Source organism: Rana temporaria, chromosome 9, assembly GCF_905171775.1.
Source record: "Rana temporaria chromosome 9, aRanTem1.1, whole genome shotgun sequence".
Taxonomy (NCBI): Eukaryota; Metazoa; Chordata; class Amphibia; order Anura; family Ranidae; genus Rana; species Rana temporaria.
The window spans coordinates 169,971,879-170,074,596 of NC_053497.1; the positions used below are offsets into that span (position 1 = coordinate 169,971,879).

Sequence of the window (102,718 nt, forward strand, 5' to 3'; positions counted from 1 at the left end):
CGCTTGAAAAATGCCCCAGTGTGAAAGGGCCCTAAGAGTCCACTTTTATCTACCAATAAAGAACCCCCCTTTTTTACTGTACTTCGCCATTGGAGGCATCCGTTCTTCTCTCTCTCCCCTCGGCTCATATGGAGCATTGAGCACCCTTACAGGTCCATTACCCATTTGAAATCGGTACCAGCTATAGGTGTAAGAGACTGCCATTGAGGACACTATCGGGAAGGAGTGAGACATATATCCCAGACACGCATACACCCATGTTACATGCCATTATATAGTAGCAGCAAGGTGAGAGTTCTGGGAGACCGATTATGGATGCTTCTTCATTTTTACACTGTTTAACCATCAGCCATTTTTGAGAAGACCACCATACTAGTCTATGTAGACCAGTGGTCTCAAAGTACCGGCCCGCGGACCAGTTATAAATGGCCCGCAGGCAGGGCGGAAGTGGGGGGAGCTTTTGTGAGCTGGCGCCATCTGGTGGTGAGCCGTTGGTATTACAAGTTATTACCACCAGATGTGAGCTGGCGCCATCTGGTGGTGGCCGTTGGTATTACAAGTTAAGCATTATAAGTTAAACAGCAATTCTAATGTCATTTTTCACTATTTTCACTGCCATCTTCTTCCCTCTAATTAGAACCCCCAAACATTATATATATTTTTTATCCTAACACCCTAGAGAATAAAATGGCGATCTGTTACGCCGTATTTGCGCAGCGGTATTACAAGCGCACTTTTTTGGGAAAAAATTACACTTTTTTAAATTAAAAAATAAGACAACAGTAAAGTTATCCCCATTTTTTTTAATATTATGAAAGATAATGTTACGCCGAGTAAATTCATACCCAACATGTCACGCTTCAAAATTGCGTCCGCTTGTGGAATGCCGACAAACTTTTTTACCCTTTAAAATCTTCCTAGGCGACGTTTAAAAAAATCTACAGGTTGCATGTTTTAAGTTACAGAGGAGGTCTAGGGCTAGAATTATTGCTCTCGCTCTACCAATCGCGGCGATACCTCACATGTGTGGTTTGAACACCGTTTACATATGCGGGCGCTGATCGCGTATGTGTTCGCTTCTGCGTGCAAGCTTGTCGGGACGGGGTGCGTTTTCTGGCTCCTAACTTTTTTAGCTGGCGCCTAGATTCCAAGCAAATTTGTCAAACCCTGACTTACACCAGTGCTGGGGGTAATAATGCGCTCGCTGACACCGGTGCTGGGGGTTAATAATGTGTTCGCTGACACCAGTACTGTTGTTTTTGAAGTTTGAAAGTTTGCATGCGGCCCCCCATGGCATATGAAAAATTGTCTTGTGGCCCTCAGGTAATTTGAGTTTGAGACCCCTGATGTAGGCCATCATATTCCTTAGTTAAAGGACATTCCTTTATGTTATTTATATTTTTATTTTTCCAAGACACCCTGCATTTATTGATTTATGTATTTATTTATTTATTCATTTATCCATTAACTGTCACTTTGTGATTTAGTTTGATTGTGTCTCATCACCCATATAGTTTTATTCTGCATCAGGCTCACTGATGGATATGTTATGAGTGTTTGTTGTGGACACGCATTCTAGTAGTTTTCACTACTGTTTGGAGCGCTTATCACATTTTTATTTAATTCGAAGATTTATAGCTGGATTCAGCTAGGGGCGCGCATCTTTGCGGCGGCGTATTTACACTACGCCGCCGTAAGTTAGCTAGGCAAGTACTGTATTCACAAAGTACAGTACTTGCCTGCTAAGTTACGGCGGCGTAGCGTAAATGTGGCCGGCGTAAGCGCGCCTAATTCAAATTAGGCTGAGGGGGCGTGTTTTATGTCAATATGGGTTGACCTGACGTGATTGACGTTTTTTAGGAACGGCGCATGCGCCGCCCGTGTACATATCCCAGTGTGCATTGCAGCAAAGTACGCCGCAAGGACGTATTGGTTTTGACGTGGACGGAAATTACGTCCAGCCCTATTCACGGACGACTTACGCAAACGACGTAAAATTTTCAAATTTCGACGCGGGAACGAGGGCCATACTTAACATTACTAGTCCAGCTATTTGATGGAATAACTTTACGCCTGAAAATGCCTTACGGAAACGGCGTATCTTTACTGCGACTGGCGGACGTACGTTCGTAAATAGGCGTATCTAGTGATTTACATATTCTACCCTGAACGCAATGGAAGCACCACCTAGCGGCCATCCTAAATATTGCACCCTAAGATACGACGGCGCAGGCCGTCGTATCTTAGATAGGTTTAAGTGTATCTCTGTTTGAGAATACACTTAAACTTAGGACGGCGCAGATTCCGAGTTAGGTCGGCGTATCTACTGATACGCCGGCCTAACTCTTACTGAATCTAGCTATTAGAGTGCTGGAGTTTGACACAGTTTCGTGAGCGTAAGCAATTTTAACTTCAGCCCGGACCATTTTGCTGGTCAATGACCGGGCCACTTTTTGCGATTCGGCACTGCGTCGCTTTAACTGACAATTGCGCAGTCGTGCGAGGGGGCCCGCAAACAAATTGGCGTCTTTTTTTCCCACAAATAGAGCTTTCTTTTGGTGGTATTTGATCGGTTTTTATTTTTTGCGATATAAACAAAAATAGAGCGAAATTTTGAAAAAAAAATGAATATTTTAAACTTTTTGCTGTAATAAATATCCCCCAAAAATATAAAAAAAACTATTTTTTGCCTCAGTTTAGGCCGATACGTATTCTTGTACATATTGTTCATAAAACAAAAAAAGGAAATAAGTGTTTATTGATTGGTGTGCGCAAAAGTTATAGCGTCTACAAAATAGGGGATAGTTTTAAGGCATTTTTATTATTTTATTATTCAAAAAAAGTGAGTAGTATATTGGATTTTTGTGCCCTGAAATCAACTTTGTGTATTTTATACTGAAAATGCGCAAATACCAAGTGACATATTGCATTGGAACTGGCACTAGCTTATTCTCCAGTTTCTATGATTTCAGAAAATATATACAAAGTTTTGAGGGGTTTTCAGTAATCTTCAGGCCTAAAATTATGTTTTAGACCCCTTTTCACACTGAGGTGCTTTACAGGCGTTTTTGCGCTAAAAATAGCGCCTGTAAAGCGCCCCTTCTGCAGCCCCAGTGTGAAAGCCTGAGTGCATCTTTGGGGCGGTGCCCATTAAAATAAATGGGTGCTGCTTTCAAAGCGCCTTGAAGGCGATTTGAAAGCAGCGCTAAGCGGGAGCTTTTAACCACCCCTGCCGCAAGTTTCTAAAGGTGAGGGGGTAAAAAAATAAATAAAAAAACAGGCCGGTTCCCTGGAGACCATCGGGCCCCTTACAGTTGCAATGCCTGTACCCCCCTGATGGCGGCCCTGCCTGGGAATATTCCAGTCAGGCTTCAGATATGTAAATGGCCTACACCTTTTCAGCTTTGGTCAAAACTGCACAGTATGGCCCGGATTCAGAAAGAAATGCTACGCCGCCGTAACTTTGAGAGGCGAGTCCCGTATTCAGAAAGAACTTGCGGCCGAAGTTACGGCGGCGTAGCGTATATGGGCCGGCGTAAGCCCGCCTAATTCAAAATAGGCTGGTAGGGGGCGTGTTGTATGGTAATTAATCATGACCCCGAGTAATTGACGCTCCTAACGAACGGCGCATGCGCCGTCCGTGAAAGTATCCCAGTGAGCATGCTCCAAATTACGCCGCAAATAGTCAGTGCTTTAGACGTGAGCGTAATTTACGCACAGCCCTATTCGCGTACGACTTACATAAACGACGCAAAATTCTACACTGTCCCGACGTCCATACTTAACATTGGCTACGCCTCATATAGCAGGGGTAACTTTACGCCGAAAAAAGTCTTACGTAAACAACGTAAATCAATGTGACGGGCGCACGTACGTTTCTGAATCGGCGTATCTAGCTCATTTGCATATTATTCGCGTAAATCTACGGAAGCGCCCCTAGTGGCCAGCGTAAATATGCACCCCAAGATACGACGGCGTAGGAGACTTACGCCGCTCATATCTAGGCAACAGTGAGGCGTATCTGATTCTATGAATCAGGCGCAGAGATGCGACGCCTCACACTCAGAGTTACGACGGCGTATCTGGAGATACGCTGTCGTAACTCCTTTCTGAATCCGGGCCTTTGTCTTTATCTACAGAAACAACTTATCTGCATTGGTAGTTTTTTTTTTGTAAAAGTGAACCAACCCTTAAAAAACAACTACGTACACACGGTCGCTTTATGTGATGTAAAAAAACAACATTTTTAAAACGTAATTTTAAATGACCGTGTGTGGTGAAAACGTTGTTTTATGTCTTCTGAAAAACAACAAAAAAAAAATTCGAGCATGCTTTAATTTTTTGTGTCGTTTTTCAAAACGTCGTCAGAGTGTGTAGCTAAAACGACGTTTAAAACAACGTTTTTAAACCCGCGCATGCTCAGAAGCAAGTTATGAAGCGAGCTTCAATGGAACAGAGTGCCGTCGTACGTGCTGAACGTAACCGCGCTTTGCTAGAGCATTTTGAAAAACGATGGTGTGTAGGCAACGTCGTTTTTGAAAATTAAGTTTGAAAAAACTTTGTTTTTTTTCATCACATAAAACGTCATTTTGTTTCATCACAAAAAACGACCGTCTGTACGCGGCATTACACTCAGAGTTACGACGGCGTATCTGGAGATACGCCGTCGTAACTCCTTTCTGAATCCGGGCCTTTGTCTTTATCTACAGAAACAACTTATCTGCATTGGTAGTTTTTTTTTTTTGTAAAAGTGAACCAACCCTTTAAAAACAACTTAGTTACGGCCTGTACATTTATAATGCATATCACAAAGCTCTGATTTCTAGTTGCTAGGAGATGACAGTGGTGTGCAGTTAAGAGGTCGGAATAGGAGGGCGGGGCTACTGCTCTTCAGGCCAATAGAGATTTGTCAGGCCGGTGTCCATTAGCAGCACAACTGCTAGTTGTTGGTTTCCATAACTACAAGAAGCCAAACATTGCAGGCTGAGTATTCCTCCTACAGAGGTGTGTTCTGACTTATGGCGGAGAATCAGGGGGAGGAGCCTGTGTCAGCGTCCTATCGTTCCGCGCCTATACTTGTGTGCGGTACTATGAACCCAGGTAGGGAAAATGTCTGTATTATGTGAGTACATGGACAGTGATGTGTGTATTGTGTCCCATACTAGGCCCAATAAACAAAGCTTAATCGTCAATTTTCGCTGCTGCGTGCAAAGCGCAACATGCAGAGGCTCCTCCCCAGTGCCGATCCTGACCTCTCTGGGGCCCTAAGCACAATTCTGCTAAGGGGCCCTCTATCTGACCCGTGATACTGTGAGCTATGTAAACCATTTGCCATTGCCACATAACATTCAGGGTTTTTTTTTTTACCACATGACATTTAGGCTGCTTTCACATTGCAGCGTGGAGCCGCAGTGACGGTATAGCCGCGCTATTTGTAGCGCGGCTATACTGTCGTATTTACCGCGATATTCGGGCGCTAGCGGTGAGGTTTTAACCCCCGCTAGCGGCCGAAAAAGGGTTAATACGCGGTATTACCGCGCTTTCCCATTGATTTCAATGGGAAGGCGCGGTATAGGAGTGGTGAACACACCGCTCCTATACCGCGGTAAAGATGCGGCTAGCAGGACTTTTGGTGCGCTCCTGCTAGCGCACCGCTTCAATGTGAAAGCCTTCGGGCTTTCACATTGAACACTGCAGGGCATGATTTTTCATGCGGTATAGCAGCGCTATTTTTAGCGCTGTACCGCATGAAAAACGCCCCAGTGTGAAAGGGCTCTCAGGGTTTTTTTTTACCACATAACATTCAGGGTTTTTTTTTTTTACCACATAACATTGTTTTTTTTTTTTTTTTTTACCACATAACATTCATGCCCCGTACACACCATTACTTTATGTGATGAAAAAAAACGACATTTTCTGTGAAGTAAAAAATGACGTTTTTGAAACTTAAATTTTCAAAGACGAAGTTGCATACACACCATTGTTTTTCTCACAATGTTCTAGCAAAGCGAGGTTACGTTCTCACCACTTTTTCCATTGAAGCTCGCTTCATAACTAGCTTCTGGGCATGCGCGGGTGTAAAAACGTCTTTTTAAACGATACATAAAATTGAAGCATGTTTCAATTTTTTTTGGTCGTTTTTTACAAGACATAAAACAACGTTTTCCCCCACACACGGTCAATTAAAGTGACGTTTTTAAAAACGTAGTTTTTTTTCATCACATAAAGTGATGGTGTGTACGGGGCATCAGGGTTTTTTTTATTTACCACATAACATTCAGGTTTTTTTTTTTACCACATAACATTCAGGGTTTTTTTTTTACCACATAACATTTAGGTTTTTTTTTACCACATAACATTTAATTTTTTTTTTACCACATAACATTTAGGGTTTTTTTTTACCACATAACATTTAGGGTTTTTTTTTACCACATAACATTCAGGTTTTTTTTTTTTACCACATAACATTCAGGTTTTTTTTGTTTGACCACATAACATTCAGGTTTTTTTTTTACCACATAACATTCAGGTTTTTTTTTTTTACCACATAACATTCAGGTTTTTTTTTTTACCACATAACATTCAGGTTTTTTTTTTTTACCACATAACATTTAGGTTTTTTTTTACCACATAACATTTAATTTTTTTTTTACCACATAACATTTAGGGGTTTTTTTTACCACATAACATTCAGGTTTTTTTTTTTACCACATAACATTCAGGTTTTTTTTGTTTGACCACATAACATTCAGGGTTTTTTTTTACCACATAACATTCAGGGTTTTTTTTTACCACATGACATTCAGGTTTTTTTTTTACCACATGACATTCAGGTTTTTTTTTTACCACATAACATTCAGGGTTTTTTTGTTTTACCACATAACATTCAGGGTTTTTTTTTACCACATAACATTCAGGGTTTTTTTTTACCACATGACATTCAGGTTTTTTTTTTACCACATGACATTCAGGTTTTTTTTTTACCACATAACATTCAGGGTTTTTTTTTTACCACATAACATTCAGGTTTTTTTTTACCACATAACATCCAGGTTTTTTTTTTACCACATAACATCCAGGTTTTTTTTTACCACATAACATTCAGGGTTTTTTTTACCACATAACATTCAGGTTTTTTTTTTATACCACATAACATTCAGGGTTTTTTTTTACCACATAACATCCAGGTTTTTTTTTACCACATAACATTCAGGGTTTTTTTTACCACATAACATTCAGGTTTTTTTTTTATACCACATAACATTCAAGGTTTCTTTTTTTTTTTACCACATAACATTCAGGTTTTTTTTTTTTACCACATAACATTCAGGTTTTTTTTTTTACCACATAACATTCAGGTTTTTTTTTTTTACCACATAACATTCAGGGTTTTTTTTTACCACATAACATTCAGGGTTTTTTTTTTTACCACATAACATTCAGGGTTTTTTTTTACCACATAACATTCAGGGTTTTTTTTTTACCACATAACATTCAGGTTTTTTTTTTACCACATAACATTCAGGGTTTTTTTTTTACCACATAACATTCAGGTTTTTTTTTTACCACATAACATTCAGGTTTTTTTTTTTTTACCACATAACATTCAGGTTTTTTTTTTACCACATAACATTCAGGGTTTTTTTTTACCACACAACATTCAGGGTTTTTTTTTTACCACAACATTCAGGGTTTTTTTTTTACCACACAACATGACCAGTTACACTTACCGGTAGCTGTATTTCTGGTAAGTCTTACAGGACGGCACCCTGAGAGATGACTGGCTTCTCCTGACAGGAAACACAATCAAAAAGAGGTTAAAAACCCCGCCCCTTCCCGTGCTCCTCAGTTTGAGATAAAGTATGAACCCACCAGTGCACGGGAAAAACACCACAGAAAATATAATACAAACCAATAATGTATCACAAGGGTGGGAAGTAGGCCTGCCGTCCTGTAAGACTTACCAGAAATACAGCTACCGGTAAGTGTAACTGGTCATTTCTCTAGTCGTCTTCCAGGACGGCACCCTGAGAGAGAAGCAAGTAGCTTCAGGCCTACCTTAGGGCGGGACCACTGCTTGCAGGACCTTTCTCCCGAAAACCAAGTCCTGAGGTGACAGTAGGTCAACTCTATAATGTTTCAGGAACGTGTTCTGGCTTGACCACGTCGCTGCTCTGCAAATTTGCTCCACCGAAGCTCCGGCCCTTTCTGCCCAGGAGGTTGCTAGTGATCGTGTGGAGTGTGCTTTAACATTAGGAGCTACCTTACCGGCTTGTACATAAGCTAAGGAAATTGTCTGCCTAATCCATCTAGAAATAGAGGCTCTGGACGCTTGAAGGCCTCTTTTCTGACCCGAAAAACAAATTAATAGATGAGTAGAACGTCTAAAGACTGTAACTCTTTCTAAGTAAGCTAATAGACATCGTCTAACATCCAGACAATGAAAGGAAGCTTCTCCTTCATTCTGGGGATTTGAACAAAAAGAAGGGAGGATTACTTCCTGTGACCTGTGGAACTTTGTCACTACCTTAGGAAGATAAAGGGGGTCCTGACTTAGAACAACCCTGTCCTCAAATAAGCGAAAAAATGGCTCTTTAATGGAGAGCGCCTGCATATCACCTATCCTCTTGGCTGTCGTGATTGCCAAGAGGAAGGCAAATTTAAAGGTGAGTAACCTGATGGGGATAGTGTCAATTGGCTCAAACGGAGCCTTGGTAAGTTGGTTTAACACTAACGAAAGATCCCAGGGTGGAACCCTAGAGATCTGAACTGGGGACAACCTGTCTCTGGCTATAAGAAACCTTTTGACCAGGGGGTCCAGGGATAGACGTCTATCCAAAAAATACGACAAGGCTGCCACCTGAACCCTTAGAGTCCTTGTGGCTAACCCCTTGTCTACTCCATCTTGGAGAAAATCTAAGATGACCGAGGTCTCCTGCTGAGAATTCTGTCTCTCTGAGCACCAGCGAGAGAAGATACCCCAGGTTTTGGCATATATACGCCTAGTGACTACCTTCCTACTGGCTAGAAGCGTGTCAATAACTCTCTCGGAGCAGCCCTTCTCCCTCAGGTTCCGCCTCTCAAGCACCAGGCCGTCAGCTTGAAGAAGCCGGGTTCTGGGTGATAAATCGGACCCTGACGAAGAAGGTCCGCCCGGACAGGGAGAAGTAGGGGAGGCAACACTGACCCTCGCTCTAGAGCGGGAAACCAGGCCCTCTTGGGCCACCAGGGTGTGACGAGAATGAACTTCCCTACTGCTAGATTTACCTTCTGCAGGACTCTCGGAATCAGGCTCAAGGGAGGGAAGGCATAGGCTAGCTGGAACCTCCATACCTGTGCCAGTGCATCCACCCCCTCCGAGCCGTGTTCTCGGGAGAGAGAGAAGAACCTCTTCACCTTCCGGTTTGCCCTGCGGGCGAAGAGATCTATCTCTGGGCTGCCAAAGTGCTGGCATATTAGACTGAAAATCTCTGTATTTAGTTCCCATTCTCCCTGGAGAATGGGATGGCGACTTAAATAGTCTGCCTCCAGATTGAGGGTCCCTTTCAGGTGTACCGCCGAGAGTGAGAGAACTCTCTGCTCGGCCCAGCCCAGGATCTCTAAGGACAAGTCTAGAAGGGTGCGAGATCTGGTGCCCCCCTGATGGTTGAGGAAGGCCACCGCGGTCGCATTGTCGGAAATGATCTGGACCTCCTGGTCCAAGACTCTGTCCTCGAATGCCTTCAGAGCCTCTCCGACCGCTAATAGCTCGCGGTAATTTGAAGAGGCCCCCTTCTGTCGTTGTCCCCAGGTACCCTGGGCACGGAGATCGTCCAGATGTGCGCCCCACCCCCATGAGCTGGCGTCCGTGGTGATCCTGACCGGATTGATCTGGCCCCACGACAGACCTTGCTGTAGGTTCTGTGGGATGAGCCACCAGCCCAGTGAGAGCTTCACTGGTTCTGGGAGACTGACTCTGAGCTCTAGGGATTCCCTTCTTCCGTCCCAGGAGGAAAGAAGGAAAAATTGGAGGGGTCTGGAGTGGAGCTGAGCCCACGGGACTGCTGGAATACAGGAGGTCATTAGGCCTAGAACTCTCATGATGTCCCTGAAGGAGGACTCTACTCCTTCTAACGTTGATCTGACCACTGACATGAGACCCCGGATCTTGTCGTTGGGTAAAAAGAGCTTCCTCTCCAAGGAATCTATCAGAAACCCTAGATAGAGTTTCTTCTGCTCTGGAAGGAGTGAGGATTTCTCCTTGTTGATGATCCAACCCAAGGACTCGAGGGTAGTCATCACAGTGGCTAGATCCGAAAGAAGGAGATCTCGACTTTGATTGTATAGTATCAAGTCGTCGAGATAGGGAACTAACGCTATCCCTTGTAGGTGCAGGAAAGCGATCGCCTCCGCCAGGACCTTGGTAAAGACCCTTGGACTGGAGGCCAGTCCGAAAGGAAGGGCAGCAAATTGCCAATGCTGTACTCCCTGGGCGGAGGCGATCGCAAACCTGAGGAACCTCTGATGACCCAAGAAGATTGGGACATGGAGGTACGCGTCTCTTAAATCGATGGTGACCATGAATACCTCTCTTAGTAGGAGCCTCTTGAGGCTGTAAATACTCTCCATTCGAAACCTCTTGTGGAGGAGGGAGGTATTCAGGGGTTTCAGATTGATAATCAATCGAAATTTGCCTGAAGGCTTGGGGACCACAAAGATGTGGGAGTACACTCCTAACCCTCTCTGGTACACAGGGACTGGAACTATGACCCCCTGTTGTGCCAGTTCTGAGACATTTTGCAGAAGGCCTGCTGACTTGAGAGGGTCCTTGGGTAAGTGAGTCAGAATAAAGTTTGGAGGGGGAAGCTGACGGAACTCTAGTTTGTACCCCTCCCTTACGATTTGGAGAATGTGGGGACTTTGAGTAATACTCTCCCACCTGGGAAGGAACTGGGAGAGTCTTCCCCCGACCTTCCCGTCATTTGGAGTCCTTGTCGCTGGGTTTTGGATTGGAAAAAAGGATACCCCCTTTTTGTTTTTCCTTCCCAGCACCCCAACGTCTGTTGTAAGGGGCCTTCTTCTCCGAGGAACGGTTCTTACCTCCAAACCCCCCCTGGGGGCCTCGAAAAAACTTTTTCTTGTTTTGTCTAGGCTTAGTAGGAAAACGCACCCCTTTTTCTGAGGACCTAGTCAGGGCCTGATCCAGGCCCGTACCGAAGAGAAGGGAGCCCTCGAAGGGAAGACCACAAAGGCGGTTCTTAGACGCAAGGTCCCCATTCCACATCTTGACCCATACTGCTCTTCTGGCAGAGTTGAGGAGGGCTCCTGTCTTTGCGGTAGAACGTACCGTCTCTACTGAGGTGTCTGCTAAATAAGCTACTGCGCTCCCTATGAGCTGAAGGGATTCTAGAATCCCCTTAGAGTCTGAACCCTGGGACACATGTTCCATCAACTTGGAGATCCAAGAATTAGCATTCCTAGCAATACAGGCCGAAGCCAATGCGGGGCTCAAGGCAGCCGCATTAGCTTCCCAGGCCCTACACAAGGAGGTCTCTGCCCGCCGATCCATAGGATCTTTCAAGTTGCCTGTGTCCTCAAAGGAGAGGTCCGACTGTTTGGAAATTTGCGCGAGGGGAGCATCTAATCTAGGTATTTTAAAAAATTTAGATTCCTCCTCCTCTTTAAAGGGGCAACGTCGTTTCCAGGTCTTGTATCTTAAAAGCTTTTTCTCTGGTTCTGCCCATTCCCTGAGGATGATATCCTTAAGGGACTGATGTACCGGAATAGCTTTGGCCTGAGGTTTAGACAGGCCTTGGTATAACCTATCCTGTGTGGAAATTTCTTCCGTAGGCTGTGGAATCTCCTCGGAGGCGTACACTGCCTCAAGGAGACCTTCCATGTCGTCGGCAGCAAAGACATATCTGCCTGTCCTAGTATCCTCATTTTCTTCTTCCGCCTGACCAATAGAACCTTCCTCCTGGGGAGGAATCTCTGAATCTTCAGAGTCAGATACTAAGGAACCAAGGGATTCCTGGCGGACTCTAAAAATCTGCGAAGAGGAACTTTCTTGAGAAGAGGGCCCTGCGATGGGGGCTTCAGGCTCTTTGCTCTTTAAAGACACATGAAATTCTTTAAGAGTAGAGAGCATCTCAGACTGGACCTCAAGAAATCCTTTCAGAATTTCAGAGGTCTCCTTCCCTGCCAATTTAATGATACATTTAGCACAAAAGGGTTTGGAATAATCTGAGGGTAACTTGCAACTACAATAGCCACATTTTTTGGAGCGACTAGTGTCCTTAACTGAACGACTAGCACCCCCCTGGGCAACAAAATCCTCCCCTAGAAAGAAAAGGATACACAGGCATGTATGTAAATACTAGGGAACAACTACTGGGTCCCAGCCCACCATACCTGTGTCCAGGAAGACTCACCCCCTGTGGTCTCCTCCGCAGCCGGGGTCGTAGACGACCGGACCTCTCGCTCCATCGCGTGAGGATGAAGGCGCCGCTCTCTCTCGGCTGCTGCTGCCCTTTCGTGTGTCTCCGGTGCCGTGGGAAGCCGACTGGCGTGTTGGAGCTGCAGCGCGCCATCTTGCTGAGCCGACCCGGAAGTGACACGCGCCGCGCATGTGACGTCATTGCCCTGCGCCGCCGGCTCTGTGAGACGCCGGTTTTGGCGCCAAATTCGAAAACGGCAATGAACGCTCCAGGGAATCCAGGACGACCCAGTCGCAGCCCCAGACCGCACAGAAAACCCCCACCACCGGAGAGAGCCTGACCCACAGACCTCCAAGGTAAGGGGAAAGCTCAGAGAGAGAGAGTGGATCAGCCCCTGGAGCTCCAGAATAGCCACCTATCCCCAGGAGACTCCAGCACTCAGGGGGGTTCTTCAACCCACATAGTGAGGCCCCCCTGAGCAAGAAGGGACCCCCTAGGAATGGAAATCTTCGCTAAACCCAAAGGCTACCCAGTGCCTGCGGTTCAGTTCCCAGGGGGGGGGACCACCAGCCCCAGGCCTTAGGTCAGAAAAAAATAAACGTTTCGCTGTGGGGAAACACAATCAAGAACTGAGGAGCACGGGAAGGGGCGGGGTTTTTAACCTCTTTTTGATTGTGTTTCCTGTCAGGAGAAGCCAGTCATCTCTCAGGGTGCCGTCCTGGAAGACGACTAGAGAAATTCAGGTTTTTTTTTTACCACATGACATTCAGGGTTTTTTTTTACCACATGACATTCAGGGTTTTTTTTTACCACATAACATTCAGGTTTTTTTTACCACACAACATTCAGGGTTTTTTTTTACCACAACATTCAGGGTTTTTTTTTTACCACACAACATTCAGGGTTTTTTTTTATCACATAACATTCAGGGTTTTTTTTACCACATAACATTCAGGGTTTTTTTTACCACATAACATGACTGACTCCACCTCCCCAGGAGCAGGGAGCTTCAGCACTTAGCCGCTCGTGGACTACAGCTCCCATAAGCATGAGCGGCGGCCGTCTCACTGACGTCACCTGACGTCTGACTCACTACTGCTACATTGTCAATGTTCAGCGCCGCGGGCGGATACTCGGACAGCCGCGGCGGCGGCCATTGTTCCGGTTAGGAATCGCCGATGCAAATAGAAACTCCATGCTTCCCAGCGGGGCCCCGAGTAAATCCGGGGGCCCTACGCAGCTTGCGTAGTCTGCGTATAGGGCGGATCGGCCCTGCTCCTCCCCCTCCCTTTCTTCGGTGGTCCCCAAAGTCCCAGTCCGCCCCTGTTTAAAAACCAAGGCCCATTGTGCACTAAGGGGTATATTTATAAAAAGAAAAAATTGCTTTGTGAATATCTCAGCTCCGTGATACTGTTTCATACTTTATATGCTGAAATGTTTACCCTGCCGATGGTCAAATTTAACCACTTGCTGACCGCCGCACGACTATTTACGTCGACAAAATGGCACGGGCAGGCAGATTGGCGTACAGGTACGTCCCTTTTAATCGGCCGCGGCTTTCGAACTCGATGTTCCCGGGAGGCCCGCGATTGTGGTCGGCACCGGCAGAACAGGGGAACGCCTTTGTAAACAAGCCAGCGATTCCCTGTTCCGCCGCTTGATCGCTCTTATGGGCGGCGAGAGGGGACGCCGCCCTCCGGTGCTTCTACCGACTCAACGCTGCGATCGGTGATTCGGAGAGTAGATCCGCCGTCCCCAGATTACTACCGTAGAGATTTCCGGCGGACCAGATGGTCGCCGGAGTCTATATGATCGTTCGGAGGCCGGGCGCGATGTTATGACGTCACGCCCGGCCTCTGTATTAGAAAAAACGGCGCTTCGGCTGTGAATCGGTGATCGTTTTTTTTTTCCCAGGCTTCCATCTGTAGCAGAGCCAGATGGAAGAAGAGGAGGAGAAGCCAGTAGCGCTGCAGGGTAAAGGGGCACACACAGCAGGGGAATGAAGGTGCTTATGCTAGAATTGATCCCCCTGTAGCGCAGCCAGAGGAAGGAAGAGGAGGAGAAGCCGGAAGCTCTGCAGGGTAAAGGGGCACAGACAGCAGGGGAATGGAGGTGCATATGCTAGAATTGATCTCCCTGTAGTGCAGCCAGAGGGAGGAAGAGGAGGAGAAGCCGGAAGCTCTGCAGGGTAAAGGGGCACAGACAGCAGGGGAATGGAGGTGCATATGCTAGAATTGATCTCCCTGTAGTGCAGCCAGAGGGAGGAAGAGGAGGAGAAGCCGGAAGCGCTGCAGGGAAAAGGGGCACACAGGGGGGCACAGACAGTAGGGGAATGGAGGTGCTTATGCTAGAATTGATCCCCCTGTAGTGCAGCCAGATGGAAGAAGAGGAGGAGAATCCAGAAGCTCTGCAGGGTAAAGGGGCACACAGGGGGCACAGGCAGCAGGGGAATGGAGGTTCATATGCTAGAATTGATCCCCCTGCAGTGCAGCCAGAGGAGGGAAGAGGAGGAGAAGTCGGAAGCGCTGCAGGGGGAAGAACAAGAGGATTAGTGTCTGCAATAAGGTAGTACAGCCAGTCCTCCTGCTCCTGAACTGATGGGGACCGGGACAGGAGGGCCGGCTGTAATGTCTTATCAGCAGCCCTGGTGCACTGTGTGATTAGGGTGTGCCCAGGCACACCCAGCACACCCCATGCGCATGCCTATGCCTTTACCACTACTGTGTCATGCAATACTATTCAGTATTGTGAGACACAAACTTGTAGTGGAAAATATTAGCATAATTGCTGCGAGGAACTTAACATTCTACTAATAAACTTCTAGTAATAACAGAATACATGAGAAAGTTCCATTGATTGTCGCCATAACCTGAGACAGAAATATCTCAATGAGAATAGAGAACGGGGATCCGTAGAGACTTAAATCTCCGTTGTGATCATTAATAATTATTTCATCATGTACAAGAAAAAAAATAGTAAATTGGAGATCTTCTGTTTTAGTAAACAGCTCATTAATTACCCCTCTGTGGGACTTGTTAAATGAAAACGCATTAATGTTGTGAAATTATTTGTAATTGCCTTTCATGATGCTAATTAATGATCATGAGACTGCGGAGGTGTCACAGACCTGTTCCTGGAGGAAATCATTTGCATCAACATGAGGAACACTGAAAAATATTAACTGTTGCTTTTTAATTCAATGTAGACATTGCATAATAATTGCATGATAGCGTAGTGTTAAAGTGGATGTAAAGCCCCTCTCATCCTTTCTAAACTCCTGCCATAGTGCTGATCTATAAGGATATAGATGCCTCCTGCATGTATCCTTACCTGTCAAATGTCTCCCCTCTGTCTGTTATAAGAACTGAAAAACTGCAGATTCTGTGGGTGGATCTGTTGTCTGGAGCTCGGTGGGTGGAGTTAGGACCGATCCTAGGCAGGGTGCACAGGGTGCTTTGCACCCAGGCGCCTGCAGAGGTGGGGGCGCCGAAGTGGCAGAGTTCTCTCCTTTTGTGTCTGTTCAGAACTAGTGTTCTGAGTATAGGTGTGTGCAGTGGCGGCTGGTGCTCAAAATTTTTGGGGGGGGCGCAAACGCAGAGGCAGCGCGAGCCGGCACATCGAATACCTTCCGAAGAGAAGCAACAAAACCGGAAAACTCGGCAACCACCGGATTGTTGTTCTCCCATAAAGGGCTGGCCAAGGCCTTGTCCGAGAGCAGCGAGATCAAGAAGCCCACCTTTGATCTCTCAGTAGGAAAGGCATGTGGCAGCAACTCGAAATAAATGCCCACCTGGTTAAGGAAACCTCGGCACTGAGTTGGCTCTCCCCCAAAGCGCTGTGGAAGAGGGGCAGAACCGGTCATACCCCGAAACACCGCAGGCGCAACAACAGGTGTCGGGGTAGACTCTGGCGCAACAACCGGAGCGGCAGTAGGAGCGGGCCCAGGAGCGACCACCGACCCATCGGCAACGGGAGCGAAATGAACCGTGCGTTCAAGCAGGGTTTGCAACGCCACAGCGAACCGACCCAACAGGTGATCCTGCTGATCAAGTCTGGCAACCAGCGTGGGTAGCGAGGATGGCCCTGTACCATCAGAATTCATGGCTTGGTCCTAATGTCACGGAGCCATGAACCAGACGTACAACAAGAGATAAGTGAAAATAAGAAGGCTTTATTAAAAAAATCAAGCTGTAAAGCAAAAGTCCAAACAGATGGTGAAACGAGTGGCGTCACTAGGGTTGGTGTCACCTGGTGCGGTAAAATATGGTGTCACCCCCCCACAATTACTTTTTTTAAATATTTTTGACCCTACCGTTTGCTCTCTGTTCTCCTTTCTTCCCCATTTTCTCTCTCTCTATCCATCTTTCTTGTTCTTTCTATCCCCTTCTTCTTTCTCTCCCTTTTTCTTTGTTCCCCCCGCCTCTCTTTCTCCAGGGCCAGAATTCACATCTCATGAGCCATACCCCTACAACTTTTTTATACCCTGAAAAAACATGGAAAATCTACTAACAGAATGCATTTCTTTACTGAGAACCTGAAATGACAGCCTGCTGTCCGACATTTTGGAGAATAAAATTTACATTATACACACTTCAAACAAATTTTGTGCAAAAAAAAAAAGAAAAGGAGAGGGAAGTATGATGCACCAAACTGTTAATCATACTGCCCCCTAGCAGCCTGCAATGCAGAGTGGCTGGAGTGCCAAATTGCTCCTGCTGCTCTTTGATTTCATGCTGATTTAGAGGGAATTTGCCCTAAAAGGGAAAGAGGGGGTGGAAGGTTAGAGACATAAGGGGGGAGAGAGAGAGAGGAGGGTGGGGTGATAGAGAGGGGGATGAGAGAGAGAAAGAAAGGGGGTGGGGGTGAGAGAGAGGTAGATGGGATGGGACAGAGATGGTGGGGTAAGACAGAGAGGGAGGGGGTGGGGTTGAGGCAGAGATGGAGGGGATGGGGGTAAGACAGAGGGGGGTGGGGGTGTGACAGAGAGGGAGGGGGTGGGGTTGAGACAGATGGAGGGGGTGGGGTGTGACAGAGAGGGAGGGGGTGGGGTGTGACAGAGAGGGAGGGGGTGGGGTGTGAGACAGAAGGGGGGGGTGACAGAGAGGGAGGAGGGGTGACAGAGAGGGAGTGGGTGGGGGTGAGACAGAAGGAGGGGGGTGACAGAGAGGGAGGAGGGGTGACAGAGAGGGAGTGGGTGGGGGTGAGACAGAAGGAGGGGTGACAGAGAGGGAGGAGTTGGGGATGATACAGAAGATGGGGTGACAGAGAGGGAGGAGGGGTGACAGAGAGGGAGTGGGTGGGGGTGATACAGAAGGAGGGGGTGACAGAGAGGAAGGAGGGGTGACAGACAGAAGGGGGGTGACAGGGAGGGAGCGGTGGGGGTGAGACAGAATGGGGGATGACAGAGAGGGAGGAGGGGTGACAGACAGAAGGGGGGTGACAGGGAGGGAGCGGTGGGGGTGAGACAGAATGGGGGATGACAGAGAGGGAGGAGGGGTGACAGAGGGGGGGGGGGTGGGGGTGAGACAGAAGGGGGTGAGACAGAATGGGGGTGACAGAGAGGGAGGGGGTTGACAGAGAGGGAGGGGGTTGACAGAGAGGGAGGGGGTTGACAGAGAGGAAGGGGGTTGACAGAGAGGAAGGGGGTGACAGAGAGGAAGGGGGTTAGACAGGAGGGGGTGACAGAGAGGGAGGGGGTTAACAGAGAGGGAGGGGGTTAACAGAGAGGGAGGGGGTTAACAGAGAGGGAGGGGGTTAACAGAGAGGAAGGGGGTTAGACAGAAGGGGGGTGACAGAGAGGAAGGTGGTGAGACAGAAGGAGGGTGACAGAGAGGAAGGGGTGACAGAGAGGGAGGGGGTGAGACAGAAGGGGGTGACAGAGGGGAAGGGGGTGAGACAGAATGGGGGTAACAGAGAGGGAGGGGGTGAGACAGAAGGGGGGGTGACAGAGAGGGAGGGGGGTGACAGAGAGGAAGGGGGCGGGGGTGAGACAGAATGGGGGTGACAGAGAGGGAGGGGGTGAGACAGAAGGGGGGTGACAGAGAGGGAGGGGGCGGGGGTGAGACAGAATGGGGGTGACAGAGAGGGAGGGGGTGAGACAGAAGGGGGGTGACAGAGAGGGAGGGGTGACAGAGAGGAAGGGGGTGGGGGTGAGACAGAATGGGGGTGACAGAGAGGGGTGACAAAGAGGGAGGGGGTGACAGAGAGGAAGGGGGTGAGGCAGAAGGGGGGTGACAGAGAGGGAGGGGGTGACAGAGACAGAATGGGGGTGACAGAGAGGAAGGGGGTTAGACAGAAGGGGGGTGACAGAGAGGGAGGGGGTTAACAGAGAGGGAGGGGGTTAACAGAGAGGGAGGGGGTTAACAGAGAGGGAGGGGGTTAGACAGAAGGGGGGTGACAGAGAGGAAGGTGGTGAGACAGAAGGAGGGTGACAGAGAGGAAGGGGTGACAGAGAGGGAGGGGGTGAGACAGAATGGGGGTAACAGAGAGGGAGGGGGTGAGACAGAAGGGGGGTGACAGAGAGGGAGGGGGGTGACAGAGAGGAAGGGGGCGGGGGTGAGACAGAATGGGGGTGACAGAGAGGGAGGGGGTGAGACAGAAGGGGGGTGACAGAGAGGGAGGGGGCGGGGGTGAGACAGAATGGGGGTGACAGAGAGGGAGGGGGTGAGACAGAAGGGGGGTGACAGAGAGGGAGGGGTGACAGAGAGGAAGGGGGTGGGGGTGAGACAGAATGGGGGTGACAGAGAGGGGTGACAAAGAGGGAGGGGGTGACAGAGAGGAAGGGGGTGAGGCAGAAGGGGGGTGACAGAGAGGGAGGGGGTGACAGAGACAGAATGGGGGTGACAGAGAGGGAGGGGGTGACAGAGAGGAAGGGGAAGGGGGTGAGGCAGAAGGGGGGGTGACAGAGAGGGAGGGGGGGTGACAGAGATGGGTGACAGAGGAAGGGGGTGAGACAGAAGGAGGGTGACAGAGAGGGAGGGGTGAGAGGGAGGGGGTGACAGAGAGGAAGGGGAAGGGGGTGAGACAGAAGGGGGTGACAGAGAGGGAGGGGGTGAGACAGAATGGGGGTAACAGAGAGGGAGGGGGTGAGACAGAAGGGGGTGACAGAGAGGAAGGGGGCGGGGGTGAGACAGAATGGGGGTGACAGAGAGGGAGGGGTGAGACAGAAGGGGGGTGACAGAGAGGGAGGGGTGACAGAGGAAGGGGGTGAGACAGAAGGGGGTTAACAGAGAGGGAGAGGGTGACAGAGAGGAAGGGGGTTAGACAGAAGGGGGGTGACAGAGAGGAAGGTGGTGAGACAGAAGGAGGGTGACAGAGAGGAAGGGGTGACAGAGAGGGAGGGGGTGAGACAGAAGGGGGTGACAGAGGGGAAGGGGGTGACAGAGGAAGGGGGTGAGACAGAATGGGGGTAACAGAGAGGGAGGGGGTGAGACAGAAGGGGGGTGACAGAGAGGGAGGGGGGTGACAGAGAGGAAGGGGGCGGGGGTGAGACAGAATGGGGGTGACAGAGAGGGAGGGGGTGAGACAGAAGGGGGGTGACAGAGAGGGAGGGGTGACAGAGAGGAAGGGGGTGGGGGTGAGGCAGAAGGGGGGGTGACAGAGAGGGAGGGGTGACAGAGAGGAAGGGGGCGGGGGTGAGACAGAATGGGGGTGACAGAGAGGGAGGGGGTGAGACAGAAGGGGGGTGACAGAGAGGGAGGGGTGACAGAGAGGAAGGGGAAGGGGGTGAGGCAGAAGGGGGGGTGACAGAGAGGGAGGGGGGTGACAGAGATGGGTGACAGAGGAAGGGGGTGAGACAGAAGGAGGGTGACAGAGAGGGAGGGGTGACAGAGAGGGAGGGAGTGAGACAGAAGGGGGTGACAGAGAGGAAGGGGAAGGGGGTGAGACAGAAGGGGGTGACAGAGAGGGAGGGGGTGACAGAGAGGAAGGGGGTGGGGGTGAGACAGAATGGGGGTGACAGAGAGGGAGGGGTGAGACAGAAGGGGTGTGACAGAGAGGGAGGGGTGAGACAGAAGGGGGGTGACAGAGAGGAAGGGGGTGGGGGTGAGACAGAATGGGGGTGACAGAGAGGGAGGGGGTGACAGAGAGGAAGGGGAAGGGGGTGAGGCAGAAGGGGGGTGACAGAGAGGGAGGGGGTGACAGAGAGGAAGGGGGTGGGGGTGAGACAGAATGGGGGTGACAGAGAGGGAGGGGGTGACAGAGAGGAAGGGGGTGAGACAGAAGGGGGTGAGACAGAAGGGGGTGAGACAGAAGGGGGTGAGACAGAGAGGAAGGGGGTGACAGAGAGGAAGGGGGTGGGGGTGAGACAGAATGGGGGTAACAGAGAGGGAGGGGGTGAGACAGAAGGGGGTGACAGAGAAGGAGGGGGGTGACAGAGAGGAAGGGGGCGGGGGTGAGACAGAAGGGGGGTGACAGAGAGGGAGGGGTGAGACAGAAGTGGGGTGACAGAGAGGGAGGGGTGAGACAGAAGGGGGGTGACAGAGAGGGAGGGGTGAGACAGAAGGGGGGTGACAGAGAGGGAGGGGTGAGACAGAAGGGGGGGTGACAGAGAGGGAGGGGTGACAGAGAGGAAGGGGGTGGGGGTGAGACAGAATGGGGGTGACAGAGAGGAAGGGGAAGGGGGTGAGGCAGAAGGGGGGTGACAGAGAGGGAGGGGGTGACAGAGAGGAAGGGGGTGGGGGTGAGACAGAATGGGGGTGACAGAGAGGGGTGACAGAGAGGAAGGGGGTGACAGAAGGGGGGTGACAGAGAGGAAGGGGAAGGGGGTGAGGCAGAAGGGGGGTGACAGAGAGGGAGGGGGTGACAGAGAGGAAGGGGGTGGGGGTGAGACAGAATGGGGGTGACAGAGAGGGAGGGGGTGACAGAGAGGAAGGGGGTGGGGGTGAGACAGAATGGGGGTGACAGAGAGGAAGGGGAAGGGGGTGAGGCAGAAGGGGGGTGACAGAGAGGGAGGGGGTGACAGAGGAAGGGGGTGGGGGTGAGACAGAATGGGGGTGACAGAGAGGGGTGACAGAGAGGAAGGGGGTGACAGAAGGGGGGTGACAGAGAGGAAGGGGAAGGGGGTGAGGCAGAAGGGGGGGTGACAGAGAGGGAGGGGGGTGACAGAGATGGGTGACAGAGGAAGGGGGTGGGGGGTGTGACATAGATGGGTGAGACCCCCCCCCCCTCCTCACTTTTCCTGGCTCTTTACCCCTTAGCTGTTTTGGTGTTACCTGCAATACATGCACAGTGCCGCGGCCTGCGGTGGACTCTGTGCATGGCCGGCGGTGGATTCTGTGGAGACCCCCCCCCCCCGCCCGGGCCCCCCCCCGCACCTGTTCCTAGCCGCGTCTGGAGACAGAGGACTGGTGTGGGCACTGGCAGCAATCTGAATCATCACAGCAGGTGCCAGGGCAGCCGGGCAGGTCACACGTGCAGCCGTTGAGCAGCCGCCGCGCCGCTCGGGCGGAGAAACTGGAAGTACTGTGTGTGACGTGACTAACGTCACATCATCACACAGTGCCGTGTGACAGGCAGCAGGCAGGCACAGGCTGAGCTCTGCTGAGGCTCGCCTTGCCTCGCCGCTTGCTGGTCTGGCTGGCTCAGTAGGAGAGGGGAGGAAAAAGTACAAGGTCCAGTCGGAGGGACACAGACGCTGCGGCGCTGCAGCGCTGGGCATGTCATAAAAAATTTTTTTTTTTAAAAAAAAATCCTCAATGCCAGGATGGTGTCACCCCTGTAGCGGGTGTCACCCGGTGCGGACCGCACCCCCCTAGCAACGCCTCTGGGTGAAACCGAAGCAGAGTCTTTGCAAAGCCAGAGGTCAGGAACCAGAAGGGGAGTCAGACGAAGCCAGGATCAGGAACCAGCAGGGTAGTCAGACGAAGCCAGGATCAGGAACCAGCAGGGTAGTCAGACGAAGCCAGGATCAGGAACCAGCAGGGGAGTCAGACGAAGCCAGGATCAGGAACCAGCAGGGAAGTCAGACGAAGCCAGGATCAGGAACCAGAAGCAGCAGCAGTCTTAGAAGCATGTGAACACAGGAGGACCAAGCAAGGAACTGAAGCCACAGACCTCCCATATATATATGAGCCAGGCATCCAGCTCCTCCCAGTGGGAAGGAGGAGCCGCAGGGTGGGAGGCTACAAGAAACCCAGAAACCAAGATGGCCGCCAGCACATGTCAAACGAAGGAGAACAGCAAGGAGGTAAGACCATGACACACTTAAAGGAGAAGTCCAGCCTGAACTTGTTTGGCTGGACTTCTCCTATGGATCACAGGAGTGCAATTCCTTTTGCACTGCTGTGACCCATTTTCAGCAGAGAGTGAGCTGAAGTCTGTTCTCTGCTGACGTCACAGAAGTAGGTCCAAGGCCCGCGCCCAGTGGCGTCACTAGGGTTGGTGTCACCCGGTGCGGTAAAACATGGTGTCACCCCCCCCCCCCCCCCTCTGTCTAGGCTGCCCAGCACCAAGCAGGCAGCGCACGGGCACGGGGTGCACCCCAAACCAGCCCCTGTAAATGATAGTATAGGGCAGTATAGTGGCAGGTTAGGGTAGTATAGAGTGGTATAGTGGCAGGTTGGTGTAGTGGGGTGGTATAGGACAGGTTAAGGTGGTATAGGGCATGTTGGGGTGATATAGGGTAGTTTGGGGTTGCATAGGGCAAGTTAGGGTTGCATAGGGCAGGTTGGGGTGGTATAGTGCAAGTTAGGGTGGCATAGGGCAAGTTGGGATGGCATGGGAAAGGTTGGGGTGGTATAGGGCAAGTTATGGTGGCATAGGGCAGATTGGGGTGGTACAGGGCAAGTTGGGGTGGCATGGGAAAGTTTGGGGTGGTACAGGGCAGGCTGTGCAGGCACAGGGCAGGCTGGGTGGTACAGGGCAGGTTGGGGTGGTACAGGGCAGGCTGGGGTGGTACAGGGCTGTTTGGGGGGTACAGGGCAGGCTGGGGTGGTATAGGGCTGTTTGGGGTGGTACAGGGCAGGCTGGGGTGGTACAGGGCAGGCTTGGATTGCACAGGGCAGGCTGGGCATGTCATCTAAAAAAAAATTAAAACAAACAAAAAAAAAACGGGATGTGTCACTCCTCTAGCGGGTGTCACCCAGTGCGGACTGCACCCCCCGCACCCCCCTAGCAACGCCTCTGCCCGCGTCATCCCAACTCTAGAAGTTTGGATCCACCAGCTGCCGGGACTGATAGGCGTCTCAGCCTTCCAGCAAGCTGCTGAGAAACTGAGACGGCCGCTCTCCGCCCCTCCACAGCTCAGCGCCCCAATGAGCGTGGAGGAGCAGAGCGGAGAGTGCCCTGGGGATCTGGGGGAAACGAGCTATCGGCGATGTTCGATCGCTCGGTTCTCAGTGTAGAGACGCCGGAGGAATTTAATCCATTTTGGAATAAGGCTGTAACATAACAAAATGTGGAAAAAGTGAAGCGCTCTCAATACTTTCCGGAAGCACTGTGTATCCATATTATCAGTTATAAAAATGAGTCGTCTGGAAATGTCGGTCACATAATGACATTAAAGTCTATTTATCCTGTTAATCCTCTACTATTATAAGCCATGTCTCAGCCTGCACGTGCCTTACAATTTACACTGACACTGATCTGGGTAATAGTGAAACAGGCGATGACATCACAAAAGAGAGCGAGACAATGTACATAGTAACAATCTCCAGAGAGACGCACACACACAGGGGGGGGGGGGGTTGGAAAACACAGACTGCTCAGGGTATCAGAGGAAGAGCACAGGGAGCAGAGCACACAGGAGCAAAGAACTGGTAAGAGAAGAGAATTTACAAAACTTTCTAGATGGGTCTGTTGGCATCCAGAAAAGTTTGCATTCTGTAGAGTAATAACTGAAAAATGTATAATAACATTTTAAACATTTATTTACATACAAAAAAATTCCCCATATGTGTCTGCGCTGCAAAAAAATGTATTCACTAGAACAAAAATAATAATAATAATAAAACCAGCGTTAAAAACTATCCAGTCAATTATATATATTTTTACATGCTAAATGCTTTAATCGCTTTGTTTTGCCTACAGGTATCTTTAGGTACAAATGTATTTTTTATTTTTGTAAAAAAAATAAAAGTTGTATTTTTGCTGCAAAAATAAAAAGGAATAAAAAAAAATTGAATAAATCAAAAAAAAATATATATTATGCTTTTATTTAAAAAAAAAAGATTTATGTCCTTGCATAAATAATTGAATTCTGCAGCTAAGTTACATATTAAGCTGGATTTGGTTTTATTGGATTATATATTAGACTTCACTAGCAATGCTTTGCTGTGCATGCAGCTGTGACAGCTCTTGATGTGCATCCAAAAAACACTCCATTATGTAATTTAGTAACTGGAAAGTAATGGAATGTATCTACTCTCCCGTTCTCTTAAAGGTAAAGTATACATTTGACATGTTACCTGAACTGCCGTGCTCCAGCCTATGGGCCCCTCACTGCTTAACCACTTCAATACCAGGCACTTGCACCCCCTTCCTGCCCAGGCCAATTTTCAGCTTTCATCGCTGTCGCATTTTAAATGACAATTGCGCGGTCATGCAACACTGTACCCAAACACATTTTGTAACATTTTGTTCCCACAAATAGAGCTTTCTTTTGGTGGTATTTGATCACCTCTGCAATTTTTATTTTTTGTGCAACAAATAAAAAAAGACCGTAAATTTCGGGGAAAAAAAAGTTTTTCTTTGTAAATAAGTAAGTTTTCTTCTTCAATGACGGGCACTTATATGGCTGCACTGACGGGCACCACCGATGAGGTGCCACTGATGGGAACTGATAGGCGGCACTGATGGGCACTGATAGGTGACACTGGTATGCGGCACTGATGGGCACTCATAGGTGGCACTGATGTATACTTATGGGTGGCACTGATGGGTACTTATGGGTGGCACGGGTGGGTACTGATGGTCATTGATAGGTGGGCACTAATGGGCATGGATGGGCCATGATAGGTGGCACTGATGGACACTGATGGGTGGCATTGCTGGACATTACTAATCTGGTCTGATCTATAATGGTGCCAGTCAGTCCCCCTTTTGTGGGCACTGATTGGCATATATTGGCAGGGCTGTATCCTGGCCTAGGCCAACAAGGCCCAGGCCTAGGGCAGCACGTTGCAGGGAGGCAGCATGGAAAGAGTCCCCACAGGCTTGCGCTACATTGTTAGTGTAGCGCCAGTCTTATGGGGCGTACTGGACAGAGAGGTAAATTAGTCTAGTGCCCCCATAAAGCAGCCGCACTGCTTCCGGACAGAATTCCGCAACTGTGTGGGGGTGGAGCTTCTAATTTTGACTGTCCTATTATCCTGAACCACAAACCTTCCTCACTGTGCTATGTATTTTCTGTTGCACCATTGGCATGGTTATATCTTCTTAGTCCTCTCCATAAAATTTGCAGAATGTTGTGCCTAAAGTAGAACTATAGGCAACACTTTTTTTTTTAGGGAAGGGCGGGTCTTAAACAGTAAGGGGTGTGGCCTTGACAGGAAGGTGTGGGTCATATTTAAATTAGGGGGTGCACGAGTTAGTCAGGCCTAGAGCAGCACAAAACCTAAATACACCACTGTATATTGGGCATATATTTTCATATATGGATGGCCATAGGGGACGTATAATATATAATATTATATTTAATCTGCACTATTGTGCAAAAAAATAAGCAGGTGTGAAAAATGCTGTAAATTAAGAATGCTTTCAGAAAAAGCAGTGTTAATAGTTTAACTCCATTTGCAGAAATGCAGCCCTAAACTTGCAAAGAATCTCCACCATGCTAAACAGTTGCCTGCAGACACTGGCCCGGATTCAGTAACAATTGCGCTTTTTTTACGGAGGCGCAGGGCAACGTTTTTGCCCTGCGCCCCCCCCCCCCCCGAAATATTTTTGCGCTGCCCTCGATTCACGGAGCAGTAGCTCCGTAAATTGCGTGGGCGCGCCGGCAAAATGCCAGGCGCAAACGCGCAATTTAAATGATCCCGTAGGGGGCGGGAATCATTTAAATTAGGCGCGTTCCTGTGCCGATCGTAGAGCGCATGCTCCGTTAGGAAACTTTCCCGACGTGCATTGCGGCAAATGACGTCGCAACGACGTCATTTGCTTCAAAGTGAACGTGAATGGCGTCCAGCGCCATTCACGATTCACTTACGCAAACTACGTAAAATTAAAATTTCGCGACGCGGGAACGACGGGTATACGTAACATAGGCTGCCCCTGCTAATAGCAGGGGCAGCCTTACGCAAAAACCGCCGTACGGAAACAACGTAAATTGCGTACGCAGGGCTCGGGCAACGTTGTGAATCGGTGTTAGTATGCAATTTGCATACTATACGCTGAGCACAACGGGAACGTCACCTAGCGGCCATCGCAAGAATGCAGCCTAAGATATGCGGGCATAAGAGCCTTATGCCGCGCATTTCTTAGGCTGCAGTCGGCGTAACAAGGTTCCTGAATCAGGAGCATTCGTTACGCCAGGGCAAGTAAGCAATTGCGCTGTGTAACCTATGGTTACACAGGCACAATTGCTTCTTGAATCCAGGCCACTGTCTCCTGCTACAGCCAAATATTTCACTTTTTGATTCATCAGTCGAGAGCGCCCATTTTTCTGCACCCCAGTTTCTATGTTTTCTTGCACATTTGAGTCGCTTAGCCTTATTTCCACATTGGAAGTATGGGTTTTTGGCTGCAATTCTTCCAATGAAGACCACTAATAGCAAGACTACTCCAGACAGTAGATGGGTGTACCTGGCTCCAAATTGTTTCCGCCAGTTCTGTGCAGATGCCACTGCTGGACATCTTCCGATGTTGAAGGGAAGTAGGCATGATGTGTCTTTTAAGTAACAAACATGTCATACTTACCTTCACTGTGCAGTTAGTTTTGCACAGATCGTCAACTTCTGGGGTCCCCCGGCGGCACTGGTAGCTCCTCCCCGCATTGTGTAACCCCCCTAGTAGAAGCGATCTACCTTGCGGGCGTGCTCCCGAGTCCAGCATTTGCATTCATAGACACAAAATGCCGTACTCAGCCCTTCCCCGGAGTCCGCGTCATTGGATTTGATTGACAGCCAATAGCTGTGCTGCTATCAATCTATCCAATCAAGAGCTGAGACGGGCAGGGGGGAAAAGCACATCTCCAGTGGGGGAATACAGGACTCAAGTAAGTAAAACGGGGGGCTGGGGGGCCAGTCAGTGACAGAAGTTTTTTCACCTTAATGCATAGGATGCATTAAGGTGAAAAAACATGAGGGTTTACGACCCCTTTAAGTTTCCTTGCCCAATCACTATGTCTACGGTTCTCAACATTGCTTGTTTCTTTGTGCTTCTTCAAAAGAGCTTGAAGAGCACATCTTGAAACTCCAGTCTACTTTGAAATCTTTACCTAGGATTGACCTTGCTGATGCTCAGTCTTGCCATGGTGTATGACCTGTGACATGAAACTATCTTCACAACCCTCACCTTAGCAGCAGAGTTTGGCTATTCCTCACCCAGTTTTAGGCCTCCTACACAGCTGTTGCTGTTTTGACTGCGTTTCAACCTGTACATGAAATTGATGATCATTAAGCACCTGCTTGGTATAATTGATTAATTAGACACCTGACTCTAATCCTAAAAAATCCCTGATTTACAAAGTGTGCAAGTGTAAGACCCCTTTACACTGAGGCGCTTTTCAGGCACGATCCTGCTTAAAAAAAAAGTTCCTGAAAAACTCAAAATCCCTCTTCTCAATAGAAATGAATAGAAAGTGCCTCAAAAGTGTCTGAAAAGCATCTGAAAAGCTCTTCAAAAGCCCCTGAAAAGCTCTTCAAAAGCACCCAAAAAGCGCAGTAAAAGTGCTTAGTGTTTAGCAGTTTAGAAGCGCCTCAGTGTGAAAGTACCCTAAGGCCCCTTTCACACTGAGGCGTATTTCAGGCGTTTTAGCGCTAAAAATAGCACATAAATAATGCCTGAAATACTCCTGCCCAGCATTCTCAAGGGGCTTTCACGCTGAGGCGATGCGCTGGCAGAGGCGCATTGCCGGCGGTATTAACCCTTTTTCAGCCGCTAGCGGGGGTTAATACCGCACCGCTAGCGGCCAAATACCGCCACAATTCCGACGGTATAGCGCCGCTAAAAATAGCGGCACTATACTGCCACTGCACATACTGCCCCAGTGTGAAAGTACCCTAAGAATTGATGCTGGTCTAAAACCATAGGGTAGTCACAAAGAAAATTGATTTGATTTTGTTGTTTTCTTCTGTTTGCTCACTGTGCATTTTGTAAACTTATAAAAAAAAAACAATGAAAATATATATTTTTGAAAGCATTCTTACTTTACAGCATTTTTGCGCAATAAACAAAAAAAATGTAAACAATCAAATTTCTTCATCAGTTTAGGCCAATATGTATGTTGACATCATATTTTTGGTAAAAAATCCCAATAAGTGTATATTGATTGGTTTGTGCAAAAGTTAGAGCGTCTACAAATTGTGGGATATATTTATGAAATATCTATTTTTTCTTTACTAGTAATAGCGACGATAATCGATTTTTAGCGGGACTGCAACATTGCGGCGGACAAATCAGACACTAAGTGACACTTTTTGGGGACCAGTGACACCAATACAGTGATCGGTGCTAAGAAATATGCACTCTCACTGTACTAATGACACTGGCAGGGAAGAAGTTAACATTAGGGACGATCAAAGGATTAATTGTGTCCCTAGGGAGTGCTTTCTATGTGTGGGAAGACGGAGACCCGTGTTGCTGCTTAAAAGAAACACAGGAGCTCTGTCTTCCCTTGTCACAGAACAGCAATCTACCTTGCTCCCGCTGTATCCAATTATAGTGGGAGCTGGTCGCCGCAAACCCGGAAGTGGAAAGACGTACAGGTACGTGATATCACCTGTCAGCAAGCGGTTAAAGTATAATAAAAAACATATGACAGGCCTGGAAATATAATACCTGCCACACTGCATTGTGGAAACAAATGATTGATTTATCTCTAATCACTGTCCAGGCCACCAATCAGTCTGTGCCTATCAGTTGTTGTGTTTGAGGTGCTGCCAGGTTTCCTGTCTATTAGACATCGTATGATTTTGTGTTCTGTAACATAATTGCCATTTCCCTGCCTGGCCCTCTGTCTGTAACTATGGCCACAGTGTATCAAACTGCAATGTTGTTGTATGTTTGCTATGTACAGTCTTGTATATAGGCCAAGTACTCTTAAAGCCCAATACCAGGAATCTTTAAAACATTTTGGCCCTTTTGATAACTTAAGGCCCACTGTCGACCCCCATGGCAATCACTCTGTAAAATTAATTACTGCATACCAAGTCTAACTTGGGCACAGAGCACTACTATATATATATAATAATAGTATATTACATAGAATAAATGATAACTATGGTATGTAAATGAAGATATTTTGTCCCCTTAACCTTTCAGGACCCATTGTTGACCCCATGGCAGTCCCTGTTTAACCACTTCCCCACCATCATATAGTCATATGTCGGCCCACCGCGCATGCGTGCTCTCCACACTGCAGGGAATCCCAGGACGTCACATGATGGCGGCCCGGAGGGACGAAGGGTTCCTGCGGCCAACATATGACTATACGGCGGTGGGGAAGTGGTTAAACAAGGACTGCCATGGAGTCAACAATGGGTCCTGAAAGGTTAAATGGACAATATATCTTGCGGCATCAATCACTGGGGACCCGATGCGTGTGCCCGGCGGCCGAGATGTCCACTGGGCACCCGCGATTGCTCGTCACAGAGCAGGGACGTGGATCTGTGTGTGTAAACACACAGATCCACGTTCTATCAGGTGAGAGGAGATCGATCTGTGTGTTCCTAGTTCCTATTACAGAGGAACACCGATTGGTCTCCTCCCCTTGTGAGTCCCCTCCCCCTACAGTTAGAATCACTCCCTAGGACACACAGTTAACCCCTTGATCACCTCCTAGTGTTAATCCCTTCCCTGCCAGTCACATTTATACAATAACGCAGCGGTAGCGTTTTTGAGCGTTTTTTAACGTCTGCCGTTTTTACAGCTCTAACGCTGGAGCTTCAGAATGCACTGGTCCTGGGTTTTTTTGCAGCTTAAAAACGGCTCAGCCATCTACAGCTCAAAAATGACATGGTGGGCATGAGGCCATAGATTAACATGGAGAGCCGTTTTTAAGCTGCAAAAAACGCTCAGAAAAGTGGCTGTAAAAACTTCCATGGAAATGAAGCCTAATAGTATATTACATATTAAAGCGGAGTTCCGGCCACAATTTCACTTTTTATATATAAATACCCCTGTAATACACAAGCTTAATGTATTCTAGTAAAGTTAGTCTGTAAACTAAGGTCTGTTTTGTTAGGTTGTTACAGCATTTAGACACTTTATAAAATAGAAATTGACTGGGGCCATCTTAAGTGTGGGCATCATGAAGCCAGACTTCCTGGATTTTAGCCTTGCAGATCTCGCACAAGCTCAGTGCTGCACAAGCAGTGTAATAAGTTTCAGATCAGGTTTCAGCACCTGTACTGTCCAAGTCACATGATTCTTCGAGACTGGGGAGTGCACAGACTCCTGGAAAGTTACACCCACTACATTCCCAGGAGTCTGTGCGGTGTAGGTTAAGCACCTAGGTGCAGGAAGAGGGAAGATTAACTATTCTGCCTAGCAACAACACTTTGAAGGCATCTAAAAAAATTCTTAAAGGACTAATGACATTTTTTTAAAACTACTGATGTAATGTTATATTTATGGGTGGAACACTTTAACCACTTGCTGTAAATGCAGAACAGGGGGATGCCTTTGTAAATAAGGCATTCCCCTGTTCTGCTTAGTGATATGTCACTGATCTACTGTTCCCTGTGATCGGGAACAGTGATCAGTGATGTGTCTCTGGTAGCTCCTTCCTCTTACAGTTAGAATCATTCCCTAGTACACGCTTAACCCCTTCAGCGCCACCTAGTGGTTAACCCCTTCACTGCCAGTGTCATGTATACAGTAATCAGTGCATTTTATAGCACCGATCGCTGTAAAAATTACAATGGTCCCAAAAATGTGTCAAAAGTGTCTAATATGTTTTACTCTTTCTATAGTACAGGCTGTACCATTACTTATCGTGATGTCCTTGCAGCCCTACAGTTAGAACCCAGTTGGGGTAGACTGGTCTAGGTCATCAAGGCCCGTACCATGTTTACAAGCACAGCCTTTACAGATCTGATTATATCTCTGCTGTTTTGTTTGTACTGCAACTCTGTCATTTATGCTTTTGCTGTATGTATGTACTATTTTATTGATATAATAAGAAAATGTATAGTTGGAAAAAAAAAAAAAAAGTGTCTAATGTGTCCGCCATAAAGTCCCAGTCACGATAAAAATCGCAGATCACCGCCATTACTAGTAAAAAAAAAAATTATAATAAAAATGCCATAAAACGATCCCCTATTTTGTAGACGCTATAACTTTTGCAGAAACCTATCAATATATACGCTTATTGCGATTTTTTTTTACCAGAAATATGTAGAAGAATACGTATCGGCTTAAACTGAGAAAAAAAATCGTTTTTTTTTTTTTTTAAATGTGGATTTTCTTGTTAAAAAAAAACGAGGGATATTTATTATAGCAAAAAGTAAAAAATTTTGCTTTTTTTTAAATTGTCGCTCTAATTTTGTTTATAGCGCAAAAAATAAAAACCGCAAAGGTGATCAAATACACCAAAAGAAAGCTCTATTTGTGGGAAAAAAAGGACGCCCATTTTGTTTGGGAGCCATGTCGCACGACCGCGCAATTGTCAGATAAAGCAACGCAGTGCTGAATCGCAAAAAGTGGCCTGGTGGCCAGCCAAATGGTCCAGGGCTTAAAGCGGAGGACCCTCCGAAAAAATTTTTTTTAAAGCCAGCAGCTACAAATACTGCAGCTGCTGATTTTTAAAAAATAAACACTTACCTGTCCAGCGCGCCCGCAAAGTCGTTAGAAGAGGACGAGCAATCGCTCGGTCCTCGGATGCTGCCGCCACCATGCTTGATGAGGGAATCAGGAAGTGAAGCCTTGCGGCTTCACTGCCCGGTTTCCTACTGCGCATGCGCAAGTGCGCTGCGTGCCGTCACTGGTCCCCGCTCTCTTCTGGGAACACTGTGTTTCCCAGAAGACAGCGGGGGGGTGACACGAAGGGGCGTGACCAGAGGGGGGGGGGGTTCCAAAAAGGGTAAGTTCCACTTTTGGGTGGAACTCCGCTTTAAGTGGTTAAAAACATTAGCTATACGTAAATTAAGATATTTTTTCCATTTTACTCTTTCAGGACCCAGTGTCGACCCCATGGCAGTCACTCCTGTGGGCTCTGCCACCTGGCGAGATGCTTCGTACAAGACGATCCGAATGGCCCTCGGTCTACAAATACGTCCCTTTTCTACTCTTCCCTCCGCTGAGACCAGCCAAGGAAAAATAAAACCACAAGATGAAAACACCCAAAGAAAGAAAACTCCTGGGCCTCAACCAACACCTTTTCATCGGGACCTAATAGCCAGCGCATGCAATGCATATACCCGCGATTACATGAGAGAAACCCGAAGCTCTGTGTTCATCCTCAGACAGGCCTTGTGGGAGACAGATCGCCATATCCAGAGATTGCAGAAAGAAAGAGACATATTGGAACGATCCCATGCCAACACTCGAAGAGATGTGTTGACCAATAATGAGACCCTGCAATTACGCAGTACAAGACCAATGACAGAGAGGGTGAGAAAATGCTTTTACTAATCTCTAATGCCATCTGCTGCTCTAGAATGGTGCAGCAATCCAGTCTACAGTTAAAGGGACATACAATCCAATGAGAGCGCCAAATAAACTTCCCAAGTGTCCAAGGTGGGGCCAGCCCATTTTGGGTGCCAAACACACTCCCCTTTCTTCCGGGCTATTTAACAAATGCATTGTCATGCCCAGGGATCAGGTTTAACCACTTGCCTACCAGGCACTTACACCCCCTTCCTGCCCAGGCCATTTTTCATCTTTCAGCGCTGTCACACTTTGAATGACAATTGCGCGGTCATGCTACACTGTACTAAAACAAATTTTTTATAATTTTCTTCACACAAATAGAGTTTTCTTTTGGTGGTATTTAATTACTGCTGGGTTTTTAATTTTTTACAAAAAAAAAAAGACCAAACATTTAAAAAAAATGTTTTTTACTTGGTTACAAACTTTACTGACAGAAACAAAGTAATTTCTTGCCTTCACTGATGTGCGCTGGTGGGGCGGCACTGAACTGGTGGGCATTGATGAAGTGGCACTGATGAGGCGACACTTATGGGCACTGATTAGGTGGAACCGATGAGGAGGCACTAATATGCCGCACTTATGGGCACTGATAGGTGGCACTGATGAGCACTGATAGGCGGTACTGATGGGCACTGTTAGGTGGCACTGGTGGGCACTGATAGGCAGCACTGGTGGGCACTGATAGGCAGCATGGATAGGCGGTACTGATGGGCAGTGATGGGCATTGATGGGTGGCACTGATGAGCATTGATCAACAGCAGTGATGGGCATTGATGGGCAGCACTGATAGCCAGTACTGACTGGCATTGCAAATTGGCACTGATTAGTGGCACTTGTGGGCACTGGTGGGCACTGATTGCTGCAACTGGTGGGCACTGATTGCTACCACTGGTGGGCAATGATGGCCACTGATTGACGACACTAAATTGTCATACTGTAATTGGGGCACTGATGATCAGTGCCCCAATTACATTCCTATATTTCCCCCCTGGGAGGAGATGCCGCTGATCGTCTCTCCTCGCCGATTACCGGCATCTCCATGTTTACAAGTGACCAGCTGTGATTGGACATAACCGATCACATGGTAAAAGAGCTGCGGAAGTGGCTCTTTATAGAGATTGGGGTCGTGCCATGTCCTAGCAACGCGGCGTGGCTGTGATCGCTGCACGCCCCCGCGGGAGCGCGAGAGCGGCTGTTCTGGGACGCCTTCATATGACGTCATCCCAGAACGAGAGCCGCACCGCTCCGCCGTCATTTGACGGTGGGTGGGCGGCAAGCAGTTAAACATCAGTTGCTATAGCAGTAGAGAGGCTCCCAGCAACCAGCTGGATAAGTGCAGCAGCAGGTCACCTGATGTGAGGTCACCTGATGTTAGTCCTAAGCCCTAGTCAGTGTTCACCAGAGCTCCTGGGTTTTGCTGTGTGTTAGTACCAGGTCACGGTCCTCAGAATCGCCGCCCAGAAGGTGAGTAAGCCAGAGTCCAGTAGCGAATATATCAGGTAGGGATCAAGCAGCAGCATAGTCAGTAAAAAAGCCAAAGGTCAGTAACAATTGGTTGCAGGATGGGATTAAGCAGTAGCATGGGTGAGGTACAAAATAAAGGTTTGTAATGAGTAGTAGCAAAGATAAGGACAGCAGTAGGAGTGATAAGAATGACATATTGGCTGGTGAGAGCACAATAATGTGACAAACAGGAAGTGTTAAGGCAAGGCTTTAATAGGAAGTTCATGGGAGGAGTAAAGTGTTCAGCGAGCTGTCCGACATACTAAGTGGCTCAGCAAGAAATCGCCAGACACAGCAGAGGTCGCAGGTTCAGACCCGGGTCCTGACATACTACGAAGTTTACATACTATGATACCCTGATGAAGGAGAGTGTATTTGGTCCCTGAAACATGTTGGCTCTATTATGCTATGAATTAATTTTATCATGAAATTATCTCGGACATTTTTTGCTGCTCTCGTTGGATTGTATTTGTCAGGATTCTCAACTCTGGATCAATCCCCTTTCCCCTGAGGGGGGTCTTGCCTCCTGCGGAGTGCTACCGAACCAGAGTGGCAGCTGACAATTTTAGTGACCCTTAGAAAATCTGAATCCAGTACTCTGTTCTTGTGTTTGAACAGTTAAAGGAAAACCGGTTTACCAAAACTCTTTCAGGCAAATTAAATGTATATTTTTAAGTGTATCTAAAGCCCAACCTTTTTATTTTTGGGTAGACTGGGAAAAATGTATACCCTATATCAGGTTTTTTTGCTCTCAGTTCTATCTCTTCTTCATTTGTCCTGGCGGCCATTGTCCCCAGAATAGAAAGTGTTAGGTGAGTCCAAAATATTACGATTAGGGTTGTCCCGATACCACTTTTTTAAGACCGAGTACTCGTTGATACTGATCACCGATACTTTTTTTTAATGTCATGTGTCAGTATTTTTTTTTTACAATTTTAATTTTTTACAATTTTTTTGTTATTTTTTCTTGGGGGGGGGGGGTAGATGGTGTCAGTGTGTTTTTTATTTAAATTTTTATTATTTTTTACAATTAATTTTTTTATTATTTATTACAATTTTTTTTTTTTAGCCCTGTTGGGGGGCTTTGGTGAGATATCAGGGGTCTTAACAGACCTCTGACATCTCCTCTTTGAGACAGAGAAAGGGACTAAGGACACAGATTCCCCAGTCCCTTTCTCTGCTGCACGGAAAATGAATGGAGAGGAGACACAGGCTCCTCTCCATTCATAACCTGAAGCATCGTAAACACAGGTTACGATGCTTCAGTTATATGAATGGACAAAGTCAGTGATCACTAACTCTGTTCAATCGGAAAAGGTAGGAGCCGGGTTTAGCGGCTCCTACCTTCGCTCTCCATCCTGACAGAAGGGGCGGAGGAGAATATGGAGGGTGACACGGAGAGCAAAATGGGACATGGAGGGTGACACCGAGCAGGGAGGGGGACAGCAGCAGCACGGAGGGGGGACACAGAGCGCGGAGGGGGAGAGCAATACGGATGGGGGAACTGGAGGAGGATACAGGGACAGGGATTGGTGCGGCTTTGGGGGAAGTTACAAGCAGTGATCACCGCTGTATAGATTTCACTAAAACAGCTGAAAAGGGGGGAGGGGGGGTCCAGGGAGAAGCTGTCAGGCTGTATTGAAATCTATAGAGGGAGATCGATGCTTGTAACTGCCCCCGCCGCACCGATCATCCCTGACTGCCTAGGTATCGGGTGAAGCATCGGAGCATTTTCCTTGAGTACTTGGGAAATGCTTGGTATCGGTACCAATACTGATACTAGTATTGGTATCGGGACAACCCGAGATAAGATGTCACCACCAGTACAGGAATCGAGGGGAAGTCTTCCAATGGGAACATTTGTTCTTGTAACAACTGTCTGCGGGAGGATTTACTTCTCGTTCTGTCTACATGACAGGAAGTGATGGGAAATCTCCCCAATAGTACAGAGATAGTGAACTGGTAGAGATTTTTACTCTTTTCTTACTCTATACAAAATGGAAAACAAAAAAGTTTTGGCTTTATGTAGCACCCTCCTAGATGGGCCGCTAGATAGGCTAGGTAAATGTAGTGTTTCTTTTTGGCTCCTTTGTAATCAGTGGAGCAGATTGTTATTGCTTTGGGCTGTTCTGGGCTCTGCAGGTTTGATTGCTTCCCCTTGTTTTCTAGAGAAGTAAAATCAGCAATCTGAAAATGTATGTAACTTCAGTCAATCCCTGGGGAATGATAGCCAGTAGGTGGCTGGGGAGTGCATAAATAACATGGGGTCTGAGGCAGCCCGGTTCTTCCAGGAGGAGAAGTTCCCAGCCTGAAAGGCTACTGCCCTTCTAGGCCGCCAAGCTGCAACATTCCCTGTGTTCATTAAGGTCCCAGCTGTAGCAGGGGGGCCTGTTTGCTGAGAATCTCTGAAGCGAATCAAGTGATTTCACTGAGAATCCGGTCTGGAGAGTTCACGGGAGAAATGTTTGTCTGATATTGAAAGGAGGCATCCAAGTATCCAAGGACATTTTCAGTACAGACCTAAATGTAAGATCCTGGTGATTGTTGCTGCTCCCATCCCTTGCGTGTCAGTACTAGTGCTTGCCTTGACTGGGATATCACTGATGGTGTCTCAGTGCAGTCCATTTTCTGGTCCATTACTAAAGGGGACTGTCCTAAGGAGTCCTACATATTCCCATCGCACACATTCCTGGATGAGCTCTCAAATTAGGTTGCTGCAGCAACAGCCAACAGCCAACTGCAAACTGCAACATTTTGGAGTCATGCAAGACCCCTTCGTCAGGCATGCCCGACGAATGGGTTTTGCGTGACTCCGAAACGTTGCACTCTCCGTGTGTTGTGATCATGCAATAAATCATCTGTTTGGACACTATTCACGTCGTTCCATGGTGTACTGGCAAATATCTACATATCTCAGTGTCTAACATATAGCATCTTGTATTTTTCTATTTTTAGTACCCAGACAAAGTTGACACTCTTCTTCAAGAGGAGAGGAATGGCCTCCTGGACCTAAAGCGACACACAGAACGCCAGCTTCAGGAAATCTCAAGACAGATTAAAGTCAGTCACTGGCCTACAGGGGGCAAAACATCCTTTATCCTTATCTGTTATGTGCCATTCTTGAAAAACATATGCCAGTCTGTTTTGGGATAATACAAAGTGGTTCAGGAACAGAGTAGCACAGGTTGGACATTGTTCTTGAAGACCGCTTCAGCCCCGGACCATTTTGGTGGTTAAAGACCAGGCAACTTTTTGCGATTCGGCACTGCGTCGTTTTAACTGACAATTGCGCAGCCGTGCGACGTGGTTCCCAAACAAAATTGGCGTCCTTTTTTTCCCACAAATAGAGCTTTCTTTTGGTGGTATTTGATCACCTCTGCGATTTTTATTTTTTGCGCTATAAACAAAAAAAGCGACAATTTTGTTTTGTTTTTTTTATATTTTTAACTTTTTGCTATAATAAATATCCCCCAAAAATATATATAAAAAATGTTTTTCCCACAGTTTAGGCCGATACGTATTCTTCTACATATTTTTGGTAAAAAAAAAAAAAACAATAAGCGTTTATTGATTGGTTTGCGCAAAAGTTATAGCTTCTACAAAATAGGGGTTAGTTTTATGGCGTTTTTATTAATATTTTTTTTCTACTAGTTATGGTGGTGATCAGCGATTTTTATCATGACTGCGACTTTATGGCGGACACATCGGACACTTTTGATAATATTTTGGGACCATTGTCATTTTTATAGCTATAAGTGCTATAAAGATGCACTGATTACTGTAAACAATTACACTGGCAGTGAAGGGGTTAACCACTAGGTGGCACTGCAGGGGTTAAGTGTTCCCTAGGAAGTGATTCTTACTGTTAGGGGGCGTGGCTACACGTGACACGTCACTGATGACCGTTCCCGATCACGGGGAACGGTCATCAGTGACAGTGTCACTAGGCAGAATAGATGCGGTCGGCAAGAGCAGAACAGGGGAATGTCTTTGTAAACAAGGCATTCCCCTGTTCTGCTCTTGCCGACCACAATCGCGGGACTCCTGGGAACATTAAGTTTGCGGGACCCGCGGCCGCACTCGCGAGGCATGTGGTGGGCGCGTGCCCGCTGGGCGGCAGATTTAATTGTACGTACCTGTACGCCAATCTGCCTGCCCGTGCCATTCTGTCGATGTAAATAGGCGTGCGGCGGTCAGCAAGTGGTTAAGCTGGCCATACACTAGTAGAATTCCGAGCGAAAGCTCAAATAGAAATTCTTAGGACATTCGACTTGAGGGATGTGGTTTACAAGTACTTTCGTTTGCTTTTAACATTGATTTTGGAACAAATACATTTTACAGAACGAAAACCACATGCATTGTTAGAAATTCATTAATTCAGCGCTTTGTATCCTTCTCATCTCAGTTTGAAAACGAACATTGATAAGACCCCACTAACGATTAGAAAATTGATGAATGAATGTTCTTAAAACAAAAAAAATTCAAACAAAATTCTACTAGCGCAGTGATCTCCAAACTGCGGCCCAAGGGTCGAATGTGGCCCTTTGCTTGCCATTATCCGGACCTTGGGCACTTCCACCCACTGACACCAACGATGGGGAAAGCTTTTTCCCACTGATCTCACCAATGGGGCATTTTTCCTTCCACTGATATCACCAATAGTGGGGCACTATTTCTGCCACTGATATGAGGCATTATCCTCAAACTGACGCCAGCGATTTGGACTCTTCCTCCCGAAGACACCAGCATTGGGGCCCTATTCCTCCCATTGATACCAACGATGGGGACCTATTCCTCCCACTAATACCAATGATGAGCCATTGGTTATACTGTATCTACTGACATCGGGCCATTTTTCTAATCCTATTAGGAAAAGCCCGGCCCCCCTAAAGTCTCAAAGTCAGAAAATTTACCATTTGTTTGAAAAGATTGGAGACCCCTGTACTAGTGTATGGCCAGCTTTAACCTGTGCAAGGTAGGGGGGGGGAGGGGGTTATTATGTGGCAAATCGGGAAGTATCTGTTATCACACCAACATGGAGATTTATCAGCATGTTGAAAAATTTCTGTAAATTAATTTGCCAAGAACGTCTCACTTTTCACCAATTTTTCACCAACCATACTGTATATGTTTAAAGTATAACTTGTTCTGTTACTTGTAGTTTGTCATGCACCTTCCTGAACGTCTCTCTGGTCTTGCAGGTGCTATATTCTCACCGGCAGAGACTATCAGATTTTTGCAAAGAAAAGGGCCGAGTATTGGACATTATCAGTGAGAACGCTCGGCCTCAGTCATTAGAACAGACAACACCAGGGGGCAGCACTCTTCTTGGCTCAGAAAATAAAGGTATTGCGATATCCCTAGAACAGACAACGTCCACCACATTCTGTCAATGTGTTCACTTTACTTATTACAATCTATGGGCCAGATTCACGTAGGTGAGCGGCAGCGTAACGTATCGTAGATACGTTACGCCGCCGCAAGTTTTCATCGCAAGTGCCTGATTCACCAAGCACTTGCGATGAAAACTACGCCGGCGGCCTCCGGCGCAAGGCGGGCCAATTCAAATGGGCGTGTGCCATTTAAATTAGGCGCGCTCCTGTGCCGGACCTACTACGCATGCTCAGTTGCGCAATTCCCGTTGTGCTTTGCGCGCCGTGACGTCATTTTTTCGAACGGCGACGCGCGTAGCGTACTTCCGTACTCCCGGACGTGTTACGCAAACGACGTTAAATTTTAAATTTCGACGCGGGAACGACAGCCATACTTTATACAGCAATATGATTGCTGTGTAAAGTTAGGGCAGGTCAAATAATGACTAACTTTGCGACGGGAAACTAGACTAGCGGCGACGTAGCGAACGCGAAAATCCGTCGTGGATCGCCGTAACTCCTAATTTGCATACCCGACGCTGGTTTATGATGCAAGCTCCCCCCAGCGGCGGTCGCGGTACTGCATCCTAAGATCCAGCAGTGTAAAACAATTACACCTGTCGGATCTTATGGATATCTATGCGTAACTGGTTCTATGAATCAGTCGCATAGATAGAAACAGAGATACAACGGCGTATCAGGAGATATCTCTTTGGTGAATCTGGCCCTAAATAATCAAAGTAGAACTCCAGGGAAGCAATTAAATATACAACTATATATGTGTGAAATGCTTTACCTGCTGTGAGGCACTGACTGGCAGGATTGTAGACAGTTAGCCAGATTCAGGTAGCTTTACACCGGCGTATCAGTAGATACGCCGACGTAACTCTGAATCTACACCGTCGTAAGTTTAAGTGTATGCTCAAACTGAGATACACTTAAACCTATCTAAGATACGACGGCCTGCGCCATCGTATCTTAGGGTGCAATATTTACGCTGGCCGCTAGGTGGCGCTTCCGTTGAGTTTGGCGTAGAATATGCAAATGACTAGATATGCCGATTCACGAACGTACGTGCGCCCGTCGCAGTAAAGATACGCCGTTTCCGTAAGAGGTACGCCGCGTAAAGATAAAGCTGCCCCCTAGCTGCTCTAGTCAATGTTAAGTATTGCCGTTGTTCCCGCGTCGAAATTAGAAAATTTTTAAACGTTTGCGTAAGTTGTCCGTGAATAGGGCTGGACGTCATTTACGTTCACGTCGAAACCAATACATCCTTGCGGCGTACTTTGGAGAAATGCACACTGGGATATGTACACGGACGGCGCATGCGCCGTTCGTAAAAAACGTCAATCATGTCGGGTCACGAGTAATTTACATAAAACACGCCCCCCTCATCCTCATTTGGATTAGGTGCGCTTACGCCGGCCTATTGACGCTACGCCGCCGTAACTTAGGAGGCAAGTGCTTTGTGAATACAGCACTTGCCTCACTTACTTACGGCGGCGTAGGTAAATACGATACGCTACGCCGCCGGAAAGATGCGCCGCCGTACCTGAATCTGGCTAAGTGTGTATGCGTCACCCAGGTTTATCATTTACACATGGTGAGGGGTTCAGGGTTTATGGCAGATAGAGAGAAAACAAACTTTGTCATTTTCTAAAGAATGTAAAAAGTTGTGCCTGGGTCCTGGAACCTGGAGACTTTGCAGAGCTTTGCTTGGGATAATATAAATGCCTGCGAACAGTTCAGACTAATAATGAGATCTGGCTACCAGTTAAAATGTGGACCTAGGAATGGAAGCTTTATTCCACTTAAAGTTCTACAAAGCCTCCAGGTTCCAGGACACAAAGCACAACAGCCACAGGTCCACTGGTCTTTATATAGCTGTGGTTTGGGTCCTTGAGCCTAGAGACTTTGTAGAGCTTTGAGTGGGAGCAAGCCTCCTAGGAGTACATATTTTAACTGGTAGCCAGACCTCATTACTAGTCTACACTGTCCAAAGTCTTTTATATATGTGGACTGACTGGTGCTCAGAGCTCTCTCTGTGCTGTGGAAGCCTGCTGCTGGGTGAAAAGACTGAATGCTGACAAAACATTAAAGTGGTTGTATAGGTTTAAAAATGTTTTTTTAAATAACAAACATGTCATACTTACCTCCACTGTGCAGTTTGTTTTGCACAGAGTGGCCCGATCCTCCTGTTCTGGGGTCCCTCGGCAGCTGTGTCGGCTCCCCCCTGTAATAGCTAACCCCCTCTGGGAAGCTCTCTCCTGAGGGGGTTAGCTTGCAGGCGCACTCCCTGTCATAAATGCTGCATCCATAGACACAGAGTGTATGATTCGGTCCCGATCCACGGCGGGCGCGTCATTGGATGTGATTGACAGTAGCGCGAGCCAATGGCTGCGCTGCTATCAATCTAGCCAATCTATCCAATCAATGGCCAGACCCCGTGGAGAAGAGGATGCCGGGAGACGCGCACAGCAGGTGAACGGGCTCAGGTAAGTAAATGGGGCGGCTGGGGGGCCGTCATTTCCAGGTGTTTTTTCACCTTAATGCATAGGATGTATTAAGGTGAAAAAACACAAACCTTTACAACCCCTTTAAAAGGTGATTGCATGAGCTGCCTGTTTATTTTAGGGAATTTTTTAGGGGGGCACCCTGCTAGTCAGGAGCTAACCTGAGTTTGTTCTTGGGTGTCCCTCTCTGGTGCATGGTTTACTGCTGCCAATACAAAACCAAAACCATAAATCCAGAACTGTCCCCTGTAGTACTTAATTTCTGCCATTAGATGTCCCCATTCTGACATCCAGCATTGCTTAACCCACTTTCTCTGAGCCTAGGTTGCCCTGGACCGGGGGGGGGGGGGTAATAAGAGCTAGATACCAGGCCATATTCAGGTATTTACACTACTTACGTTTAAAGCAGACACAAAATATTAATAGAGGAGGTAATGTTATATAGTATAATAGTGATAATATTGATTACAAAGCTATATTATTATGTGCTTATTTGTGCTTCTGACTTCAGCATAATGGCAGTGTTTTCTGCATTAGCTGTCTAATTTTCTTTGATGCTTTTTTTTATTCTTTTCTTTTTTTAAATGTCGTTCTCCATTTTAAACACAACCCCTTTAATGCCTTGACATGTTTTCTTTCTCTCTTGTCAGATTGTCAGGCTGCCATGAAAGACGCCCGTTCAACGCGTGAAAACTTCAGAAAGACGCAGCCTCCCAACTGGCAGAAACCGTTGGACTGTGCAGAATTAAAAGACAGCGTGACACAAGGACTCCGCAAAAAAGCAGAGGAGAGCTCCCGAATCCGGGTAAGTCCCATACTTATCAACATTATGGTCCCTAATCCTGGGACACAGTTAACCCCTAATGGTCTGTAGTGCATTCACTTTTTTGGGTGGGCATGCCCAAATCATGGCCATTCAACAGGTTGGTCCTACTCAGACTCTGCCTGTAACTTTGTAGGGATGCCTACTTGTAGGCCCTATTCCGCCATGCCTTTTTGAGGTACTGTGCATGTGCAGTAACTCAAATAAGACCCCTTTTCCCACTGGAGCGTTTTTCAGGCGCTTTGGCGTTAAAAAAAGCGCATGTAAAGCTCCTAAAAGAAGCCTCATCTGATATCCCAATGTGAAAGCCCGAGTGCTTTCAGAGCCCTTTCACACTGCCAGCGCCCAAAAAACACTGGTAAAGCTCCGCTGAGACCCCTTTGGCACTGTGGCGTTTTGCAGGCGCTTTGGCGTTAAAAAAGCACCTCAATGGGAAGGGGCACTTTAGGATACGTGTGTTCAATGCTCCTAAAGCGCTCCAAAGAAGCTGCTTACAGGACTTTTTGTTGACGCCCTGCCAGTGCAGTGCCTCAGTGTGAAAGCACTCAGGCTTTCACGTTGGGATTGCAGATGAGTCTTCTTTCAGGCGCTTCAAAGGCGCTTTTTTAACACTAAGACCCCTTTCACACTGAGCCGCTCATAGCGTCGGCAGTAAGACGCCGCTATTTTTACAACGGACTCTATGGGTGGATTTGCGGCGCATTTCGGCCACTAGCGGAGCGCATTTAACCCCCCTGCCAGCAGGCGAGAAAGGGCTAAAACCGCCCGCAATGCGCTGCGGTATAACCGCGCTGTCCCATTGATTTCAATGGGCAGCAGCGTCGGAGGAGCGGCAAACACACCGTTCCTTCACCGCTCCAAAGATGCGGCTAGCAGGGCTTTTTTTACCGTCCTGCTAGGGCAACACTCCAGTGTGAAAGCTCTCTGGTTTCACACTGGAGATAATGGAGCAGCTGTTTGAGGGCGGATTGCAGGCGCTATTTTTAATGCTATAGCGCCTGCAATACACCCTCAGTGTGAAAGGGGTTTAAGACCTCTTTCACACTGGGGTGTTTTTCAGGCACTTTAGTGTGAAAGCACTCGGGTGTTCACATTGGGAGTGCAGATGCAGCTTCTTTCAGGCGCTTTACAGGAGTTTTTTTTACGCTAAAGCGCCTGAAAAACGCCCCAATGTGAAAGGGGTCATTGTTGGGCAAAAGTAGGTGGCACTGGTGGATACTGATAGGTGGCACTGTGGGCACTGGTGGGTACTGAGAGGTGGCACTGACAAGTGGCACTGGTGGGCACAGATGAGGCAGCCGTGACTCTCCCTGTGAGGGGCCGATGTCCCTCTGACAGAAGCCGGTGATCAGCTTTTCTTTTTCTTGCACGCTGATAGCGTTCCTGTTTTAAAAATGTATTTCTTGGGCTACAGCAACTGACGTCTTTCAAGAATATAATCTGTTTTCATAACTGACGAATAAATGTTAATTAAAAAATATCTTGTATCAGGACGATGTGACGCTGGCATTGGGAAACGTGAAGAACATAATTCAGAGGAAGCAGAGGCTGTACCAGGAGATGGAGGGCAGTTATCAGCTGCAGCTGGTATGTATGATGCATATATTCAGATCAGTGGGTTCCCTGGTTCCAGCTCCGCCCACTTCTGAGGTCATTACAGACTCAGAACCAGTGGCAGCCCATCTGTTAGGGGCACTGCCCCCTAATCCATGTGTCCGGCCCCCTAATCTACATGAAGGGTGCCATACACATGATATCCAACAGGTTTTTTCTTCTTTTTTTTTTAAGCACATGATTAGAGCCAGAGGCTTTAATTGGCTTTAAAAAAGGGTAAGCTCGGGGCGCAGAGCACTGCGCCCTGAGCCCACCCGGTTGTGTGACAATAGCAAATTAATATTCGCTATTGTGTTCCTTATTGTCCCCCCGGCCAATCAGGAAGCTGGTCCTGAGACCCGATTGGCCAGGGAGTCTTAGGACTCCCGGCCAATCAGACCAACTTCCTGTTCGACCGGGAGGAGAAGCAATAGCCCCAGCTTTTCCCTGGAGTCTGCAAGCTGGAGTGAGGGGCAGCATCGGCCTCCAAAGGTAAGGCGACTGATTGCCACCGTCCATCTCTCATGGGGGGCACTGATTGCCACCGTCCATCTCTCATGGGGGGCACCGATTGCCACCGTCCATCTCTCATGGGGTGCACCAATTGCCACAGTCCATCTCCCATAGGGGGGCAACAATTGCTGCCACTGTCCATCTCCCATAGGGGGGCAACAATTGCCACGTCCATCTCCCACGGGTAGGGGAGGGCACTGATCGCCCGTCTGTCTCCCACACTCAGCGTCTGGTTTACATCTCAGGAGCCTATAAGCAGAGAATTCTAAAGTGCCACCTCCCCCCCCAAAAAAAACGATAAGACCGTCTTTTTTTATATAAAATATTTTTTATAAAAATATTTGTAAATATGTAAAGGGAAATGCTGTGGACTTTGATGTAAAGGAGAACACTGTGGACTGTGATGTAAAGGGAAACTCTGATGCAAGGGGGCCTCTGGTCACCAGAGTCCCCATTACACAACAGTTCCCAGAGTTCCCCTTACATCAGAGTCCTCAGAGTTCTCCTTTACATCAGAATCTGCATGGTTCCCCCTTACAGTACAAGGGGAACCTCTGGGGAATCTAATGTAAAGGAGAATTCTTATGTAAAGGGGACACTGCAGACTGTGATATAAAGGGAAACTCTGATGTAAGGTGGTCTCTGGTCACCAAAGCCCCCCAACTCTGATGTAAGGTGGTCTCTGGTCACCAAAGCCCCCCTTACATCACAATCAGCAGCGTTCCCCTTTACATCAGGGTCCGCAGTCTTCCCTGTTACATTAGCGTTTCCCTTTACATCGGGGTCCACAAAGGTCCCCTTGAACTGTGTAGGGCGCATTGCTGGTGGTATTAATTCTTTTTCGGACGCTAGTGGGGGTTAAAACCGCTAGCGACCGAATATCGAGGTAAATACGACCGCTACCGCACCTCCAAGGTGTTACTGGCCAGATCACTAGGGGAAAACGCCTTTAAAAAAAAAGAAAACTAATGCTGCCACCACATCTAATGATTGATAAGCTGTAATATATTACAATTTTTGTTTTAATACCGCTTTAATCATCAGCAATAAGCGTATATTGATTGGTTTGCGCAAAAGTTATAGCGTCTACAAAATAGGGGGTCGTTTTGTGGCATTTTTATTATCAATTTTTTTCTTACTAGTAATGGCGGCGATCTGCAATTTTTAACGTGACTACGACTTTATGGCGGACACTTCAGACACTTTTGACACATTTTTGGGATCACTGTCATTTTTACAGCGATCAGTGCTATAAAAATACACTGATAACTGTAATAAATGGCACTGACAGTGAAGGGGTTAACCACTAGGGGGCGCTGAAGGTGTTAGGTGTGTCCTAGGGAGTGTTAGGGGGAGGAGCTACCAGTGACACGTTAGCCATCACTGTTCCCGATCACAGGGAACAGTAGATCCCTGACGTGTCACTAGGCAGAACAGGGGAATGCCTTGTTTACAAAGGCATCCCCCTGTTCTGCCTTTGCCGACCGCAATCACGGGCCGCCTGGGAACATCGAGTTCAGGTACGCCCATTTGCCTGCCCGTGCCATTGTGTAGACGTAAATGTGCGTGCGCTGGTCGGCAAGTGGTTAAAACTCGAGAGTGCAAAATCTGGTACATCTGTGCATGGCAGCCAATCAGCTTCTAACTTCAGCTTGTTCAATTAAGCTTTGACAATAAAACCCGGAAGCTGATTGGTTTCTATACAGAGCTGCACCAGATTTTGCACTCTCCAGTTTTAGTAAATCTCCCCCAATGTAGATTCCTTAGTAGATCTGTATAATGTTATATATATGTTCCAGGGCCCGAAGTCCAGCTTGGATCTTTCTGTGAGAGAACGTCTGGATCGTCCACTGGTCAGAATCCTCCAGAGACACCCAGGAACCCAGCTCCCCGAGGGCACCCTAATCTGCCAGGTACAGCCAAATGTTCGCTATGTACAGTATATATATACCCAGAAAAATGTGTATTATTTAGGTACCCCCTTGTAAGAGAGGCTTCATGGTTGGCTTTTGACGCCAAAAGCACAAGACCCTACCCCCGCTCTTGTCCTGCTAGGACGACGTCCCTCCTGCGGAGTCCAAACTGTCTGCCATCTTGTGCCCCACTCAATGCCAGAGGCCTCCACATGACATTCCAAGATATTAATTTTTACATCCCCAAAGGAAGGACTATCCACACATATAAGTATGCTTGCTGTACTTTACTGATGGTATTCAGGGAATGGCAAAGCAGTCACATCACCAGGACATACGCTTTAGAGCCATTTGGCATTGCGCAGTCAATCACATTGTCAGGACCCAGGTCTGAACCTGCGACCTCTGCTTTGTTTGGTAATGTCTTTTCTTAAGACAACCTAGCATTGTGTCTTGTGTGAACCTTGAACTCCTAGCTCCTCCCATGAACTTCCTATTTAAGTAATGTCTTTGCACTTCCTCTTTGCCAGATTATTGTGCTCGCTTTATCCAATATCTCACTCTTGTCACTGTTTCTGCTGTCTGTTTCTCCGCTACCACTTGTTACTAGGGTGACCACATTTCTAAACTACCATTCAGGGACACCCCCCCCCCCTTCCCAAAAATCAGCTTGTGCTGTAACTAATCACAGCACAGTGATTGACACAAGAGGCGGGATTTATGATTTCTCTAATCACAAGCAGGGGGTGGGGATTTTGCTCCTTCAGGCATTCCTGGCCAGGACAAGTCCTTTCAGTGAGTAAAGCGGTGATGTGGCGCCCTTTTTTGGGGGGCATCAGATTGGCCCGGGGGGGGGGGGGGGTGTCTGTGTCAGTTTCATTCCGGGACACTGTATTGTCCTGGAATGAAGGTGCCCGGGACAGACCTGCAAAATGCGGGACTGTCCCAGGCAATCCGGGACATGTGGTCACCCTACTTGTTACTGACCTTTGGTTTGTTTACTGACTACGCATCTGCTTGATCCCAGCCTGCAACCACTTGTTACCGACCTTTTTTTGTTTATTGACTATGCTTCCATTTGAGCCCTACCTGCCATATCTGCTACCAGACCATGGCTTGCTCACCTCCTGGTGGAGCGATTTGAGTGGCAGAATTATCATAAAAGGGCGCACAGGGGGGCACAGACAGCCGGGGAATGGAGGTGCATATGCTAGAATTGATTCCCCTGTAGGACAGCCAGATTGAGGAAGAGGAGGAGAAGCCGGAAGCTCTGCAGGGTAAAGGGGCACAGACAGCAGGGGAATGGAGGTACATATGCTAGAATTGATCCCCCTGTAGCGCAGCCAGAGGGAGGAAGAGGGGGAGAAGCTGGAAGCTCTGCAGGGTAAAGGGGCACAGACAGCAGGGGAATGGAGGTACATATGCTAGAATTGATCCCCCTGTAGCGCAGCCAGAGGGAGGAAGAGGGGGAGAAGCTGGAAGCTCTGCAGGGTAAAGGGGCACAGACAGCAGGGGAATGGAGGTGCATATGCTAGAATTGATCCCCCTGTAGCGCAGCCAGAGGGAGGAAGAGGGGGAGAAGCCGGAAGCGCTGCAGGGTAAGCCGGAGTATCACTTGGACATTTGTAAGATACAGTCTCTGCCACAGACCCTCCTTGGTGAGCGTCAGGGAGACACCTCTGCCACAGGCCTCTCTCTGATTTGTAATTACGGAGGCAATCCTCCTTAGGTGAATTACGCCTGGATCTCCTTCAACTTGTCGCTCAGGTACCGACTGACAGGTGATCAATGCCTCAGTGTCCGGCTACCTCGATCCCCGGTGGTTTATCCAGGCCCTTTTGGACCGCCAGCCTCTCAATGGTGCTTCTCAGACGGACTCCCCACTAAACAGCAGTACAGCTTGGGATATTCAAAGGCACTGACGTGCGCTAATGAGGAGGCACCGACATGCACTAATGAGGAGGCACCGACATGCACTAATGAGGAGGCACCGACGTACGCTATTGAGTAGGAACCGACGTACGCTATTGAGGAGGCACCGACGTACGCTAATGAGGAGGCACCGACGTACGCTATTGAGGAGGCACCGACGTACGCTATTGAGGAGGCACGGATGTTTGCTAATGAGGAGGCACGGATGTTTGCTAATGAGGAGGCACGGATGTTTGCTAATGAGGAGGCACGGATGTTTGCTAATGAGGAGGCACTGACGTGCACTAATGAGGAGGCACTGATGTGCACTAATGAGGAGGCACCGATGTACGCTAATGAGGAGGCACTGACGTACGCTAATGAGGAGGCACGGATGTTTGCTAATGAGGAGGCACTGTTGTGCACTAATGGGGTGGCACTGACGTGCGCTAATGAGGAGGCACTAACGTGCACTAATGAGGAGGCACTGTTGTGCACTAATGAGGAGGCACTGATGTGCACTAATGCGGAGGCACTGATTTGCACTAATTAGGAGGCACAGACATACGCTAATGAGGAGGCACTGACATGCACTAATGAGGAGGCACTGACATGCACTAATGAGGAGGCACCGACTTGCACTAATGAGGAGGCACCAACGAACACTAATGAGGAGGCACCTGGATGCTGGATGGGACGGGTGGAAATGTCCCATGGACTGTGCGCTCAATTTCATTGGCGTTTGGGTCATTTTGTGCTTCTGGGGAGAAAAAATAAAGCAATTATTTCTATTCCTGCTATTTACACTTCATTTATTGATGCTACACATAATCTGTGGACATATAAAATGGTTGTAAACCTTGAACGATATTTATACTTTGTGGCCACCAAGAGATAGAAATCCTAATGTGATCTCTGACTGCGCTGAGATCTTGGTGATAAAGACCAGGAGAAGGGGGGTGAGTCCTGTGGGCAGTTATTTTCTGGACACTATATGATAAAATAGAAGGAATCTCCTCCTGCAGCCCCCATACAGAGCCCAGAACATGTCTGTCCATGTGACTACTCCCAGTGACAATGATGGGGATGGTGGTGATGGGGCAGCAGCTCTGTCAGTCTGCCATGTGCAATCCTTTACTTTACAATTGGGTTGCCTGTCAGATCTGTGCCTCTCCTTCACACCTGATAACTGTCACCTCACACCTGATAACTGTCACCTCACACCTGACACCTTCAATCTGATTGGCTGCCCAACTGTCAACTGCAGAGTCTGCCAACTGACATATTCTGCTGTTAATTAGTGGGAATACTCAATAGCATTCCCAGTATTGTTATTTATTATTATTATTAATTTTATTCCGTACATTTTTTGGCTCTGCGTAACTTCTGCATACTTTCACCTATTAAGACCATTCGACTTTTGAAATGTTCAGCTAATGATGGGACTTCTTCAATTTTTTTTTGTACTATTTATACTTTTTAAAATATTATGCTTTTTAACACTTTTTTTTAACATTGAAATCAATGAGAGCATGCTTCAGATCCTTAAAACATTCTTCCGCTACCAAAAGTGTCAGCCCCTTCATACTTTCACCTACAGACACCAAACACAAATGTAAAATGTTCACAAAATATTCAGCTATCCGGCTAGATCTTTTTAGTTTGATATCTTTTACAGTTTTTGTGAAAAACCTGTTTAAGTTTAGTGTTCTTTTCAGTACATTTTATTGATTAAACAGAGCGTCTATGGGGCTGGTTAGAGTGGATGATGTCATCACTTTAGCACAGAGCTTTCAAAAAATATATCTTTATAGAGAAGGAACAAATTGCTCTCACGCCCACAAGATCTACTTGTCATGCACAATTTATACATCAAAACTTGTTTAGTTCTTCTTCTTCTTATTATTGTTAGTGGGAATGCACTCCAAGCATTCCCAGTATTGTTATTAGTTTTTTATTATTCTTAATTTTTTGGCTCTGCGTAACCTTTGCATACTTTCAGCTATTAACCACTTAAGCCCCGGACCATTTTGCAGCTAAATGCCCAGCCCAGGTTTTGCGATTCGGCACTGCGTCGCTTTAACAGACAATTGCGTGGTCATGCGACGTAGCTCCCAAACAAAATTGGCGTCCTTTTTTCCCCACAAATAGAGCTTTTTTTTGGTGGTATTTGATCACCTCTGCGGTTTTTATTTTTTGCGCTATAAACAAAAATAGAGCGACAATTTTGAAAAAAATGCAATATTTTTTACTTTTTGCTATAATAAATATCCCCCAAAAACATATATAAAAAAATGTTTTCCTCAGTTTAGGCCGATACGTATTCTTCTACATATTTTTGGTAAAAAAAATCGCAATAACCGTTTATCGATTGGTTTGTGCAAAATTTATAGCGTTTACAAAATAGGGGATAGTTTTATTGCATTTTTATAAAAAAAATTTTTTTTACTACTATTGGCGGCGATTAGCGATTTTTTTCGTGACTGCGACATTATGGCGGACACTTCGGACAATTTTGACACATTTTTGGGACCATTGTCATTTTCACAGCAAAAAATGCATTTAAATTGCATTGTTTATTGTGAAAATGACAGTTGCAGTTTGGGAGTTAACCACAGGGAGCGCTGTAGGAGTTAGGGTTCACCTAGTGTGTGTTTACAACTGTAGGGGGGTGTGGCTGTAGGACTGACGTCATCGATCGAGTCTCCCTTATAAAAAGGATGACTCGGTCGATACGCCGCCACAGTGAAGCACGGGGAAGCCGTGATTACATACGGCTCTCCCCGTTCTTCAGCTCCGGGGAGCGATCGCGACGGAACGGCTATAAACGAATATCCGCGCCGTCGTCCCGGATCGCTCCCCGAGGGAATCCGCCCGCCGCACATAGCGGGGGGGTCCCGATCAGACCCCCCACCCGCTAGAAGGCAGGGACGTATATATACACCCATCTGCCTGTCCGTGCCATTTTGCGGACGTATATAGTCGTGCGGCGGGCGTTAAGGGGTAAAAAACATTCAAGTTTTAATTAAAATTTTCAGCTAATGATGGGACTTCTTCAATTTTTTTTGTACTATTTATACTTTTTTTTTAAATATTTAAGCTTTTTAACACTTTTTTTAACATTGAAGTCAATGAGAGCATGCTTCAAATCCTTAAAATCTCCTTCCGCTCCCAAAAGTGTCAGCTCCTTCATACTTTCACCTACAGACGCCAAACAAACTTTAAAATGTTCACAAAATATTCAGCTATCCGGCTATATCTTTTCAGTTTGATATCTTTTACAGCTGTTTAGCGATTGTAACGGAATGGCCCGTGATTCCCAGAGACGTTTGAAGGATGCGGGGTACTCCTGTGCCAGCTTCACCAATGACTCTTATGTCTAGGGTCATCCTATGTCCATTAGGGGCATAGGATGACTGAGAAATGATATCTCGGATTACATGAGATGGGACAGTAGAGATAATTCATGTATTGCAGGATATCTTGAAATATTACTGGTGGGTAATTCTGCACTCAACAGGTTAACTGAAAGATGTTAATTGATGTTAATCACCTCCAGCTACCTGGCTGTAGTGATACAAGCTTGCTGTGATTGCATTCTATTGTGCTAATTAAGTCTGGCTCCTAAGATATTTCATTGTGTGATGCTAATTACACTGTATTGTGTGAAAGTTCTATTGATAATAGATGTAGAATGTGACTTGGCACCCTCTAAAGGTCAGACGTCTGACTTATGTTTACAAAGGAATGGGTATTGAAGTTCCTTGTGTCATGTTGTGGGTAGAGTTGAGTCATTGTCCATATTTGGTTGCTAACTGTATAAGAAGAGCTGAGTTTTACCATTAAAGTGGATGTAAAGCCACTCTCATCCTTTCTAAACTACTGCCATAGTGCGGATCTATAAGGATATAGATGCCTCCTGCAGGTATCCTTACCTGTCAAATGTCTCCCCTCTGTCTGATATAAGAACTGAAAAACTGCAGATTCTGTGGGTGGATCTGTTGTCTGGAGTTCGGTGGGTGGAGTCATGATGTTAGTAGATTCCACGCCCCCCTCTACACTAAATTCTGCTATGATCACTAACATCCAGTCAAAATCTAGAAAAGTAACCACATGAATTCAGAAAAGGAGTGGGGGTGGGAATTAAAAAATAATGCCTGTCTCCAAGCTAGTGCATGAGATATGCAAATAACCTGTCACTCACAGCAAGGGGGGCGGAACGGACTAAGGTTTTTCTCTGTAAGTCCGTTTTATCTCACTGAACAATAAAAGAGGACTGCTCAGAGCTGGATTAACTCTGTGTGGCAAGACTGGGCACAGATGATAGGAAATCTTTTACTCTATATTGTGACAGCAAAAAAATAAATGAAAACATTTCAGGTTTACATCCACTTTAAAGTTGTATCCGTTTGAAGCAGAGAACAGAGCTGTGCGTGTCTTGTTTTCTGGGGAATTCATATGGATCGTGTCTGCTGGATTGTGGAGTGTCGGATAAGCTGTCGTGGGTTGGTGGAATGGAATATCATAAACAGCGTTAACCCCTGACCGTTAGAGTGATCATTTCATTTTCAGGAAATGTTATTGATTAAACAGAGTGGGGTAGATTCAGGTAGTGGCGCGCACTTTTTACGGAGGCGCTGCGTTACGTTTTTATGCTGCGCCTCCATAAATTACTTGCGCTACGCTTGATTCAGGAAGCAGTAGCTTCGTAATTTGTAGAGGCGCTCCATAAAAATGGCCGGCGTAAGCGCGCGTAATTTAAATGATCCCGTAGGGGCCGTGGATCATTTAAATTAGGCGCGTTCCCACGCCGAACGTAGTGCACATGCTCCGTCGGGAAACTTTCCCGACGTGCATTGCGGCAAATGACGTTGCAAGGACATCATTTGCTTCAAAGTGAACGTAAATGGCGTCCAGCGCCATTCACGATTCACTTACGCAAACAACGTAAAATTTTAAATTTGCGACGCGGGAACGACGGGTATACTTAGCATTGGCTGCCCCTGCTAATAGCAGGAGCAGCCTTACGCAGAACCCGACGAACGCAAACGACGTAAAATGCGTACACAGGGCTCGCGTAGGGTTGTGAATCGGCGTTGGTATGCAATTTGCATACTATACGCTGACCACTACGGGAACGCCACCTAGCGGCCATCGTAAGAATGCAGCCTACGATACGACGGCATAAGAGCCTTATGCCAGTCATATCTTAGGCTGCAGTCGGCGTATCGAGCGCTCTGAATCAGGAGCAGTCGATACGCCGGCGCAACTAAGCAATTGCGCTGCGTAACTATGGTTACGCAGACGCAATTGCTTTCTGAATCTACCCCAGTGTCTATAGGGCTGGTTAGAGTGGATGATGTCACAGCTAGAGCCCAGAGCTTTACAAAAAATTATCTTAGTTCCTTCTCTATAAATTGCTCTCATGCCCACAAGATCTACTTGTTTATACATCAAAACGTAGGTTTTTTTCTGCTCAGTTTTGTGATACGCCTTTTGCTTTTGGCTGGTTGAGCTTCCAAATGTCAAGAGTTCTACACTTTCTTCCATTGACTGTCCTGTATAAAATTCTTCAGATTTAGACATTAATGGCTGTGTGTTGAGTTATTTTGAGGGGACAGGAAATGTATACTGTTATACAAGCTGTACACTCACTACACAACACTGTAGCAAAGTGTCATTTCTTCAGTGTTGTCACATGAAAAGATACAAGAAAAGATTTACACAAATGCGAGGGTTGTACTTACTTTGGTGACATGCTGTATGTGATCTCCCGCACACAGAGGGGTGTACTTACTTTTGTGAGATGCTGTATATATTTATTGTGGTCTATAAGTGGTTATATCACACATGGTGTGTGCTGAGGTCTGCAGCAATAAAGGATGTTTATATTTTAAACTTTAATGTAAATCTAGACAGTTGAGGGGGTGTAATATTCCCGCTGGGTGGAGTATGCGATCCCCCTTACTTTCAACATTACCCCAATCGAGGAGTGATTTTTGCAGCGATTGTCGCCTGACAAATCGCAGGACTGCTTTTGGGAAACAGGCGTCCCGTCATTTTGTTTGTGTGATTTGTCAGGTGACAATATTGTCCCATGATTGGGGTGCCATTGAAAATAACAGGATCACAAGTGTGTCACGCGTTTTGCGGCAATTCGGGAAATTGCAGTAATTCCGTCCGCGATCCGGAACGCCTAGGTGTGATCGCAGCCAAAGCTAAGTGTCTTCTATCAGTTGATGGGCTCACCTTCTATAGATTCGGGGGGGAACATTTTCTTCCTCAAACATTCCACACGTTCTCTTCATTCTTTATTCCACCGCTAATATATACTCCGCATTGACCTTGTATAGCGCTTTTCTCTCTGAGGACTCCAAGTATTGGAGATGGCATTGGCCGGGAATCGAACCCGGGTCTTCTGCTTAGAAAGCAGCTGTGCTTACCACTGCACCACCAACGCAAAAGTCCCCTCATAGCCGGTCCAACACACGCCTCAAAAATATACCCGACTTCAACCCCCTTTAATAGCCGGTCCAACACGCACCTCAAAAACATACCGGCCTTCAACCTCCCCTCATAGCCGGTCCAACACACACCTCAAAAACATACCGGCCTTCAACCTCCCCTCATAGCCGGTCCAACACACGCCTCAAAAACATACCGGCCTTCAACCTCCCCTCATAGGCGGTCCAACACACGCCTCAAAAACATACCGGCCTTCAACCTCCCCTCATAGCCGGTCCAACACACACCTCAAAAACATACCGGCCTTCAAACTTCACAACATAATCAATTACTTTATGTCGATCGACAATACTTAGATCAAACATATCACCTGTAAAAACGTGCTTGAGATGTTGGTGGTAAACGGCCTGCTAGGCCCGGGGGGGAACCAAACCAAGTCCTCCAAAAGTTGCCAAGAGTGTAAATGTAGACATTATGTTTTAAGGTTAATCAAAAATATCACATTCTAAAGGGAAAGGTAGAACAAGGAGATGGGAAGTATGGAAGAGGCAGAGAGGGAGGAAAGTAGGGGGGGATGGAAGTTTGCGGGTAGGGAAGGTGTGTGGGGGTCCCCCCAAACCCTCACCCCCTTCTTCCTCCAACCTTCCATTCTCCCCCCTTTCCTCCCTCTCTCCCTCTTCCATACTCCCCCCTTTGTTCTACCTTTCCCTTTAGAGTGTTATATTTTTTATTAACCGTAAAGCTTAATGTCTACATTTACACTCTTGGCAACTTTTGGAGGGCTTGGTTTGGTTTCCCTCGGGCCTAGCAGGCTGTTTACCACCAATATCTCAGACACTTTTTTTTAAAGATGATTATGCTTGGGCGATGTATTGTCAAACCTTAAAGCTTCTGCAGAAGTTACAGAAAGGTAAATAGAGGGCTGATGGGAAGACCCTCCGGTTACTGGAGTGGCAGCCGCCACTAGTGTAGGGACCTGTTATGGTACAGCCGTACCTGACCCCTAGGAGGGTCCCTCAAACTTTTTATTTAGTCTTCTTCTAGGAACAGCTAATTGTCTTGTTTGTCCAGCTGCGTTGATAGTTGGTGATTCAGAAGCTGCTTATGAGAATCTTTTAAGAGATTGATGATGTAGTGGATTCCTGTCTTGATGGCTTGAAATGAAGATCCTCTCCCTCATATTCACTAGCAAAATCATCCTCTTCTCATCGCCTAGTTTAAATTTTCTTCCAACATTTTGGCCATCTTCAATCCCAAGAAAGCTGCACCCCTCCCATTTAAGTGCAATCCGTCACTACTATAAAGATGGTTACGGCCTGAAAAGTCAGTCCAGTTCGCCATGAAGCCAAACCCCTCCTCCCTGCACCAGTTCCTCAGCCACTTGTTAAGTACCATAAGCTCTTGCTGTCTCTGTGGTGTGGCTCGAGGTGCAGGCAGTATTTCAGAAAATATTGCCTTGGGGGACCTTTTCTTCAATATGGCCCCCAAGTCCCTGAAATCATTTTGTAGGGCGCTCCATCTTTCTCTAACTTTGTCATTGGTACCGATATATACCATGACAGCTGGGTCCTCTCCAGCGCCATCCAATAATCTGTCCATGCAATCTGCAATGTTCCGAACCCGAGCACCCGGTAAACAACATACTGTTTGGCGATAATGGTCTTTGTGACAGATTGCCCTCTGTATTCTTCCAATAACTGAATCCCCTACCACTAGTATGTGCCTATCCTTTGTGGTAACCTTGCCCCCATCTTCGTCACATGCTGGTGAAGTCTCCGTGTAAACATCACATGCTGGTGAAGTCTCTGTGTGAACGTCACATGCTGGTGAAGTCTCCGTGTGAATGTCACGTGCTGGTGAAGTCTCCGTGTGAACGTCGCATTCAGATGGTGTCTCCGTGTGAACGTCACATGCTGGTGAAGCCTCCGTGTGAACGTCACATGCTGGTGAAGCCTCCGTGTGAACGTCACATGCTGGTGAAGCCTCCGTGTGAACGTCACATGCTGGTGAAGCCTCCGTGTGAACGTCACATGCTGGTGAAGCCTCCGTGTGAACGTCACAGGCTGGTGAAGCCTCCGTGTGAACGTCACAGGCTGGTGAAGCCTCCGTGTGAACGTCACATGCTGGTGAAGCCTCCGTGGGAACATCACATGCTGGTGAAGCCTCCGTGTGAACGTCACATGCTGGTGAAGCCTCCGTGTGAACGTCACATGCTGGTGAAGCCTCCGTGTGAACGTCACATGCTGGTGAAGCCTCCGTGTGAACGTCACATGCTGGTGAAGCCTCCGTGTGAACGTCACATGCTGGTGAAGCCTCCGTGTGAACGTCACATGCTGGTGAAGCCTCCGTGTGAACGTCACGTGCTGGTGAAGCCTCCGCGTCTTCTTGGTTTACAGAGTCTTCTTCACTTATAATGGAAGATTCTTTGGAATCCTCCGGGTCTTCTTGGTTTTCAGAGTCTTCTTCGCGTATAATGGAAGATTCTTCGGAATCCTCCGGGTCTTCTTGGTTTTCAGCGCCTTCTTCGTGTATAATGGAAGATTCTTCGGAATCCTCCGGGTCTTCATGGTTTTCATCGCCTTCTTCGCTTATCATGGAAGATTCTTCGGAATCCTCTGGGTCTTCTTGGTTTACAGAGTCTTCTTCGCTTATCATGGAAGAATCTTCGTAATCCTCCGGGTCTTCTTGGTTTACAGAGTCTTCTTCGCTTATCATGGAAGAATCTTCGTAATCCTCCAGGTCTACAGAGTCTTCCTCGCTTATCATGGAAGAATCTTCGTAATCCTCCAGGTCTACAGAGTCTTCTTCGCTTATCATGGATGAATCGTCGTAATACTCAGAATACTCCGCCTCCTCTGAGCTGTCAGACTCTACTTCCTTTATCTTGTAATCTTTTCCATACTCCGGGTGGCTTTCATCAGCCATAAATTCCTCTACCGTCATACTATAATATTCAGGTTCCGTGAGAGTCTGGAAAGAGAAAGACATTTGTCAATGTTTCTTATTGATACAGAAAATGGTGACACAGCTTGGTGAACCCACCCCCCAATGTGCAGCAGAATACCCCAAGAGGGATCCTTCAACCCCCTGCTCCCTCTAGTGGTCAGAAGAAGCACTGCATTAACACACCCTTTGCGTATATCTAAACCCAAGAACAAAAAGGTCATCTATTCCAGCAAGGCCCTTACATGTGGAGGCTGCATTTGTTTTGGTTCTCAGGCTAAGTACATTTTCTGCAGGTACAGAAAAATACCTAATAATCCTGACAGAAATCCAGTGACCTTGTAAGTTCCTGAGGCCTGAGCTGAGATCTCAGTTTTATCTACTTTCTCAGCTTCTGTCTATGTACTACAAAGCAACACCCCTCTGTGTAATGGAGATAAGGAGAGGGGGAGGTTTTTGTAGTTCTAATCAGACTAGGGTGACAACACTTCTCCATAAATACAGTGAGTCTGTGTTGTCACCTCATAAGAAGAAGTGCGTTTCTGATGGAATTTCCAGAATAAAGCAGGTCTAAGCTGTGCACCTGACACATACACAATAATTATTACCAATAATAAACAAAATTCCTTCAGACAAGTCTTCAGACCATGTGATTGTGCAGTAACCACAAAATCACAAATGGGAGAATTCTGTACAAAAATACTTCTTAGATGCTGCGGGAAATCTCCCCTCCCCCAATATACATGGACCCCTCCATTATTGATAAACTTACCGGTTCTGGTGTAAATGCTGGGGGTGACTCTCTTTTCTCCACCTTGGCCCAGTCAGTCCTCTCGAAGAATGGGTGCCGTCTGATATTACGTACCAGGTATGTCCGGCCTTCCACGTCTGCCCAAAAGAGCTGTAAAGAAGAAAGAAATGTGATAAGAAACACAGAGAACATTGAGCCACATGAATGTGTGGCGGGAAGAATGTACAGTTGTGTGTTCTGAACTCCTAACAAGGTCTTTATAACCTGGAAAGGGTTTTGTCTGTAGAGAGAAGGTAAAGCTCTGCGTATACTCACCATAGCTAAGAGTTCAAAGAGGAATTTGTCCTCACAGGTTTTCAACTCCGAGCGGACTGTCGTGAACAAACTTCCATTCTGGTTTTCCTTGATCTCTCTGAAGTGATCCGGGCTGACGGCCATCTCATAAATTATCACCCCCAAGGAGTAATAGTCTGCTGAGATGTTGTATAAACTGGATTTCATGACCTGTAGAAACATAAGGAGATAACAAAGGATGAGAACATTCCTAGACAAGGCAGAGGACACAGATGACTCTATGCTGACATATGTGATGTATGAAGCCTCCCAGGAGTCCTAAAATTGATCTCAAAATACATCTAACTAAGGCGGAGCTTGTGAATGTTGGAGGTGGGGCTTACAATATATATATATATATATATATAGTCAAAACTTTTGTTTTCTAAGTTTTGGATAGACTACGGAAGGGTTGAGACCCCTGCCAGTTTTTTTTTTTGCTGTCTGTGTCCCATTGGGGGAATTTCCATTCATTTTCCATTCAAGATTCAAAAGGAAGTCCAAGGAATTCTCCCAAAATGAGGGAAACTCTACTCTTAGGATCTTGTCCCCAAACAGGTGTCACCATTGGAAGACTTTCCCTCTATTCCTGCTCTGGGGACAGTTGTAACATTTTGCATCCTGCTGCGCTTTCTTTCTCACTAACAGTGATCACCAGTACACATAAAGAATGTGACTTTCCTAATGAAGACACCAATAAAAACCTGACAGAGGGTCTAACCCTCTCCATTTAGGCTGTATGCACACATGGCCGTTTTGAGCTTCACATTGCCCGAAGCTTGTCGCTTAAAAAAGAGTTCTGAAGCTTCTTTTAGGCAACATGCTTCATGCACCGTGATTGCAGCGCAGTTGATCACGTGACAATTGCGGCTTCTTGTGCATTGTGCGATTTGTCATTCACACGTGGGAATTTGTAGAGAAGATTGAGAACGCCCATGTGTGAATGTGGCCTTAATGAAAGGGGAGCCCCTTATCTCTTCTCTATATCCCTTTGTAAATATTACAATTCTGTCTAATATCAGGAATCTTACCACCTCTGGGGCCATGTAACCGTCTGTACCCGCAACTCCCCTCATCATTTTGGTCTCTGAGACTTCTTGCCATGAGATGCCGAAGTCTGCAATCCTGATGTGTCCCTCGCTGTCCATTAGAATGTTCTCCGGTTTGAGATCTCTGTGAAGAAAAGAAGTGAGCCGTTAGCTCTGCATATCCCAAGATACAAATATACATGTATACAAAGAAGAATGATGGGTGGACATTGGCTTCTTTTATATCCGCCTACAGGAAGATCTCTGTTCGGGGTTTCCAGCTCCGCCCACCTGCTATATTCATCAGGAGGTCTCACTCCTCTTGCTGGATTTTGTATAAATTGTACATTATAGCAGAATATGGCATGAGCAGGGAGATTTCTGCAGCAGATGGAAGGAGACAGCGCAACTGGGAACTCTTCCTGATTCAATAAAACATACCAGAAGCCAAGGGGTGATTGTTGGATAATCCAATACTTACCTATGGATGATCTCATGAGAATGGATGTATTGCAGGCCACAAACAATCTCAGCAGTGACGCGTCTAAAGGAGAAAGAAAAACATGAATTTGCATTTAAAATCATCACAGAACAATAAACGGTAGATATGAAGAGACTTCCCCCTATAGTACATAGGGGTGTGGATGGACAAGGCGCAGTGGGAGGGGCCTGGCTGTGTCACTGACTGTTCTCCGTGGTCAGCCACCCCCGACTCCATCACAGCCCTGTCATTGTACTTACCTTATCATGTCGTAGCCAAATGGAGCTAAAGTTTCTATTGGTTCCCGGAGATTGCCGCCACTCGCGAATTCCATGACGAGGAACAGATGAGTCTGTGTGAAAAATAAGAGATAAAAGGTTACATTGGAGACAATAAGATTTCACTTTGTGGGGGAATATAGGAAGGCACACACACACACCGGCAGACCGTGCAATGTGGAATCTTCCTTCAAGAGAAGAGGAAATACATAGGCCGCCATGACTGGACTACCCTGATCACAATACTAGTCTTTTCTGGCTTTTAGGGTGATCCAATCACTTCATTACTTTGGTCACCATTCTGGAAGTCTGATATAGATGAGGAGGCCTGACTTCTCCAGTCCTCCTAGCCTAAGGCTGGTTCTGGCTTAGTGACTTCAATGTTTGAGGCCAGAAGCAGCCAGGCAACTAGCAATTTCAGAAGTAAGTTCACAGTGGCAGCCTCATTTCTGTAAAGAAAACCTCTACTCTGTACAGATGACTTCACCAACCTCCAGCCCTGTAGGAGGCGCTCTAGAGTTCTGCTCTTACCGATACTGCTTCCCCGACCACAGCCGGAGCCCTTAGAAAAATCTGGCGTGGGTACAAGTGGGGCCCCCCTCTGCCTCTCACAATTCAACACTCATTGGTCAAAGGACTAATTGATAAGCCCAAAGGCTATCATCGGGGGAAGGGAGAGGCTTATCCTTGTGTAAATTTTTTGACTCCCAGAAAGTTGTAATTTGCAGAACATACATTTTAGAAGGTCTGGGTCAGTAGGGGGAGCAGTACAGGAAGAGGATGAAAAGACTTACCATTGTATGGAATGTTCCGAATAGATGAGTGATATACGGATGGTTCCTCAATGTTGTCAGTATGTAGCGCTCTGGAATTTTGAAGGCCATAAATCTTAGTGGTGCAGTGATCTTCACTGCCAGCTTCTGTTGAAATGAGGGATGGGAGGCCAACACCACCTTCCCATAGGACCCCTCTCCAAGTTCATCGAGGATGGTAAAATCTTCCTTTGAATATTTGCATGGCTTGTCCTTCTTGCTGGATGGGACCGGTGGAAATGTCCCATGGACTGTGCGCTCAATTTCATTGGCGCTTGGGTCATTTTGTGCTTCTGGGGAGAAAAAATAAAGCAATTATTTCTAGTCCTGCTATTTACATTTCATTTTTTGATGCTACACAGAATCTGTGGACATGTTGTAAACCTTGAGCGATATTTATACTTTGTGGCCACCTAGAGATAGAAATCCTAATGTGATCTCTGACTGCGCTGAGATCTTGGTGATAAAGACCAGGAGCAGGGGGGTGAGTCCTGTGGGCAGTTATGTTCTGGACACTATATGATAAAATCAGTGGCGGTTCGTCCATAGAGGGCGCTGAAGCGCCGCCCCCTCTGGCTCCCGCACACACCACTGACAAATAACATTGATTCGTGCATTGCATGAATCAATGTCATTGTCGCCGCTGGTCTATTCAGATGGCCGGACATGAGCGCCGGCCACCTGAATAACGGCAGCTGGTTGGCTGTGCGGAAGTGCCTATCAGAGCCAGCGGCTTTCTGAGTACAGCCCTCAGCCTTCCGGATGCTTATCCAGGGAACGTACCGGGGTGCGTTCCTTGGATAAGACTGACAGGTGTCTCAGCCTATCAGGTTGACCGGTTCTGGCTATCGGTAACCTGATTGGCTGAAGCGTCATCGAGGGCGGGAGAAGACATCGAGGGACGTGGATGGCTGACTCCAGTAAAGGTAAATGCCGGGCGGGGGGGGGGGGGAAGGGGCATTTTACAAGGCACAGCGGCGACTAAGGGCACAGCGGCGACGAAGGGCACAGTAACATCAATGGGCACAGTAACATCAATGGGCACAGTAACGACAATTGGCACAGCAGCATGAATGGGCACAGTGGCGACAATTAAAGGGCACAGTGGTGACAATTGGCACAGTGGCTGTGTTTGATGGCATGGCACAGTGGTGACAATTGATGGCACAGAGGCTGCGTTTGATGGCATGGCACAGTGACTGCGTTTGATGGCATGGCACAGTGGTGCAAATTGATGGCACAGTGGCTGCATTTGATGGGCACAGTGAGGCTGCGATTTTTTTTTTTTTTTTCGTTTTGTGCCCCCCAAAAAAAAATTTGAGCACCAGTTGCCACTGGATAAAATAGAAGGAATCTCCTCCTGCAGCCCCCATACAGAGCCCAGAACACAACTATCCATGTGACTACTCCCAGTGACAATGATGGGGATGGTGGTGATGGGGCAGCAGCTCTGTCAGTCTGTCATGTGCAATCCTTTACTTTACAATTGGGTTGCCTGTCAGATCTGTGCATCTCCTTCACACCTGATACCTGTCACCTCACACCTGACACCTTCAATCTGATTGGCTGCCCAACGGTCAACTGCAGAGTCAGCCAACTGACAAATTCTGCTGTTAATTGCAATCCATGTCCCAGTATTCCCAATAATGCCTATAAGGGTCCCAATGGAGAGATTTCCCTTCATTATCTGATCTATAAACAAAGCAAGACTTGGGAAGAAATATCTCAGTCCCTCCTATATAGTAGATATGTGAGTGTCTGAGTATATAGCAGTGACCCCCCAATGTATATAGTATTATAATACTTACCAATGACCTCATCGTTGGTAGATTCCTGTTGAGGAATGGGCTGCACTGTGGGTGCGGCTTCCTCGTCCCCCCGCCCATCTACCCTCTCCCCGCCCCTTGGAGGGGCGGTGTCCTCAGGCTGGCGGTCCTCTGTTATGGGGGTTACTCTGAGAAGTACAACGTTTTCCTCCTTGTTGGTGGTCAGAAGATTCCTCACATTGTAGCTTCCCTTCCATTTCTTCAATAGTCGTCTAATGGCCCAAAGCCCACCCTTCTGGGGGGTAGGTATTATGGGCTGGCTGGTAAGTGGGTGATCCTCTGTTGTTACAGGTCCCACTTTCACTAATACAACAGATTCCTCTGTGATGGTTTTCAGGGAATCCTCATACATCTTATTTCTCCCAAAAAGTCGCATCATCATTATAATATAATGAACAACAAACGCAGAGAAATATGCAGAGAAATACAGAACACCTCCTACTCCTACAAACTCCAAGTTCTGTCTGAGGACACCTCCCCCGGGGGCCCTTTTATTCGCTTCTATTGCTATGACATCACATAACAATGCATGTGTGTGAGGCTTCAACCAATCAACAAGCTGGCAGTTGAAAATTCAAATCTGATTGGCTGCCTGAGAACCAAGCACATTAACCCTCTAATGCCCAAACCGTTTTTTGACTTGTGTTTCTTTACAAGTTAAATTCGGTATTTTTTGCTGGAAAATGACTTGGAACCCCCAAACATTATATATAGATATTTAGCAGAGACTCCAGAGAATACAATGGCGATCGTTGCAATGTTTTATGTCACACGGTATTTGCACAGCGGTCTTTCAAACACAATTTTTGAGGGGAAAAAAGACACTTTCATGAATTAAACAAAAAAAAACAGTAAAGTCAGCCCGATTTTTACATTGGGACCTGCAGACAGACAGAGGGATTGGATAGGACAGATACATAGATAGATAGATAGATAGATAGATAGATAGATAGATAGATAGATAGATAGATAGATAGATAGAGAGACACATAGATAGAGAGACACATAGATAGAGAGACACATAGATAGATATAGAGATAGATAGATAGATAGATAGATAGAGACAGATAGATATATATGGGGGAGATAGATAGATAGATAGATAGATAGATAGATAGATAGATAGATAGATAGATAGATAGAGACACATAGATAGATAGATAGATAGATAGATAGATAGATAGATAGATAGATAGATAGAGACACATAGATAGATAGATAGATAAATAGATAGAGACACATAGATAGATAGATAAAGAGAGAGGGAGAGAGACATAGATAGATCGAGCTATACAACTCTATACCCCAACAGGTCATATTTTCAATATTTCCATTATTTTGCACAGGTGATTAAATCAGTTAAACTGCAGCTTCATCTCAGGGAAATCCTGTAAACATGACCTGTTAGGATATAGAGCCGTGTTTCTCATTCTAGTCCTTAATGGAAATCCTGAAAACATGACCTGTTGGGGTATAGAGCCGTGTTTCTCATCTCCAGCCCTTAATGGAAATGCTGAAAACATGACGGGTCATGTTTTCAGGATTTCCATTAAGGACTAGAATGAGAAACACGGCTCTATATCCTAACAGGTCATATTTTCAGGATTTCCCTGAGATGAAACGGCAGTTTAACTGATTTAATCACCTGTGCAAAATAATGGAAATCCTGAAAACATGACCTGTTGGGGTATAGAGCCGTGTTTCTCATCTCCAGTCCTCTAGGGCATGTTGTTAACAGGTCATGTTTTCAGCATTTCCATTAAGGACTAGAATAATAAACACGGCTCTATATCCTAACAGGTCGTGTTTTCTTTCAGGATTTCCATTATTTTCCACAGGTGAATTGATTAGTTAAACTGCCGTTTCATCTCAGGGAAATCCTGAAAACATGGCCATGTTCATCCTTCTAGTCCTTAATGGAAATGCTGAAAACATGACCTGTTAACATGGCCTGGAGATGAGAAACACGGCTCTGTACCCCAACAGGTCATGTTTTCAAGATTTCCATCATTTTGCACAGATGATTTAATCAGTTAAACTGCAGTTTTATCTCAGGGAAATCCTGAAAACATGATCTGTTAACATAGCTTAGAGCACTGGAGATGAGAAACACGGCTCTATACCCCAACAGGTCATGTTTTCAGGATTTGCATTAAAGACTGTGGGCTAGATTCAGTAAGAGTTACTCTGGAGTATCAGTCGATACGTCGTCGTAACTCTGAATTTACGCCTAAGTCTCTTACGCCGTCGTATCTTAGGGTGCATATTTACGCTGGCCGCTAGGTGGCGTTTCCGTAGTTTTCGGCGTAGAATATGCAAATGACCTAGATACGCCGATTCCGAAACGTACGTGCGCCCCGGCGGTATTTTTTTACGTCGTTTGCGTAAGGCTTTTTCTGCGTAACGTTGCTCCTGCTTCTATGAGGCGCACGCAAAGTTAAGTATGGACGTCGTTCCCGCTTCGATTTTTGAATTTTTTACGTAGTTTGCGTAAGTCGTTCACGAATAGGGCTGGACGTAATTTACGTTCACACCGAAACCAATACGTTGTTGCAGCGTACTTGGGAGCAATGCACACTGGGATTTGTACACGGACGGCGCATGCGCCGTTCGTAAAAAACGTCAATCACGTCAGGTCATCATACATTAACATAAAACACGCCCCCCTTCCACATTTGGATTAGGCGGGCTTACGCCGGCCCATTTACGCTACGCCGCCGCAACTTACGGAGCAAGTGCTTTGTGAATAATGCACTTGCTCGTCTAAGTTGCGGAGGCGTAGCGTAAATAACATACGCTACGCCCGCACAAAGATACGCTGCCCTTACTGAATCTAGCCCTAGATTGAGAAACACGGCTCTATATCCTGACAGGTCATGTTTTCAGGATTTCCCTGAGATGAAACAGAAGTTTAACTGATTAAATCACCTGTGCAAAATAATGGAAAACATGACCTGTATAGAGCCGTGTTTCTCATTGTAGTCCTTAATGGAAATGCTGAAAACATGACCTGTTGGGGTCTGATATAGAGAAGCAGCGGATTGAAGCTGACAGGGCTCGTTGCGGAGCAGACAGAAGTACCATGTGCGGGGGGAGGAGCTAGGTGTGTTTTTTTTTGTCTTCACCGCCCCCTTTCCACATAACAAACCATGCACCTTACACAGTACACGCCCTCTCTTGGCGTTTGCGCCCCGCCTACACTATCCCTCTACTGCTGGTTCTAGCCCATTCCCTCTTGTCACCGCCGATTCACAGCACCCCCTTGTCCCACCCCCGGATGAAGCATGATTGGTCGATCAGGAAAGAGAGGGATTAGAGCTGTGCTCGATCATGGACAGGCCACGCCCACTCCCTAGTCCTTTTCCGCCTGCTTTCCATCACGTTCGCCCAATAGATAACACGGGCGCCTCAAGTCTCTCCAGGATTGGTCGGTTAATAAAGGAGGGATTTCATCTATGAATAAAATTGGCGACCCCAACCCCCTTAGCCTCTGTCCGGGTCGGTGACGAATCGGAGCGTTCGCTATAGTTCCGGTCACCACCCACTACCATGTCTTTGGTCCTTCCCCTCCGGGATTGAGGATTTGGGACGCACGCTGTAGCTCGAGACCCCGCTAGGGTGACCACATTTCCAAACTACCATTCAGGGACACCCCCCTTCCCAAAAATCAGCTTGTGCTGTAACGAATCACAGCACAGTGATTGGACACAAGAGGCGGGATTTATGATTTCCCCAATCACAAGCAGGGGGCGGGGATTGTGCTCCTCCAGGCATTCCCGGCCAGGACAAGTACTGTCAGTGAGTAAAGCGGTGATGTGGCAACTTTTTTTGTGGGCATCAGATTGACTCGGAGGGGTGGGGGGTGTCTGTGTCAGTTTTATTCCGGGACACTGTATTGTCCTGGAATGAATGTGCCCGGGACAGACCTGCAAAATGCGGGACTGTCCCGGGCAATCCGGGACACGTGGTCATCCTAGACCCCGCCCACTCCCATCACTTCCATTCCTTCTCCTGGGAGGAGTCTGGTCGATCCTTAGTCTCTCTGGGATTGGTCGGGGAGGGAAGGGAAGTCTTGGAATGGAGGGGATCCCTCCCACTCCATTCTCTTGTCACCGCAAGTGAGGCTTCAAACACTAACCAATCAACAAGCTGGCAGTTGAAAATTCAAATCTGATTGGCTGCCTGAGAACAAAGCACATTAACCCTTTAATGCCCAAACCTTTTTTTGACTTGTGTTTCTTTACAAGTTAAATTCGGTATTTTTTGCTAGAAAATGACTTGGAACCCCCAAACATTATATATAGATATTTAGCAGAGACTCCAGAGAATACAATGGCGATCGTTGCAATGTTTTATGTCGCACGGTATTTGCACAGCGGTCTTTTAAACACAATTTTTGAGGGGGAAAAAGACACTTTCATTAAATTAAAAAAACAAAACAGTAAAGTCAGCCCAATTTTTACAATGGGACCTGCAGACATACATAGGGATTGGATAGGACCAATACATAGATAGATAATTAGATAGATATACAGATACATAGATAGATAATTAGATAGATAGATAGATAGATAGATAGATAGATAGATAGATAGATAGATAGATAGATAGATAGATAGATAGATAGATAGATAGATAGAGATAAAGAGAGAGGGAGAGAGACATAGATAGATAGATAGATAGATACATAGATAGATAATTAGATAGATATACAGATACATAGATAGATAGATAGATAGATAGATAAAGAGAGAGGGGGAGAGACATAGATAGATAGAGCTATACAACTCTATACCCCAACAGGTCATGTTTTCAGCATTTCCATTAAGGGCTGGAGATGAGAAACACGGCTCTATACCCAAACAGGTTATGTTTTCAAGATTTCCATTGTTTTGCACAGGTGATTAAATCAGTTAAACTGCCTTTTCATCTCAGGGAAATCCTGTAAACATGACCTGTAAGGATATAGAGCCATGTTTCTCATTCTAGTCCTCAATGGGCCCCAGATGGCAACCCCCCCCCTTTTTTATTTATTTTTTATTAAAAAAATAGTTTTTATATATATATATTTATATTTATTTCTTATTTTTATTAAAGGGCCCAGAGGTCCCCAGGGCCCCGGACGGCAACCCCCTTTTTTTGTTTTTATAAAAAAAAGATTTAATTTTTTTTATATATATATATATTTTTTTTTTTTTTTATTAAAGGGCCCGGAGGTCCCCAGGGCCCCGGATGGCTACCCCCCTTCTTTTTTATATATTTTTTTCATATATATATATATATATATTAATTTTTTTTAAGGGGCCAGAGGTCCCCAGGGCAACCCCCACCCCCCCCAATTCTTGGCACCCCCTGCTTCTCAATTCACGCCCTCCGCGCTTTTCAATGAACGGAAGCCCCCCCGCTTCTCAATTTGAGGCGGCAGCACCCCCACCCCGGTTCTCTGCTCCAGGGGGCCCATGCCTGAAGCTGTGTAAGAGGCCCCACAATTCCTGATGGCGGCCCTGGTGAGGTTCGAATGGAAAAAAGAGATTCTGTGGACAGGTGTCTTTTATACAATTCAGATGCGCTGCCCCCCTAATCCATATGCCGGGCGCAGGATTCCAATGGGTTTTTTTTTTATTATTATTTTTTTAGGAAGCACATGATTAGAGACAGAGGCTCTAATTGGCCATAATGTAGCATTTTCTGCATTCTTACATTCGATTTGGATTGAAAATAATCTGACAACAATCAATTTTGCAACCGAACAAAGTTTACATACGGCTATGCAATTTTATTTTTATATATGCACGCTATTTGTGTATAATATTTATAATGTTTTCTGTCCCTCAGGGCTCTGCTTCTTTGGAGCAATCTCTTGGTAAAGCGCAGGATCAACTCGACTCTTTACACGTGGCACAGATGAAGCTGCGAGAAGACCAGGACAACAAGCTGTGGGGGGAGCGCATTGACCGGGCCGCCGCCAGAATGCGAACGAAGAGCACCAAGGGTCGGGGAGAGAGGCTGTGCCTGTGAGCCGAGAGACAGCCGAGAGGATGTCACATCAACCAACCGCAACAACATTGATTTGCTTTATTAAAAGTCATTATTAAAGAAAAACTCTGCAGAAAACATTTTTGAAGCTTAAGACTTTTATTGTGGCTGAACGTTTACAGTAGATTTTTTGCTTAATGCGCCGCAAAGTGAGTGTAAATCCCGGATTGTGCCGCTTCAGCTTGATGCCAAAGAACGAAGTGTGGGTATCAAGTAGGGTGACTACGTGTCCCGGATTGCCCGGGACAGTCCCGCATTTTGCAGGTCTGTCCCGGGCACATTCATTCCAGGACAATACAGTGTCCCAGAATGAAACTGACACAGCCACCCCCCCGGCCAATCTGATGCCCCTAAAAAAGGCCGTCACATCACCGCTTTACTCACTGACAGTACTTGTCCATACCTCCCAACCCGCACGGATTCTGCGGGTTTCTCCCGCCCAGACTGCATCCTCCCGCAGTCCCGCGAACGGGTGAATTTTCCCGTACACGAAGCCTTGCAAGAAGGGGGAGCACAGAGTGGAGACATGCTCTATTGACCGGAGCGGTGTGCGAGAGGAGAGCCGACAGGCAGTGCACAGGTAGGTGAGAGGCATAACCCCCCCGCTCTGGCTCTACGACTTCGATTGATTCGCGGAACCCCCCCCTGCTCAACAACTTTGCCCCCTACGCTTAACAACATTGGATAGATTCACGCCCACTGAACAACTTCAACTTCGATCTGGCGGCAAACCCCCCCCCCGCTCAGCAACTTCGATTGATCAGCGGAACCCCATACCTCCCAACCGTCCAGGATTTCGCGGGACTGTCCCGCGTTTCGTGCTAAATCCCGCGATCAGTGCAGGAGTCACGCCATTCGCGGCTCCCCCCGCGATTCACGCCCCCTCGATCCGCTCCACCCCCCCGCTCAACAGCTCTGATCCGCGCGGCCCCCCGCTCAACAACTCCGATCTGTGCCCACCCCCCGCTCAACAACTCCGATCTGCGCCCACCCCCCCCGCTCATCAACTCCGATCTGCGCCCCCCTCCCAGCTCAACAACTCCGATCCCCCCCCGCTCGACAACTTCGATCTGCGGCCCCTCCCGCTCAACAACTCCGAGTCGCGGAAAGCCCCCACCCCCCCCTCCCGCTCAACAAAAATGTCCCTCAGGGAAATTTTAAAATGTTGGGAGATATGGAACCCCTCCGCTCAACAACTTCGATCCGGCGTCCATCCCCCCCCCCCGCTCCTCAACAACTTCAATACCCCCCCCCCCCCGCTCAACAACTTGAATGAAAAGTTAAAAGAATGTCCCGCACTGGATGTTTCAAATGTTGGGAGGTATGCTTGGCCGGGAATGCCTGGAGGAGCACAATCCCCGCCCCCTGCTTGTGATTGGAGAAATCATAAATCCCGCCTCTTGTGTCCAATCACTGTGCTGTGATTCGTTACACCACAAGCTGATTTTTGGGAAGGGGGGGTGTCCCTGAATGGTAGTTTGGAAATGTGGTCACCCTATTATCAAGAATTGAGAGGGGAGAGGTATCCTGAGTACAGAAATAGCAGAATGGACCCCTAATTATACTGTGCACCACCCACCCCCACAAAAAGAAGAAAATAAAGTAAGGGAGCATTAAAATGGTTGTAAACCCTTCCATATACCCAGTAAAGTGACTGACATCGGGTGATACACAAAGATGAAACAAATCCTCCTACATAAGTTGTACCTGTTTATCTGCTGTCTTCTCTCCTCTCTACAACCTTTCAAAGTCCAGGATTTAAAAAAAGTTAGTCTGAGCTGTCAGAAAGAAGGGGGTATGGAGCTAAAGTCACACTCTGCAGAGCTCCATGATGAGAGCTCTGAGGCCTCGTACACACGGCCGAGGAACTCGACGTGCCAAACACGTCGAGTTCCTCGGCGAGTTCAGCCCTGAAGCCGCCGAGGAGCTCGGCGGGCCGAGTTCTCCCATAGAACAACGAGAAAATAGAGAACATGTTCTCTATTTTCTCGACGAGTTCCTCGGCGGCTCCATCGGGCCTAAAGTGTACACACGACAGAGTTTCTCGGCAGAATCCGGCTCTGACCGAGTTTCTCGCTGAATTCTGCCGAGAAACTCTGTCGTGTGTACGAGGCCTGAGAGCTGATTGGAGGGAAGGGACACACCCACCTCCACACAGAACAGAGCTGAGGCTGTCAATCAGAGGCTGTGTGCTAGAGCTCCCTCCCCTGTCACTGTTTCTCCCTAATTGTCAGAAGAGACTAATGCTGATACCAAAGGAACAGGACAGCAGACAGAAATGAGTCTTAGTGCTCTGGAGTGAAACAAGTACACACTATAGAGTAAGGTGACCAGATTTTTAAAATGAAATCCAGGGACATATTTTTTTTTTATTGGCAAATTGTAATCTCTTTTATACGCATTGTTTCCTCAATTTATATATGCAGTCAGTGGTGTAGCGTGGGTTGTCCGCGCCCGGGACAAGGCAAGAAATTTGCACCCCTGCCAGACTTTTAGCACTCGCTGAGTCCCTTCCTCTAGTACTGACCAACTTGATTACCACACCTGACCACTGCACTAACCTACCTGATTCCTACACCGACCACTACACTGACCTACCTGATTCCTACACTGACCACGATACTGACCAACCTGATTCCTACACTGACCAACCTTATTCCTACAATAACCACTACACTGACCTGATTCCTACACTAACCTACCTGATTCCTACACCGACCACTACACTGACCTACCTGATTCCTACACTGACCACGATACTGACCAACCTGATTCTTACACTGACCTACCTTATTCCTACAATAACCACTACACTGACCTGATTCCTACACTAACCTACCTGATTCCTACACCGACCACTACACTGACCAACCTGATTCCTACACTGACCAACCTGATTCCTACACTAATCACTACACTGACCTACCTGATTCCTACACTGACCTACCTGATTCCTACACTAATCACTACACTGACCAACCTGATTCCTACACTGACCAACCTGATTCCTACACTAATCACTACACTGACCAACCTGATTCCTACACTGACCAACCTGATTCCTACACTAATCACTACACTGACCAACCTGATTCCTACACTAATCACTACACTGACCAACCTGATTCCTACACTAATCACTACACTGACCTACCTGATTCCTACACTGACCTACCTGATTCCTACACTAATCACTACACTGACCAACCTGATTCCTACACTGACCAACCTGATTCCTACACCCACCTACCTGACTCCTACACTGACCTACCCGATTCCTACACTGACCTACCTGATTCCTACACTGACCTACCTGACTCCTACACTGACCTACCTGATTCCTACACTGACCTACCAGACCACTACACTGACCTACCTGATTCCTACACTAATCACTACACTGAACTACCTGATTCCTACACTGACCTACCTGATACCTACACTATCCACTAACCTACCTGGTTCCTACACTGACCTACCTGATTCCTGCACTACTCACCCCCCCTCCCCCTGCCCCTACATGAACAGTGTAGATCGGTTGATTTTGCTCACCTCTCCATGTAGTTCCTAACACCCAGACGATCCTCAGTATCCCCTGCCAAGAGCTTCTCCAATAGCCGCCGTATGCTAACGTCACCCTTCCCCCCCGCTGTTCTCACACACACACACAGGCCGCCCGCACCAGAGGGATCATGGGAGACAGGAGAAACACAGCACACTTGGGGGGCACAGTAATGATTGTATGCCCCCCCTAAATGTTGCACCCGGGGTGAGAGTACCAGATGCCCCCCATACCACTGAAATCCGGGGACGAGTCCGGTGACAGACTGGCTCCGGGGACATTGACCAGACTATCCCCAGAAACCGGGGATGTCTGGTCATCCTACTATAGAGGGATATGATTTGTTCATTCTTTATGTCTGAGCTTTACAACCACTTTAAAGCTGAACTCCGGGATGAGCAAATATTGCCTGAATCCATTCTTCATGTGTATTCTTCTTGTGTATTTCTTCCAGATCTGTGCAGTAATCCAGTGTGAGACTTTTCCTTCCTGTAATAAAGACCGGCCCCCCAATCACTTTTACAGCAGTGATCTTGTCTCCTCTGTGCAGGGCCGCCATCAGGGGCCATGGGGACCTCTGGGCCCTTTAATAAAAAGAAAAAAAAATACAAAATATTTAAATATATTTAAAAAAAAACATTTAAAAAAAAAGGGGGAGGGGGGTTGCCATCCAGAGCCCTGGGGACCTCTGGGCCCTTTAATAAAAATAAAAAATATATATAAACAAAAATAAAAAAATAAACATTTATAAAAAAAAAAGGGGGTTTGCCACATGGGGCCCTGGGGACCTCTGAGCCCTTTAATAATAATAATAATAATAATAATAATGATAATATTATTTTATATATATATATATATATGTATATATATATATATATATATATATATATATATAAAAAATAAAAGAAATAAAAAAATGATTTTTTTTTATAAAAAAAAAGGAGGGTTGTAATCCGGGGCCCTGGGGATCTCCTAGCCCCTGGGGACTTCCGGACCCCTAAAAAAAAAAATTGTCCCTTTAATAAAAAATAAAATAAGAATATATTAAAAAATATATATATTTTTATTAAAAAAAAGGGGGGGGGGGGTTGCCGTCCCGGGCCCCTGGGGACCTCCGGACCTCTAAAAAAATAAATTAAAAAAATTGTCCCTTTAATAAAAAATAAAATAAAAATATATTAAAACAAATATATTTTTTTTTTATAAAAAATAAATAAATAAAAAGGGGGGTTGCCATCTGGGGCCCTGTTGACCTCCGGACCCCTGGCAACCTCCGGACCCCTTCTTAAAGGGGGTTGCCATCCGGGCCCCTGGGGACCTTTGGGCCCCTTACAGGTTTACTGCCTGTACCCCCCTGATGGCGGCCCTGCCTCTGTGAGTGGTGGAGCCGGAAGAGACAAGCATTTCATCACATCCGGGTTCACAGCTTCCCCCCTTCCCAACTACTGTAGCCAATCAAGCCTGATCTGTGCTGGGCAGGGGGGACAATAGGGTTCTAATAGACCCTTGGAGCGTGCAGAATCCCATGTGCCGCTATACATGGTAGCCAATCAGCTTCTAACTTCAGCTTGTTCAATCAAGTTTTGACAATAAGCCCTTGTTTACATTGGGGCAATTTGAAATGCGATTTGACATGTCAAATCGAAACCTATTGCTGGCAGCAGGAGCGTCCCAATTGGTACAACGCCAAGTTGGCAGCGCCGCACCGATTTCCAAAAGTAGTTTCTGCACTACTTTTGGCAACTTCGGGGGCGATTTTAATAGTAATCTGTGCAGGAACCCTGAAGTCAGACTAAAATGCGGCTTAACCACTTAACCACCATTATGCAGCTAAAGGACCAGGCCCCTTTTTTGCGATTCGGCACTGCGTCGTTTTAACTGACAATTGCGCGGTCGTGCGACGTGGCTCCCAAACAAAATTGACGTCCTTTTTTTCCCACAAATAGAGCTTTCTTTTGGTGGTATTTGATCACCTCTGCGGTTTTTATTTTTTTGCGCTATAAACAAAAATAGAGCGACAATTTTGAAAATGCAATATTTTTTACTGTAATAAATATCCCCAAAAAATATCTAAAAAAAAACATTTGTTTTCCTCAGTTTAGACCGATACGTATTCTTCTACATATTTATGGTAAAAAAAATCGCAATAAACGTTTATTGATTGGTTTGCGCAAAAGTAGCGTCTACAAAATTTGGGAAAGTTTTTGGGCATTTTTATTAATATTTTTTTTTTTTTACTACTAATGATGGCGAACAGCGATTTTTATCGTGACTGCGACATTATGGCGGACACATCGGACACTTTTGACACATTTTTGGGACCATTGTCATTGATACAGCAATCAGTGCTATAAAAAGGCACTGATTGCTGTGAAAATGACAATGGCAGTGAAGGAGTTAACCTCTAGGGGGCGCTGTAGGGGTTAAGTGTGCCCTAGTGTGTGATTCTTACTGTAGGGGGGGCGTGGCTGGGCATGTGACGTCACTGATCGTCATTCCCTATGACAGGCAACAGACGATCACTGACATTGTCACTAGGAAGAACAGGGAAAGGTTTGTTTACACTTACCTCTCCCTGTTCTTCAGCTCTGTGACCCGATCGCGGGACACTGGCGACGATCGGGTCCCGTGGGCGCGGTCACGGAGCTTCAGACCGGGTTTGCGAGCGCGCCAGCGGCTGGGTTCTTAAAGGGGATGTACCTGTAGGCCCTTGTGCCCAGCCGTGCCATTCTGACGACGTATATATATCGGCGTGCGGCGGTCCTCAAGTGGTTAAAGGGGTTGTAAAGGTTTCATTTTTTTTTTAAATAACAAACATACCATACTTACCTCCACTGTGCAGTTCGTTTTACAAAGAGTGGCCCCGATCCTCCTCTTCTGGGGTCCCTTGGCTGCTATCTCTGCTGAGCAATAATTCCAGGGCCATTATTAACTTCTTGAGACCCGCGCTATAGCCGAATGACGGCTACAGCGCGGACCTGAATATCCAACTGGACGTCAATCGACGTCCGCCCCTTTGGGCGTTCCCTGCGCGCGCAGCGGGGAAACTCTGTGTTGGCCGTGTCCCTTGGACACAGCCAATTACAGATCGCCACGAACGGCCAATCAGAGTGGCCGTTTGCGATGTGATCTGTGCGGCCAATGAGAGATGATCTCATATGTAAACATATGAGGTCATTTCTCATTGCCGGCTCACACAGAGACAGCGTCCTGTCAGGGAGAGAGGAGACCGATCTGTGTCTCTTGTACATAGGAACATAGATCGGTCACCTCCCCCAGTCACCCCCCTCCCCCTACAGTTAGAACACAATGCAGTGAATACATTTAACCCCTTCCTCACCCCCTAGTGTTAACCCCTTCAATGCCAGTCACATTTATACTGTAATTAGTGCATATGTATAGCACTGATCGCAGTATAAATGTGAATGGCGCCAAAAATGTGTCAAAAGTGTCCGATGTGTCCGCCATAATGTCGCAGTCCCAATAAAGATCGCAGATCGCCGCCATTTCTAGTAAAAAAATAAATAATAATTCTGTCCCCTATTTTGTAGGCGCTATAACTTTTGCGCTTATTGCGATTTTCTTTTTTTTTTTTACCAAAAATATGTAGAAGAATACGTATCGGCCTAAACTGAGAATTTTTTTTTTTTTTTTTTAAATTGGCATATTTATTATAGCAAAAAGTAAAAAATATTGTATTTTTTTTTTTCAAAATTGTCGCTCTTTTTTGTTTATAGCGCAAAAAATAAAAACCGCACAGGCGATCAAATACCACCAAAAGAAAGCTCTACTTGTGGGGAAAAAAAGGACGTCAATTTTGTTTGGGAGCCACGTCGCACGACCGCGCAATTGTCAGTTAAAGCCACGCAGTGCCGAAAGCTGAAATTTCACCTGGGCAGGAGGGGGGTATATGTGCCCAGTAAGCAAGTGGTTAATGATGAACTCTAAACTGATACCCAGGCTTTTTAAAGTGTCACCTATGAAAGATTTTGGGTAGCGTAGTTTATCATTTCACGAGCTGCATGTAATATTGAATCTTGACATGTTTGGTATCTATCCCAACTTTTATATGTAGTGCACCCCTTAAAGTGCCGCTGGTGAATTTGGTCCTATTTCCCTCTTAGAACGCACACATCCAGGCACACAGCATTTTCTTCATTTTCACTGGCTGCTGTTTCTCCAGAGTGAAAGCCTGAAGGCTTTCACACTGGAGCGGTGTGCTAGCGGGACCACTCCAAAAGTCCTGCTAGCCACGTCTTTGGAGCGGTGTGTTTACCGCTCCTTCCCATTGAAAGCAATGGGAAACCCCTGGTATTAACCCCTTTTCGGCCGTTAGCGGGGGGTAAAACCGCACCGCTAGCAGCCGAATACCACCGCAAATTCTGATGGTAAAGTGCCGCTAAGAATAGCGGCGCTTTACCACCACCGCACCTCCCGCCCCAGTGTGAAAGGCGCCTCAGTGATCACTGACCTACTGCAAATATTGTGTGACAGTTTATTCTCCGGGTTGTCAACTTTCCGAACATTTTTGGGGATTCTACGTCATTTTATTGGATTAAACGTTGATTATAACAACATACGTGCACAAAAAACAAAACCTGCCCTCCCTGCTCATGAGGTGATTAACCACTTCCCGCCCGGCCTATGGCCGATTTACGTCCGGGAAGTGGTTATGAAATCCTGACAGGACGTTCCAGAACGTCCTGCAGGATTTCATGCCGCGCGCGCCCGTGGGGGCGCGCATCGCGGCGATCGGTGATGCGGGGTGTCAGTCTGACACCCTGCATCTCCGATCTCGGTAAAGAGCCTCCGGCGGAGACTCTTTACCACGTGATCAGCCGTGTCCAATGAGGGCTGATCACAATGTAAACAGGAAGAGCCGTTGATGGCTCTTCCTCACTCGCGTCTGACAGACACGAGTAGAGGAGAGTCAATCGGCTGCTCTCCTGACAGGGGGGGTTCGCGCTGATTGTTTATCAGCGCAGCCCCCCCTTGGATCGCCACACTGGACCACCAGGGATGCCCATCCTGGACCACCAGGGTGGGCAAAAAAAAAAAAAAGCCTGAAAAAAAAAAGTTAAAAAAAAAAAAAAAAAAGCATTCAAAAAAAGAAAAAGATGCCAATCAGTGCCCACAAATGGGCACTGACTGGCAACCTGGCAAAATCAGTGCTGCCCCACAGTGTCCATCAGTGCCACCCCAGTGTCCATCAGTGCCACCCCACAGTGTCCATCACTGCCACCCCACAGTGCCCATCCATGCCCAGTGCCCACCTATGCCACCCATAAGTATCCATCAGTGTCACCCATAAGTGCCGCCCATCTGTGCCGCCCATGAGTGCCCATCAGTGCCGCCTATGTGTGCCCATCAGTGCCACCTATGTGTGCCCATCAGTGCCCATCAGTGTCGCATACCAGCGCCGCCAATCAGTGCCACCTCATCTGTGCCCGTCAGTACTACCTCATCGATGTCCATCAGTGCCATCTCATCGGTGCCCATTAGTGCCGCCATATCAGTGCCCGTAATTGAAAGAGAAAACTTATTTACAAAAAAATTAACAGAAAAAAATAAAAACGTAATTTTTTTTCCAAATTTTCAGCCTTTTTTTAGTTGTTGCGCAAAAAAAAAAATCGCAGAGGTGATCAAATACCACCAAAAGAAAGCTCTATTTGTGGGGAAAAAAGGACGCCAATTTTGTTTGGGTACAGTGTAGCATGATCGCGCAATTGCCATTCAAAGTGCGACAGTGCTGAAAGCTGAAAATTGGCTTGGGCGGGAAGGTGCGTAAGTGCCCTGTATGGAAGTGGTTAAAGTGTCCCCGGCCTTCCCCCCTATGGATAGTCTCACTGTCCTCATTGACTCCAATTCATTTTGCCAAAATGGTGAACTTTGAACACAATCTGGGGATTTTCCAAAGTGTTTAGAACTGCCAGTCTGGCTCATTCCTTCACACTGAAGTAAAAATCTGACCAGATTCTCTCCACTGACTCTAGTTTTGCTACTAGATTCTCATTGTCACATCTCAATAAAGTTGATTCAAGCACACCATGCAGCTACCGCCAAGCACACGACTTTGCCCGTGCACTTTAGAATACGGCCATGCCCACTTCAAAGATGGAAAGTGCGGAAGTGACGTGCGCGCCGGCTCCCTTAACAAATATGGCGCCCTCTCCGTTCCTCTCACTGGGATAAAGGCTTCAACAGGTTTCCCAATTGTGGGCAGAGCTGGCGCGGCTGAGGCCTAAGCGGAAGTGTGGGCCCCTGTATAATTGAGCAGGAGACCCCGCCCCAGTCTCTTTCCGCTTTGAGCTCCGACCGGTTAGGACGTAGGCCAGCAGACACGTGAGTGAGAAATGAGGATTCCGGGGCTCCTAGCGGAGCGGGCCGGGTGTATTGTGTGTGAGGCGACACCGGGAGTGGAGGAGGCGGCGGGAAGTACTCGGGGGACACATGTGGTGATGTGTGCAGGGACTGACACGAGTTCTCCCGTGTATGCACACTGCTGAGGCCGGGACAGGCCTGTGTGAGGGGGGGTGGGGAGTACACACTATTCTAGAACTAGATCCATAATAAAGACAACCTGACACCGATCACTTCTATATGTGACAACCAGGCTCCACTCCGCCATGTGTCCGATCCTCCCACCATGGAGGGATCTGACTGTGTGTGTGTCAGTCTGTACAACCAGGCCATACAATCTGACATGTTACACACCCTGGGGGATAGGACAGGGTCTCATGTTGGTCCCCCTGCTTCCCAATACCCTTCTCCCTTCCTTTACCTTCCCTCTCATGCCATTTTCCTTCACCTTTCCCTTTTACCTTCTCCCTGATGCCCTGACCCTTCTTTTACTGCCTTTTCTCATTTTGCTACCCCATTGTCTGTCATTCTCCCCCCCCCCATGTCCTTTCTCCTCCCCCCTCCTCTCTGAGACCCCCATTCCCTTTCCTCCCCCCTCTCTAGGACCCCCATTCCCTTTCCTCTCTGGGACCCCCCCATTCCCTTTCATTTCCTTCTCCTCTCTGGGACCCCCCCATTCCCTTTCATTTCCTTCTCCTCTCTGGGACCCCCCCATTCCCTTTCCTTCCCCTCTGCGGACCCCCCATTCCCTTTCCTTCCCCTCTGCGGCCCCCCCCCCCCCATTCCCTTTTCTTCCCTTCCCCTCTGTGGACCCCCCATTCCCTTTTCTTCCCTTCCCCTCTGTGGACCCCCCATTCCCTTTTCTTCCCTTCCCCTCTGTGGACCCCCCATTCCCTTTTCTTCCCTTCCCCTCTGTGGACCCCCCATTCCCTTTTCTTCCCTTCCCCTCTGTGGACCCCCCATTCCCTTTTCTTCCCTTTCCTTCCCCTCTGCGGACCCCCCATTCCCTTTCCTTCCCCTCTGCGGACCCCCCATTCCCTTTCCTTCCCCTCTGCGGACCCCCCATTCCCTTTCCTCTCTGGGACCCCCCCCATTCCCTTTCATTTCCTTCTTCTCTCTGGGACCCCCCCCTTCCCTTCCCCTCTGTGGACCCCCCATTCCCTTTTCTTCCCTTCCCCTCTGCGGACCCCCCATTCCCTTTCCTTCCCCTCTGCAGACCCCCCATTCCCTTTCCTCTCTGGGACCCCCCCCATTCCCTTTCATTTCCTTCTCCTCTCTGGGACCCCCCCATTCCCTTTCCTTCCCCTCTGTGGACCCCCCCATTCCCTTTCCTTCCCCTCTGTGGACCCCCATTCCCTTTCCTTGCCCTCTCTGCGGACCCCCCCATTCCCTTTCCTTCCCCTCTCTGCGACCCCCATTCCCTTTCCTTCCCTCCCCCCTGATTATTGTGGAATATGTGCCCTCTTTTCTCCCCCACCATGATAGTGTTTGGGCTTGAGCTACCAATCCTCAGGTCTGATCACGGTCTACTTGAAGTAGGGAGGGTGACATGATCCCCGGCACCATCTGACATGGGGCAAGGAGTGAAAACAAGGTATAGAGAAGAGGGGTCAGGAGTAATGCCCGATGCACACAGGTGGGGTTTTTCATGTAAGCCAGTGGACTAAACAAAAAGACAGATCGCTGCACTGACAAAAGCAATGTTGGTGTGGCGATCTCCTCCACTGACTGTGTTCTGACCCCCCCCCAGCCATTGGCTGCAAGCGCTGACCAGATGCAGGTTTTTCCAGCATGTCTCTTCAAGACCCATTTCGTACTGGAGGAGTTTCTCTGGTGCCTAAAAAAATGCCTCATCTGCAGTCTTGCACACTGTGGCACGTACTGGCTGGGGGGGGTTCCTGCAAGCAGCATCATCTTTGAGGCGCTTTAGGAGTGGTGTATACACGGCTCCTAAAGCGCCCCTGCCCATTGAAATCGATGGGCAGTGGGTGCTTTTAGCCCTTTATTCGTCCGCTAGCAGGGGTGAAAAGCCCCTCTAAAACGGTAAGGCGCCGCTAAAACTAGTATCACTTTACAGCAGGCGGCCCCCGCGCTGTCAGTGTGAAAGGGCTGTAAAAGCCGGTCGTTGGTCCGGTTTCTGACGGACAGACAGCTGTACAAACTGACCGAATGTTACCGGCTGATCTTCAGCCCATCTGTACCCAGCTATAGGAGGAGCCCAGACACATCAGTCTGATCCCACTGGGAAGTGGTCTTGGTGCCTGCCAATCAGAAATGGTCAAGAAGGTTTCCACCTGACGGTTGTATGTAAACATGATTGGCAGTGCCCAGTGACAGCTTCCATCGCCAGCAAGTGTCCAGCTGTTGATGGAGAATGTAGGGATTTCCTTTTTGGTTTAGGAATTGGTGATCTGTCTTGTTGGAATCTTCTGGTTCATCTAACTTCATATTTAATTGTTTGTTGCAGGATGGCAGACTGGGAAACTGTTCCTGTTGGGGCCGAGTCCCCTGAAATTAAACTGTTCGGGAAATGGAGTACCGATGATGTCCAGATCAATGACATCTCACTGCAGGTATTGGATGAGGACTGGGAATGAGTTTTCTGGAAGTGTTATCCATGCTAGCCAGATGTTTTCTTTGTTTAGTATGATGAATGAGTTCTGGCTGACATTTGGTTTCCTATGGGCCATACCTTCACCTGGTCACTTGGTCTGGCCTTTTGAATGGAGTTTTGTGGACCAACTCATCCCCTGGGTTATATCAGGCATTCTAGGGTGGTTGTCTGATTGTTGGCCTCTCACCATTGAGGCTAAGGCTGGGTTCACACTACTACACTACTTTCATCCTACTTTGCTCTGCTACATTGATCCTACATTGGTCCTACATCCATCCTACTTTCATGAACAGGATACTACTTTGGTCCGACTTCAATGATATTCAATGGGTTGAAGTAGGATCAATGTAGGACCAAAAGTAGTACAGGGAGCATTTTCAAAGTCGGACCGACTTGTGTAGGACCAGTCAAGACAGCTCTCATAGGGAAACATTGGTTTTCACACGTCATGCTACATGAGGCTCCCAATGTAGGACCGTTTGTCGGACAACTGTGGACCCAGCCTAATTGAGGTAATACTCATTGGGGGGAGCTGCCCTGAGGACAGTGTGTTCATACTGGATGCTTTGTCCTCAGTGTAGCTCAGTAGCACCGATTCTTATAAAATCATGGGTTCCGTGTCACTGAGCTCCCTGCCCAATGCTACAACTATCACACAGGCAGATGCGGCGTCTGGCTGCTTTCAGTGATGCAGAATATGGTAAAACTTCAGGTTGCAGTGTGTCCGGCCACTGATCTGCACTGTAATTGTTGCAGCGCATACTCAGGGAGCTCTGCTCAATGAGCTTGACTGCCTGTGTGTGCGGGTGCCCATAGGTGGTGCTGCTGCCCGAGGCAGCTATCTTTACTGCATCTACCCCTGGCATGGCCTTGTACCTGAGGTTAGGTGCTATATCACTGCTAAAACTGAAATATCCAGTCTTGTGACCGCAATAGGTAGTAAGAGGCCCTCTTTATGGAGGGGTCTATTAGACCCTGCATATCTCTATTGTCCTTAAAAAGGTTGTAAACCTCCCTCTTGTACCTATAGGTAAACCTTCTTATTCTAGGCTTGCCTATAGGTACTGTAAATATCTCCTAAACATGCACTGTGAGTCCACAGCCCCGGAAGGAAGACAGGCAAAGATGGATGAGTGCTTTGTTTGCAGGCAAGTGTCACATAATGTGCTAGTATGTATGTGATGCGTACTAGCACATTATACCTTTACTTTGCAGGGAAGGAGGAAAACACCTTTGATGGGGGAGTTCATCTTTTAAAAGCATCTGATCACACAAAATGCTTTCGCTATTTTAAAATAGGTTCTGTTTACAACTGGGGAAACCGGAAGTGACCAATGCTCGTCCCTTTTGGTTTCCTATACCATAGAGTGCATTCCGGGTTCACCGGTAGAACGGTGAGAGGAACGGGTGACCCACCCACCACCTGTAAAAGCCACCCAGCGACTAGCCGCTATGATGACTTTTATATTAAAGTGTTACTAAACCTATAACTGTAAAATCAGTTTGTTATATGCAGTAAAGCAGTGGTTCTCGTCAACACTGTCCTCATGTACTCTTCCCCCCCAAACAGGCCATGTTTGCAGCTTTTCCTTTCTCTTGCACAGGTGCTTTAAATTCAGGTTGGCATTTTGGACAGCTATTTTATCTAAAATTCCCAAAACATGGCCTGTTGGGGGTACTTAAAGCGGTGGTTCCCCCTTAAAAACAACATTTTTTTATTCCACTGCCCCCCCACATTCCATCACGATTAAGGCTCTTAATATTATTTTCCTGCTGTACATACCTTAGTACAGCATCTTCACCCGTGCATCCAGGTTGCGAGTCCCGCGGGAGTAGGCGTTCCTCACAGGCTGTTGATTGACGTTTTCCCCAAAGACGAGCTCTCCCCCCGTCGCGTAAGCCGCGTCACGGTTGGCGAAAGGAGCCGAACGGCGAGTCGGCGCTATACTGCGCATGCGCATCGCCGTTCGGCTCCTTTCGCCAATCGTGACGCGGCTTACGCGACGGGGGGAGAGCTCGTTTTTGGGCAAAACGTCAATCAACAGCCTGTGAGGAACGCCCACTCCCGCGGGACTCGCAACCTGGATGCACGGGTGAAGATGCTGTACTAAGGTATGTACAGCAGGAAAAAAATATTAAGAGCATTAATCGTGATGGAATGTGGGGGGGCAGTGGAATAAAAAAATGTTGTTTTTAAGGGGGAACCACCGCTTTAAGGACAGGGTTGAGAAGCACTGCAGTAAAGCATGCTTGTTATACTCATGGGATGCTAACAGATCAACTCTCTGCATTGTGTAAAAAGGCTGTTTGATCCGGTCTTCCTGGCCTCTCCTGGAACAGCCTTTGAAGTCACTGTGCACATGCTCAGTTTGTGTATTGCTAGGGAGTTTTTTTTTCTTGAGTGCATGCCAATCGGCACTGTCCAGACAGAGGGCCAGGGGTCCTGCAGCTCCATAGGATAGTCAGAGTAGAATGAAAACTCCTACAAGCTTTTAACCAGACACGGATAGAAGTCACGATATTGCTGAGAAATGGTAATTGTCCATTTATAATTGCATTTCCGTGTACTGTGGGAGATCAGATATAGTCTATGCAGGCTCCTGGGTTTAGTAACACTTTAAAACCGATTACCTCCTGAAAGAAACGATGCTGGAATGTGTAACTGCAGGCATCTCGCTATACCCACTTGAAGTCAAATGACTTGTGTGTCACCTGAATGTTTTGGCCGGTTTGGCATCAGTGCTGCTGCTTTATATTATGTATACGACAGGTATACTTTAATGTGATCTGTTTGTGTTGCTTTGAACTTACCATGCCCGTTTGATTTCTAGGATTACATTGCCGTTAAGGAGAAGTATGCCAAGTACCTTCCACACAGCGGAGGACGTTATGCCGCCAAGCGCTTCCGTAAGGCCCAGTGCCCCATTGTGGAGCGTCTGACAAACTCCCTCATGATGCACGGCAGGAACAACGGCAAGAAGCTGATGACAGTCAGGATTACAAAGCACGCCTTTGAAATCATCCACCTGCTGACTGGTGAGGTGAGTGACTTCTCCAGAATACTCCTCGGGGGTGCGCTGTGACAATGCCGGCAATGGTACATAATGTGAAAGCGCTTTGATAAAAAGGAAGTAATTGTTCCCGTGCATGAAAACATACTAGAGCTCTGATGTGTCAACAAGCGTTTAAAGTCCTTGTAAAGGTTCTGTGTGTGTTTTTTTTTTTTTTTTTGTCATACTTTCCTGCTCTGTGCAAGGGTTTTGTGCAGAACAGCCTTGATCCTTTTCTGGGGTCCCATGGTGGCGCTCTCAGCTCCTCTTAGAGTGCCCCATAGAGAACAGCTAGCCACCCCCGTGTCCTGCTGCTGCGTCCATTGACCCACACAGCAGGACTCGCTCTGCTCCCGTGTCACTGGATTTGTTAGCGGCTCCCGCTGCTATCAATCTATCCAGTAAGGACCTGAGACAGCGGTTGGCGCTGCTGTGCTCATTCTCATAGCTGGAAAGATGAGGTTCAGGTAAGAAAGGGGTGGGGGGGTGTCTGCTGCAGCACAGGTTTCAGACTTTACAACCCCTTTTTAGCCAAACTAAACCTCCCCAAATTTTTTTTTAGCAGCCTGGTCATTATTGCAGAAGAGACATGTGTCTCCAGCAATAAGACAGACATGACTGCTCATATTCTATTAAATGCTTCCTTACTACTGTTATGCCAGAATGGTTGCCTTCTGTGTGCATGTGCAGGATCGTGTCATCCCCACCTGCCAATAAACGGGCACCTGGAAGCAGTGGCGCATCTATTGCGAGGCAAACAAGGCCATCCTCCCCCGGAACTGTGGTACAGCGTGGCTGTCCAGTTCTGGGAGAGCATCTGTCTACCTCCCACAGCCGTGCATCTGATGTGCTCTGTGATTGCGGTGTCCAATGTCGATGTAAACATACTGACTGGTTATCTGCATTCTTTTCTTCACGCTGTCGGTGTGAGGATAGCGCCAGTAACCGACCAGTGTAAAAGGGGACATCTACACTGATCAGTGCCACACCATCCTCTGCCCCATTGACCACATATGTGGCAGTTGCACAAATCATGTCCCGGGGGTCTGCCCTGCTGGTTCCAGCTATCGTGGAAGTTCCAGCGCATGCACAAACTGATGTGCTGAGACGGTTCCAGCTATCGGGAAAGTTCCTTCAAGGACTGCGCAGGCGCAAACTTGCTGACGGAAATCCCCGAACCGCAGCCGGCATCCAGGGCGACGTTGATTTCGAGGTAAGTGGCCAGTCGGCCTCACGTCGTCGCTCTGCTCGCTCGGCCTCCTGGCTCTTTTTTTAACATCCTCTAATCCACGGGGATGTTAAAAAATGAGCCTGGATGCCGGGCAAGGTTCGGGGATTTCCGTCGGGAAGTTTGCGCCTGCGCAGTCAGTGAAGGAACTTCCCCTCTAGGGGGACAAGTCACCGGCTCAGTTCACATCAGTGTGCTGTGCGAGATCGCATGTGATTTGCACTGGAGTGCAAATCGCATGCAATGTCTGTGTGATGCGTTTTCAGCCATACAGATTGTATAGCTGAATTTGCATCGCATTCTGACCAGTCAGGCAGAACCCTTTTCTTGGTTCAAACCAGAATCTAATCGCATGGGTATTCACACCTATGCAATCCGATTAATGTCTGAATTGTCAGTTCGCACTGCAATATGCAAACCGATCTGGGGGTGTCATTAACTTTCTATTGACTCTCCCAGTGGTTTGCATAAGACCCTTTTCACTCTGGGACTTCCGCTTTAAGGACTCCTAACCCCCTGACAGGCCTCATTTGTCATGTACTTATTTTGGGGGCGTGCCTAGTTTTGACAGGTACCCAGCTCTAACTTTTGCTTGTGCCGTCTAGTTGACTCCCTCCCTGCAATCTTCTGGGACAAGTCCCAGTAGATTGCTCGGCCATTCAGGACATGCGACGTACAGTGCACTATGCAAGAAAAAAGAGGATATGTGGCGCATGATCCAATAGAGCAAACACAATGGGCTGAGGTATATAAAAGTCTAATAAGAGTCCAAAAATAATGTCCATGAAAGTCCTGGATTAAAATAATATGACTGGCTGTAATGGACACTTGGCGGCAGCACCTAAAGCAGAAGCGATGCTCTGAAAGATTCAAAGAAGGGACAAGATGCGCCAATCTAAGTGCAATAAGCCCAAATTTAATGGAGAATACAAATAAAATAAGTATACATGTGCAATGCCTACTCACAAACAGAGGTAGATAGTAGGCACAGAACCGGAATGGAGATCATCTGCATCTCTCCATTCCGGTTCTGTGCCTACTATCTACCTCTGTTTGTGAGTAGGCATTGCACATGTATACTTATTTTATTTGTATTCTCCATTAAATTTGGGCTTATTGCACTTAGATTGGCGCATCTTGTCCCTTCTTTGGACGTACAGTGCACACCCGGCTGTGAAGCCGCAAGCTGTCATAGCCGGGTGCCCACACTAGTGATGCCGGAAGAGATAACCGAGGCTTTGGGTGGCTGGATCGTGGGACAGGTTAGTGGCTATTAAGTCAGCAGCTACACCTTTTCCCTTATGTATGTTTTTTTTTTATTTTTTTTGTGACCAGTTCTCTTTAAGACCCTGGATGTCTCTCCTGAAGCTTCACTGAATGTAATGTAAATCGCATAGTGGAGGCGAGGGGGTACACTGTGGGTGTGTGGAAGCAATCTGTTAGCTCTCAAAAAATTGTGGACAAGATGTGGAGGTGTTTTGCAGGAGATCCTGTATACTTAAAAAAAATGTATTTTCTTTTTTTAGAACCCCCTGCAAGTGTTGGTGAATGCCATCATTAACAGTGGTCCTCGTGAAGACTCCACCCGTATCGGTAGAGCCGGTACAGTAAGAAGACAGGCTGTGGACGTGTCCCCACTGAGAAGAGTCAATCAGGTGACTGCAGATGAAGTGCTTAATTGATTCCTCCAGCACAATATTTTAAAGTCCTTTTTAAAATGTGTTGCCAAACTGATGTAGTCTTAAAAGTTAGTTACCCCAACACTTCATATTCCTGGTATGTGCCTGCTGTACCATGTACTTGTATTAGGGTTGTCCCAATACCACTTTTTTAGGACCGAGTACAAGTACTGATACTTTTTGTTTTCATGTACTCGCCGATTACCGATACATTTTTTTTTTTTTTTTTTTAAATGCAGCCTTGTGTCCCCAAAGAGAAAGCAAAGCCCCCCCGCCGCTGCCGTCTAGTTGATTAGCGCTCGGGGAACATAACGGCTTTCATTTGAATAGCTGTGTGTTCCACGCCTCGTGTGATCTGTCAAAGTGCCCGGACAAGGGCGAGTGTCTATACATGACGAGGCGCAGCAGGAAAAGAGTCATTATTGGCCGGTAGGGTCAGAATATTCTTTACAGACATTAAAGAATATATGGTAGATTACTGTCCATGTTAAAACAATCCAATATATGTCTCTTTCCTGGCTCAATCTGTGCCCAAAAGTGACTCTTGTTACAGTACCAAAGTGGGATTCTATCACAATCTGATGCAGTGGCATGCCATAGTGATGGTTCCATTTACATTTCATGGAATTTGGGAAATGCTTTTCAAAGCAACCACAGATCCTTCGTTTTATGAGGTCTCATTCTGGGCAAATTAATGGATTACCCCCCCCCCCCCTCTCCCGTGTGACTAAAGCCTGGTACACACTATCGGATTTTCCGCGGACAAATCGTAGGACTTTTGTCCGATGGGTGTTGGCCAGGAACTTGTATTGCATACAAACTTGGACACACATTGGACAGTTGGCTGTGGCCAGTTTGTATATAGCCAGAAATGCTGGACCTGGAAGCAAACTGCCTTCAGGGATGGTTAGAGCGCATAAACGCGTAACTACACAGGTGAGCAGTTGCACGTGTAGGGCGGTTACATATGCCACTGTTTTTTGTTCAAAGGCTTAGAAAAAATATTCTTGTCATCGAAGGTTGCCAATTAATTCCCAAAGCATTTTGCTACAGTTCTCCTTGAAGTGCTCCATGCTAGAATGTTTTTGAAGCTTCCCAATTTATGTCGGCTATCGGATTCTGTTTTCTAAATCTTTCTCTCTCGTTATCTCAGGCTATCTGGCTCTTGTGCACCGGAGCTCGTGAAGCTGCCTTCAGGAACATTAAGACCATTGCTGAATGTGTAGCCGATGAGCTCATCAACGCAGCAAAGGTAAATGAGGAATGTATGGAGAATAAATTCAGATGTATACAAAGTGTCTGTAGTTTGCTGGGTTAAAAGTTGAGAGTATAAATGCATCGCCAAATATTAGGGATGGATCAATATTGGTGCCAATAACGAGTATTTTCACAAGTACTCTGATACCCCAAACCCATGCAAAATTAACCACATATAAATATATATAAAATTAAATATTGTATAATTTTTTTTTTAGCAAAGACCCTAAATAACTACATGGCGGTCGTTGCAAATTTTTTTGTCCTACGACGGCGGTCTTTCAAACACACAAAAATACACTTCGCTCAATTTTAAAAATAAGTAATTGGTAAAGTTAGCCCAATTTTTTTGCATATTTTGAAAGATGTTGTGCAAAGTAAATGGATACCTAACATGTTGTGCTTTAAAATTGCACGCGCTTGTGTCATGGCGACAAACGAAAGTACTTAAAATTCTCCATGAGAAACAGTTAAAAATGTAACGGTTACCAGTTTAGAGTTAGAGGAGGTGTGTTGCTAGAATTATTGCTCTCATTTGAATGATCATGGCGATGCCTCTCAAATGAGCACCGTTTAAATTTGTAATTTGCAAATGCGTTTGGTGCGTAAGGGCAGGGGCTCTTGAGAAAATTTATTTTCTGTCCCTTTATTGCTGTTACAAGGAATGTAAACACCCTGTGTGGTAGTAACAGGTACTCTTTATGGAGGGATCTGAAGTCTTAAGACCCCAAATCCCTCTTTGCACTTAAAAGTATTCAAAATGCCAAAATCAGTGTTTGACATATTGGATTTTTTTTTTTTTTTGCTTTTTTAAAATCTGCGCCATTACTTTGTGACGTCACTTCTGGGTTTTTACCTCGGATACCCATTTAAAGCAGATTCTGGCTTCATTCCGCCAGCTGGTGGAAGTGCTGGTTGGTTGCTCGGGTCTTCTACACCCCCCTCCCCTCGTGTCCCCCTCCTTCGCCTGGTGAAGACAGCTGTGCGGCTGCTGAGCGATAGCTGACCTCCAGCTCTAAAAAAAAAAATAAAGTACCGGGGTGAAGCCTGCAGCTTTAACAAAATGACATACAGGTATGGTATTTAACGTGAGGTGGCTACACCAATGGCTTTATTTTTATTTTTTTTCTCTCCCAATCAATGAGTACTGATACTTTGCAGTGCTATTTACGTCCATACAAATTGAATGGGCTCAAATATAGACATCATGGGGAAATAAAAAAAAAAGTGTGTGTGTGTGTGTTTTCTTTACAAAAAAGATGCAGGTTTTTTTTGAAGTCTGACCGTTTTGGCTTTTTCCTTTCAGGGCTCCTCTAACTCCTACGCCATCAAGAAGAAAGATGAATTGGAGAGAGTTGCCAAGTCCAACCGTTAAAAATGTCAAAAGCCTCCTGTTGCTAATCTTGCAATAAAATCTAAAAATTGTCACCCGTTTCTGTTCCTTGCTTGTTTGTAGCCAATTGTGGTGTGATGTAATTTGTTTTGGTGTTTAGATGTCTCGTGTTGCACTTCTTGGGGCCCTTTCACACGATCAGACCTGTCTGTCAGGCGGATCCGATCAGGCGAAAGGTGCGGGTCAAAGAATTTACAGCATAGTCATTGTTATGCTTTACGGATTACTCCCTACTGCCCTCATAAATGTTTAGGAGATTGCGTCTGCCTCTTTAACCAATTGAAGACCAGGCCTATTCTGACACTTCTCAGATATGTGAACTTTTTTTTTTAAGCTCTGCTTTGTTTACATAGAGCTTCGTCCAGCTCGGCGGGTGCCGCTGTGGACATCCATGGGCCGGCACCTCTTGATCGCCTCCTACCAGAAAGTGCTGAATTGCTTGTCTACATGATTCTGTGCAGAATGGCTACCCTGTAGCTGTAAATCTGCTATGGGTCGGTTGGGAAGTGGTGAAAAACATGATGTGGTTTGGGCCGAGTCCCAGACAGTGATCTAAGCCTCCTATATGATGAGAATCGGTCTCCGCCCTCTGATGTTTAGGTGTACTCTACTAGATCTGAGTGTTGTGTATTTTGGCATCAAGTGACAGTCTCTGATTTGCAAGACTGCCACCTGGTGTTCTCTTTAAGCAGAGTTCCGCATGGGGTGGAAAATAATATATATATTTTTTAAAGTCAGCAGCTTCAAATTCTGCAGCTGCTGACTTTTAAAATAAGCACACGTGCCTGTGATGTCCTCACCCCAAGCTGATCTGTCCCACAGCTGCTCCCACCCTGAAAGGTGCCAAATGTGACACTGGAGGGGAGGAACCAGATCGGTGAAAAGTCAGTTTCTGGGTGGCACTTTGCTTTTAAAGTGGAGGTTCTGCCAAATTGTTTTCCCCCCCAGTCTTCCAGGACAGCCCTTGAGAGATGGAGTCTCTCCCATCGACACAGGAAACGCATTGCCAACCGTTCAAAAGGCGGTCCCTGGTCAGTCATTGTTTCCTACGTCGCAGTAACATGTTGCCAGAGGAACAACACTATAGGACTTCATCTCTCAGGGGCTGCCTGCAGGGAAAAGAGGCTGCATAGAGGACTGGGTCCCTCGTCTCACCTTCTGCTGCTGGGCTCGGGTACCGTCCAGCAATATCGGAGCAGACCAGTTTTCCTCCTCCTTCCCGGTGGCCAGAATAGCGCGGTTCCCCCCCAGGGGTGGGTGAATGGATCTCCATTTCCCAGCTCTTCGCCACAATCGCAGTGGGGGTCGGAGACGCCGTCGCGTAATTTCTGGCTTGAATCGCGTCATCTCTGTGCCGAGACTTCCGGTTCTCCCGACGACGCGTGGGGGAGAGAAAAAGCCTGTGCTGGGCCTACAATACCGGACTAGTGGCGGGATACGAAGGGAGGGGCCACCGTGGAGGCTAATCCCCAGATACTCCGAAGGACGTAGGCACCAGTCTAACCCAGGTAGGCTGCTGGGCATGCCTTGTACTGGGTTGTTATAGGCTAGGTGTGGTGGCTGGGAGTTGCTTCATGGGGGGTCACTGTCCCGGGGGAAACAGCGGTGGTGGCAGTACGGGTGTCCCTTAAAGGGGAAGGTCTGTTATTTAAAAGTATCCATTTCAGGCTAAGGAGGCTTCAAAGGAGGACAAGTCAGGCCCCAAGAAGTGCCCTAATTGTGGAAGCAAATTATCCTCGGGCTATGACAAGACCTAATGCAGGCAATGTATTGCAAGATTGTTGATATCTGAGGCAGACTCCCCCTTGGCTAAGTTCCTGGGCTCATTTAAGGAAGAGATGGCATCAACTTTTAAATCCCTTAGGGACTTGATTTCAAATGTCAATGTGTCTGCTTCCTCCAGTAGTGCAGCTACAGTTTCCCCTTCACCCAGCCCCACAATACCTAGCTCCGGGGAGCATAGCCCCGGGTTACTTAGGCCTGAATCTTCTGACTCTGATTCAGAACAGAACAGGAGGAAGATCAGGTCGCAGCTAACAGGATCACAAAATATAACTTATCTATCGAGGAGGTAGATGAATTACTGAGTGCTATCTATGATAATCTGGAGATTAAAGAGGAAGAAGCTCAATTATCCAGGCATGACAAAATGTATGCTGCCCTGGGAAAGAAAAAAACAGAGTGTTCCCTATTCATGGTGTACTCTCTGATCTGGTTTGCCAAATATGGGCTGAGCCGGATAAAAGCTTTCTTCCCAAATTCTCTCAAAAGAAGGTTTCCCTTTGACGAGAACCCAGAGGCAGTCTGGAACAAAATCCCAACGCTTGATGCCCCTCTGTCTAAGGTATCTAAACAGTCGGACCTGGCCTTTGAAGATATGGGTCATTTAAAGGACCCAATGGATAGGAAGACTGACATTGTCCTAAAAAGGGCCTTGGATGCGTCTATGGCAGGGCTAAAACCAGCATTAGCCACTTTCTGTGTTGCTAGGAACCTAGAGTTCTGGCTATCCCAGTTGGAAGAACACGTCAAAGCAGGTACTCCTAAGGAAGATCTTCTAAAAACGTTTCCAATGCTTTTCAAAGCAACCAGTTTTATCTCAGATGCTGTGACTGATGCGGTAAAATTTACAGCTAAGTCTGCAGCTCTTTCAGTGGCAGCCAGAAGATCCGTATGGGTGAAGACGTGGGTGGGTGACACAGCATCCAAGACACGGCTATGCAGTGTCCCCTTCACTGGAGACCTAGTCTTCGGGCCTGAACTAGAAACTGCCCTGGAGAGAACGGCGGACAAAAAAATCTTTTCACATCAAAAAAAAATTTCCAGAATTTTTTTTTCGTGCCACCGTAAGGAATCTGAAAAAACAGGGAAAGAATTCAAGCCCAAAAAACATTGGACGAGGTAGAGGGCATACTTTAATCCCCCCTGTCAAGAGCCCAAGCCCCAGTGACGTCCGGGTCTCTGTGGGAGGAAGAATAAAGAACTTTCTTCCCCAGTGGGAAAAAACAACCTCGAACAAATTTAGTTCTAAACATCAAAAGAGGTTACACCCTGGAATTCCACAGCGAACCACCATATAAGTTTCTGGTGACAAAATTACCAAGTCACTCAGAGAAAGCCAAGGCTTTTCCCTTATTAATAGGAGACATGGTGGATCAAGAAGTATTGACACCAGTGCCTATTCACGAACAGGGGGAGGGTTTCTACTCGCACATTTTTGTAGTAAAAAAGCCCTCAGGAAAGTTCAGACTGATTATGAACCTCGACCCCCGAATCTCTCCATCCGTTACAAGAGTTTTTGGATGGAGTCAATTTATTTGATAAGAAATCTTCTTCAAAAGGAAGTATTTATGGCAACCCTGGACTTAAAGCGGTGGTTCACCCCAAATTTTTTTTAAACATTACATCTAGCAGCATACTAAGGACATTTACTTTCGGCAGGTAATTTTTTTTTTTTTCTCTGTACATACCTTATTTTTATATTCTGTTTTTGTCCTGGGCTTTCCGGGTTCCGATGACTGCGCGTTCCTATCCTTCGGTTCGATGATTGATGGCTTGTGAAACAGGTGACCTGTTGTAAAACGCGCGTCACCAGAGGTCGGGAAATAGCCGAGCTGCGCTATACGGCGCCTGCGCAGTCAGCTCTACACGGCAGGCGCCGTATAGTGCCGACTTGCAGCTCGGTTATTTCCAGAAATCTGGTGACGCCCGTTGTGCGACAGGTCACCTGTTTCACAAGTCGTCAATCATTGAACCGAAGGATAGGAACACCCAGTCATCGGAACCCTGAGGCAGGCATAGGGACGCCCAGTCCCGGAGTCATCAGAGCGCGGAAGCCCTGGACCAAATCAGAATATAAAGGTATGTACGGAGAGAAAAAAAAGACCTGCCGAAAGTAAATGCTCTTACTATGCTTCGTCTAATGTTAAAAATTAGTTCTTAGGGTGAACCTCCACTTTAAGGGACGCCTATCTACATATCCCTATAAGAAAGGAATGTCAGAAATTCCTTTCGCATGGCGATTCAGATAGCTTCAAAGATCTATCACTTTCAGTGCATAGCTCTGCCCTTCGGCCTGTCGTCGTCTCCAAGGATTTTTTCAAAAGTTCTTGGGGAGGCACTAGTCCACTTGAGGCTTCAGTCAGTCTCAATCATACCATACCTGGACGATTTACTTCTCGCAGCCCATTCAGAGAAGCAACTCTGCCAAGATCTAGAATTGACACAACCTGAGATGCTTGGGCTGGATTGTCCATCTAAAAAAAATCCAAGACAACTCCAACACAGAACATTCAGTACTTGCGTTACAAAATACTATCTGTAGAACAAAAGATAGAAGATATCCAACCTACATCAACCTCCACTTTAAGTTATGTTGATGCATTGACATGTTTAACTATTGTGGTTATATTTTTCAGTTCCATCCTTCGGTTCTTGGTAAATGACTGACCAGGGACCTGAGGGACCGCCTTTTGAACTGTTGGCAATGTGTTCCCTGTGTCGATGGGAGTGACTCCATCTCTCAAGGGCTGTCCTGGAAGACTACTGGAAAAGGAGTTACCGGTAGGTACCACTCCAGTCTACAATGTAGCAAAACATAAATGGTACTTCTTTGCATCTGAGCCCCCCATAATGTCCGATCACCCCGCCCATCACATAAGAGGTCCCCTTATTACAGAGCCTCCCAATCACACAGTCCCTCAATCACATAATCTCCTTTTCACATCAGAGCCCCACCATTTGGCTGCAGCAGCTCAGCAGAGGGCAGGAAGTGTAGGAGGTGGACTGCCGCCGTCTCCTGAACAGAGGGGCCCCTACCTGTCACCTGAGCTGAATCAGTCATGCATGTCCGTGGTGCAGATGAGCCAGCTGCCATTTATCAAAGCCATGAATAACCCCCCCCCCGGTAGTTTTATTTTTCCCATTGGGGAGAGTTCCCTTCACGTCCTGTCTCAACTAAAACGGGGAGTTAAAAGAAATCCCTCCGAAGTAAAGGAGTATGCGGTTGTTGCCAAAACTAGATTACCCATTGGATGATTTTTCTGTTTGTTATACTTCTTGCCCAGCCCTGACATCCCTTCAAGTGGGGAAGCAATGTGGGATTGCGCCCACGGATATTCGGGGTTCTGGGAGGGCGGAGAGTGCAAGGTGTTTTTTTCACCTTAAGGCATAGGATGTCTTAAAGTGGATGTAAACCCCAATTTTTTTTTTTTTATGTCACAATGTAGAGAATAAGATTTCCTATAATCTGTGCCCAGTCTTGCCACACAGAGTTAATCCAGCTCTGAGCAATCCTCTTTTGTTGTTCAGTGAAAATTAACAGACTTCCAGATAAAAATCTGTCTAAATAAAAAGTCCTTTCCATCCCCTTGCTTCGAGTGACAGGGTTTTTACATATCTCGTGCACTAGCTTGGACACGTGCACATTCCTGGATGTTTATCATAATATAGGGGGTGATCCACAGTTCATTGTGAGAGGTAATGTATATCACTCGAAGCAAGGGGACGGAAAGGACTTTTTATTTAGACAGGTTTTTATCTGGAAGTCTGTTAATTTTCATATATATATATATATATTGTAGACGCTATACATTTTGTGCAACCCAATCGAGATATGCTTATTGGGATTTTTTTTTTTTTTACTAAAAATATGTAGCAAAATACAAATTGGCCTAATTTTTGGCTCCATGCACACTGGAAGCTAAAAAAAGCTATAAAAAACGCCTTTCAACGTTTTTTAGTGTATTTGCAATAGTGTTTATTAGCGTTTTTCAGTGTAGCTTTTTTTTTCAATGGATAAAAAAAAAGCTGGTGAGCAGCGTTTTTAAGCGTTTTTTGGCGTTTCATGGTTTTTATCGCTTATTTCCGCCGAAAACCAGCACTTTGAATGCAAATTTCTGGCGTTCAGAAAAAAGCCCCAAAACTCCACTGCTCATTAACACTAAAAAACATCCATGTGTGCATGGGTACATAGGCTAACATAGAGTGCAGTTTATGGGCTTTAAGAAAAAAAAATGGGGGGAAAAAAAAGACGTCAATTTCATTGCCGTATTGCAAAAAAATGGTCATGAAGGGGGGTAAATCCTCCAGGGGGTCAAGGGGTTAAAACAAGTTACTGTTTTTCTAAAGACAATAAAAATAAGTCTAACACGGAAATCCAGGAAAGGAATTTGCTTAAGCTGGAAATGATTATTCTTTGTACCGGGTAGCTATTAAAACATTGTAATATGCCAAGATAATACAAGTTTTATTTTTTAACCACTTAAGCCCCGGACCATTTTGTTGCTAAATGCCCAGGCCAGGTTTTGCGATTCGGCACTGCGTCGCTTTAACAGACAATTGCGCGGTCGTGCGACGTGGCTCCCAAACAAAATTGGCGTCCTTTTTTCCCCACAAATAGAGCTTTCTTTTGGTGGTATTTGATCACCTCTGCGGTTTTTATTTGTTGCGCTATAAACAAAAATAGAGTGACAATTTTTAAAAAAATGCAGTATTTTTTACTTTTTGCTATAATAAATCTCCCCCAAAAACATATCTAAAAATTTTTTTTTTCCTCAGTTTAGGCCAATACGTATTCTTCTACCTATTTTTGGTAAAAAAAATCGCAATACGCGTTTATCGGTTGGTTTACGCAAAATTTATAGCGTTTACAAAATAGGGGATAGTTTTTTTGCATTTTTATTAATTTTTTTTTTTTTACTACTATTGGCGGCGATCAGCGATTTTTTTCGTGACTGCGACATTATGGCGGACACTTCGGACAATTTTGACACATTTTTGGGACCATTGTCATTTTCACAGCAAAAAATGCATTTAAATTGCATTGTTTATTGTGAAAATGACAGTTGCAGTTTGGGAGTTAACCACAGGGGGCGCTGTAGGAGTTAGGGTTCACCTAGTGTGTGTTTATAATTGTAGGGGGGTGTGGCTGTAGGACTGACGTCATCGATCGAGTCTCCCTATAAAAGGGATCACTCGATCGATGCGCCGCCACAGGGAAGCACGGGGAAGCCGTGTTTACATACGGCTCTCCCCGTTCTTCAGCTCCGGGGCGGCTATAAACGAATAGCCGCGCAGTCGTCCCGGATCGCTCCCCGCGGGAATCCGCCCGCAGCGGAGGGGGTCCCGATCGGACCCCCGAACCCGCTAGAAGGTGGGGACGTATATATACGCCCATCTGCCTGTACGTGCCATTCTGTGGACGTAAATAGGCGTGCGGCGGGCGTTAAGTGGTTAAAATAGGTGATGTATGAGTAAGCAGTACAGCTGAACTCCAGGCCGATGGAAAAGACATAACCTCTGTTTTAATAATGCAGCTTTACATTTTTTTTTTTTTTTTTATGCAATGAATTTGACAAAGGATCAGCCTCTTGCAGTCCCTGTACAGTAGAGTTTTGACCAGTGGCGGCCCATCCACTAGGGGTGCACAGGCCCTGCCCCCTCATCTACATACAGGGACACCGGACCATGGATTCCAATGGGGAGGTTTATTTTTTTTGAAGCACGTGATTAAAACCAGAAGCTCTAATAGGCTTCAGAAAAGGATGGCCCCGGGGCGCAGAGCACTGCACTCCGAGCCCACCCTGTTTTGTTACAATAGTCAATGAATATTCACTATTGTAACAATGAATCTCCTCCCAGCCAATCATGAAGCCGGTCATGAGGCCCCCCCCCCCCGCAAGATGGGGTAAGTGCAGGGGCCCCAACTGGCTCACCAACCCCAGGGGGGGGGTGGAGGTGGGTGGAATTGTTTGCCACCCCCCAAAAAAACAGCAGTCACTGTTTTTAACTTGATGAGGGATAAGTAGCATGAGGAGCCAATCAGCTGTTCCAGAAAAGTCAAAAAAAATTGAAATTTGGGAAAAACTTGTGGAGTTTTACTAATTGAAAGTCAGTTTGTTACACGAGGAAGGTGAAATGCACTGTGTAAAAAGTATTATGCTTGAATTAAACATACAACTTATTCAGTAATTTAACTAAACTTGCTTTTTAAAGTGTTACATAATCGCTCACCGACCGCTGCACAACGATTTACGTCGGCACAATGGCACGGCTGCGCACATGGACGTACCTGTACGTCCACTTTAAGACACAGGCGCGCGAGCGAGCGTCAGTGTGACCGCAGGTCCTGCGGATTTCATGTCCGCCGGTGTCTCGCGATCGTGTCACGAGACTGCAGAATGGGGGGGATGCCTGTGTAAACAAGGCATTTCCCTGTTCTGCCTTGTGACAGAACACTGATTTACTGCACCCTGTCATCAGGAGCAGTGATCAATGTCATGTCTCTCGTAGCCCACCCCCCCCCCCCCCACAGTTAGAATCACTTCCTAGGACACACTTAACCCCTTCATTGCCCCCTATTGGTTAACCCCTTCACTGCCAGTGTCATTAACACAGTAATCAGTGCCTTTTTATAGCACTGATCGCCAGTGTTGTAAGTAACGGCGTTTAAATAAACGCCGTTACGTAACGATGGGCCTCCTTAGGGTAACGAGTAATCTACCAGATTACTCTTTCCCTCTCGGCAACGCCGTTCCCATTACTTGGGCGGCGTTACCGCAATTACTTCTACCGCCACTAGATGGCAGCAGACTGGGTGGCCACAGGCCTGAGCCATATTTAACCCCTTCCCGACCGCCGCATGTACATTTACGTCGGCAGAATGGCACGTACAGGCACATTGGCATACCTGTACGTCCCTGCCTTTCCGCGGGTCAGGGGTCCGATCGACACCCCCCCCCCCGCGACATGTGGCGGTCGGGTTCCCGCGGGGAGCGATCCGGAACGACGGCGCGGCTATTAGTTTATAGCCGCTCCGTCGCGATCGCTCCCCGGAGCTGAAGAACGGGGAGAGCCGTGTGTAAACACGGCTTCCCCGTGCTTCACTGTGGCGGCGTATCGATCGAGTGATCCCTTATATAAGGGAGACTCGATCGATGATGTCAGTCCTACAGCCACACCCCCCTACAGTTGTAAACACACACTAGGTGAACATTAAATCCTACAGCGCCCCCTGTGTTTAACTCCCAAACTGCAACTGTCATTTTCACAATAAACAATGCAATTTAAATGCATTTTTTGCTGTGAAAATGACAATGGTCCCAAAAATGTGTCAAAATTGTCCGAAGTGTCCGCCATAATGTCGCAGTCACGAAAAAAAATCGCTGATCGCCGCAATTAGTAGTAAAAAAAAAAAAAAAAATAATAAAAATGCAATAAAACTATCCCCTATTTTGTAAACACTATAAATTTTGCGCAAACCAACCGATAAACGATTATTGCGATTTTTTTTTTTTTACCAAAAATAGGTAGAAGAATACGTATCGGACTAAACTGAGGAAAAATTTTTTTTTATGTTTTTGGGGGATATTTATTATAGCAAAAAGTAAAAAATATTGCATTTTTTTTAAAATTGTCGCTCTATTTTTGTTTATAGCGCAAAAAATAAAAACCGCAGAGGTGATCAAATACCACCAAAAGAAAGCTCTATTTGTGGGGAAAAAAGGACGCCAATTTTGTTTGGGAGCCACGTCGCACGACCGCGCAATTGTCTGTTAAAGCGACGCAGTGCCGAATTGTAAAAACACCTTGGGTCTTTAGGCAGCATATTGGTCCGGTCCTTAAGTGGTTAAAGAAGGAGACGTAAAGGCTTCCCTCTCTGCACTCCAAGCTTGGATGGACATACATGTTGGGGAAGCTCCTGTGGCTTGGTGGGATGGTCCTATTTTGAAGTGTGCTGATATGGGAAGATTATTTTTATTGATAGTTGGAGTTATATTTGTTATGCTAGAAAAAGCTATTGATCTATATGGGATGCTGTGAGGTTATACGCAGGGTATTATGCTTCTGGGAACATACTTTATTTTTATATATTGTACCTTAAGGTACATTTTATCGTTGATACAATAAATTATAGATTATTGTAGAATATTAAAAAAAAGTCAGTTACTTAGCTGAGTAACTAATTACTTTGCCAATGTAGTAACTGAGTCACTAACTAAATTACTTTTTCGGACAAGTAATTTGTAACTGTAACTAATTGCTTTTTTAAAGGAAGATGAGCAACACTGCTGATCGCTGTATAAATGAAAATGGTCCCAAAATAGCGTCAAAAGTGTCTGATGTGTCCGCCATAATGTCTCAGTCACGATAAAAATCGCAGATCGCCGCCATTACTAGTAAAAAAAATAATTAAAAAAACAGCCATAAATCTATTCCCTATTTTGTAGACACTTTGGGCCAGATTCTCATACATTAACGTTGCTCCTGGGCAGCGTAACGTATGTGATTTTCGTTACACTGCCGCAGGTTTACAGGTTTACATCCTGATTCTCAGAACACTTACCTGTAAACTTGCGGCTGTGTATCGTTAAATCGCTTGGCGCAAGCCCGCCCAATTCAAATGGGGCGGGCACCATTTAAATTAGGCGCGCTTCCGCGCCGAGCGTACTGCGCATGCTCCGTCGGGTAAATTACCCGACGTGCATTGCGCTAAATGACGTCGCCCCGACGTCATTTGCTTAGACGTTTACGTAAATGCCGTCCAGCGCCATTCACGGACGTCTTACGCAAACGACGTCATTTTTTTTAAATTCGACGCGGGAACGACGGCCATACTTAACATTGGTTGCCCCTTATAATAGCAGGGGCAACCTTACGCGTCGCGTACGCTACAGAAACAACGTAAATTCTCAGCGTCGACCGCGCGTATGTTCGGGAATCTCGCGTACTTACCTCATTTGCATAGACGACGGGGAAAACGACGGAGGCGACACCTAGCGGTGGGAAAAAAATTGCTTTTAAGATCTGACAGCGTAAGAGCCTTACGCCTGTCAGATCTAATGGGTATCTATGCGTAACTGATTATAAGAATCAGTCGCATAGATACCCGGGGCCAGATGAGTTACGACGGCGCAAATGGTGTTGCGCCGTCGTAACGCCTTTGAGAATCTGGGCCTATAGCTTTTGCGCAATCCAATCAATCAATATACGTATCGGCCTAAACTGAGGGAATATATTTTTTTTATATATTTTTGGGGGATATTTATCATAGCAAAAAGTAAAAAAATATTGATTTTTTTTCAAAATTGTCGCTCTATTTTTGTTTATAGCGCAAAAAATAAAGACCGCAGAGGTGATCAAATACCACCAAAAGAAAGCTCTATTTGTGGGAAAAAAAGGACGCCAATTTTGTTTGGGAGCCACGTCGCACGACCGCGCAATTGTCAGTTAAAGCGGCGCAGTGCCAAATCGCAAAAAGGGGCCCGGTCCTTTACCTGCATATTGGTCCGGGTCTTAAGTGGTTAATCTTTTATGT

At 46.8% G+C, this 102,718-nt stretch overlaps 3 protein-coding genes and 1 non-coding gene across 6 annotated transcripts; 2 read left to right on the forward strand and 2 right to left on the reverse strand.

Moving 5' to 3' along the window:
• Positions 1-8,353: 8,353 nt before the first annotated feature.
• LOC120914328 lies at positions 8,354-12,148 on the reverse strand. The gene is made up of 2 exons (XM_040324987.1): positions 11,806-12,148; positions 8,354-11,619 (listed from the first exon to the last, which is right to left on the reverse strand). Exons 1-2 carry the CDS (start codon positions 12,125-12,127, stop codon positions 10,958-10,960), a joined length of 984 nt encoding a protein of 327 aa, XP_040180921.1. The 5' UTR covers positions 12,128-12,148; the 3' UTR covers positions 8,354-10,957.
• A 10,428-nt stretch (positions 12,149-22,576) lies between these two features.
• CCDC105 (coiled-coil domain containing 105) lies at positions 22,577-70,338 on the forward strand. 3 transcript variants are annotated; one of them, XM_040324989.1, is made up of 8 exons: positions 22,577-22,602; positions 32,689-33,125; positions 37,623-37,727; positions 39,869-40,013; positions 43,203-43,357; positions 44,867-44,962; positions 47,281-47,394; positions 70,058-70,338. In XM_040324989.1, exons 2-8 carry the CDS (start codon positions 32,706-32,708, stop codon positions 70,238-70,240), a joined length of 1,218 nt encoding a protein of 405 aa, XP_040180923.1. In that variant the 5' UTR covers positions 22,577-22,602; positions 32,689-32,705; the 3' UTR covers positions 70,241-70,338. The 3 variants fall into 3 exon arrangements, with proteins under 3 accessions (XP_040180923.1, XP_040180924.1, XP_040180922.1); XM_040324990.1 differs by lacking the exon at positions 22,577-22,602 and adding an exon at positions 24,101-24,172; XM_040324988.1 differs by lacking the exon at positions 22,577-22,602 and adding an exon at positions 24,130-24,177 and having other exon boundaries at positions 32,687-33,125.
• Positions 55,694-55,765, reverse strand: TRNAR-UCU. The gene has a single exon. It is a non-coding gene; the product is annotated as a tRNA-Arg (tRNA).
• A 9,717-nt stretch (positions 70,339-80,055) lies between the features above and the next one.
• Positions 80,056-91,436, forward strand: RPS5 (ribosomal protein S5). Its single transcript, XM_040324991.1, has 6 exons — positions 80,056-80,162; positions 82,648-82,753; positions 85,626-85,835; positions 88,599-88,727; positions 89,905-90,003; positions 91,315-91,436. Exons 2-6 carry the CDS (start codon positions 82,649-82,651, stop codon positions 91,381-91,383), a joined length of 612 nt encoding a protein of 203 aa, XP_040180925.1. The 5' UTR covers positions 80,056-80,162; position 82,648; the 3' UTR covers positions 91,384-91,436.
• The last annotated feature ends 11,282 nt before the right edge of the window (positions 91,437-102,718 follow it).

Bases quoted from the DNA above. Each gene is read 5' to 3' on its own strand.
- LOC120914328 (XM_040324987.1), bottom strand. From the start codon at position 12,127: ATGCTCTCTACTCTTAAAGAATTTCATGTGTCTTTAAAGAGCAAAGAG. The intron at 11,620-11,805 runs ATAGGTTATACC...TACCTAGATTAG, and splicing joins GGAAGAAATTTCCACACAGG to ATGCTCCCCTCGCGCAAATT.
- RPS5 (XM_040324991.1), top strand. From the start codon at position 82,649: ATGGCAGACTGGGAAACTGTTCCTGTTGGGGCCGAGTCCCCTGAAATT. The intron at 82,754-85,625 runs GTATTGGATGAG...TTTGATTTCTAG, and splicing joins TCAATGACATCTCACTGCAG to GATTACATTGCCGTTAAGGA. The intron at 90,004-91,314 runs GTAAATGAGGAA...TTTTCCTTTCAG, and splicing joins AGCTCATCAACGCAGCAAAG to GGCTCCTCTAACTCCTACGC.
- CCDC105 (XM_040324989.1), top strand. From the start codon at position 32,706: ATGGCAGTCACTCCTGTGGGCTCTGCCACCTGGCGAGATGCTTCGTAC. The intron at 37,728-39,868 runs GTCAGTCACTGG...CTGGTCTTGCAG, and splicing joins AAATCTCAAGACAGATTAAA to GTGCTATATTCTCACCGGCA. The intron at 47,395-70,057 runs GTACAGCCAAAT...TCTGTCCCTCAG, and splicing joins AGGGCACCCTAATCTGCCAG to GGCTCTGCTTCTTTGGAGCA.